Source organism: Myotis nattereri, assembly GCF_964212035.1.
Source record: "Myotis nattereri genome assembly, chromosome: 2".
Taxonomy (NCBI): Eukaryota; Metazoa; Chordata; class Mammalia; order Chiroptera; family Vespertilionidae; genus Myotis; species Myotis nattereri.
Genome location: NC_138076.1, coordinates 202,598,290 through 202,742,468, shown reverse-complemented (window position 1 = coordinate 202,742,468; position 144,179 = coordinate 202,598,290). Strand labels below are relative to the sequence as shown.

Below are 144,179 nucleotides of genomic sequence, written 5' to 3'. Positions count from 1 at the left end.
GATGGTCCAGCCTGCATTCATCCTCCCGGCCCCAGGCAGGTGAATCGGCCTCATGCAGAGTGAGAGAGGGCACGTATGCATTAAGTCGTTTGGTCGGACCTGTGCATGCATCCAGTGTCACCTCCTCAATAATGAAGGTCAGAAGGGAGTTCTGACGAACCCGGCCTTCTGCAGGCAACGAACACCTGGTGCTTCAGTGGGAAGATGTGGCCAAGAGCAGGGGTTTGCTTGGCGACCCCTTTGAGACCCTGAGTCCTCCAGGTTCCTCCCCAGCCCCGCCCCCACCCCCCTCTCGAGAGCAGTCATCCTTCTCCAGCTTCCTTGGGGGGCTCTTTTCCGTTTAATTATGCGGCTACCAAGCCCGGGCTGTGAGCAGAATGCCTAAGCGAAACCCGCACCCTGCAATTGAGAGGCGTATCCAAGGAGACTGACAGGTGAAAGTGAACGTGATGAATCCAGATCTTGGCGTTGCATTCTTAAAGCCTTTCTCCTCTGAAAGGGCCTCTGCTCTCCCCTCAGCGGACTTGCAGGGCTGTAATCCAACCTTGGCTGTCCCTGAATGAGAACGTCACTCTGTGTGATTCCAGAGCTAGGTGGGACGCAACCTCCAACCCCCGGAAACCCAACTCCAGCTCCCACCCCCCTCAGGATTTGGCCTGGAAGTGGGGGTGGGGATGGATTCTGTGGCAGAGTGAGCTCCGGAATCTTCCTTTCCAAGTAGCTTCATCTCACAGGGCTGGGTCAAGGCCTCTGGCCAGTTCAGCCAAGTGAAGTGGCCATCCTTGAATTTTTCACATTTCCATTGGTTGCTACAAGGTGCAGGTACAGTGGGGGCGTACTCATCCCTCATGGCTGTGTGAAGAAGCTTCATAAGCATGTGTGGTAGCTTGTTACAGCAGCTGCAGGAAACTAATACACACAGAGCTGTAATCATCCCCATTTTACAGATGAGAAAGCCATGGACTGCAGAGGTTGAACAGCTTGCCCAGAAACAGCAGAGTCAGGATTCCAGCATCCCTGCTCTTGGCTACTACAGTCCTTGCCACGAGAAGCTTTGCAATCTGTATACATCTATATATATAAAAGCCTAAGCGACCATTGCGACCAAACGACTGAACGACCGGTTGACCAGTCACTATGACATGCACTGACCACCAGGGGGCAGACGCTCAATGCAGGAGCTGCCCCCTGGTGGTCAGTGCACTCCCACAGCCAAACTCCCGTGGTCCCCACCCCCCACCCCTGGCCAGCTAACCTCTCGTGGTCCCTCCACCCCCACCCCCAGGCCTGCCGGCCCTGGTCGCCCTGATAGGGACTGGATGAGATGGCCCCGATCAGCCCCAATCGCCAGCCAGGCCGATGGGCCCCACCTATGCACAAATTCGTGCACCAGGCCTCTAGTAAAGAATAAAGCAATGCAAAGCAGTAAGAGCCTAAGGCAGCCGTGGGCAAACTATGGCCCGCGGGCTGGATGCGGCCCGTTTGAAATGAATAAAACTAAAAAAAAAAAAGACCGTACCCTTTTATGTAATGATGTTTACTTTGAATTTATATTAGTTCACACAAACACTCCATCCATGCTTTTGTTCCGGCCCTCCAGTCCAGTTTAAGAACCCATTGTGGCCCTTGAGTCAAAAAGTTTGCCCACCCCTGGTCTAAGGTCTAAGGTCAGTGCAGTCAAAAATAAAAGAGGTGTTGTCAGGAGGTCAGGAAAGTTTCACATAGAAGGTAACTTAGGGCTATTTCTATGACAACAGACAAGAACCCCACAGACTGGTAAAAGCAAGAGAAGAACTATAATGGCTTGTGTGTGTGAATTTGAGAAGACGAGCCGCAGTTGGAATCAGGCACTCAGACAATGTTGGCACCAACCTGTCTTTCTTCACTTCTTGGCCTGCTTTCCTCTCAGGCAAGCAACTCTCCCACCCGAGAGGGCAACACCCACATCCTCCCAGCAACCCCTGAAGAAATCGAATCTTCTCTGACAGTTACCAAAAATCTCCTAGGACTGAGGCTCATCGAACCAGATTGAGTCCTATGCCCATCCCTGAAATAATCACTGTGGGCAGGAGGCGGAGGGAGCTGATCGATTGATCAGCCAGGGTCACCTCAACCCTGGGTGTCTCCACCCATTGCATGTGTTCCCGGGGTCAGGGAGAGGCGATTCTCCAAAGGAGAATGAAGGTTCGGCCAACAGAAGAAAGAGGAATGGACATCAGGCAAGCAGGATCAGGTGTCCACTCGTCTGCCTGACCCGCCTCATAGAGTCAAATTTAACATGTGAGGGTCATACATGTGACATTTATTCATTACATGTGACAGATATTGCCCCACCCCTTCATACCCCCATTCCTTACTAATAGAACCCTGAACTTGAGTTTTGCTCTGATATGAGATGCAGAGCCCTTGAGTTCAGGGAGTAAGGACTCCTCCCCAAGCTCCAGGGGATATATCTAAACCACCATGGTGACCTACTGTGATTTTCCAGATACTGCTGCTGGAGGTGGCCATGAGCCCACGTTCTGGCCAATGAGATACAAAAAGAGGTCTCTTCAGGGGCTTCCAGGAAATGTTTTGCTTCCTGATAAAAGTGGAAAGAGTTTTCTACCACTCTCCCTTCCTCATTTCTTGTCTTGGACATGGTTGTATAAGGAGGAGATGCTTGGAGCTGCAGCAGCCAGGTTGCAACCATGAGGCAACCAGCCGAAGATCAAAGGAAACATGATGAGGATGACAGAGGGAAGGTGGGAAGTCATCAGTGAGCCCCTGCACCAACCTGGAACTGCTTATTGCAGAAATCTTGTTGTGAGAGATAATTAAATGTCTTGATCGCCCCAGCCATTGTTAGGTATTCTCTACCATGCGGCCAGACATATCTTGACACTTCATTATGAAAATGAAAGATTATAACTCCTCCCCTAGACTTTTTAGAAGCTCTCACCGAAACCATTAACTCAGATGCTGCCTCTGCCAGAATTTCAGGAGCTGGCCATTAATATACCTTCCAAAGGCAGCAGGTAGGGCATTCACAGGTAGTGTTGCCAATCGATAAAGCTGTTTGACAGCAAAGTGTGCTATATTATTAGCTGCATTAAGCAGGCAAGTCCATTTCTGTTCCCTCTGAAGTACACAAAGGAGCCGGGGTAATTTAGTCCTTTCTGGATATGAAAGTGAAAATCAGAAGGGACATTTTTCAAGCTTTCAAGAAGGTGTGCTTTTTTTGAATCATGAAAAGCAAAAGATTTTTTTTTTTTTTAGATGACAAAGCCCTGAAACTCCAACAATATACTAGCAGGACACTCTTGATGCAATTATAGAAATATCTTTTGCTAAATGAAAGGGAACCAGATCCTACTCAGAAAAGACTCATATGCAGCAAAATGACTTATACATGACCCACCTATCTGGGAATCTGTGGAAATCCACAAACTTGATAGGAGATGGAGGGCAGTATTTTGTTTGTTTGGGGCTTAATTCATCAGATATAATCAGGTGTTTGTAAACTGTAACAATGATTGCAACCATTACTTATTGAGTGCATACAATCACACTGGCTAGCATGTTCACCCATCAGCTTGTTTAATATTCACACCCTCCCCAGGAAGTAGGCACTAATAATATCCACATTTTGCAGACAAGGAAATAAGCCCAAGGATATTAAATAAATTGATAAAGGTCACACAGCTCCAATGGGGTGCTCTTTGGTAAGTCTTTAGGACTTTTGTGAGACAGTTGTTAAACATCGGTAGCTTGACATTATATGGTGGGAATATTAACACCACAGAAACTGGCAAATGCTACAAGTCAGGGCTTCCCTCCCAATTAGCCAGCACACCACTGAGCAGCTAATAACTGTGTAATACAAATATTCACCTTTGACCCAAACTAATGCAGGGATCTATTGATGAGAAATGGTAGACCAGGTATGTTGTTGATGGATAGAAAAATGGGTGGGATTAGTGAATATTGCAGAAATAATAAGCTCCCAGAGAGATCCAGGCAATGCAGTCTACGTACGTAACAAGGATTTTTAAGGATACGAGAATCATCGCTGTAAGTCTCAAAGTCTAAATTCCTCAACGCTTAATCAGTGGCACACCCCCCAGCTCAGACATCTGAGTTATGTAAATATCACAGATTTGAGGGCTGGGTAGTGTAGAATACATTTGCAAGAATATAACTATTTTAAAGACATCTGCAGAAGCCTTCGCATTGGAGTCGTTGAAAAGATTCCACCTGACCCGGAACAAGAATTAAATCCAGAGTCCACTCGCCAGCCCGCTGCCCTCCACTGCTGCACCACATAAACCCGCCTCTCTCCTGGGCCAGGAACTGACTGGCCCCAGGCCCTACCAATACCCAGGGCTGACCCCAGAGCAAAAGGAGGAGGCATCTGACTTTGCTCACCTCATCGTGGCTCTGAGCAAGGGCACCTGGCTGCAGATGAGTCCACTGGGAGCATTGCCACACGGCTGCAGTCCATTGGCACTGAGAACCCCAAGGAGACCAGCACTTCTCCTGCCAGCTACTGGTGACAGCCGATGACTACAAGAACCCCTGTATTGGGGTGTCACCCTCTTCCATGACATGCTTTATCAGAAGACAGATGATGGGCGTCCCTTCCCCCAAGTTATCAGATCCAAGAGTGGTGCTGTGGACATCAAGGTGGACAAGGGTATGGTACCCCTGGCAGAGACCACTACCTAAGGGCTGGATGGGCTGTCTGAACGCTGTGCCCAGTACAAGAAGGATGGAGCTGACTTTGCCAAGTGGCGCTGTGTGCTGAAGATTGGTGAACACATCCCCTCAACCCTCGCCGCCATGGAAAACACCGACATTCTGGCCAGTAGTGCCAGAATCTGCCAGCAGAATGGCATTGTGCCCACCACGGAGCCTGGGATCCTCCCCTCAGCCTGCCTTCTGTGAAGTACTGGTGGTGGCTTCAATGATTATAGGCTGACAGTTTAACTGTCCAGGTTGCAAACTGACCAAGGCCAATGCGGTCAGGCACAACCTCTTGGGCTCTTTTTGATAGATGTAAGACTTTTCCAGAATGTTTGAGGTGGGCTACTTCTCTGCTACCTCACCACTGGTTATATAGAAAGTGACCCTCACACCAAACTCACCTCACCTCACCTATTTTTATTGATTAACAAGCATAATTATAAACTTGGTGATGTTCCAGCTTTCTGACTTTTTAGCTGATTTGCTCGCCTGTTGGTTGTTTCTTAAGGACGAGACAACCACATTTCAGAGGCAGGAGTCTGTCATCCCTGTGTTTGCTGTTAGGCAATCAGCTGGCCTCCCACCCCAGGGCTGCACACAGGCCCCTCCCTGAGAATACAGGACAAGCCTCGATGGGTCCTTACGCTCCATCCATGCAGCATGAGGCGGGTCTCAGAGCTTCAGCCAATCTGCTAATCTTGAACGGCACTACGGAGAGCCCATTTCTACACACATTTCACCGATGAACATGCACGTGTGCTATTCTCTGTGCTAATCAGTAAGACGCCTGGTGAGCAGCGATGAACCCTTCTGATCTACTGTTATCTTATTGCCCTGGAGTGCGGCATCCAACTGGCTAAGAGGGTCACTAACACACATTTATATCAAACTATCTAGAACTATCTTAAAGTATCAACAGGCATTGTAACACTAATGTGTGTGTGTTTTACGGACACTCCCCCTTCAGGGAATCCATGCATAGATTTCAGGGTGCCATGATTTTCGTGGGGGGAAAATTACATCTTTTATTTTCATTGACCTCAGTATTTGCAAACCCTGCAACTTTGCCATCAACAAAGTCAGATAGTCTCCTTATCACATTACGTCTGCCATCTACATCGGGAAACGTCATAATGCTCGTTGCTTCTTCTGAATTATTAGCCCCTCTGGTCTTTCATTAACTGTAGCACTGCATCCCAATCATTTCTATATCGCTGACGTGTGGGAGGAGCCTTTTGAGCCAGAGCCCGGGCCTTCAGAATATTATTTTCCTTCTTAGCTCTGTACTCGAGATTTGCAGTATCATGTCTAAGATCCTGGCCAAAAAGCAACACCTGATATTCTAGTCCTTAAAAGCCTTCTGCCAAGATCTTACCATCTGTTGCAAGTTGGGTTCCCTGGGAAGCAGACTCAGAGATGGAGGCTGGCGTGCAGGGAGTTTATCGGGGAGCGTACCAAAACCTGCCTTGGAGGGCCAGTGAAGGAAGCAGGTCTGGCTGGGGGGAGGGTGCAGGGGCAAGGGACAGTCACAAGCAAGTCTCCGCCCATCCCATGGGCTCTGCAGCTAGGCTGGGGCTGCAGACTTGCCCCAACTTGGCGGGGAAGCTGAGCCTTAGCGCCCACACACCTATTCAGTCACTGGATGTAGCTGATCCCAGGGAAGGAGGCACATCCTTGGGCGAGGCAGGGCGAGGCAGGGACTCAGTGGTCAGCCATCAGCTACCAACACACCCATCAACTGGGGGAATAAACACATCCATCCTGGAGCGGTTCCAGCGACACCCACACCTACACTGCGTCCTGTGAGTCACTCACCTACCTGTGCTACCTCGCAACCTCACGGCACTTCCAGGTATGCCTGCACCCCAGTTGCAGGCCTGAGAAAGGAGGTGATGCATCCCCTGCCACTGTCCTCAGTATCACAGGCTGAGCCCTTCCTTAAGCTCTAGACTTCGGATTATGTAACCCTAACAGTTTCCCAAACTAGAATCAGGAACCAATTCCTCTATTTTCACTCACCTTTCCCCAGAGAACCTGGCCCTCCCTTTAACCCGTTCTGATCAGAGCACCACCCTCGAGGGTCTAGGCCCCTGGTCCCTCACCCTCACTCCATCACCAGTCTCTCTTTTTTAAAATATATTTTTATTGATTTCAGAGAGGAAGGGAGAGGGAGAGGGAGAGGGAGAGGGGGAGGGGGAGGGGGAGGGAGAGGGAGAGGGAGAGGGAGAGGGAGAGGGAGAGGGAGAGGGAGAGGGAGAGGGGGAGGGGGAGGGGGAGGGAGAGGGAGAGGGAGAGGGGAGGGAGAGGAAGAGGGGGAGGGAGAGGAAGAGGGGGAGGGAGAGGGAGAGGGGGAGGGAGAGGGAGAGGGGGAGGGAGAGGGAGAGGGGGAGGGAGAGGGAGAGGGGGAGGGAGAGGGGGAGGGAGAGGGAGAGGGAGAGGGAGAGAACATCAATGATAAGAGAGAATCATTGATCAGCTGCTTCCTGTACACCCCATACTGGGGATTGAGCCCACAACAGGGTCATGTGCCATGACAGGGAATCAAACCATGACCTCTTGGCCTCTTGGTTCAGAGGCTGATGCTCAATCACTGGGTCACGCTGGCTGGGCTCAATCACCAGTCTTGTTTCTCACCAGCCTTCCACACCTAGCCCTCCGCAGCTTCCCGCCGGTCCCCTTGCTCCCCTGGTACCACCACACTCCTTTTCACACAAATTGCCTCAAGAGCCTCTGGCAGCTCCTGGTCCCCATTCTCAACCCACCTTCTCCCTCTCCCTCTCCCCATCAGCCAGATGGCTACTCCTCAAGCTGGCCAGTGATCATATCTGACCAATGCACCCATCACCAGGAGGCCTACACAGAATGCTCCAACCTTCCTCACCAACCACCTCCTCTACACACTCTACTCGGGCTCCAGCTAAAGTGGGTGACTCATTTTATCCCCCACTTTTGCTCACCATCTCCCCTTTGCCAGCACTGTTTGTCCTGCTTCCTGTCTCACTCTATCTCCCACCCACTCATTCATTCAATCCACGGGGGGAACATTTGCTAAGCACATGCTTGACACCATTGAGGAGAGTGACGAGCGAGATGAACGGGTCTGCCTTCCAGGGCTTTCCCTTCTCCTGGGAAAGGCAGACAGTAAGCCAATCAATCAACGTGATAATTGCAGATTCTGGTCAAACAGGTTGATGCAACGCGGCTGAGCTTCCTGGCCACGTGCCCAGAACAGATTACAAATGTGCAAGAAACAGAGCCCCCGAGGTTTTGCTCATCCATTTAGTCCAGTATTGTCTTCTGCCTCCGCTATGATGTGAAGAAAGCTTGGAAGTACTGTGTGAAACAGGCGGGGGTGCCGGTGGCCTGTCTGACGTGTGGTATCTGAGCAGAGACTGGAGAGAAGCCCTCCACGTGGGAAGGAGCAATCCCAGCGGAGGGCCAGTGGGTTGCAGGCCTTGAGGCAGTCAGAGAGTGGGTCCTGGACACAAAGGGCAGAGGGTCAGGTAGAGGCCTGGTGTGAGGCGAGGCTGGAGGGAGTGGTCAAGGTCTAGGCCCTCCCCACTCAAAGTTCCTGAAAGTTCGGCCAGCGCCCAGATCACCTGGGAACACATTAGAAATGCAGAATCTTGGCCCCACCCCAGACCTACTGAATCATAAGTTGCATTTTAATAAGATCCCTAGGCGATTCATATGTACATTCTTTAACGCTGTGGTTCTGGACCAGATCACACAGGTCCTCTTAGACCCTGGAAAGGGATTTGCAATCCCTTCCCCCCTCCTTCCAGGTCAAGGGTACATGCTTCTTCTGGGAAGCTTGTCCGGATCGCCATAAGCTGACAGGAATCCCCACAGGGAGTTAGAATTCACATCCTTATGGATGACTAAAGTGTGTGCGGTCCCAGTCACTGAGTCACAGGCTCCTTGAGGTCAGAGAACATGTCTTAGTTATCTTTGTCTTCTCCAAATCCTCTTGCAACATCTCGCCTATGGGTAAATTAGCAAAAAAAAACCCTCAAACAAAACGCCCAAACAGTACAGTCATGTCAGGTGGAATGACGTATCAGAAAGGACTCTGAACTCCTTTAGGGGAAAGTGACAACATCTAACTCTACTGGCTGAGGCAACAAATGATGCATTTATTATCTTCCACAGCTGGAAACTATAGCAGAGTAGCTTCAGGCATGGCTGCATTCGGGTGTGCAAACAATGTAATCAGGAGTCTGTTTCTGTCCACTTCTCTACTTTGCTTTCCTTTATACTGGCTTCATTTTTTGGATCAAGTCCAAATATTGACAAAAATGACCTTTAGCTGTCCTAGACCTAGAGTCTACCAGCCTAGCAATCTAGAGAAAAGAAACCCCTCTTTCTTGATATTTATAGCTTTGGCCCCAGGCCCATCCTGAGCCAAAAAGACTGGGAGGAGGAGAGGGGAAGGTCCCTAAAAGAAAGTCAAGGTGCTATTATGAGAGGGGAAAAAAAAAAGGTGGGGGAGAGAAGGATGTTGAGCAGAAGGGGAAGCCATTCACTATAACCATCATGAGACAGGCCTGCTGTGCTATCATTACAAATCAGGATGTTCAAGAATATTTATTAACCTAGGGAAAAATTCATGGAGTCTTGCAAAATGAAAAAAAAAAATGTAGGCTGAAAACATTAATGTGAAGTTATACCTTTCAGGGGTATGAATATATTCTTTATAGAAAGATTCCACATGCTTAGAATTAAAGTAGTAAGAAATATCCATCCCAGTGGAACCTGGTAGAACTGAACGTTGTTTTTTTTAATATTTTGCAGTTTTCACATTTCTATACTGAATATATACTACATTTGCCATCATTAAGAAACGTATTTTTAAGTAAATATATCTGTGATGGTTAATTTAATGTCTCAATTTGGCTGGGCCACAGTGCCCCGATATGTGGTCAAACAGTATTCTGGATCTTTCTGTGAAGTTGTTTGTTGGATGCAGTTAACATTTAAATCAGTGGACTCTGAGTAAAGCAGATTCCCTTCATGCAAGGGTGGGCCTCATCCAATCAGTTAAAGGTCTTACTAGAACAAAGACTGATCTCCCCAAAGCAAAAGGGGCTTCTGCCAGCAGATAGCCTTTGCACTCAAACTGCAACTCTTCCCTGCGTCTCCAGCCTGCTGGTCTACCCTGTAGACAAGAGCCAATTCCTTTGAATAAAATCTCTCTAGATATATATGTGCACACATCCTCTTGGTTCTGTTTCTGTGGAGAAATCTGACTTGCGCAGTATGGTTCCTGACTTCTATTATTAACTCCCCATCAAAGACACCAGCAGTCCTGGGTCAGGAAGCCTGGTTTTGAATCCCAGGCTGCCTCTGACCAGCAGGCTGATCTCAGGTGAATCCATGCAGCTCTCTGATCCTGCTGTCCTCGTCTCTAACACAGAGGTGACCATTCCAGCCTCAATCTCAGACCAATGGTACGACTGCCATGACTGTCCTTTGCATCGTTTTCTCAACGCTGAGCCGCCAGGTCCCTATTTCTGAAAATTGAGTCCTGCCATAAACGTCTTCACCTTAGAAGTCAGTGTGAAAATAAAATACAACAACAACGTCTATCGAGTGGGGAGACTTGTCCAGTCACTAAGGAACAGATAGAAAGAAGCATCTACGTTCACACTTAAACACCTGCAATGTCAATATGTTTTCCATTCTCATCACTAGCTCAGAGCAGACTGGTCTGTGTTTAAACCCAACAAGACTTTGATCCCACAAGAAAGGAACCCTCACTCCTTGGCTGGACTTGGTACCTCTCTGTGCACTGAGCATCAAGTATGGCATGAAGGGGACACTCCCCTCAAACCCCCGCTCTCTGGTCTCTGACCGGGGTCTCAGAGCACTGGAGACCAATGGCCCTCTCTCCGATCCTGGTGCCCACTGGAGATGCCCAGAAAGGAAGGCCCACCTTTGTCCCAGACGCGTGTCTCATTGAAGACACCAGCGGAGTTTCCCAAGGTCCCCAGAGCTGCCCTCGGCCTGCCCAAGTTCTTACAGCTTCGGAGACGCTCAGGGTGAACCCCAGGGCCTGTTAGAACAGAAAAGTAACTGAGAATCATTCTGCCTAACCCAGAAGTTCTCACACCTGTCAGACCCAGCAGCCCCTTCATAAAGATTTGAATGCTTCCTTCACTGTACTCCAATGAAATTCATAGATCATTTTATTTCCCTGCACACACAATTTTGAAAATATCAATAGAACATCCTATCCATAATACGAAGGAGGAATAAAAGAAAAGCAATCTAGAATAAAAATTAAAGTCACGTAGGATAAAATAATAGTCATGCATTCAATCATTCAATAAGTATTTTGTGAGCACCTCTTCCCAGGCAATTCTGTAGGTGCCAAGCATTGGACAAAAGTGGCAGGAAGAGGGATAGGAAATGTTGAGGGTGTGGGGTAGGAGCTCAGGCAGCACCTCAACGGAAGTCCTAATGACCTAATTAGACGCTGGCATCTTCCTGTATTAATTCAATATTTACTGAATGTTGACGATGGGGCAGGCACTGTTCTGGGAGACAGAGAATGAGCTGTGCACTAGCCTGCCCCTGTGGAGTGCCATTCTAGGTACAGGCGCACATTTGAATGTAAGAGGAATAAGAATGTCAGGAGCCAATCCGTATGAGGAACATGAAGGAGCTGGAGGTATAGAAGGCATGAGAGTAAAAGCGAGGCTCACACTTCCCACAGAAAGTCATGGTGCTTGGACAGGGGGCAGAGCCATGGGTCTCCCCAGTCTCAGCCCTTGCCTAAAGTTAGGGCGTGAATGCTTTCCTGGAGACAGCCAGACATTGATCCGTGTCCTACAGGGCAGCCCCAGCTTCCCAGATCTCTGGACCTTCGGAAACAGACTCAGTGCCACCCCCAGGCATCCTCCCAACTCCCACCTCATTGACGCTGTGCTTGTTTTCCCTTCTCTCTAGAATGTTCTTTTCCCAGGCATCCTCATGGACTCACTCCTTCCCTTTATTAAAATGTGTGCTCATGACATCCCTCTGAAAGGCTGTCCTGTCCACTGTACCCCAAAGCGCTCCCCCTCACCTGTCACAACCCTTCCTCTTACTCTGCTTTTTCCCTCATCACTCCTTGACGTGATGTTACATATTTACTAGTTTGCTTGTTTGTTTATTGTCTGTTTCGTCTACTCCATTAGGGCAGGGGCGTTGTCTATTGGTTCACTGCTATGACTTCAGCAGCTAGGACAGTGCCTGGCACAGAGTACGCCCTCAACCAATGTGTTTAATATATAATGTATAACCAGTGATGTGCTGAGCCAGCTCACACCAGCTTTGGAAGTTAATTGCCCACATCCCATCCCAACCATGTATTCCATGATATCACATTGCTATCTCTCATGATGGCAGTATTTACACCACAGCAATTGGCCAATGCTATATATCAAGAATTTTTCTGCCTGGAAAGCTGGTTGTTAAACATTAACGAGCACTTCACTAAACATAAATGGACATGTACTATTAGATATGTCTTCTTTGTTAAGAGAGGTGGTTCCCATATACCTCCGAGGAAAACTAACTCATTTCATTTCAGGAATCCAGAAACAAATTGTCCAACCCCAGGCTATTTTTCTATCACAGGTCTAATAGCTGGATGGTAAGCCCAAATACTTTCTACTTATTCCCTGCATGCTAAGTTACTGATATTAACGTGCAAATGCATTCTTAATGACACTAGAGCCATCTCACCGAAGGGTAACATTCTCTTTTGCCCTAGTAATTAAAAAATGGCAATTGCTAGTCATCAAAACAGGAAAGTAGATAAATGGTTGTGATAATTACGCATTCTTCTCTTCAGAGAAACAGCAATACTGTATGCACTCATTTTCGATAAATATAGACAATAAGTAATTATTGCTGGAGCTCTTCATTAGGAATCTCTATTCCCAACCTCACTTCTGTCAACACCATTCATTGTTTAAAATACTCCTCTTGAAAGGGCAAGCCAGACCCCTCCTTGCCGGCTGACGGGCACCCTTCGGATGGGTCAGCCCGATAGTTGGTTGGTTGTCTCAGTGCTGACTGTGAAAAACAAGTTTGAAAGATTATCTTTTCCAACATGGAAAAAGCCCAAAGGAGCAAGAAACAGCCAGCGTGTCCCTGTGCCAGCGGCGGCGGCGGGGTCGGAGATCTAATTAAGAAGTGTGCAGTGGGAGAGTTCTCGGGGGCTTGACGTGGGGCCACTGAGCCCACAAGCGCTTCTTTCATGTCTAACCTTGACTGAACCAGGCTTCTCAGAAAGCCCGGCCCTGATGGAAAATAAATTCCGCGAACTCGAATGGAGCCATTAACGTCTCCCTTCTCAGGCCCTGAAACATTTATTTGCTTTAAAATACACACTCTCGTCTGAGTTTTATTAGGAGGCAGAGCCAGCTTTTACCTCGGAGGGAGATTTATCTCTGCCACACTCTCCCCTCTGCTACACGCTGTCCTCCTCCCCCAGGCAGGGCTGAGCTGCTGGGAGAAGGGATAGGGGACAGGGGACAAGGGATGGGGAGTCCCATGGGCTCCATTCCTCATCAGCTTCTGGGAAGAACCTTGGCACCACCTTGGGGTGCTAACTTGAGACCAACCCCAAATTTGGAGCATGTAGGAGTCTATGAGAATGATTAAAATCGGTGCATTCATAATAACTATTTCTGAGGACCCACTATGTGCCAGGTACTATGTTGGGTTCTGGGACCGAGCATTGAGTCAGACATAGATCTTGTCTGCAAGGGGCTCATCGTCCAGTGGATTCAAATCTGTAATCCTAGAAAGGACGTCTCACTGCCCAGGTTGTCTACACCCAAACCATCTACTGGCTTCCCACTGGGTGCCGGGCACCGAGCCACACTGACGATGCCACGAGGAATAAGGCAGCTCCCCATCCTTAAGCTCAGAGTTAGCAGGGTATGTGATAAGCATGTCAACAGTGAACCAGTCCTATGGTGTGGTGGGCTCAATCCTGTGATACAGGTCTGCCCATCACAAGGTGAGAGCTACCATTTATCACACTATGTGCCAGGCCTCGGAGAGGTCCTTCCCGTACATTATGTCATGTTAGCCCCACAACCACCTCATGAAGTGAGCCGGTGTATGTGTGTGTGCCACTGTTAGCATTTCTGCCATCCCTGCCTAACACTTGCTCTAATTTATCTGATATTTTTCTTAAACCAACTCACATGATTAAACCAACCCTTATTTTAAGTAAGAATACATCTAAAATCATAAGACTGATGAGCTAGTTTTATGTAGATATGTGTTTTTCCTAATAGCTATCAATCAAACGTATAACATTGAAATTTAAAATCATCTTGTGTATCAGCCACTGGGATACACTGGGTAAGGAATGTTAGCTGCTATAGAAACAGCACAGTCAGGGTTGGTTTTCTGCTCACGTCAGTTCGGTGTAGGTGGTTGGAGGGCCTGGGGTTCTCCATGAGTCTCTCAAGGCTCCTTCCATCTCAAGGTTCCCGATTCCCCTAGGTTCTCAGGGCCTCCCCTGGATTCTCTGCACCCAGTTGACAGGTGAGGAAAGAGAGAGTATCACATCCCATTGGTCAGAACTCATCCATGGGACCCTTACCTAACAGCAGGGGATTCTGGGACATGTGGTTGGCCCATGGGCCCTAGAGAAGTGGAAACCAGGTTTAAAGGAGATGTAACATCGCCTCTGCCACACTGAGGTAAGGATTCCTACTTTGGAAATATTAATGCAAGTAGTTCCATTTTCCAAGGGAGGAAATGGAGGCTTAAAAACGTTAAGTGCCCTGCCCCAGGTCACACAGGTATTAGAAGATAAAGCTAGGGTTCAAACCCAAATCAAAGGCTGTGTTGCAACCACCACCTCTCGGTTGCACAAGGACTCCCACTCCTCACCTCCACTCAGCTTTCTCCTCACCTCCAGGTCTGACAGGAGACCTTCCACAGATGTCCTCACCTGGGTGTCCCGCAGGCACCTCCAACTAAACATGTCTGAACCCACGTCATCATTTCTCTCACATCCCAGCCCAGTCACCTTCTCCTTCTGAATTCTCTGTTTCGGTAAATGAGTTCTCTGACTAAGCCAGAAAACCAGATCTTATCTAGAATTTTCCTGTCTCCAAATGCTTCAGGCTGCAAGGAACAGAAAACCCACCTCAAAATGGTTTAAAACCATCAGAAAATGTTCTATCTCATAGAAAAACAGGTCCCCAGTGTGACTGTCCAGGAGCGGATAATGTTTCCGCTCAAGTTCAGCATCCAGGGACCAAATTCCCCTGTCTTTCCACGGGGCCACCCTCAGCCTGTTGGCTGGATCACTTCACCTGGTTCCAAGCAACAGGAGAAGGCAGCAATGTCCAGGAGCAGGAAAGGAAGGTTTCCCCTCAACATTCCCCTTAAAGAGCAAAGAGCCCTTCACAGAGGTGCCCCAGAGGAGAGTTCCTTCACGTCTCACTGGCCTTGACTGTGCCGCGTGCCCAAACTACACCAGCAGGGCGAAGGGAGTGGAGCCATCAGAATGGCTGAAATGAACAACTCTTTGCCTTCCGGGGTCGTGTGAAGACCGGCATCTCTTGTCACACTGGCCACCTGATACCAGCACCAAAATGGTACTCTTTCCCAAGAAGATGAGAAAGCAGAGAAGCAACACAGAATGTCAACCCACTCCCTCTTCCTTACGCCAATGTCCAACCAGTCACCTCCTTCGTTTGCCTCCTTCGTTCTCTGGGTTCCATGCTTTGCTCCTGGTCTCCACCATCATAATTCAGCACCTCAGTAAGCTGGGCAAACTTCTACTAATAGAAGTGAAATTGTTAACATAACTACATCCTTCTCAAATGCTAAAAATTAAACATTCTTTCCCTTCATAGGCCTGTACTGTCAATTTGCTCCAGCAAATCTCTTCCGTAGAGTCAACATAATGAATTTTATCCCAGTTTTGTGCAAACTGTAAAAGAATAAGTAAATTCTACAAGTGAGACGTCAGAATTAATGGGTTGGTACGTATTTGAGATTCTCGGTTTCTAGAAATAACTGTGACTTAAATGATTATAGAATCTTATCTCTGAACATGCACTCATTAACATTTCAAGAAATGGTCCATGGGAGAGCATTTAGATCATATTTATTGGTAGGTCACTACCATCTGAAAAATCCATGAGAAACATTGTCACAGAGACAGAAATATGAATGTATTGTACATATGCAAAACCAAATTTTCTATTTTCCCATAAAAAAAAAACCTTCAATTTACACTCACCTTATGATATGAGAAATGGTCATTTTATTCGTCCAGTTGCCCTGACCAAAAACCTTGTGTATTAGTTATGTATGGCTGTATAACCAATTATCCTCAAGCTTATCTTAAAACACTCATGTTACTAGCTCCCGGTTTCTAAGGGTAAGAAAGCTGGACATGATTCGCTGGGCCTTCAGCTCTAAGGTCCCTGACAGGTGGCAATCACAGTGTCAGCAGAGGCTGTGATCTCATCTCAAAGTTCAACTGGGGAAAGACGCCTCTGAGCTCATGTGGCTGTTGGCAGGATTCAGTTCTTCGAGGGTTGTTGGACCAAGGGCTGCCCTCAGATCCCTGCCATTGGGGACCTCTCCGACACAGCGGCTTGCTCCAATGAAGTGTGCAAGCCAGCAGGGAAGCAGAGAGAACCCACCAACAAGAGGAAGCCACAATCTTCTGTACCCTAATCGTAGACATGACATCCCATCAACTTTGCCATCTTCTACTCATTAGAAACAAGTGACTGGGTCTAGCCCAGACTCAAGAGGAAGGGAATCACACAAAGACATGAGTACCAGGAGGCGGGGTCATTAGGAGCCACGTCATCAGCTGCCTGTCACCCCTCAGAGTCATTCCCAATTTCCCTCCTTTTACACCCAGTCCATCAGGCAACTCAACAGGCTGTACCCTCAAAACCACAGACCCAGCATCCCACCGTTGTTTGTTCAAATGTCACCTGTTCAGCGATATTTGGTCATCCTACTTAACATCATGACCAACCCATTAACACACACATATTCCCATCCCGCCTTCCTTATTTGTCTTTATAGATCGCCACCAGATATTCTAGATACTTTTTATCATATCTTAAATTCTCTTTCTCCTTAGCAGGTAAACTTCATTAGGGTAGGGATTTTACCTGTTTTGTTGGCTGCTGCTGCATTCTCCATGCCCAGAGCAGCTCAGCAATACTGTTGAATGAATGAATATTAGAATACATGGAAATGTGTTCTCTTTTTTCAAAATCCTAATACAATGGGAAAAACTTTATTCTAAAATGTGCAAACATTCCAACCGCTATGTACACAGAGGTGTGGACTCTATTGGTTTTGCAACATGTTCTTGTCTCACTGGATTTCCAGACTGAGCCCCTCAGAGCTCCACCTCCCCATCACCAAACCAGAGGGGACCGAACAGAGGAAAAGACTATTTCAGACCCAAGACTCCAGGGTGGTCTCTAATTTTGCCTTGCAAACCACACTACTTGGGCCTCCTGGGCTGAAACTACCGAGGACATTCTGCCAAGGGAGCCCTCAGCTGCGAAGACCCTGCCTGCCAATGGGCAGGCCATGGTCATGGGTGGACACCAATGGAAGGCAGCCCAGGACAGAAGGAACCAGGCGTGTTTTCCTACTTCCATGACCAATGGCCATGAGGCTCAAGGGACTCTTTGTAAAGCGGAGCTTCTCAAACTTTTCCACACCAGTTTCCCTTGGGGCAGACAAAAATGAACCCAGGGTGCTTGGGGGTCTAGGTCAGCTTCGTTTTCCTAAACGTCCTGTTGCTGAGAGAGCAAGAAGCTCGGGGCAGACAGCGGCTTTAAGGGTCTCTGATACCAGTCTTCTCTTTTGTTGTTGTCTTTGCCCTAGAAAAACGGTTTTCAAAGGAAATGTTCCATGAGCAGAGATGACGGATTCTTTGGTTTCCATTTTATCACCAAAGCTGTACGTTTTGTCACCTGCTGATGATCTGAGCCCCCAAAGATGGTCTCCATGATCAACTCCAATCACTCATATCCCAAATGTCACTGTTACCATATCAATCTCATCGTGTGCAATAAAAGCAATAAAATTCGTGCTAATTCAGACATTTAAAAGCTGCTACATGAAGTAAACTTGGGATATAGGCTTTACCATTAGGTCAAACATTGAATCTACATTTGTACCCTTGGCCTTAGTGGCTACGTAATCCTTTGCAAAGAATATAAATTCAGTCCCTGAAAGCTGGGACTGCCTCTCCCCCTGACAAAGGCAGCAAAAATCTGCAGATCAGTCATCATGGGAGTCACTCCCTATTTCAATGTAGAAACAAATTTTGTGTCTACTCTTTTGAAGTCTCCATCCAATGCAATGAGAAGCCACAAGAAACTTTCTGATGTGCGGTGTTCCTGGTGGATGAGGGCGTGCCTGCTGGGGGCTTCGGGACAAGAATTAACCATGATGTAGGCTCCCACCACGGCCCTTTGCCTGCACAGAATTGGCCTTATCTTTGCAAAAGGTTTGCACATTTTCTTCCTGATCCATACCATGCTCGTTAAAATACAAATCTGGTGGGAAATTCTTCACGGGTTACTATCCAACACATTGCAAGCTTATACACTTCTCAGTCAGACCCTCAGTACAGCGATGAGCCTGGGCCCCAGAGCATACTGCTTGCATGGGAACCCCACCCAACTCTACCAATCTCCTCATCTCCCAAGTGCCTCAGTTTCCTTCTTGGTTGTTCTGAGGCTTACAGTAATGAGGATCTGTGTGAGTTTGTGCGCATGAAATGTTGACAGCCGGTGCAGGAAACGCCCTGTGTGTGAGCTGCTGCTGCATTTCATTGTATCTAAGATGCCATCAACTGTCAGAGGCACCACTGTTTTATGTACCACTAGGAAAGGAAAAAATACTCCCAATTAAACTATTCAATGCTTCTTATCTCTTAAGATTTTTACTGTAGACTTATCAAAAGTACTCATTTAGTGACTTATTGGATATATCACCTATCTCCCTTGGGCACACCTAGAAAGAAAAATAGAAGTGAAAAAAAATTGGTTAAGTTATTCTTAAAACTTCTTCAGAGTTCACATTTTCTTAATGATTTTCAACTGAATCCTGAATGTTGTCAGTGTTCATCTTTTTTAACACGAAGTCACCCTCCAGGCAACTGATGGCATTGACAAAGCATTTCTTTCCAGGGTCTGCACTTTAGGGCTGAGGGGAGGTGTCAAACAATGGCAGCCACATCATGACCTCATGTCAATGACACTGAGACCTTTAATCATGGACTCATCCCAATTACACAGCTGCTAAGGTGTGTGCTTGTGGGGGTAGGTGATCTTAGAATCAATGAAATATGTTAATATCAATGCATTCTCAATATCAGTAGAACAGATGAAGATTCCTGAGCTGGTTGAATCATCTGAGTCCATCTTGGATGGACCTGATCATAAAGAATCACTGCCCTCACTGGTTTGGCTCAGTGGATAGAGCGTCGGCCTGCGGACTGAAGGGTCCCAGGTTCAATTCCGGTTAAGGACACATGCCTGGGTTGCGGGCTCAATCCCCAGTAGGGGGTGTGCAAGAGGCAGCTGAATTGATGTTTCTCTCTCATCAATGTTTCTAACTCTCTATCCCTCTCCCTTCCTCTCTGTAAAAAATCAATAAAATATATATTTTTTTAAAAAAGTAAAAGAAATAGTTGAAATTAATAAAAAAAAAAAGAAAGAAAAGAAAAGAACTATTAACCTCAGTTGGGATCTCCACCCACTCATTCGAACAAACCTTTTGAGCACATCCAGTTATCATTCCACAGGGACATGGCTTTCAGTACAGCTGTTCAATTTTAATCCAGATCAGGTGTATCTAAGTCTTAACTAACGTTTCTCCTGGGACGTGAAGGTCACCATCAAGGATTCTGAAAGGAAGGTCAGGTCATGTTTCATTCCTGTGTTTGATTAGGCATTTGAAGGAGAAAGCAGCAAGCACCATGTTGATTGTCTTCAGACAGTCTCTTCCCTTCATTCCCTCTGGGCTTTACCCATGATTCCAGGGCATGTGCCTCAGTGCAGGGGAACAGTGGTCCTCACTCACTCCAGCTGCAGGACAAGCACCTGGAGAGGTGGGTAAAATGCAGAGACGAAGATCTGCCTAGAGCAGACCCTGGAAGGGAGGCCCAACAATCTATGTCTTAAAGAACTGGCCTCCCCATGCTTCCAACCCAACCAAAGCTTGAGGGTCACAGCTCCAGAAAAAAAGATGGTACAAAAAATGGGCAAAAGATGGGAACGAGGGACATGGGGAGAGGGTAGTGTAAAAAAAGGTTATTTCTACAGAACACATTCTCCAAAGTGGCTCCTTTTTAAAGATAGTCTGCTGCCCTTACAGTGCTGTTATAATGGGGTAAAAGATGTGGAGAAGGCCGTGGAGAGGGTTAGGTTTATGATGCTTTCTCCTTCCACCCAGGAGGAAGTCAGAAGTGCCTGCCAGCAGCTCGCTGAGACCATGAGGGCCCTTGTCCCCTTCTGTCCCTCCACTCTCCACACATAGCATCCATCCGAAGGCTGGAACCCTCAAGTTCGAGGGCAGGAAATCAGGAAATCGGTGTCACATGCTCACCAGGCAGACCCTGGAAAATGGCAACCAACTGGTCCACCTGTTCAGAAATGACTGCAGCAGAGCACCATCGCAATGCTAAGGAAACAGCAGCTATAAAGGCTCCACTCTTTATATTGTCGTAGTTCTAGAATTTTATTTGAAAACTAGAGGCCCACTGCATGAATTCATGCACAGGTGGGGTCCCTGGGCCTGACTGGTGATCAGGCCGATTGGGGCCGGCTGGCCGGGGGGGGGGGGGGGGAGGAACCACAGGAGGTTGGCTGGCTGTGGGAGGTTGGCTGTGGGAGCACACTGACCACCAGGAGGCAGACGTTCAATGCAGGAGCTGCCCCCAGCCCACAGGCCCCAGGCTAGCCAAGGTGGGTGCCGGCTGTGGGTGGGGGGCGATTGCCCCGCTGGTTGCCCCATAGATCAGCTCTGATAGCCGGCCAGGCCTAGGGACCCTACCCATGCACGGATTTTTTGCATCGGGCCTCTAGTATATACTGGTATGTAGATAAATAATCCACATATCTAGAAATCTTTCCTGAAGTGGAACAACAATGAATATACGAAGATGTTAATGCTGGGTTGGCTGCGAAAAATGTAAACCATCTTACTAGTAAAAGTAGCAACATAGATAAATAACAGAGTTATAAATTTATCTACGAAATATTATGAAGCTCTTTAAAAAGGCATTTTCTAAAAAGGATCATTATTACTGTAAAGTGGGGAAAATAGGGCACAAAATTGGATATGCGACACCAAGTTTGTAAATCAAATTTAGGTAGACCCTCAGAAAATAAAATCAGATTATACACACACAATAATAACAACAAACAAACAAGAAGAAATCCCGGCAGGAATTCTTTAGAAGAAATAAAATATAGTGTCCGCTGCAGAATAGTTTAAAGGGTATTTTTAGCTACTCATAACCCCAAGCAGTCTTACAAAGTAATTATTTCCATTCGTTAATAAGGGCCTTCTAATTTTAATCCTTGTAAACCCACATAATGTTTTCACGGCTATAATCATAGAATATGTCTATTCAGTTTTGTGCATACTTTTTTCTCAGTACTATTCAACAGAGTTTTCCTCCAGTCTTACAGTCACCACAGCACTGCATTGCTTCCTGCTACACCACTGCCCACTTAACCAAACTCACAATGTCTTCCCGCCGTTCACGGTTACTGGCCATGCTGGGATGAAAATCTTTTGCATGTGGCATATGTACACACCCACTTGCCTACACTGATTTTCATTCCTGTCCCGTGGAAGAGAGAACTATCCCCGGAGTCTCCACACACTGGGCCTCAGCTCACTGGGTCCCATGATTAAGGTAAGAAGCTTCAGGTGGGGAAATTACCCTGGATGATCCAAGGTAAAAAGGATCCCTAAAAGAGGGAGGCAGGAGAATCGGAGTTAGCCCGGCTGGCGTGGCTCAGTGGTTGAGCATCAACCTATAAACCAGGAGGTTCGATTCCCGGTCAGGGCACATGCCCGAGTTGCAGGCTTGATCCCCAGTGTGGGGCATGCAGGAGGCAGCCAATTGATGATTCTCTCTTATCATTGATGTTTCTATCTCTCTCTCTCTCCCTCTCCCTTCCTCTCTGAAATCAATAATGTATATATATTAAAAAACAGGGTTGGAGTTAGTAGGAAAAGATGTGATGGTGGAAGCAAGAGGCTGGCGTGATGCGAGAAAGGGGCCACAAGTCAAGGAATGTGGTGGCCTCTGGAAGCCCGGTAAGTCAAGGACATGGGTCCTCCCTGAAGTGCCCAGACAGAATGCCACTGGATTACAGACTCTGGCCTCTAGAACTGTGAGAGAATAATTTACACTGTCCTATGCCACTACGTTTGTAGCATCTGGTCCAGCAGCAGTGGGAAGCAAATACATCTGGTCCTAGGGTAGGGATGGGAAAGGCACAAGGATTAATCATCAGAGTGATGATAAAGGTACCTGCTCACGCCCACCGAGTGTTTATGTGTGCTGCACATCTACCTGGATTCAAGCTTCACGGCACGAGGAGGTGAGTGTCATGGTTATCCCCACGCGACAATGAACCTGAGGCTCTCAAAGCTGAGGTAACTTCCCCCAAGGTGGCACAGCCCCGGCATGGTTGAGTCAGGATTTGGACTTAGTCCAGAGCCAGAAAAAAGGCTGCACGAGACCTGCCCAAGGCACACGGTGAGTGGCAGAGGCAGGCTGACCCCAGGCCTCCCCACGGACTCCCAGAGCCAGGCCTGGAAGGGGACCAGGGCAGATGGGTTCCGGAGTCTGCTCCAGGCCTAGCTGGGTGTCACTGCTTCCTAACCAGACAGAGGCCCCAGGGGGCATGTTTGTCTCAGAGTGGGCCTTCTGCTCTTAGGTCCTCGGACACCTCTCAGGAGCCTCCAGCCAGCCTCTCAAGCCTTAGCACTTTTGTCTGAGAAAGCGCTGCAAACTCCACCAGCCCAGAGCTCCTGTGGTCCTTGCAGGCTCTAGAGCAGCGGTTCTCAACCTGTGGGTTGCCATCCCTTTGGCGGTGGAACAACCCTTTCACAGGGGTCGCCTAAGACCATCCTGCATATCAGATATTTACATTATGATTCATAACAGTAGCAACATGACAGTTATGAAGTAGCAATGAAAATAATTTTATGGTTGGGTCACAACATGAGGAACTGTATTTAAAGGGCCAGAAGGTTGAGGACCAACCTGCTCTAGACTTGTGTGCATCTCATGGAAAGAACAAAATGCCCCTACAGACCTGTCCTGCTGAGCTGAGCTTCTTGGAGCCACATTGGCCAACGCAAGCAACTGTGCGTTCTGAGCGCCACCTAGTGGTACCTGGGGCCCCTGGAGATTCTTCTCAAGTGAGGGAAGGGGCTCCACCCCTCTTCCTCTGAGGTCTCTCTGGGAGGCTTAGGTCTCCAGCCCTTCCGGTTCCAGGACACTTTAGAGAAGCCCACGGACAGCTGATTCCCTGAAACTCTGTGAGTTTTCGCTGGGACTGTCCCATCCTGGGCTCTGCCTGAGTGTCCAAGACACAGACTACAGCTCTATGTCGTTTCTCATCTCTGAACTGAGCGAGGGTGGGTACGGCATGTAGGGAAATCAGCATCTCATTTCAATGTGAGAAGAACGAACACAGGAAAGTGAGCTTTAAAAATGCTATTGAGAACACACATTATTTGACAACTTAGATAAAAGGGACCGATTCCTCGAAAAATGCGAACAGCCACCACTCACTCAATATGCACTAGATCATTTGAATATGCTCACGACTGTTAAGGAAATTGAATTTGTAATTTAAAAACTGAAAGAAAAAAAAAAAGATGTCTTCAGACCCAGATGGTTTCACTACAGAATTCTACCAAACATTTAAAGAGAAAGTAACACTGTCTCTCTCTATATTCTCTATCAGAAAATACAGAGGAAGGAACATTTGCCAATTCACTCTATAAAGCTAGTATTACCCTGATATTAAACCAGACAAAGACAGTACAAAAAAAACTACAGATTAATATCTTCATGTATATAGACACAAAAATCCTTAATAAAACATTAGCACATAGGATTCAGAATATATAGAAAGAATTGTACACCATGAACAAGTGGGGTTTATCCTTAGCATGCAAGGCTGATTCAATATTTAAAAATCAGTGGGAAGAGATCAACCAAAGAACCTGTATGCATATATGCATAACCCATGGACGCAGATAATAGGATGGTGAAGGTCAGGGACGGCGGGGGGGGGGGGGGGGGGGGCAGGCAAGCTAGAAGGGATCAATGGGGAGAAAAAAGAGACTTTCAACAATAAAGATTTTTTAAAAATAAAAGTGTTAGAAAAAAAATATATATATATTTGAAAATCAATCAGTGGAATCCATCGTATTAACAGACTAAAGTAGAAAACATCACATGTACATATAAACTGATGTTGAAAAGGTATTTGACAAAATTCAACGCCCATTCATGATAAAAACTTACAGAAAAATGGGAATACTTAATAAATAAATCTACCCGAGAAAACCCTACAGCTAACATCCGTGATGGTGAAGGACTGAGAGCTTTCCCCTTAATACTGGGAACAGGGCGAAGATATCTACTCTCGCCACTTAGTCAGCATGGTGCTGCAAGTTCTAGCCAGTGAAATAAGGCAAGAAAAGGAAATAAAAGGCATACAGACCAGAAAAGGAAGATGTGTTTGCAGATGACATGATAGTCCATGTAAAAAATTGCCAAGGAATCTACAAAAAAAAATATCCTCAAGCTATATAAATAAGTGGGTTTAGCAAAGACAATAGATATGAGAGAGATATACAAAAATCAGTTGTATTTCTATATAATAGTTATGAACATCTGGCCATCAAAATTTGAAAACAATACCACTTACAGTTGTTCATAAAAATATGAAATACTTAGTTGTAAATATAATAAAACGTGTATAGGACTTGTATGCTGAAAACCACACATATTTATGAAGGAAATCCAAGGAGATCGAAATACGTGAAGAAACCTAGCATGTTCATGGATTGGCTGACTCAATACAGTAAAAGATGTCAATTCTCCCCAAACTGATATATGGGTTTTACCCAATCCCTTTCAAACTCTCAGCAAGATTTTTGTAGAAATAGACAAGATTGTTTTAAATTTTATACGGGAAGGCAAAGGAACTGGAATAGCTAAAACAATTTTGAAAGAAGAGAATAAAGCAGGAAGGCAAGGGGTCAGACAATGAAATCTTATTCAGCACAAAAAGGAGTGAGTTGTCAAGTCACAAAAAGACAGCGAGGGACCTTAAATGCATATCACGACGGGAATGGGGCTCGTGTGAAATGGCTACACTGTGTGATCCCAATTATATGACATCTACAGAAGGCAAAACTATGGGGGGAGTGAAAAAGATCAGTGGTTGTCAGGGGGTGAGCAGAGCACAGGGCATTTTTAGAGCAGTGAAACCGAAATTCTGAAAAATAAAATTACTCTACCTGTGGACCCCCCTTCCCAGCCCCCCGACCCCAGGACTCTCCTCTCCCCACCGCCCCCTTGACTTTGAGAGACAGCAAAGGAAAGGAGAACACACGGGATTAAAGAGGCAGGAGCCTAAGTCGTCTTTGTCAGCCTATCCTTTCTTAGGAACCTAAGGCACGAGAGCACCTTTGCCCCGGCTCCCTCCTCCGCGGCATTGGCATTGCCACTGACATGCAGACTGGGTCAGAGGCGCTGAGTGAGCTTGTTGTCTTCGCGATGGAGCTGAACACAGGCTTGGGAATAAGGAGATCATCCATCCAGACCAGTTGCCAGTCTTCCCCTCACCCTGCCCCCAGAGTGAATCATCCCTCCTGTGTGTCCCCACCAGGACATGCTGCCCATAACCTTACCCAGCTTATTTCTTTATCTGTTACCCTTCCTAGGACTGTGACAGGGACCCTGTTCACTTGTCCTTCATCTGCTGAGCCCCCATCGATGCGACAGCAGGTACAATGAGAAACGTGGAAGACGGAGATGAGTAAGGTATCACCACAGCCACTGGGGAGAAGACAGCTTAGGAGCCTCCGTTACTGATTTCTACATCCCTGACATTTAGCGCAGGGCCTGATAAACAGAAGACATGTTTGTCAAAGGAACAGATGAAAATCCCTAAATGACCCACCTCAGGTTGCAGAAAGTGCAGCCACTGCAATCCATCTAGCGCTCTGGCTGGGGGGTGGAGGGGGGTGGGGGGGTGGGGAGGTGGGGGGGAGCATGCCCGCCTCACTTTGCTTGCTCTGGATGGGCAGTGCTGAGGACAGGAAGCATCCTAATCACATCAGTGGGAAAGCATCCTTTTCATCGCAGATCCACGGCCAGCCAGCCAGCTCCAGGCAAAGAGCCCAGTGCTGTCCTTTGGATGAGAAAGCTGGAGAACTATTCTTCCCGGGGTGGAAATGATTGACAGTGAGATAGATATATAGAGAGAGATATATATACTAGAGGCCTGGTGCACAAAATTCGTGCGTGGGTATGGTCCCTAGGCCTGGCCTGCGATCAGGGCCATCTTCCCTGGCTGCCCCTAGCTGACCCCTCCCCCTTCCCACCACTCACTCCAGTTCCCCTTTTGCCATCAGGTGATTGGTGCCTGACAGCTGGGGGAAGGAACCAAGAGGTCAGCTGTTCCTGCCTGCAGGTTGCCCGCAGGTTGCCCTCTGTGTGTGGGGTGACTGGTAGGGCAGGGGCCTTGGACTGGTGCTGCCCGCTTCCCCTGCCACCCACCCCTGGCTCCCCATTCACTGTCAGGCGATCAGAGCCTGCCAGCTGATGGTCAGTGCACCTCATAATGACTGGTGCAGTGGTCATTCTGGTCATTTTGCCATTAAGGTCAATTTGCATATTACCCTTTTATTTATATAGGATAATTGATTTCAGAGAGGGAGAGAAACATCAATGATTCATTGACTGACTGCCTCCTACTGGGGATCGAAGAGTCCGCAACCTAGGCATATGCCCTTGACCAGAATTGAACCCAGGACCCTTCAGTCTACAGGCCAAGGCTCTATCCATTAAGCCAAACCGGCTAGGATTGATTAACTGTTCTTTCTTGCGATAGCTGGTTTGGTGCAGTGGATAGAGCATTGGCCTGTGAACTGAAGGGTCCTGGGTTTAATTCTGGTCAAGGGCACATGCCCAAGTTGAGGGCTCAAACCCTAGTAGGGGGCATGCAGGAGGCAGCCAATCAATGATTTCCTCTCATCATTGATGTTTCTATCTCCCTCTCCCTCTCCCTTCCTCTCTGAAATCAATAAAAAATAATAAATACATAAATACATCTAATCTAATAAAAGACAAACATGCAAATTGACCGTACCTTCACTATGCCTTAAGCCACACCCACCAGCCAATCAGAGTGACTATATGCAAATTAACCCAACCAAGATGGCAGCCAGCAGCCACAGAGCTGGAGCGAGCAGGAGGCTTGGTTGCTCCAGTGATGGAGGAAGCCAAGCTACCCACCCATCCTGGCTGGCTCTGAGCTCCACTGAAGGCAACAAAGTTTCAATTATAGAAGGTAAATAAATCTCAGAATAAAAAAAAAAGAAAAAAAGGAGAGGCTGGGAGCTTCCGTCGCCGGGGGGCTTGGCCAGCCTGAAAACGGCCATCAGCCCCTCACCCAGGCTGGCCAGGCACCCCAGCAGGACCCCCACCCTGATCCGGGACACGCTTCAGGGCAAACCAGCCGGCCCCCACCCATAGACCAGGCCTCTATCCTATATAATAAAAGGGTAATATGCAAACTGACCCTAACAGCAGAATGACTGGGAATGACTGGTCACTATGACACACACTGACCACCAGGGGCAGACGCTCAATGCAGGAGCTGTCCCCTGGTGGTCAGTGCGCTCCCACAGGGGGAGCTCTGCTTAGCCACAAGCCAGGCTGAAGGCTGCCAGTACAGCAGTGGTGGTGGGAGCCTCTCCTGCCTCCTCAGCAGCACTAAGGATGTTAGACTGCAGCTTAGGCCTGCTCCCTGCTGGCAAGTGGACATCCCCCGAGGACTGCCGGGCTGCCAGAGGGATGTCTGATTGCCAGCTTAGGCCCAGTCCCCCAGGGAGCAGGCCTAAGCCAGCAGGTGGTCATCCAGACTGCGAGAGGGCATAGGCCAGAATGAGGGACCCCTCCCCGAGTGCACAAATTTTTGTGCACCGGGCCTCTAGTAAATAAATAAATAAAAACAGTGTTCTTTCTTGTTCGTTTTTCTCCTTTTAACAAATATAGGACCATATAGTATGTACTGTTTGTAACTTTGGGGTCTCTCCTCCACTTACAGCATTTAATGAATATTTTTCCAGATTAGAAGACTTACAAGTCAAACACCAATGGCTCTTAGGGTTCCATTGTTTGAATGTATCAGCCTTTTTCAAAGCTATTTCCTGCCGAAACCAGTTTGGCTCAGTGGATAGAGCGTCGGCCTGCGGACTGAAAAGTCCCAGGTTCGATTCCGGTCAAGGGCATGTACCTGGGTTGCGGGCATATCCCCAGTAGGAGATGTGCAGGAGGCAGCTGATCGATGTTTCTCTCTCATCGATGTTTCTAACTCTCTATCTCTCTCCTTTCCTCTCTGTGAAAAATCAATAAAATATACTAAAAAAAAAAAAAAAAATCAAAGCTATTTCCTGAGTTTAGGGTATTTACTCTATTTCCAGATTTTCACATGCTGAATCCTTAGAAGAAACTCTTAGAAGAGGAACTGCTGAGTCAAAGGGTGTGTACCTGTCAACCTTTGACCTTTGTTACCCAACTGCTTCCAGAGTTCCTACAGGGCCTGGCCAAGCAGGGGGCCAGGGAGCGAGAGTGGGCAAGGTTCCACAGACCTCAGCACTCAGCTCAGTCCTTTGGGACCATACGCCATTCAGAAATCAGGATTTCCCGGGTTCGAGAGGAGCTCTGCAGTGTACATTCCGTGCACCGTGCCTCGCCTCCAGCAGATATGGGGCGGGCCCACAGTCCAACTCATCATTAATGTTTCCTCAGTAAACGTATGAACATTCCCAGTGAGTTGGATAAATCGAGACCACAAGGAGCTTCATGGCAGCTCTGCACAGGTTTTGCTGCTGTATGAGTTTTGGAGCTAGAAGTGTGTGTGTTTGGTTTTTTTAAAACACAACTTTTGGGTGTTCAGGATTTGTGCAGTTTGGGTTTATGGAGAAGTGAGCACGGTACACCGTTCTGCTGCTTCGGAAGGGAAACTGGCTTAGCAGGACAGAAGGAGGTAATAAGGATACGGATTAAGTCATCAGCGTGGGAGCAAAACCCATCTGTGTTTGGATCCTGGCTTCACCATCTACAAGACGGGCACCCCAAGGCCAGCAGCTTGCCCTTTCTGGGCCTCAATGCTGAAGCGTAGACACAGCCCACAGCTGCAGAGATGAGAAAGGATGAAGCAAAAAAAAGAAAAAGGATGAAGCATATAAAACGTGCAGCATCTACCAAACTAGATGAATGGATGAGAGCTGTTATTACACTCGCCCTGTAAGTGGCTGAGCTGGGACGTGGAAGTGAAGGGACGCTCTTGCTTGTTCCATGTAATGCCAGGTGGGGCCAGAAAAACACCAAGACCCTTCTAGCCTGTCAGCCCCCAAAGCCGACTCTCAGAGTTCTGCTCTAACTCACGTAAGGGGAAGCCCAGACATGGGCGCAGAAAGAAGGGCCCCACGGGAGATGCAGTGGACTTTCTCTCAGGGCCCACCTGGCTTCGCCTGCTGTGTGGCGCTGGGCTCTGTCTCGCTGGTGCCCAGTTGTGTGGGGCTGAGCCCACCCAGCTCCGCCTGGGCCTCCACAGAGACCTATTTCCCCGTCCTAGAGTGTGGTTGTTGCAAACAAAGGCCTGGATAGTTCGAAGCTGTAGTTCCAGAAGCAAGTCAACCCAACAGCTGGGCAGGATACCAGCGGGTCCCACAAAGAATCAAACGTCCATTAGGACATGGGCAGAAGCAAAGGTTTGCTTTGGGCGAGTGCTGGGTCCCCGTCAGACCACAGGAGGGTGTGGGTGGGAGCGGGGCAGAGGCCTGGGCTCTGCAAGCAGCAGGGACGAGCAGCGGAGGGGAAGAACCAGGCTACCTTCCACACGTTCCAACCACAGACCAGGCTGTTTACTAAAACTGGGAAAGAAAAAAAGAAAAAAGAAGGGAAGGAACAGACTTTGGAAATAAAAGCCCGGAAAGCCCTCTGTTGGCCACGTCTGACCAGCACAGATGATGGCACCTTGGTCCCCGGGAGGCCCTCTGCACTGGGAACCTGAGGCCATTGTGTTTGCCTGGAATAACCTGTCACCCTGAGCCAGGAAGTGGGGAGACGGAAATTTCCAGAAGGCCCCTTCCTGTCCAATGAGGCCTTCACAGCTCACCAAGCAGACCCTGGAAAACAGTGAACTGGCTCATCGGTTTAGAAAGCGTCTTTAAAAGAGTTTAAAGATATTCTCGAAGCCAGTGTAAAACATTATCAGAAGTGTTTAATTGCTCATAAGCCCACTAATGTTACACAATAATAACTTCCTTTCTAAATGTGCCTTAGCATCTTCATCTAGATTTACACATTTATATTGTGTTAATCACAACATTATTAAATTTCATCTATAATCTTTTCCTGTATTTTCCATAAACACTTTTTCATGTTTTATACTCCTCCTGTTAACTCTAATACTAACATCCACTACATTGTATTCAATACCACAGACTTCTTAACCAGACTAGAAAAAACTAGTTCTCTATTATAAACCAGAGCCCGGGGCACAGATTTGTGCACTGGTGGGGTCCCTCGGCCTGGCCTAAAACCAGTAGTCCGACTCCCCTGGGGGGTCCTGGATTGTGAGAGGGTGCAGGCCAGGCCAAGGGACCCCACCGGTGCACGAATCCAGGCACTGGGCCTCTAGTATGCATATAAGATCTTTGGTTAATCTTTTTCTGTCCTCCCCCCTCCTCCCTTCTCTCTGAGATTCATCAGTCTGTTCCATGTTTCCATGCTATGGTTTTGGCTCCTGTGTTGAACACCTGCCCCCTGGTGGTCAGTGTACATCACAGCTACTGGTCGAATGGTCAAATGGTCAGACAGTCACTTAGGCTTTTATATATATAGATAATGCTGTAACAAACGTCTTTGTATATATGGGAGCTTCAAATACCAGCTACTTAAATTCATTTTCAGTTATTTAATCAACCTATATTTATTGGGTACCTATTCTTTGAGGCCCTGGGGATAAGTGAACAAAGCAGACATAGTCTCTGCCCCAAAGGCTAAACATTCTATATTTTAATAATCTTGATCATTCCTGATCTTCCTGAGTGGGTCTCAAATACAAAAACAATCCTCTGAACTAGAAATGGTAGCATTTGCAGCCAAGAAAGCCTAGATTGGGGCCTGCTATTTCACCTGGAGGCCCCCATCCCGGCCCATGCTGCATGGAGGTTATCCAGTCTCTTCCGCTTACAGCCCCTGCCCCACCCAACACCAGCTCCTGACACCCCCACCTCTCAAAGCCCAGCCCCGGTCACTGCTCACACGCACCCACCGGCTGAGAGAAGATCCCAAGTGGCTGGCACCCCCCTACACACAGCTGGGACCGCTTCCACCCTGCACCCCATCAGGGTCTGCTGTTTAGTGAAATGATGGATTATGGGGCAGTCAAGAGGAAAATCCCTCTCCCACAGCCGCAGGCTGCTTCTGACTGAGTTATTGTTGCCGCATTAACTTGTTGAACGCCATATGTGCCAGGCATGTGCCAGCCTTTTCCTATCAGTGTCCTATTGCACCTTCTGAGCGGCCCTCGGGCCAGGAGCATTTACCATCTCTCCTTCACACACGAGGGCAGAGAACTACTCCAGGATCACACTAGTGCGGACCAGCAACGGGGTTCAAACTGAAACTGAAACGCGTCTGATGGCAAAGTCTGAATTCCTATGCTGTTTATACAACACTTGGTCAACCCCCTTCCCACTGCCCCCCTTCACCCCGTCTCTGGGCCTTCCTTCTAGAAAATACATGCGTTGCTTTCAAAATCTCTGCTCGGCACAAGACATTCGCAGGCACAGCTGGGAAAAGCCAGCATCCTGTGGCCAGATCCGCTGCTTGCCTGCCGGCGCTCACGTCCAATAATCGCTGACTCCCACGGAGCCCTGCCCACATGCCAGCTCTGTTGCCAGCTCCTTACTGACCTAAGTTGACTTGTTTAGTCATCATCACAACCATGGGAGGAAAGTACTGATGCTATGGGATGATTTCATACCCGAGGAAACTGTGGCACAGAGAGGTTCAACAACAAGCCCAGGGTCACACAGCACGTGGCTGAGCTGGGATTTGAACTGCCCTTCTCTAATTCCTTTATGACTGGAGAACAAAGCAGCCAATCCACTCAGAATACAGACCGCTGTGGTGGCTGGTAGCAGTGGTTCCCCCTCCATCTTTTGGCATGAGCACCTTTAGATTTTTGCACAGAACAGTCCCTGGGAAATGTCCATTATTTCTTGAAATGGGGATGTGGGGCGGTGAGGGGTGGGGTAGGTTATGGAAGTCTTGCTTTATGTCTTAGCCAGTAGGCTCGTCTGTGCCTAATTCTTATACACACGTACTTCACTCTTCTTTATTGATCATCCTGGGTTCTAAAAACGTCTCTGCATACAACATTCCATCTCCATAATGTGGCCTTTTTTACGTGTGGCAACTTCGCCTCCCCACAAATATTGACACTTTTCTCCCTGTTGGTGAATTAACACACGCCCAGCCCGGTCGGCATTCACCGCGCCTGTGTACGCCCTGCAGTGTACCTGGAGGTTTCTGATTTTATTTAAGGAGAGAACGGACTGGCCCCTGCTGCACTGAGGATAAAGAATGGCCAGATGAGGAGGGGTCACGAGAGGTGAGGTGTAAAAGCGAGCGCTTCGACTGCTTAATGATGATTTAACTCAAACCCAAACCTTCTAATAAGTAAACAGGGGTCAAGGCAGCCCACTTTGATGGTTCGCTTTGCTTTCCCCGTTGGCAGCTCTGACATTCCAGATGATGACTATAACTCATGCAGCACATTATGGAGCTCTTTGAGCACTACAACTGTAGGGGGAGTGGGGGAGCCTGCAGGAGGAGGGCAGACAGGAAACAAAGATTCGTTTTCCTCCGTTTCCCTCCACTGTCTAGTTTGCCTCTATTTTAGATACTGAGATATACACTGTACATTGGCTGATCCACTCAATAGACTGGAAAAGCTAAAAGGAACTCACTTTCCCAGCCTCCCTTGCAGCTAGGGAGGAAGGGAGCCTGGGGGAGGGTACAGCCCTCACCAGGAAGGCTCCAAGCCATTGAGGGAAGCCATCCAAAGAATCTATCATTGGGACCTGGGCCCCAAGTCACACAGAACTTCAGAAGTTTTGAGGGCCTGTTTCTGTTGTTGCATCCACATAACGGAGGCTCTGTTTTAGGGATGGGGAACATCTGGCCCACAGACTGCATAAGGCCCACGAAATCATTTGATCTGGCCCTGCCAAGGCAACTGCAGGTGGGACTTGAAATTCAATAAATCTAGGAGCTTTATTCATAGCAACACAACTGTATATTAAGTGAATACTATATAATAAAAGGCTAACATGCAAATTGACCAAATAGCCAAACAACCAGTCACTATGATGCACACTGACCACCAGAGGGCAGATGCTCAATGCAGGAGCTGCCCCCTGGTGGTCAGTGTACTCCTACAGGGGTAGAGACACTCAGCCAGAAGCTGGGCTCGGGGGATGTCCTCCTGCCAGCTTAGGCCCGCTCCCTGCAGGGTCCCGGACTGTGAGAGGGCACAGGCTGAGCTGAGGGACTCCCCCCGCCCCCCACCCCAGTGCACGAATGTCACGTACCGGGCCTCTAGTGATGTTATAAATACCCAATGGCCCTCGGCAGAAGAAAAGTTCCCCACTCCTGTTAGATCAGACCTGACATGTTTTTGCTTCCAGAAAGAACATGTCACCTGAACACTGTTCTCCTTCTGCTGCGCGAGGGGCCTGGGCAGAGGTGTGTACACATGTGCCTGTGTGGCTGCCTGAGGGAAGGAGCAGAGAAGCTACAGAAACAGAGCAATGACTCCAAACTCAGACCCAGCACAGCGCTGGCCTAGTCTACCAGCACTTAATAGTCATGAATAAAATATTCATGCCTCTTATTTATGCACTAATGAATTTCATTATAAATACAATTAATGCCCTCATTCTCCTCAGATACAACACCTCATGAATCTAATGAGAGTCACATACTGTCATTATCTAAAACTAAATTCAGATTTCTGAAACATACGCGGACTCAAAATCAGCCCTTCTAACTCAAAGCTGCATAATTCTGATAGTTTTAGTAGCTGTGTTGAATCCAAAAGAGGTGGGACAAGTATACCATCGCACGGAGCAATTCTAAGATCAATGTCCCAAAGGATAAAAGGAAAACATGCTGGGAACTGCCTGCACTTGTCCCAGCCACTCTGTGAGGCCCATGGTCGTCACTTCCATAGCAACAGGCTGGGTTGTCCTGTGATGAGATTCTTGCTCATTCATTGGTTGGAGGGATCCTCAGACCATCAGGCCCAGGCGAACCTCGGGGAACCTACCTGGGCATCTTTCATAGAGAATTATTCACAAAACACTCCAAGCCCCAGGTGCTCTGTCAAATAAACGTGGGCCTCTCCACTAGCCGTGAGAAGACGGACGGAGGCCACACCATCTGGGTCTTCCATATTTGGTGCACGTCTATAAAACTGGGTGTTGTGTTTTTTTTAATAGGCTATTGTTTCAAGGGCAGTTTTAGGTTCACAGCAAAGTTAATCAGAAGATACAGAGCTTTCCTCTAATTCCTGACCCTACACACACACACACACACACACACACACACACACACGCACTCCCCTATTAGCAACATCCCCCACCAGAGCGGCACATTTGTAAAATCCATGAACCTACACTGACACATCCTTATCACCCTAAGTCCAGAGTTTACAATGGGGATCACCCTTGGACAAATGTATAGTGTCACGTAACCAACACTGTAGTATCATATAGAGTAGTTTCACTGCCCTAAAAATCTCGTGTCTATATACTGATTTCCTTTCATTGAAATAGAAACTATAAGCTTTTTCTCATATCGTTATTTTCTGAAAAAATTTCCTCTAATTGCTGTATTAGTTGGAATGCTGCTATATTTGGTAAAGCTGCTATATCAGAGTCCCCAAGTGCAGTACCTTCCAAGAGGGGGCCAATAAGACACACGCGTCTTTCTCTCTCACCCAGCAGATGGAGGTGGGCAGGTGCTCGGGGCCGGTCACCTGGGGGCCCTGGCTCCCTCCACCTCGTTGCTCTCCCTTGACTTTATTTGCTGAAGACACCAGATTGTCCACATTGAGCCTGAGCCACCACCCTGAGGTTTTTCTGGGAAATGGGGCAGTATACCGTTTTCTGGCCCACCTGGGAGCCGAATGAGGTCCTGGCGTGCAGCAGGGTGGGCGCTTTTATCAGAGGAGCCTTATTTCAGAAGCTCGGGGGAGAGCAGGATTTATGATGCTGGCGACAAGCTTTTAAAATTGTGCCTGTGGCGGCCGGAGCCCCCACCGCAGTCTCTCAGAGCTACCTGACCCCCACCCCCCACCCCAGGGATGAGTCCTGTTATGATCAGCTGCTGACGTTCTTCCCTTCCTTTGCTGAATGGTCCTGGACGTGGACCCCGGCAGAATGCCACCAGAACCATAAAAATATATTTATAACAAAGCACTCTTCAACCTGCGTGAGCCACACAGGAGGCAGGGCAATTGCATTCCTAATCATTTCCCGGCTCCTCACTTCACCATGAGAAATTCATTTCACCAACTACCGGGCTCAAATTTACTACAGTAGGAAGGAAGTCAGGGAAGGGAGGTGCCTGCGATGGACCAGTCACCACCCACCCCCAGGATGGGGAACTCATCCCACAAAATCCCCAGGGCTGTTTCCACACTAGGGCTGGGGGTGCAGGGAGGAAGGCGTCAGCCCCGCTAACACCCATCAGTGTCGCCTTCTAGGGTTCCCAAATGGAAAGATACTTTATGGGGCCATTTTTAATTTTGTAATTATTCTCTTAGGGGAGGCCTACGTGGGGTTCCAGGTGGGCGATGGGGGCAGAGCGTGGAATGCTTCCCACGCTGGCTCTGTGCTTGTCCCCTACTGGAGACAAGCCTGTGCTTCTGGGTCGCCCCCTGCTGGCCCAGCGCTCTCCCTAAGGTCACCCTCACTTCCTTGAGCATCAAATGGGGCTCTGAGCCACACTCCAAGTCAGAGGGGCTCAGAGTCACTTGGTCCTTCCTAGACCAACAGACTCCATGGCTGCTGCCTGGGCAGGAGGGGGCCTGGCTGAAGTCTAAAGAGGCAGGTCACTGTCCTGGGCTTGAATCCCAAAGCTTCCCCTTAATTTGTTTTGTTTTTAAATCCTCACCAGAGGATATTCTTCCATTGTTTTCAGAGAGAGTGGAAGGGAGGAAGGGAGGGAGGCAGATAGACACATTGATTGGCTGCCTCCTGCACAACCCCACTGGGGATCGAGCCAGCAACCCAGACATGTACCCAGCCGCAATGGAACTCGGGACTCTTCAGTCCACAGCTGATGCTCTATCCACTGAGCCAAACCAGCTAGGGCCCAGCACTGCACCTTTACTTCTTTGGACCTCCTATGCCGAGATTTGAGCTCCTCCTCCTCCTGCTACGAATAGTAGCGCCCACTCACCCAGCACCCGCTTGGTGTCAGCCACTATTCTGAGTACTTCTACATACGTATTAGCTAATGTGATCCTCCCAGCAACTCTGGAGGTGAGCACCATTATTATCCCCACTTTATGGGGAAGGAAAGCAAGGCTTGGAGAGTCCTTGCTCGCCACCTGGGCTGCAGGACAGCTGGCATTAGTGTGTGCCCTCTTTTTCTTTAACTTCCTTTTATTTCCACTTGCTTCCTCCTCTGCCCTCCACAGTCGACCGCTCTGCTGTGCTGGCTGGGTGCTGCTTGTAGAGGTTCTTGTAAGAGGTGTGTCACTTTAATACACAACAGCAGTTGTAGGGCTCATTCTCTTCCTTGGTCTTCATTCGCATCTATCCATGTCATGGTACCTCCCAGAATGCCGTGTGTCCTGCATCCACCCTGGCCTGCTCGTCCACCCTGCAGGGAGAGATAGCAGGATTGGGTCCAACTTCCAAAAAGATGCTCAGCGGACATCTTTAAGCACTTTCCCTTGGGGACATGTGTGAGAATTTCTCCGGGGCTGATGTCAGGAGCAGGACTGCTGGGTTCTGGGGTCTGAGGTGCCTGATCTGTCTCCACACGGAGCAACAAGCAGTCTATCCTCCCATCAGCAGAGCCTCAGGTCCCCTCATTACGCATTAATCAGCTTCCTGATGTCTGCAGATCTGGTGAGTATAAAGTGCCCTCATTATCCTATTAACCTCTTAATTAGCCAGAAGCTTGTGTATATCTCTCCTGTTAGATTATGGGGTTTCCTCTTTCAGGAATAACCGATTCAATGTCCTTTGTCCATGTTCTTTTGGGCCTCCTGTCTTCTTGTCGATTGGGCAAAATTCTTTGTTGTCCCCTGGGTCTAAGTCCCTCGTCAGTTCTAGACACTGAAATTAGCTTCTCCTGATTTTCTTGTTAATCCTGTTAACTCTTTCCTGGTGATCTTTGGGGTCAGAACTTGTGATGCAGTTGGCCCACGCGATGTCTTTGCCTTATGGTTCATGCTTTTAGGCCGTGGCTTAAGAAGTCTTTCTCCACCTTTAGGTCACAGAGATATTTTTCTACCTTTACCATAAAGACTTTATGGCTGCACCATATACATGTAGGTCCTTCATCTGTTCCGTGTCTACCTTTGTTATTTGGCACTCATTTTATAGTTGAACATACAGTGATTGAGCTGTTTCTCCTCCTGCCCCCTTTTTAAAAAATATTTTTATTAATTTCAGAGAGGGAGAGGGAGAGAAACTTCAATGATGAGAAAGAATGATTGGTTGCCTACTGCATGACCCCTGCTAGGGATCGAGCCCGCAATCCAGACATGTGCCCTGACCGGGAATCTAACAGTGACCTCCTGGTTCATAGGTTGACGCTCAACCACTGAGCCATGCTGGCCAGGCTGTCCTTCCCTTTTGATTCGCAAGCCCTGTAACTTTTAAGTCTGTGGACTTATTCATAGCAAGGAGAGAGGCCTCAGGAAAAAAGAAAGTGAACTGGTCAGCACCTTGGTCTCAGAGCTCCAGCCTCCAGGGTAATATCCATCTCGCTCTTCCAGGACAACTGCCCCTTTTTCTTGCTCTGACTCAGCCATCGCCAACCTTTCGGACCTCATGGACCACCAGTTGGCGACCGCTGCTCTGACTTGCAATTGCCTGTGACTTCATCTCTCTTTACTCTGACCAAATTGTATAAGAAGTCAATTTGACCACATGCTTACTCTCTGCATAGTAAGGTCATGTTCTAAGTGCTTCATGTGTTTCAACTTGTGTAACCCTCACAGCCACCCTAGGAAGGCTCAATGAATATCCCCATTTTACAGATGAGGAAACTGAGGCAGAGAGAGGTTAAGCATGGAAAATTTGGCGAAGAGGTGGCAAAGCTGATTCAAACTAGTGTTATCTCAGTCTGGAATGCAATAGGATGCTAATCTGCTCCCAACTGAACTGCCCATCAGTTATGCAGGACCAGGAGTAGGGGAAATGATAGTGCAAGTCTAATCCAGTATGTGCACGCCTCTCCTCACTCCAGTCCCAGCCTGCAGTCCGGTACCTTCCCAGATCCCCACGGCCCCAGAATGCCATTCAAAGCATTGGCCTGCTGTTTGGGGCCTTTCACAGGCTGCTTACAATTCCCCTGTCCATCTTCCCCTTATTTTCTGTTTCCATGTTGTCTGGTTGCCTGCCTGCCATGTCCTTTCCCTGCCCACATTTACGGGTCTAAAACCTGCTATTCTTCATGAAAGGAAGAATCTGTGAGAGGTTCTCTGGCTCTGCTCTATTCTCCTTTGGGGCAGCTGCTGGTTTCTAGCAGGGATTTCCTCATTTCTCCCTGCACTCGTGCCCTGGGGACTTGACACACCCTCTCTGGGCTGACCCACATTTAACTCTCCATCCTGACCTTCTTTCTGCAGCTCCAGACTCATGTCCAACTGCCACCTCACCACCTCTACTCCGAGGTCTGACAGTCATCTCAAACTCAGGACCCAAACCTTGAGCTTCTGATGCTCCCCTCAAACCTGCCCCTCCTCCCATCACTTCCCATCTCAGTGAAATGACACCTCCTGCCTCCATCCTCCCAGTTGTCAAAGCCCCAAAAGTTGAAGTCGTTCCTGACTTCTCTCCCACCCACATCCAATCCAACGCTAAATCCCACCAGGACTTGCCTATCGCATCTACCACCACCTTGAACCGAGAGCTTTTCCCCTGGATGACTGCGGTCACCTCCATCCTGCCCAAAGCCTCAGGCTGCCTCAACCCTGACCCACACCCCTCTGCCCAGAGACCTCCAACGGCTCCCAACGGTGCCGGTTCTTACATGCTCTAGGCCAGTGGTTCTCAACCTTCCTAATGCTGCGACCCTTTAATACAGTTCCTCATATTGTGATGACCCCCAATTTCATTGTAACAAATTGAACATAATTAAAGCATAGTGATTAATCACAAAAACAATATGTAATTATATATGTTTTCCGATGGTCTTATGTGACCCCTGTGAAAGGGTCATTCGACCCCCAAAGGGGTCACGACCCACAGGTTGAGAACCGCTGGTCTAGGCACCCACCACCACTTCACGTTGTGTAACTGACTTGGTATTTCTGCACATTTCCCTCAACTGTAATGTAAATACCTTGAGGACAAGGATTATTGTTTTGTTCACTGCTGGCCTCAACTGCCCCCCTAACCGTGCACAGCTTCAGGGCAAGGTCTGTCTGTTTTAATCATATGTAATATACATACACACATACAGAAAAGATTTACTATAAAGAATTGGCTCGTGCAATTGTGAAGGCTGAGAAGTCCCAGACCTGCTGCCGTCTGCAAACTGGAGACGCAGGAAGCCGGTGGGAAAGCCAGTGGGTAGTTCAGTCCGAGTCCAGCGGTCTGAGAGCAAGGAGTCCAGAGGGCAGGAGAAGGTGGATGTCCCAGCTCAAGCAATCGGGTAGGAAGAGCTGAATTCCTTCTTCCTCTGGTCGGAGCCTCAGGGGACAGATGATGCGACCCACACCGGGGAGGGCAAACTGCTTTCCAGTCCACGGGTTCGAGTGCTCACTTCATTCAGGAACATCTGACCCTCCCAGACAAACCAGAAATGAGGTTTAGCCAAATAGCTGAGCACCCCATGTTCCAGTCAAGCACCCCATGTTCCAGTGTTTATTCACTTTGTGTCCACCGTGCCTTGGATGTAAGCATTCCATACGTTCCTCTCGTCTCTTCACTCAGTAACAGAGAGAGACAGCCATGGACGTACCAAGTCCCGGGACCCAGAGTGACTTGGAGTAGGAGGGGTGGTTTCGTCACCCTGAAGGCCAAGACTGACAGGTGAAATCAGGACGAGCTGAAAACTGGAATGTGAAAAGTCGATGCCATAAATTTGTAAACGTCAGCATACCGCCCAGTCCTGAGAGGCCATCACTGCCGCTTCCTCAGCAGCTGGTTCTCGCGATCGCTGATAAGAAGGCTCATGCAAAGAACCCCAAGACCACCATTCAGTAAGAAGGCACACAGGGTTGGTTATCAATACCTTTTAATGGTTCACATTGGTGTTTGGGTTTTTTGTTTGTTTGTTTGTTTTTTCAGAAGAATTATAACAAAAATACATAGAACTTAATGTGTTTCAATACAATGGGCAAGTACAGAATCTAAACAAGACAAGTCCATAAAGTACAATCCTTCTTGTGGGGGCAGAACCTTCCATTCCACTGAGCAGGGAGAACCACATGATTCGGCACAATCCTCTCTCACTGCCTCCTGTTCAAATTTCAGAGACTGGCAGACTTGGAGACAAAACATATTAAAAAAATAAATAAAACTAGATGTCAACTGCCTCAATTTCCCTTTGTTTTTCCTTTTCTCATTTTCGTCATAACCAGGTGGGATAAGGGCGCGAGGCAGGGCCCTGTGGGAGGGTTATGCTCTGTGATGGAATGCCAGGCACAAGCAGGGGTTCCCTGAGGTGACAAGAAATGTACTTGGAATCAACTACTCGGTGTTGTAGCTGACAGATACCAGCAGAGGGGAGGGAGTGAAACAGGAGCTACAGGACTGCTGGTGGGAGGCCTAATGGCCACAGCACACATTTAAATCCAACTTACACAGTGAGAAGATGCCCGAGTATGATCCTCAGTCAGCACATTCACACAGGAGTCTGTAACTGTGGATACCTCCTCTTGGTAACACAAGTTGGAATGTTAATGAAGCACAGACACTTCCGCTAAAACCCCACCAGGTACAGTCATTCACTCAACAGAAGTATCAAAACCATTTGGTTTTTAAACAAAAATCCTTCACATCCACCTGTGTTCAAAAATAATAACTTATGATATATGATGAGCTTCCTTAAAAAAGTAATTACCACGAAAGAGTTGAATGGTAGTGTGGAAAGACCCATTTTCCTATAAATGTAGTTCTTAGCAAGGGACAGATACGTAACATACATGAAAAATAAAGCCGTGACATTCTGTGCTTTTAGCTTAAAGCTAAAGCTACCCCCCCCTCAAAAAAAAAATGTTTTAAACAAGTATTAAGCATTTCAGCTCACTTAGACCAGCATGCAACAGACTCAATAAAGACATGTATTGTTCTTCCCCATTTAAGGAGCACACCTGCCTCCATGATGAATAATGATGGCGATCGTACTGGACCAGTAGGGTCCGTGCAGTGGAATATCGCCCAGATGGGCTGGCTAAGTAGCCATTTCCTCTCCTAAGCAGAACGAAAAACAGTAACTAGTGATGGGACACATTTGGCCAGAGTTGACCACACATTTACTTGCTTTAACATGTAACTTGTTAGGGGAGACACTGAATGGGTCAGTCGAGTAGAACAGAACATTTGAATCTCAGGGCAGTTCTGGATCATGGGATGAGCCTATCAGCCTCCAAGTGAGCCAAACCATGCCTCCCAAGCAACAAGGCAGCCATGAGCATACTCGAGCCAAGACTTGCTTTGGACAAAAATCGAGCCCTAACATTTTTTTTCATCTCTAGTATCATTACACCTTGGAGAAAATAGAAAACAGTAATCAACAACAGAAGCTTGGCAAAGGGGATAAGAAACCCACAGAAAGAGTCTTGCGAAAACTGCTTCGCCAGTAGTTCCATCACGGCCCACCGCGGGGGCTTTAGGCCAGTGACTTCATGGACGCACCCTACGATGCACTGCCGAAGGTCAGTTTCGAGTCCGTCATGGTGACCCCAGTGTGATGCTGCCCGCCTTCCACTCACCACCTCCTACCCATAAGATCCAAGGGTGCCTCGGGTGATACAGGCCCAGGACACATAGGTGTCGAAGCCAAAGAAGCTTCCTGAAAACTTCACCTTGGACTTGGGCAAGGGAACACCTCAGTGGTTTGGAGTCTTGGCAGCAGCATCCACACTGGGGCTTAACCTCAGCAGCCAGCCTGCAGGATGCTCCCCCCGGAGCGCTTGGTCACCGACAGAGTCGTGAATACCTGTGGGAGGAGAAAGCACGAGATTCTCAGACACACGAGCAGATGAGTTAACAGGAGTTCATATCACACCACACGTACGGAGTTAAAATGACGACTTAAAATGAAAGAAACAGAGAAGTGATATGACCACGGATATCCTCAACTTCTCCAGAGAATAAAAGGGGAAAACATTTTAAAACAAAGGCGAAAGAGATAAATACTTATGTTTTAATGACAAACTTCATTAGGAAAAGAGTAATTAAAACAAGTTACCCAAGTTGCCTGTCTATTCTCTAAGAAAACGCACATGAACTATTTGGGACCCGCAGAAATGTGCAAGGTGTATCATTACAAACACCCGTGTACCCGACCAGCTCAGGGTGCTATAGGAATGTGGCTCGAGTCCCACGTGTGCCCCTCCTGGTCGCCTCCTCCCTACTTCTCCCCCAATCACTGCCAACCCTTCCTACGAATTTCTTCCTGTTTTCTTTTGTAAGTTTTTAAAACTTTACATGAAAATGGCAAGATAGTGTCTTCTGCTACCTGCTTTCTGGGCTAAACATGTTTCTGTAACTCACCCATATGGATTGACACACAGCTCTAATTCTTCCATTTTTCACTGAAGAGTATTCAATTACTACAGTATGCTACACATGCTGTACACTACATATCCAAATCATTCAAGTGGTGCATCTATTACGATTACATATCCAGGCTCCTTTGGTTGGCCATCCAAGCTATTGCCAACATGCCATGTGCAACATGCTCTGTGGCATCCAGGAGTCTCTTCACACCTACAGCTGGAGGTACAATTGCTGGGTTGGATGAGGAAATGCAGCTCTGACTTGACTGGATTTCCAAGGTGTTCGACCAACTGACACTCTTATTTGCAGTGACTGACAAGTTCTCATTCCACATCCTTGCAAACATGTGGCGCTGGTGGATTTACAGCTAATTAACATCTTTAGGCAGCTTTAACCTGCTGCTTTACAAGATGGCGTCTATGTAAAACAATGCTTCTCCAACTTTAGTGAACACAGCCTGTTTAGACTGATTGAAACACACAGAAATTATATGGATTTTCATTTGGCAGAGCGAGGGTAGGGCCCAGGAATCTCATTTTTAGCAGGAGTCCTAAGTGATTGGTTGTAACACAGGTTGCCACATATAAGGATTTCCATGGAACACCAGTGTCGCAATCCTGGCCTACAAGTCTACCGAAGGTAGCCTAACCAACAGCTGCTTATTGCTGTAGTTTCACCAAACAGGAAACAGAGTCGAGATTTCAAAAAACATCATATTTCTACATCTAGAAACAGATCTTCATTCCTGTCCTACTGGAGTAATTGGTACCAAACCATCTCTCTCAGCTTGAAAAACAAAAAACTAGACAAAATATATGAAACCGTTATTTTAGATATGGGACGACAGGCACTGGGCTGTGATTCCTGTACTCAGAGAAACAAGTAAGATGAGCCTTCCACAGGCCTGGCTGTCTACCTGGAGGCACCTAGGAGACGCTGGTGCAGGAGCCAGAGAGCACAGACATCCTGGTGACTTGCAGGAACAAGAAGGGAGACTGGGGAGGTTGAGGCAGCTGGATTTGTGGGGCAGAATTTCCCAGAGGCAGGAGCTATACAGATAAAGAGCTCCAGAGATCTGCATGCAGGTCCCTCATCTCTGGCTGAATACCAAGCTGTGCAGGTCTAGGGGGCAGGCCCTCACGAGGCCAGGGAAGAAGCCACAGCCAGACAGCTGTAAGCTGAACCACCACCAGAGCCCACTCGGGGTTGGGAGAAGTCCCAGTTCTCACGACCTAGAGTCCAGTGGCTTCCCTGAACCCCTGAGGCAACCAGTGGAGACCCCCACAAAGCCATACCTAGGAATAAGGCTAAGCATTACCAGAGTAACACCTACCCTAGACCACCCTAACAAAGCTTAAAACAAACCCCCAAAGGATCCAATGAGCCACAAGGACATTAATGGTCCACAAGAAAACTCGGTACTCTTGAAAGGAAGACAACAAAACACGGGTATCTGGCACAGATTCAAAGTGCTGAAAGAAGAAAACGCTGTCAACCTAGAGTTCTACAGTCAACAAAAAAATACATAAAGAAAGCAAAATAAAGACATTTTCAGACAAACAAAAGCTGAGTGATTTTGTCACTAGCAGACCAACACCACCAAAAAATGTTCAAAAGTTTTTCCAGCGAGGGAAACGGTAACAAGAGATGACACCTTTCCCTACAAGGGGAAACAGAGTCACCATCACCTGCCTGGTGCGCCACACCCACTGCTCTTACGATCAAACCCCTCCCCACCTTACAATTCAGGGCAAGAATGCCCCCTCCAGGCTGGGATTTGGGTCTCATCTCCTCACGTTATTTCACACATCACCTGACCTCACCCCTTTTATTCTTAACCTTGCTCTTTCCATTGGTCTTTCTTAGATCGCATTTATCATAACACAATCCTCCCTCAACACTATGATCAGCTCTATCACTGATGTCTCTTGTCCTCCTTCAGCCAAAACCGTAAGCTGTTGGAATCTGTGGTCTATTTTTATTCCCCATTTCGCTGACATCTGGCTTTGCCCCCACCACTCCACGTGAACACCTCTCCTGAGCTCGTCAGTAACTCCAGCTGCCAGATCCAGAGGGCACCTTGCAGTCTCATTCCACACAGCCTCTCCGCAGCATTTCCCACTGCTGATCTCACCTACCTTTTACAATTCTCTCCTCCCTTTGTTTCCTTGACAGTGATCTTCCCTGTTTCCTTCTTCTGTGGCTATTCCTCAGCCCTGGCATAGGAGTACTGAAGCACCGACTGCCCCAGCCCTCGCAATGGCCAAGCCCCTGGGCGGGCTGGCTGTAGACCAGAGCTACCTAAATGTACTTACTCCAATGTGTTGCATAAATACTGCCACTGCCCATGCATGCAGGACATGACAAGGCCAGAAAGCACCACCCCAGGGCCCTATCCTCAGCTCTCTCCCATCTAGATACCCTCCTATTACAGTGGTCTCGTTCAGTCAACTACACCCTCCTAGGCAGATGAATTTGCCATCTCTCCAGCCATTGTGTCTCTCCTGAGCTACACACCAGTAAGACCTAACTGTGCCTCTTCTTGGATGGCACTTCATACTTAAAATGCCCAGCACTGAACCCGTTCTCTTCCCCTAACCCCGTTCCTCCCAATGCTGGCAGCACCACCACTTTGGGTGCCCAGTCCACATACCTGGAATTAGTTCTTAATTCTTCCACCTTCATACTATGATAGCTCGCCAATTACTGAGTCACATATTTTGCTTTTTATCTGTTAAATCTGATCTCTCGTTGTGTTGACACTTTATAATAACTCATATAGTGTTTTCACCTCCCTGTGATGACCTTTGTGTGGACCACACATTTCCACCCTATTGGGACACAGACCTGGGGACCGGGGCTTGCTCTGGCCAAAGACACGTGTGTGGAATTGGGATGCATGACTTCTTGAACGCCAAGTGTGCTTGCCTACCTCCCTTCCCCTCTGCCACGTGCCAGCACTGCCTCAGGCAGCGGCTCCATCAGCCTGGTCCTGGTGAAGATGCACAGAAGCTGAGCTCATCCATGAAGACCAGAGAGCATCAGCAAGGAATAAAGCTTTGCTTTTATAGGCAAAACACACCAAACCAAAACACCACCCAACTGTCCACCTATACTGCCTAGACATGAAAACACAGAAGGGCTTGTGTCCAATAAATTAAAGTTAGAAACATATTTGATCTCTGAGTACAACTGATATTTTAATCCAAATTGTTCTGGCTGCACTAAGTAGACTGGGAGGTAACATTGCTAAGATTCTGTCGAGTCCATCAGTCCTACCCTACAGGGATGGACCAACCTCTGAAGCCAGTAACTGTCTTACTGAGACTGGGCGCCATGGCTTATCTGGGGGCCTCTTGCATGGACTCACTGAGTGCCTGCATCCTTGTTGGCACCTGGATTTCTTTTTTTAGTCTGCTGTCTCTTTGGCTCCTGAGAAACAAGTGATTTGCTGGTTTTTAATACAAAAATGAAAGAGCACAAAAATATCAAGGCCACTTTGACTTATACAAATCAAAACAACAGCTATCAGCATCAAAAGTACTTTTGAATAAAAGGGGGAAATACTGTTATGTAAAGGAGAAACAATACTGAGAAAAACCCTTCGTCTGTTTTAGCTTAAAACAGTGACAAAGCCTCTCCCCTTCCTGATATACCAATATGTCATCAGCACCTCAAAAAATTCAGATCCAAGAAATAATGCCTGTACCTGAAAACATTTAAAATAGGAAGCTGGAAGAAACTATAAACAATTCTTACCCAGAAAAGTAATGATGAGAAAAGAGTTCATACTTGTTAGCAAAGATATGTGAAAATTCCTGAAATAAGTTATCCCCATAACTTATTTTTACTGAATTTGCAGCATTTTCATTAGTACTCTTGAATTCAATGCTGATGACACTGTAAGTTAGTATGACTCTTTGGAAAAGCAATAACGTTCCTTTGCTTAAAAAATGTGTGACTGTGGAAGAGGGCAGAAAGACAATATTCAATAATGAAAACTGCTGCTAGGATGATATCATGGGCAACTGAAAATACCAACAAACACACTCTCTTTTCAATTTTTACAATGAAAGAACAATAAAGAGCCAGGGAATGCATTCAAAGAAATTTCAGGCTTATGAATTTGCCAGCTTAAGTTTTCTTTCTTGGGAATTAATTTAGAAATAGAACATACGATTTGGAAAGAAAATAAAACCTATCAAACATGCAAGCAGATAAGAAATAGCTCTTATCTATTTTTCTTATACCGATAACACACTCACATTAAAAAGATGGGGGAAGCCAATATACTGCCACTGTTTGTTCGTAGACATGAAAAAACTGATGGGGTCAATTTTCACAAAGATTTCATTTGCATATAACTGCTTTAGAAGCTTCATAAAATTTTAAAAAATGAGCATCGAGGCTGCCCCTTCATATTTTTCTGTGCAACACAAAGAACACTAACAAAGGGTCAAACACTGCTTCGGGCTTCACCTCACACTCACATCTGCTCCCAACACCTCCCAGCCTCACAAGAACCCCTCACTCTAGACCTGTGGTTCTCAACTTTCCTAATGCTGTGACCCTTTAATACAGTTCCTCATGTTGTGGTGACCCCCAACCATAAAATTATTTTTGTTGCTACTTCATAACTGTAATTTTGCTACTGATATGGATCATAATGTAAATATCTGATATGCAGGATGTATTTTGGCGACCCCTGTGAAAGGGTCGTTCAACCACCAAAGGGGTCGCGACCCACAGGTTGAGAACCGCTGCTCTAGACTATGATTATGTTGACTATTAAAACGTTTGATGTTTGGCACTGAAGTTCATTTAAAGACATTTCACAGGGGCCTTTCTAATGTTCTTTCCTCTTGAGCTATTATATTTCCCCTACATTTATACTTGACAAGTTGAAATTATGACTCCAAATGATGTACAACCAGTTTCCCATTCAAATATTGCTGCTCAGATGTCCAGAATAAATTATCACCATACTATCTTCACACTGAATAATGCTAATGCATCACTGATGCTCCCGAGCTAATTCCCTCGCATATTGATACCAACGGGCTTCTGGTTAAAACAGCAATTCCTGCCCTAACTGGTTTGGCTCAGTGGATAGCATCAGCCTGCGGGACTGAAGGGTCCCAGGTTCGATTTCAGTCAAGGGCACATGCCTGGGTTGTGGGCTCAATCCCCAGTAGGGGTGGGGTGCAGGAGGCAGCCAATCAATTATTCTCTCTCATCACTGATGTTTCTCTTTCTCTTCCTCTCTGAAATCAACAAAAATATATTTAAAACACACACACACAAAAACAAGAGCAATTCCAGAAGAAAACCCTTTAGAAGTGATATTGCTCCACCAAAGAGCAAAGTCTCAACAGAGGAATTTGTCCACTTTTCTAAGTAATTACTCTTCAAAAGCAAAGGTTGCTCAATTGCCTGGGTTATTTTGTCAAAACAGTGTTAACAGACATCATTTGATGATTCATTCTGCCAACCGCCTACAGCTGGCCTGGGAGCTGGGACTAGTTCTCAGCACTTCAAAGCAGTGCTCAGGACCAGTGTTTAAATTATTATTTCTAAGCCATCCAATGGACTGACACTTGTGAAATGCAATAAAATGTATTACGAAAATGAATTTTTAAAAGGCATATTACTTTTAATTATTAAATCCAATGCTGTTAAAAATTACTCTCCAAGTTTCTAAACCTTTCTTCATTTCCATCCTTAACTCACTAAGGACAGTAACAAACATTCTGTGGCCAGCATTGGAGCAGCACCCCTCTACAGTATATAGCTTGACATGAAGAGGCAGTGAATGGTCCAGTAGCAAGTCCATGTCAGACCCCAGCATTTAGCAGAGAAGGGTCCCTAAAATGCCCTACCAATCAAATTTCACTTTCCCTCAATCAAGTAGCTTCAAAAAAGATTTCCATAGCCAGGGGTTAGAAGCCTTTGGTTTTTCAAAATCGAATTTCTAAGCAAATAGTTCATAACCAGGGATTTAAAAAGTCCAGAGGAGCTTTTTCAAAATACATATTCCTTCCCCACCCACCCTCCCCCTTCCCCTTAAAAATACTGTAGTGATGACCATTTAGTCAAGGCACTTCTATAATGAAATACCCTGGGGAAACCCATGTATCAGATGTAGTCAGTCACTGAGTAGCTATCATATGCCAGGAACTGTCTGAGACGCTTCCACTTTCCACATAGCATTGCTCACCAACCCTATGAGTTAGGTATTATCTCTAATTTATTTAATGTGGAAACTAAGCTCCTGAAAAGCCAGGTGACATGCCAGGTTCACTGAGAAGAATTCGCTGAGATCACAACCCAGGTCTGTGTGTCTTCATTATGCTCATGTTGTCACCAATATCATTTCCATTTTTTAAATTCTGTTAAATATTGTAAGACGGTCTGTGGAAATGGCCTATCATCTGTACTACATGGTGCCTCAGGAGTCAGATGGCTTGGATTTGAATCCCGGCTCTGCCACCTCCAAGCTGGTAACTGTGGGCAAGTTGCTCAACCTCTCTGTTCTCATCTGTCAAATGGAGATACTACTGCACCGACCTCCTGGGCTTCCTCCAAGGGCTGAGTCGATACATATAGAGCAGAGTGCTGGACACACACAGGAACCCACACAAACATCAGTGCTGTCATCGGAGTTCTCCCCTAGAACCTGCTCTTTCTATCGCTCCCTACGTCAGACACAAATGTGAATCATTCTCAGTTCTTCCCTGTTCACATTTCCAACCAGCTGGCCAGTACTATCAACTCGCCCTTCTATTTCAATGGATCAGTGTCTCAATTTCCACTGCCACCACCCTAGTTCAGGCTGCCACTCTTGCCTCTAGACATGTCTCCTCCAGTCTATTTTCCAGTGTAGCAAGAGTGATTTCTCTCAACAACGTGTCTGATCATGTTATTCCCACTTTAAGCTTCTCTCAGCTGAAGCCCAGTGCCTCAGGATAAAGTAAAAGTGACCTGCACCTTGATTTACAAGGCCATGACCTTCCACTTATTTCTCCAGTATGTGTATGTGTATGTATGTATAAGTGTGTACATACATATATATGATTTTTAAACCTATAAGCTCTTCAAGCTACAGCAGTACTGAGGGTTTCTCAGTTCCCTGAGTGAGCCATGCTGCTCCCACAAAGGCCTTGCATTTGGTGCTCTTTCTGACTGGCTAACACAACACATTCTTCTAGTTTTAGGCAAGACTCACTCCTCAGCCACCCTGCCCCGTATCCCTACTCCAAACACCACATGATACTATTACCATGTCCTAGGGCTTGACACACTGAACTGCACTTCACTCACCTGCCTCCCTGCTCTTAAGTGCATCTTACATCCCTGCTGTATCCTCAAGGCCCAGCACAGTGCTGTGCACATAGCTGCACAACAAGTGTGCTCACAGAGTGACACTGCACCCAACTTTTATCTCATAAATCAGCCAATAGCCGGGGAAAAAGGGGGGCGCGGGGCTATCAAAGCAGTGAAATTAGCTTCAGAGCTTCAACGTCAAAAGAGAATCAACAGATGGAGATGCACAGCGGTAAATGCTTAGAAAAGGCTCTCAATGTGCCAGGTGTACCAAGGAAACAGGCTTCTGGCTGGCCTCCCTGTAGGGGGGCGTCAGGAAGATGTCCTGCCTCTTCACTGCACCCCTCTGCCCAGCTGGCCGCTACCCTGCCAGATGCTGCCGGGCTCACCACTGCTGAGTCACAGCACAACTCTACCAAGGGGGGGCCGCAGGAGCCAAGCCCTCAGCGGTCTTCCTTCTAACCAGCCCAGTGAGAGCTGAATTCAGATGAAAACATTAGACACACAGATGTAAACTGGGAAGTTATCTTTTCATCCACATTGGAGATGATTGTGGTAGCTTTTAAGCCTCTTGGACTGGCATCAAGAATTTAAATACACTCATTGTTGTGAGTTGAATTAAGCCCCCCAGAAGGATATGTTCAAGTCTGAGGCCCCAGCAACTGTAAATGTGACCTTATTTGGAAATGGGGTCTTTGTAATCCAGTTAAGATGAGGTCACGGTGGATTAGAGTGGGCTCTAACCCAATGACTGATGCCCTTACGATAAAAGGAAATCTGGGCACAGACACATAGGAGATAAGGCCACGTGAAGGCAGAGGCGGAAACCGGAGTGATGCACCTGTAAGTAAAGGGACACCAAGGACTGCCAGCCACCATGGGAAGAGCAAGAGGACTCTTCCCTAGGGCGTCTAGGGAGCGTGGCCCTGCTGACACCGTGAGGCAGACTTCTAGCCTCCAGAGCTCTGAGAGAATACCTTTGCTTTAAGCCACCCAGTTTGTGCTATTTTGTTAAGGCAGCCCTAGGACATTAACATACTCGCTAAAAGTTATGTGTTAGGGGGGAAAAAGTTAATTGGCTCCTCCCCTAGGCAGACAGTGAACGTCTTATTCATTACACTGAATAAAATATATTATCACAGCGCATTGTTTAAGAGCATTAATCTAGACAATTTTCAATTTTTACATTATATTTTTGAAGCTTAGATTGAGTTCATAAGATAGCAGTTCTCTATGAATAATGCCCTAATTACTGAACATGTTAAACTTTCATGCTACTATCCCAGCCAGGTGCATAATAAGGTAGAGGACACTATCCCTAACATGGCAAAGCAAAAGAATGAAAATATTTTCCCAGGCCTTGAAGCTGACATTTCATACTCAGTAATGAGTTCAGTTGTACGAGGGCAATGAAGAACAGAGACCACCAGTTAGCAGGCTGCTGAACGAAATCTGGCAGGAGTGAGTGTGTGTGCATGTGTGCGTGTGTGCATGTGTGCACAAGCACAACGTACACTATGGAAACCACTGACTGGTGGCCAGATAACAGTTGTAATTCCAATTCCATACCTAAGCTAGTATGAGATACCTCTTCCCAATCTTCATCAACTTCTTCAACATAGACACATTTTGGGTTTACAATTTGTAGTTAACAGTAAGCATCACAATATTCAACTCCACAATAATCACTGACAAACATGAAGAAAACTAACACCCAGGCCCAGAATGGTCAATTTCCAATTCTATTATCATGTGCCTGATCTTTTAAAATCATCATTTTCAAATCTCATTCTCTAATATCCAAAGCTAAAGAGGCACCCATTATCATTTATCCTCGAGGTGCATCTGAGATACCAAGTATTTAAGCTGTTTCTGGGTATGAATGGCATTATTAACTGACTGCCATAAAAATAATTTAGAAGACATGACAAATAAAAGATTTAAGGCACATCTCTATAAATCACTCTATGGCTTTTACCAATTAATAGCATGGCAGTACTATCCAGTCCACACCAGGAACAAGAACCGTTTGAGAGAGGAAAATGTGGGTTCTAGAGACAAGGTCTTTTTTTGAGGTATTCTCACTCATTCACAAGCTGCAAGGAGGTATAGAAGCAGCTCGATACAGCAGGAAGAACACTAGCTCCAGAATGCTAGATGTGCCACTTGTAAGCCAGATTGTGTGTGCATTTTAGGCAAAGCCATGAAAGTGCAGATGACCCACCTCTGCGCAGACGGGGTGGATCCCAATGGTGCTGTCCAGCTGCTGCTTGGTCAGTCCACACTTGAGCGCGGCTGCAAAGCCTTGTGTAACTTCTCCAGCGTTTGGACCCAGTATGTGGAAGCCCACAACACGTTCCTAAAATATAAAATAAAGTAATACAATTATGCTGATTTCCCACCCACCCCTTAGCAGCCTGAAGTATTTTCCCAGTCCATTCTAAAAACCCCATTCAGAAGTGGCCATAGGATTATATTAATGCTTGCTGCTAAAAGCTGTTTAGGCTGAAGGTAACTCCAACATGGGCCCATATAGAGTGTGGGGTCCCCTCAAGCAAGAAGGAAGAGAAGAGCACTAGCGACAAATGACGAGGGAAAACACTGAAAGCAGAACTGCCTGCAACTCCAAAAGCTCAAAATGTTCTGGAAAATGTTTTCAAAGGGCAGTTATGTCGTCATCTCCTCTATGGGCTGTCTCAAAGCCCCAGATAACCTATCTGTGACAGCTGAAACATTTCAGAGCACTCATCCAAGTTAAAATCATTTTAAGTCAGGTTTTGGGGATAGATAGCATTTTTGAAAAACAATAGAAAAATGTTTTGCAACTCTGAAATAACTGTGTAGGAATTATTTTGGGTAGATTCTTTATCCCAAACTCAGGAGAAACTCTGCCGAGAGAAATTTGATTCACTCCATTGTTCAGACTTTGAGAGCCAACTCTGACTGAGATAGACTGTCTAATCCAATCTCCTCATAACCGACGAGGCAACTCAGGCTGTGGGGTGCTCAGCCTAAGGCTCAATCACTCTATGGAAAGCAATCAAGAAGTCAATTCTGCTGCCAAAGTACTGTAATATATTCCATGTTGGACTTACATCATTCATCCTGACAATCAGGGGTTCAGCATATGGATAAACAAAGCACAAAATACACTAGGTCTTAAAATACACTAGGTCTTAAAATACACTCGAAATAATGTAGTAACATCGATAGATCCCAAAAACTGAGATTAAAAACAAGTTGCAGGTTCTAATTAGCTAAGGATACCACCAAATCAAACCACAATCTATAATGTTTACAGATACATCAGAGGTGGCAAACATAAAAATATGAACAGGTGAGACACTCCAACTTGAAGACTGCTGCCTGTGGGGTAGGGAAGAAATGAGGGGTACAGGATCAAGGACTACAAAAGACTACAAAAGGCATGGGATAATGGTTAATAACATGGAATCGACCTTGCCTGGGACTGAATTCCAGCCCTTCCATTAGCTACTACATGCCCTGGCACAATTACTTAACTTCTATCTAATGTATGCTCACACAAATAACCTTTTCATTAAACTTGTCTGAAAAGAAAAAAACTGTACCTAAAATTGTTTTTGATGCCAACTGTGTAGAGTTTGTTATGGTTATCCTAGTATATTCACTTATTAAATGTATCTATGATGATGTCTTTTTGCACAGGATCCAGGTTTTCCTAGAACCCTGGGTTCTGCAAAAAGCAATCTGCTACTGTGTTACTGTCGAGAGCAGTAACTTCTCAACAGGATATATAGCTTAATTATATTCAATCCCACATAAGAAAATTATGAGTTTATTAGGCTTTTAATATATGGTTTCTTTAGCATCATTTGTATTTTTTCTTAAAGTAAGAGCCTAGCTAAGTTAAAAATACCAGTTCTCATAAGATTTAATTCACAATACTTACAGAGTATGTGCACAACAAATACGTGTCCTGGGTTATAATATAAAATGGAGGGAGCAGTCAGAAAAGTTTGAAAACCAATGACTATTCACTCGCTTTGTACGTATGGAGACAAACTGTGAGGTCAAAGAATTTGCCCCTAGGCCTTCATTATCAACTGACACATGCAGCCTTAAATCAGATGATAATGAAACCTTAAATCAGAACCCAATTAAGAGGTCTTCCCATTACCGCTTTCTCATTCGGGACAGCTGCTTAGGATATAAACTTGCAGTGCTCCTGTTCTTTTCTTTTTGCCATTTTTAGGTCATTGATGACTTAATTGGTTTCCTCTCATACACACAAACACAAAGAGTTCTCAAGTTGTCCCTATGGCTCCTTCACTCAGCAAGTTTAGCTGCCTGCCTCCTATGTGTAGGGCTCTGTGCCGGTGAAGCTGGGGGGAGGGCACTGTGTCACCATGGTCCTTGCTCTCAGAGGTCTATGCAGCTGGGGAGACCGACAGGTAAAACAGGAAAGGAGTGTAGTGTGTAACATGTGATCAAAATATAGTTACATATTAAAAACAGAATGAAGTTAGCTGAGAGGATTAAATGAGAATTGTACTTACACTGTCTTTCATATTACAGACTATTTTTGCGTAGCATTTGTTGCTATCTCTTGATGGAACCGTCCATTCCAATGGCCAAAAGTAACTGTGGTAAACCTAAGAAGATACAAGCACAATTAGACTCGGCATCTTAGGAAGCATGTTTGTCAAACACTAGCTCTGGTACAAAGACAATGGAAGCTCTTTAGTATTTAGACTTTCACTAAGCAATAGAATTCATACAGACACAGACTGACAGACTCAGAGAACTAACTGATGGTTTCCACAGGGGAGGAGCGTTAGGGGACTGCGTAAAAAAAGTGAAGGGATTGAGAAATACAGATTGGTAGTTACAAAATAGTCAGAGATGTCAAAGTTCAGCATAGAAAATATAGTCAATAATATTCTAATAACTATGCATGGTGCTAGGTGGGTACTAGACTGATTCGGGGGGTGGGGGGGGATCACTTTATAAATTACACTAGAGGCCTGCCTGGTGCACGAATTCATGCACCAGTGGGGTCTCTCAGCCAGGCCTGCAGGATTGGGCCCAAACCTGCTCTCCGACATCCCCCAAGGGGTCCTGGATTGCGAGAGGGTGCAGGCCAGGCCGAGGGACCCCACTGGTGCACGATCGGGGCCAGGGAGAGACATGGGAGGTTGACCAGCCATGGGAGGGACTGCGGGAGGGCTCCAGGGCACGTCCAGCCCATCTCACTCAGTCCTGATCAGCTGGACTTCAGCAGCAAGCTCACCTACCAGTTGGAGCATCTCCCCACTGGTGGTCAGTGCACATCATAGCAACTGGTCGACTGGTCAACTTTCTGCCCCCTGGTGGTCAGTGCACATCATAGCAAGCAGCTGAGCAGCCTTAGCATATCATTAGCATATTATGCTTTGATTGGTTGAATAGCTGACCAGAAGACTGGACACTTAGCATATTAGGCTTTTACTATATAGGATAACTAACCACTATGCTGTACATCTGAAACTAATATAAAATAAGATTGAATGTCAACTGCAATTGAAAAATCAAAGTTAAGAAAACACATACAAAACACCTCCCAAAAAATTCATGAAATAGGAACTGGTCAGAAAGTAAATGACTTTAAAAGTCCTGTTGTCAGATCCTTTTGCTATAAGTTCATCCCTTAATTACAACTCAGGTTAAAGAGTAAATGTTAAGTCATAATAACAATAAAGAGCCAGCAAATGAAAGAGCCATGTCACTACATGCTGTCTTGCATTAACATACGAATTTAAAAACAAACAAACACAAAAAACCTCTATTTTGTTACCTGAGAGGAAGGACAACTTTGGGCATGAAACAAGTCAAGTGCCAGCAACAATTATAGCAATTATCAAGTTTTCTTGCTTAATGCTTCCAAAGATATTCCCTCCATTGACATTATTCACCAGGAGTATCGAAGGGAAGCAGAGGAGGGAGGGAGGGTAGGCAAATGGAAGGACACAGACATCCTTATTGATGTTTTATAAACTTAAGTCCTGGATGACTAAAGGGATTTATTTTCTCCTCTAACTGCTAGCCTCAATTCGAAACATATATGGCTAGCTACCTTTTAAAAACATACTGATCTTGTAGACATTATAAGTGTTCTTTTGTATTATAAAAATGATGTAATTTTTCTTAAAATATGGGTTACCAAATTGAATGTATATCATAGTAAGATAACAATTATATAGGAAAAAGATGATTAAAGAAATTTTACCCAATTGCTAATAATTACTGTTACCAAAAAAAGAGTAACTGTTTCCTATTTCCTTTACATGTTCCAAAATTTCAACACAAATGCATTATTCATATAGTAAAAAACGCAAATTCCAATAAAAAAAAAATCCAAAGATGGTCTGCCAAGAAATATGCAATGTATATTAAGAACCTTAAAATTTAAATACCTCTTGATAGGAATCTATTCTCAGAAAATAATCAGAGAGACAGACAGTGAACAATGAAGAGGTTCATTATTCTATTAATAGTAAAAAACTGTAAACAGGTTTTTACTATAAAGAATGCCACAACAAATTATTGTATAGCATCCCTAAAAAGAATTACACAAGTCATTTTAAAAATCATGTTTTTAGGGGGAAGTGCTCATGATCTAATATTATTGTAAAGTAGGCCAGAATACTGCACATAACTTAATCACACTTTTAAAAAAATTAAGATATAGCCCTAGCCGGTTTGGCTCAGTGGATAGAGCATCAGCCTGTGGACTCAAGGGTCCCAGGTTTGATTCCGGTCAAGGGCATGTATCTTGGTTGTGGGCACATCCCCAGTAGGGAGTGTGCAGGAGGCAGCTGATCAATGTTTCTCTCTCATCAATGTTTCTAACTCTCTATCCCTCTCCCTTCCTCTCTGTAAAAAAATAAATAAAATACATTTTAAAAAATAAAATAAAAAATTAAGACAAATGTACCTACACAAAATTATACATGCATTCAATATATAAAAACATACATAAATACTCAGAGACTAGAATATGCCAAAATATTAACAGCAGTTACTACTTCATGAATTAAAATTTCCTTTTTTATGTTTTTGAGCTTCCTATAACAAGGATACATTATGTTTAGAATCAGAAAAAAGTTAATATTACTCCTAGACCAAGATATTGCATGCGATTACTAATGCACATAATAAAGAAAAAGCTTGGTAAGAGATTTAAAATAAATTCACATCCTGAAACTTACTCTGGTCTTTTAGAAGGTTTTACTAAAAACTTTTCCTCAAATGATTTAAAAAGTAGCAGTCACTTTGTGTAGCATTATTTGTGTATATGAAAATAGTGCACTTCATGTGCATTTTCCTTGACTATATGATAAAAGTTAGTGTAAATTAGAGGATAACAGCAGAGGGACAAAACCTAATAGAACAGCAGAAATTAAGTTAATTTTTAATTTTTTTCTTTCTATTTTCCTATATTTTTCCTATTTCCAACAATATTGTTTTAATAATAAAAAGAAACCAGTAAAATTGGTTTTAAAAAGTAGAAGCAAGTATTATTGGATCAACTGATGAAACTGAAAAACAGAAGGTAGATCACATAAAAGTATCCATCTATATATATATATAAAAGCCTAGCAAACAACCGGTCGCTATGATGCGTACTGACCACCAGGGGACAGATGTTCAACACAGGAGATGCCCCCAGCCTGAAGGCCCCAATCGCCTGATCGGAGCCAGGCCCCTGGGCTGGGACGGGGAACTGGGGGTGGGTGGCAGCGGATGTGGGTGGCGAGGGAGGGAGAGAGGAAGGTGGGAAGGCAGGGAACCTGATCAGCCCTGATCGTGGGCCAGGACTAGGGACCACAGCATGCACGAATTTGTGCACCAGGCCTCTAGTTGTATCAATATTAAGTTTCCTAAATGTGATAACTACCCTGTGATTTTATAAGAAAATGCTCTTATTCATAGGAAATATATACTGAAATGTTTAGGAGAAAAGAGGCATTCTACTTACTCACAAATGGTTCAGGAAGGAAAATACACACAGATACACAGAAATAGAGAAAGAGAGACTATGCGACATAAAAAACAAATATTAATAGTATGTGGATCTGGATAATTGTACAGAAATTCTTTGTACAATTTTCCTACTTTTCTGTATGCTTGAAATTATTTTTAATTTTGAAAGCAGTAGAGTAGAACTTACCTCAATATTTTCTTCCCCAAATTTTTCCACAGCTTTTTCTTCAGAAAGACCACAAGCACCATATTCCAAAGGGGTAAATACAGTTGTTGGAACATTTTCATAGTCACACTATTTCAAAATGGAGAAGAGTTACAAGAGAAGTTATAACTCAAAAAAAGGGTATGCTTCAAAAAGGTTCAAAATTAGGGGAGAAAAGCAGACTAATAAATTTCTACCAAAAATATGGGAAGTCACAACAATCCCAGGTATAAACCTACCACATGAGAACCATGAACCGATGTCAGGAAGTTTTGGCAGAGGTTTAATGTCTGGCAAGACTAGTCATGAATAAATGATTCATGGATGTTAACAACAAGGACATACTTTCTCTACCTTTAATAAAGCAGCCAAAAACAATACAAGTGTAGTACTCAAAGCTGATGGTCTCATTATCGGTGACAGAAACTAATAGACTTCTATGGGAAATTAATTAGGCAATACATATTAAGAGTCATAAAAATATTTTATGCCTTTTGGCCCAATAAACCTATTCTTACACATCTATAATAACATACAGAAACAGCTGCGCGCATTAACTGAGCAATGCTGTAGCTCTCTTCAATAGTGGCAATATGGAGCAGCTTTAAAGAGCAAATAAGGAAGTAGTTCTATAGTACATACACTCTATGTAACAATATGCAGTAATTAAAGTGAAATGAAAACTAGAGAAACAAAAAAAGTTAAGGATTCTATTTCCAAAGCACATTTTATGATAATAGACATAGATGACAAACGAATTCTGAAATCAAAGAAGTTGTAAAATGCTGTATTAAGCAAATAAATGTTTCTCAATTACCAAATATCTCAGTCTCTAATATGCTGATGTAAATTCTGTTATTATATAAATGCAAAATGTTTGTAAATGCTATTTGATAAAAACCTACCCAGTCACATTTACCCACAGAGGTGAGCCATTCTGCGTTTAAAATATGAGAAGTTGAATTCTCACTCTCTAAAACAGTAGGGTGAAATCTTTCAAATGAGTCTTCCTGTGCAAACAATAAATAGAATCCTTTTTCTCTAAGAAGAACATAAACCTTTGGAATTCTGATTCAACAGTAAAGGCAGATCTCCACTGACAGCCACAACAGTGTACCCGGGACCAGACCTACCTCACTGCTTTACACAACTAGAAAACCAGACAGATATGAAGCAACACTGTTTAAACATCTGGCGGCAGCTGCAGGGCAGAGCCCTGAAGCCAGCAGAGCTGGACAAGAACTCCTGGGATCTGGGCTGAGTACTGATCTGTCAACGCCTCAGAGGAAAGAACCACTGGAAAGCAGTAGGCTCCAAAATGACCAGAGCTCCAATGGGACTGGAAACAGTTCCTGTTCCCAGAGTCAAAGCAGAAAGAATTCATCATGTGAGAGAAATGGGGTTAACTGATGCCCAAAGGCATCAATTTAATGGTTGAAACTAAGCCCTAGGTGAAAGGTTGCTGTAGCCGAACCCTAAAAAAGCTTAAAAGCAAGTTACAAAAGGGATAAAACACCTTATGTAACTTAACGAACTGTCAGAACAAATCCTAACGCTGTATAAAAGAACTCAACAAAACCCAGCACTGAACAATGTAAAATATACAGTATCTGCGTCCACCCAACAGTATCTGGACATGCAAAAGAGCAGGAACATGTGAACCAATACCACGAGAAAAATCAACCAACAGAAACAAACACTGAACAAAAGATGATGGAATTAGCAGAGGACATTAAAAGAACTATTATAAATATGTTCTGTCTATTCAACCAGGTAAAGGAAACCATCAACCTGCTGAGGAGAAAAAAATGAAAAATTTATTTTAATAAATAAAACTTATAGAGATGAAAAAGACTATTTGAAGTACAAAACACACAGATTGGGATTAATAGCCCAAGAGAGTGCAGAAGAAAAAAAATCAGTGAACTTGAAGACACGGCAATAGGTTTTCTAAGAAAATGGAGCACTGAGATGGGGTCGGGGTGGGGAGGAAATGGACACAGGAGCAGAGCATCAGAGATCATGGGATAGTATCGAGTGAACCAATATTCATTAATTGGAGTCTAAGGGAAAACAAAAAAGGGAGGAGACAGAAAAAAATAATTGAAGCCCTGGCCAGTTGCTCAGTGGTTAAGAGCATCAGCCTGTGGACTGAAGGGTCTGGGGTTAGATTCCAAGTCAAGAGCATGTACCTCGGTTGCAGGTTCCCCATCCCCAGTCACCATGTGTAGGAGGCAACCAATGGATCAATGTGTCTCTCTCACTTCAATGTTTCTCTCCTCCCTTCAACCCTCTGTAGGAATCAATAGAAAAAATATCCTCTGGTGAGGATTAAAAAAAAATAATAAAAAGATAATTGAGCCGAAACCGGTTTGGCTCAGTGGATAGAGCGTCGGCCTGTGGACTGAAAGGTCCCGGGTTCGATTCTGGTCAAGGGCATGTACCTGAGTTGCGGGCACATCCCCAGTAGGAGGTGTGCAGGAGGCGGCTGATCAATGTTTCTCTCTCATCGATGTTTCTAACTCTCTATCTCTCTCCCTTCCTCTCTGTAAAAAATCGATAAAATATATTAAAAAAAAAAGATAATTGAATGGCTGAAAATTTTCCAAATTTGGTGAAAACTATAAACAGATAAATCCAAGAATCTTGGACACATCACAAGCAGAACAGTTATAAAGAAAAGCATGGCAAGTCATGCAATATTCAAACTGCTAAAAAAAAATGACAAAAAGAAAATCTTAAGAGGAACAAACATAGAAATGATAGTGCATTTCTCTTTAGAATCTCTGCAGCCACAAGACAATAGAAAAATTATTAAAATATTTAAAGAAACACTGTAAATCTAGAACTCTATATTCAGTAAAAATACCTTCCAGAAAATGAATGCAAAATAAAACATTTTTTTCAGCCTTGGGGAACCCTCTTCTCCCCGCCCCATTCCAAGTTTGTGTCTTACTTGGGTGTTCTCTCTCAGTGCTAGTGTTTCCTTCCTCACTTCTTCCTTCCTTCCCTCCCTCCCTCTCTTACTTTATTTAACATTTGAAATAGAATTCTTGTACCATAAAATTCACTTTTCAAAGTTAACAATTCAGTGGTTTTCAGTATAGTCACAAAGTATGCAACTAGTACCACAATCTAATCCAGAAGATTTTATCACCAGAAAAAGAAATTTTATACCCATTAGCTGTCACTCCCCATTACCCCCTCTCTCTCGCCGCCCCCAAGCAAAATCACCATGAGCAGACATACACTCAGTAACTGGTTCCATGAAAGATCCCTAAGAGTTTCAATTTCCTACTTTGATTTTTAAAAACCACATTGTTATTAATAGAACACATTCAACATTCTAAGCACAGAAGATCAATTTTTAGAAAGGACAGGGAAATAAAGCCTAACACTGATTTAAGCAGCTCTGTACACTGGCATTATTCCCTAGATCCCCAAATCCTTTTACACACCCTACATAGGTATCACAACAAGATTTCTTACCTTAATAATAATAAAACTGATATAAAATGCAACTATTATATGTAAATGGAACATAACAGTGCTGAAACTTGATTAATCAAGCTCATTTTATTCTTATTGTAATTCCAAGAGTGACAGTTTTCTTAATAAAATCACAAAGGTACAGCATTCCTAACAATGTCATTTGGAATTCAGTAATAAAGCACATCTAGGATGCCATCATCAAAGTAACTAAATTATTTAAGATCTGGGAAACTTCCCAACTATCCCTAAATAGAGAACTGGGCATATTATTAAAAACAGTCTTTCAGTGGGTGAAGTGTCACTCACCTTGACAGTGGAGCCAGCGTAGAGCCTCTGAGCCAGCAACCTTCCCGCCTGGATGGCTACAGGGGTGAGCTCCGGCTTCCCCTCCAGAATATCGCCAATAGCATAAATGTAAGGCACATTGGTCTGCTCTTCATCTGTGACAGGTATTTTTCCGTTCCTGCAAATTGATCCCATTAAAAATCATGACTAATTACCATTAATAATTAAGTAGAACAAAATTCCCTTTATCCCAAAGAAGCCCAAAATTATGACTCCAGCTGGGGACAATGTTCTAATGTATTACACCAAACAAAACAACTTTATTTATTTCAGAAGAAATAAAAGCTTAGAGACCATTCTCGCTGCTATTCTGAAAAATAAAGCAATTAAGAAAACTTGACAGAAACCCTGGAATGGAAAAACTGGAACATAGCGGTTAAGAATAAGAATTATAAACTATAATAACCAGGTCTGTTAGTTATTACCTCTTTGATCTTGGGAGAGCTATTTACTATCTCTAAGCTTCATCCCCCCCCCCCCCCCCACATATACTAGTAAATGGGAATAATGATGATGGGAATAATAGTAGGAAGAAAAAGAACACCATCTCTATCTACCGTAAGGGATTGTGAGGAGTGAATGTGAATGTGAATAAAACATTCAGCACAATAGTCCATGGCTCACAGTAAATACAGAATAACTATTAACATCTTATGAAATCTAAACCTTAGATCTAATTGGAAACAGGCTAGCAAGTTATGAAAAAAAGTAGAAAAAATAATCTTCACAGTAAGATTAGAAATCTCTTCTCCTGAATAGATGTGATTCCTGCAAGGATTAAGAGCTTGCCATTACTCCAAGGGAGCTTGCCGTTCACAGCAGGTGCTTTTATACTTGGATGTAAGAAAGGCGGTATTGGGAAATACCCCATGCTGCTCCCGTAAGCAGATACCACAGTCTCAATTATCTGGTGCAGAAGTACAGTCCAAAGGACTTTACCTTTTTTTAAAAAGTCTTGTCAAAACAAGGCCACCAAAAATTCTGATTGCCTCCCCCTCAAAAAAATTGGGAAAGAGATGGAAGGACTTTAACTTTTAAAAGCCTTGAAGAAATGCGTTTTCATACCTGCAGCTGTCACTAGAAATATAGTGACCACCCTAGTCCTAGTGACCTTAAAACCTGGTAGCTTTAAACATGGTTCAAATCTACATGCTGAGTGAAGCTAAAGCATATCCCTACAATTAACTGTGGATGGATCTTTTTCTGTACACATACACACTAAAGAAACATAAAGCAAGCCAATATAGCTCTCAATTCAATTCTGAAAAGAAAAAAGGAAAACAGAAAATACTATGTATGAGTGGCGCTGGAAGACTTTTTCTGAACTTAAAAAGAGAACTCTTCAACTATGATAAAAATTAACTTCAAAAATCAAAACTCCAGCCGAAACCGGTTTGGCTCGGTGGATGGAGCGTCGGCCTGCGGACTGAGGGGTCCCAGGTTCGATTCCGGTCGAGGGCATATCCCCAGTGGGAGATGTGCAGGAGGCGGCTGATCGATGTTTCTCTCTCATCGATGTTTCTAACTCTCTATCTCTCTCCCTTCCTCTCTGTAAAAAATCAATAAAATATAAAATAAAATAAAAAATCAAAACTCCAGCAATAATCAATATTATAAGTACCTGAAATATTATTCTATAAGATATAATAAAGGTTTTTTTCTTACTTTTCATTTATCTTTACACCCACGGCTTCTAAGCCAATTTTTCTTGTGCAAGCATCTCTTCCTATTGCCAGCAATACCTGAAAAAAAAATTAACATATAGGTAGTGACTTATAACAAAAAGGCTCTGCATGAGTTATTTAATCATTATTTTTTCTGCTTATTAAGCCAACCTGATTTATCCAGACCTGGGAAGAAATTTCATTAAGAAAATAATGCAAGAGTTAAAATAAATTACAACCTTAAAAAAAAAAATCCTTCAAACATGATATAGCAGAAATCCTTATCCATTTCTTATTAAGAAAAAGGAAGTTAACAATTCCTTAATTAATCTAGACAAGATTAAAGACAAAGACAGCATAGCCTATGACTGAATTCAGTTATTTTAAACATTAAAAGTATTGGGCTGGATCAACCAAAGGACTTGTATGCATGCATATAAGCCTAACCAATGGACACAGACACCTGGGGGGTAAGGGCATGAGTGAGGGGTGCGGGGGGGAGGGGGGGGGGCGGGAGGGAGGCAATGGGGAGATAAGGACACATATGTAATACCTTAATCAATAAAGAAAAAAAAAGTGGTGGGTGGGGAGTTAAAAGGGAAGAACATGGGACAGAGAAATTCTAGCTCATTTAAAAATGCTGATGCCCTTTTACAGCCATTTAACAAACAATATTTTAAGTTACAGTGGAGAAATCTGAAATCTAAAATGAAGTATGAACCTGGATCTATATCCATTCCTTACCGTATTGTACTCTCCTTCGATGGTTTTGTCACTATTGGTGGACTTAGCTACCACCTTGAGTCGGCCTGGTGTCCCTGCTTCAATTTGTTCAACCTATAAAAGTGATAAGGTTTTACTCAACGATAAAGACATGTATCAAGTGGATACTTTCTCCCTTTCTGTCTGGTTAACCCAACGTTAACACAAAATCTGGTTTGAAAGGTTTTTCATGTCCTATCTCCCTCACCCCAGCATCATTAGGATAATGTGATTCTCTTATTAATCCCTTTTCTCACTGCTTAATGTTTGCTAGAGGGGTTTTCTTTCACACAGTTCTTATGCAGAATTCAGAGAGAAAAGTGAAAGGCAAAGCCAGAGAAAGCAGACTACAATCCCTAAAATCAAACCAATGACTAACTGTCTTTTAAGTCACCCAGAATCACTAATCCCCTGGAGAGCCACTGCTGCTCATATTCAGACGTTCTCTTTTGACTATAGATGCTCAGCTCTATACAAAGAACAGACATGAGGGTAGATCAATCATGATACAGATAACACCTAGAAAGCCTAAAAACCATAGTGGGCAAGGAGGTATGTCTGTTTGTCATCACCATGGGCTGTCTTCAGTTAAGGATGCAGGGAGGAAATGAGCAGTCCTGGTTCTTGTGCTATGATGAGACTGAACATACTAGCCTACTACACATAGATGTCCATGGTAACGTGGTGACAATGACTAAGAAACCCTACTACCTGGAGGCTTCTGCAAGTATGTAGTGAACCTTTGTTGTCTCTGAATGACAGCCAAATCATGGGTCTCTGTAAAGTATTTACTGGAGAAATCCATAAACATAACCTGCAATGTCTACCCTCCCTTTAAAATACAACCGCTCTGTGTGGGAAACTGTCACGATTGATTTTATTTTCAACATCTAAATAGACAGTCAAGATTTCCTTCTTGAACTTCCTTGCTTTCTTATACAGTTAAGAAATGTCTTTCCCATTTAATTTAAGGTATAATGTTCTAATCTTTGGAGAAAAGTTGAACTGGTCCATGGCTTAGATTTGCTTAAAAATTATAAGGGCCTCACCCCACCTCTAATTCCTTCCTGCCTTACTCACTTTTCTGTTCCAGTCAGGCTTTTTCTGTATCTAGAACAATTTCTGCATTTAGAACAATTTTATTCCCAACAGCATTTTTGCTCATACTTTGTTCTTTGCCCAAAATGCCCTCTATCCCTCCTCTCTGCAGAGGCTTCTTCCATTCAGTCACTTTATAATGTAGCAAGCATTCACACTAGCCTCTGGGGAATCAGACACCAGGTAGCCTCAGCAAGATGTTATGTACACAGAAACAGGTTTATTTCACCAGGAATAGTCCACCAGGTCCTCAAAGGGGCCCACAAGTCCCCAGATGTTATTAAAAAAAAAAGATGCTGCTTTCCTATCAGTATGGCATTACTGATAGCCGTTGTTTTCTAATCATATACCTCCACTCCCTAAAAAACAGCTACAGCAATAAGTACTGATAACCTTCAGGACATTTGTTACTTAATCCTCACTACAATATTATGAGATAGATTCATCTTAGACCTACTCTGAGCCAGAACCGTCTTTCTAACTGTAAGCTACTGCGATCTTCACAGGAACTGAGATAGGTGCTATTATCATCCCAATTTTATAAAAAAAACCTGAAGCTCTGAGAGGTTAAGTAATTCCCCCAAAGTCATATGGCAAGAAACGGGCAGAACGGTATTAAATCCACGCCATTCTGACCTCAGGCTCCATGTGCTATCAACACTATGAGATTCATGGTCACACAATGAAACTATGTTAACCCACGAAGCAATTTTTAAAATAACAGCTAAAATTCCTTAACTTTAACAAAACAGTTACATCCTCACCTGCACTAAAGGAAACTATTAATCTGAGATTCACAAAGTGTTTGATTCTGTCACTCTTACATATCAAACATGGTAATATTAACAAGTCCCAATATAACTTGTCATACTGTTCGGCCCTTTCAAGAGAAAATGAAATGAACAAAAAAGGCCACCCCACATAATAAAAATAGATAATTGTATTCAAGGAAGCCAGAATAGTATAGCACATCTACTGACTACACTGTACACCAAGGAGAAATGTCTTACGGGAAATTTTTTAAAATCAGCCTAGTCTTGAACTTATTTAAATCACTGGTATGTATGAAGGAACAAAGTATAACAGACCAAAGATAATAAAGGAATGCATAAAGGGAAGTATTAAACAGAAGAGAACCAAAGGTAATGAAGAAATTATTATTCTGCAAATAAGAACAAAGCTATTTAGGCGGTAGGTAGGTACAAGTTTACATACCACTACCACACAATTGAGGAATTACAGTGTCCCTTATGGTTTATAATTCTGAGAGGATGCTTCTATCACCTATAGAAATCTATTTCCTAACTTTTAATATGTGTATAGAACCAACAAACTTATAGGCAACTCCACTTACCTTTATTGGTACAAATTGTTTTATAAACTTGACACCATGTTCTTGCATGTGTTCACCAATTTTGTTGGCCATGTCCTGGTCAAATCCTCTAAGGAGAATGGATCGTACCATAACAGTGACATCCAAACCAATGCCAGCAAGAAACCCAGCACATTCTAAAGCGACATAGGATGCTCCGACCACCAGGGTCTTGCCCGGGCAGTAAGGTAAGGAGAAAAGATCATCACTGAAAAGAGATTTTAAAAAGAAGGCAGAAATAAAAAAATGTTCATGGGAATAATGACCAAATCAAAGCAAATATTTTTACTTTCTTCTGAGCGAGACACCTTTAAGATGTAAAAATTTAATTACTACTACATACATAATATGAGAAGTTTTTATAAGGACTTAGACTCTCCCTTTGTTGCCACCCAGTGGCTTGGGGAGTAGCTCAAGCCACTCTGGGGCCAAACACAGCAAACTATGTAACTTCTGACCACAGTCCAACTCACAGTCAAACAAACCGATTCTGAATTGTCTGGAACAATTCTTCACTACTGTGTTTAATATCCTACATTTGAAAATCTAAACCCTCATCCCACCACTCAGCTCTCCCTGAGGTGGAAAGTCAGGTACTTCTTATCTGGAATACCAATTATCAAGAGTGGGGGAAAACCCAACATACAGTCTTTGTATGTAAACGTCAATTATAAAAAGTAAAATCTGACAAAATCTTCTTGCTCAATGAAGAATACTGAATATATGAGTGAAATCACATAAGCATTAGAAAATAAATTTTTTAAATTTTGAGAAGGGAGCCTATTCAAAACAACAAAGACAACAGTTGCCATCTGAGCTGCCCCTATATGAAGCACAGAGGAAATAAATCATCCCCCCCCCCCAAAATGGCCTGAAAAAGAGTAATCTATAACACAATCAGATACACTGGGGAAAAAGCATCCAAGAGGACATGTTTATCAACAATCTATCTTAATGTCTTGATAATTTAAAACATCTGAAAAACAATGTCACCAGTATTATCACTTGGACAAAAATAAATCACTTAGCAAAACCTTCTTACTTGACTCACTTATTTTGGAAGATTCATCTACACTGACACTGCAAACATTTGAACAGGGAATTGAACAGTGAATAGGGACCAAGCTTTGATAAATCTAAATGGTCTGCCATCCTCTCATTCTTTCAGTGTCACACTGCAAGTGTTAAAGGGTAAGGTAACAGACGATCCTATATATATACACACATATGTATCATTTCACAAAATGTTTGTGACTGTCCATCTGGTTTTATAAAATACATTCATAAAACATATTCACACATATATAAATTTCAATATAAGCATACATCTATATGTTAGTGATGTAAACTCTGGGTGATAAGATGACCAATGTTTATAGTTTTTAATTTTTAAAATATTCTCATATCTAAAATAATTTTTCCTTTCTCTTTTTTCCCAACCCCTTGGCCCTTTGGGCAAAAATATGGTAAAAAAAATCCACTAAGTTACAGGAAATGGACAAAATAGGTTTTAAGACAAAAGCAAAAGCATAAATCCACAATGGGTTTTTCTTTTCTCCCTGTGATTTTTTCCTTACCTGCTGATGCAGTATTCTTTGTCACCAGGGATGCCCAAGTAACGTGGCCTTTCACCGGTAGCAATGAGAAATCTCTCTGCTGAATAAATTTTTTCTTTGCCTTTGTTATTCGTTGTCTACAAAGGAACCAAAATGTCAGTTTTTAATAGTTCTCATGACGTAGAATTGTAACTTCACAGTTAATAAAGGCCATTCACCACACTGTCCAATTTGATCCGCATATAAATTTGGTAATACATAAGAGATATTAAGGCTCTGAGCAATTACGGGACTTGCTCAAGGTCACTATGCCAGTAAATGGCAGAGCCACGACTCAAATCCAGATGGTGTGGCCCTGAATCTAGTTCTCTTACTCTCTCCAACACCACAGAAGAAAGCCCCACAAGGAGATGTGATGGCAAAATCACCACACTGGGCACTCTGGGTCACAGTGCTATTACTTTCATTAGGATAATCCCCTTCTCCTTTCCTCCCTTGCCTCCAACACAAACCAAAAGGAGCTACTTAGGCTGTCACACAATTACCTTAATCCTATGAGGACCCACAAACTGCCCATATGCATTCTCATAGGTGACTTTCTTCTCCCGCAGAGCCACGCGGTAGCCCCAGTTCAGAGAGCCAATGTGATTCTGCACGGCTTCGGTCATTTTCCCCCAGTCATGTCCAACTGCACAAGGAAATAAGACAAGACATTTAACCTTTCAACTGCCTGGAGAAGATCGTTTCTCAGTAACTATTTACATGGAATACAAAGAGCAGAGCTTTCAGTTGAAAAGGGCAAGTCCTTCATTTCAAGCCATAAACAACCTTTTAATCTTCAAATATTCTTTCCTTTTTAGAAAACTACCATAATACTAAATAATGCAAAGCTTCCTGGACATTCTTAAAACTAAAATAACCATTCTCAACTTTTTTCTTCTTTATCTAGAAATGAAAGGAAGGGAGGGAGGGAGGGAAGGAGGGAGGGTGGGGGGAGGGAACGAGAGAGAGGGGGGGAGAGAAACATCAATGATGAGAGAGAATCATTGATAGGCTGCCTCTTGCAGGCCCCCTACTAGGATCAAGCCCACAAAACCAGGTATGTGCCCTGACTGAACCAAGACCTTCTGGTTCATAGGCCCATGCTCAACCACTGAGCAACACTGGCCAGGCTCCACTCTTTTTAAAAAAAAAAAACTAGGATATTTAAGCAAACCCCAGCATTTTATTTAGTGGTGATTTTGGCTTAGTTACAGTGATTTAGGGATGCCCAAGGGCCAGTAATGCTAAACATCCTTCACTACAGTTCCTTACAACTAGGAGCTATCTGGCCCAACGAAGTGCCAGTGCCATTAACCCAATGCCATTAACACCCCCATTAAGAAACAGTGGACTAGATTAAAGGGAAGATTCACTTCTGAAACTTTACAGTTGTAGAATTACTAAGTGAACTATACTCTGCTAATCCTATAGCAGATACCATATTCTAAAAGAAGACACAGTTGAGAGTAAATAACAGCACCAACAAATTGTTATTTCAATGACAGAAATCCAAATTCAACGATTAGACCTGTTCCAATCTCAGTCAGCCTTCCTTTGTTGCCGTCAGATCCACCGATTTCCAAACTTCTCAAACCCCCTTTTCTACCAGAGATCCTTGATCCTCTGATAAGGGGAGAGCCAACCACCATCCATCCCCAGTCTCTATAGAGTGATTCTGATCAGGCAGAAGGATTTTAAAAGTTCCACCCACCAGTTTGGGATTTAGCATAAGGGCACTCTAGCTGCTCCTATGTCCTGACCTTGCATTCCAGTCTGGAAACTGAATTTCTGGTCTTGTAAAACCCAAATTCCTACTTTACATACTATTATGGTCACTGGATCCTTGTTGGACTATTCGTCACAGCATTCCTGAACCCCAGTTCTCCAGGGCTGCCCTGTCTTCTGATAATGCCTAAATCCACCACCTTCAATGGATAAAAACTTCTAAATTGTATAATAAGGAATAAATGCACTGCATTCTCAAATATTACTTGAATACTCCACATCCCCACACTCACCCATCTGCTGGCATGGCCCCAGCATTTCTCCTAGGCCTCCCAATTCCACTGGCCTGGTCTACCAGTTGTAACCCAAGAAGGACGAATGGCCTGCCCAAGGTCACACACTAACCCAGTGGCAAACGCAGACAGTGTATGTGAAAAGACAGGTGTGTGGTAGGAGAATCTATCCCAAACTACAAGCCCCTAATTGCAAACCAATGAGCTTGCTTTCTTTCTATTGACAAAGGGATTCTAAAGCTTTCCAAATATTTAATATTTTAAAGATACACATAATTCTTAAGTATAAGAGAATTCAAATAGGGAAATCTTAGAAAATATAAAGCCTATACATCTTCCAGAAAGGACCAATTCATCCAATTTACATAACGGAGCTCAAGTAATTTTTTTAAGGCCTTAGATGCTTTCCGTACTTTCTCCATTTGGAGCTTCAGGGAAATGTCAGATCACAGGCTGCGTCCCGTAGGTGTCACTCCCCTGTCACTGGGCAGACTCAGCTGTCCCTGTCCTCCCTCACCACACTGGGAACTATTTTCAGTGTCAGAGAAGACTCTTCCCAGAAAACTGAGCACTGTTCTTTGTTCAAGGACACACAATTAGATCTGTTTCTATAAGAAAAATGCAAAATAAGCCTTCTCACTTTATCTGTTAGGAACATGAATCAGCAGTCTCTAGGGGATTCTCATCTGAAAATTACATCTCTAAGTTTCCTTCTTCCTCTAAGATCTAATGACATAAACATTTGTCCAAATCCACTGATTCTTTACCACAATCATTTTAAACACAAAAAGGAGGGGAGTAATTACTGCTCCCTCAGTGGATCCTGATAGGCCACTCCTACAAAGCCCGCCTCTGGTTCTCACAGCAAGGCCACTGCCTGCTTCAGCTTAATGAGAAAAGCTGAAGATTACAATAAGCAAACCACCAGGCTTCAACTTGGGAAGAGTGAAGGGATTTAACTACAAAGACGGAGATTGCTTTTGTGGCTGACAAATACAAGAGGTGTAAGGTATAAAAATAGAAAACTATGTATTTCTACTTTAAAATATGGAAAGGGGGAGGTAACACAAAAGTGGCAAAACTTAAATTGGTTGGATAAATAATTTTTGTAAGGATAGACAAATAAAAAAACCTTGAATTAAGTTTTAAAACTCCCATGAAATTCCGGGAGCTTTTGCTGCACAGATGTGGGCTATGCTTCTAGTGGCTTTTATTACCCCCGTTGCAATGCATTTATTAGTTCTTATTATATAACTTAGAAATAAATTCAACATAAAAAAATAGCCAATGCTTATTATCCTATCTAATAAAAAAGAAACATGGTAATTAGCCATACCTCCGCTACCCTTCCCATTGGCTAATCAGGGTGATATGCAAATTAACTGCCAGCCAAAATGGCGGCTGGCAGCCAGGCAGCTTGAAACTAACATGAGAATTGCTTGCTTCAGTGTTGAAGGAAACCAACATTCCCCGCCTGCCTTGCCAGCCTCTGAGCCTGCAGTTTGAAACATTGTAATAAATATAGAAAGCTAAACAAAACCCCAGAAACCTGCTTTCAGCAAGCTGGGATCTCAGAGCTGGAGTTATACATTGTTTCGATTATAGAACCCAGCAGAGGCCTCAGAGCTGGAGCCAGAGCTAAAGCTGGCCCAGAATAAAAAAAAAAAAAAGGAGCAGTTGGGAGCTTCAGTCATCCGCAAGCCTGAAAACAGCCCTCAGCCCCTCACCCAGACTGGCCAGGCACCCCAGTGGGGACCCCCACCCTGAAGGGTGTGTGACCAGCTGCAAATAGCCATCATCCCCTCACCCAGGCTGGCCAGGCACCCCAGTGGGGACCCCCACCCTGGTCCAGGACACCCTTCAGGGCAAACCAGCCAGACCCACCCATGCACCAGGCCTCTATCCTATATAGTAAAAGGGTAATATGCCTCCCAGCACCGGGATCAGCAGAGCCGCGAGGCCTCCCAGCACCGGGATCAGCGGAACCGAGGGGCCTCTCGGCACCGGGATCAGCATGACAGGGGGCAGCACCCAAACCCCCTGATTGCCCTGCGGCTGTGTGTGTGACAGGGGGCGGGGCCACAACCTCCCTATCCGCCCTGCTCTGTTCGTGACAGGGGAAGGCGCCCCAACCCCCTGATCAGCCCTGCTCTGTGCCTGATATGGGGGAGCTCCCCAACCCCCTGATCGCCCTGCGGCTGTGTGTGACAGGGTGCGGCGCCCCAACCCCCTGATCGGCCCTGCTCTGTGTGTGACAGGGTGCGACGCCCCAACCACCCACCCCTCACAGGCCCTGCTCTGTGTGTGACGGGGTAGAGCCATAACCTCCCCATCGGCCCTGCCCTGAGTGTGAGAGTGGCGGCGCCCCAACCCCCTGATCGGCCCTGCTCTGTGGGTGTAGAGGGCGGCACCCCAACCCCCACTCCCTCCACAGGCCCTGCTCTGTGTGTGATGGGGTAGAGCCATAACCTCCCCATTGGCCCTGCCCTGAGAGTGACAGTGGCAGCGCCCCAAGCCCCTGATTGGCCCTGCTCTTCCAGACTTGGGAAAAAAGTTAATTTTATTTTTTTTATTTATTTATTTACTTATTTATTTATTGGTGGAGATGCCAGGGATAAAAAAAGTTAATTTTAAATGAGAAAGAAAAGCATCAATAAAGGAGTGGGAGCAAAGTTTTTCAAAGCATGTATGCAGGCCTTTTTAAAAAAATAATCAACTATTAAAACTCCAAAAAAAGCCATGAAATAATTTACCCCAGCTTCTGGATGAAAGATGTCCCTCAAATGTCCCATAACCCATAGATCTCAAAGCTAAAATCAGATAGGGGCTAGAGTTTCATTCTCCACGGACTTAGTGACCTACATCATTAATTAGCCATGAAGCTGTGCCAGACCTCATGTCATTCTCCTATCAGATAAAGTCAACAAATTCCTCTTCAACTTTTCTAGGGTACTCTAAATGCTTTTTTTTAAAAATATGCTTTTATTGACTTTTAGAGACAAAGTGAGAGGCACAAAGAAATAGAAACATCGATGAGAGAGAAACATCATCAACTGGCTGCCTTCTGCATTGCCACCTACTGGGGATCAAGCCTGCAACCTGGGCATGTGCCCTGACCAGGAATCAACCAGCGACCTGTTAGCTCAGCGGTTCTCAACCTGTGGGTCGAGACCCCTTTGGGGGTCGAACGACCCTTTCACAGGGGTCACCTAAGACCATTGGCAAACACATATATAATTACATATTGTTTTTGTGATTAATCACTATGCTGTAATTATGTTCAATTTGTAACAATGAAAATACATCCTGCATATCAGATATTTACATTATGATTCATAACAGTAGCAAAATTACAGTTATGAAGTAGCAACAAAAATAATTTTATGGTTGGGGGTCACCACAACATGAGGATCTGTATTAAAGGGTCGTGGCATTAGGAAGGTTGAGAACCACTGTGTTAGTTCATGGGTCAATGCTCAACCACTAAGCAACACTGACCGGGCTCCAAATACTTTTAATCTGACAAAGACTAACCATCCTCCACCCCCAAAATATCAGCTCATGAAACAGACTTCTTTGAACTGAGAAAAATGTAACAGCTTCAAAGGAAAGTAAATGTAATTTGTACTCCTCTATGAAATTCTCTATGATTTCTTTGAAAGAATTCTGGTTTTCTAGTAAAGAAAGAAACTCTAAGTGTAATATCTGTTCTTACCATAATAGCTATGTCACCACCTGACACAAGATAACTGTAGTGATTTTATCCATTAAAAATGTAAATAAAAACAACTTCCAGGTTATTGCTAGTCCCATAAAAATGGATGATGTACTGCAAGATCACAGCTCAAACCCCCCAAAGCACAAAGGGAACACAGCTTTCCCCCCCATACCTTTCTCCTCAACATTCCATCCATAGTTCCGAGAGTCTCGCACGGCTTGTCCTAACAAAGCTGCTTGGTGCATCAGCTTCTTCGGTATGCATCCCACATTCACACATGTTCCTCCGAGACCTGCAGCAACATTGAGAAATCAGTTCACAACCTGCTTTATAATCCTTCAAAGAAAAAGATCCACAATTATTACTAGTCTATGAACCACAGTTTATTTGCTTAATGTAGCCAATACTGTTTAGACAAGTTTATCCCTAAGTCTTGTGACATTTCTAAGTTCAGATAGCCTTATATGCCAAACACAGACATCAGAAAACACAAAAATGAGCAAATGTCCACATACTGCAAAGATTCAAAATTAATTGCCTGCTGATAAAGATGCTAGAAATTGAAATTTTACTTTGTGCACAACCCATACTTGCCATTGAATCTATGAGCAGAACTACCTGATAAAGGGGTTGTGAAACTGAGCATAATTGAACTGTAATGGGCTTGGAACTACATATAAAATATGGTATATATGAACATTTTATAAACTGTATTTTTATTACTATTTTATTATTAAGGAATCCATCTCTATGACTATCATGAAGCCCAGACTGGGTTAACAGTGACAGATTCTGGAAGTTACTACACCCCACTCTCGACTTTCTAGTTCTAACCATTATCTTCTCTTTCTACCTCAAATGAAAACCCAGACTCCTGAGGCCTCAATACTTGCCCTCCTATTCCTAAAAGATGATAAAACAAACTATGTGAGAGGCTTTTTCAAAGGAGAAGACGACTTAGTCCTCCCAGAAGACAAATCCTCTACTTTACTTTATGAGGCAGATAGCAACTCCAAACCACAGTCAGGTTGGGATCTGCGCAGGCCTCAATATGTGAGCATGTTTTAAAGAAGATGGTGTGGTCTTTAGCTTTTGCTGATTCTCACAAAAGAATTCTTTAAAAAAATAAAAAATAAAAAAAAATAAAAGATTAGCATGTTTGAGCTTAAAACATGGTGATAGCTGTCACCATGAGAGTAAAATGTAGGCAGGTGAGAAGGTGAACAAAATGGTGTGATTTAGCTTTAAATCATCATAAAAGTTGTGGATAAAGTTTTGGATGATCTTAACTTCCAGGAACCTAAATTTTTGTAAGTAAAAGGTACATGTTTTGGGGTTTGTTTTGTTTAATTGATTTGAGAGGAAGGGAGGGAGAAAAACATCAATGTGAGAGAAAAATATGGATTGGTTGCCTCCCACACACTCTGACCAGGGACTGAACCCACAATCTGAGTATGTGCCCTGACCAGGAATTGAACACTCCACCTTATGGTGTACAGGATGGATGACGCTCCAACAAACTGAGCCACACCAGCCAGGGCTGGTTGTTTAATTTTATAATTGGATTTTAGGAGCCATTTAAACCAATACCAAGGAAAAACCTGCTCCTACAAATATTCACTTCTAAAATATTTTAAAAACTTACCCCATCTAGTTCCAAGAGGAGTTGGAGTGACAAAATCCAGGACCATCACCTTCTTGTTATATTTGGCTGCCTCCTAGAAAATAAAATTAAAATGAGTTAGAAAAGTTAACATGACAGACTGGAAATGGGATGTTAAAAAATCCATGCTATTTTTATTAGGCTACAATGCCTAAAGCAACACCAGTTATTAATACCTGGGAATTTCATATACCAAAATTAGTGCTATTTCAAGAAAAAAATTAAGCAATATTTAGATAATCCTATGAGTGGCTTTAAGAACACACAAATTAGTTATAAAATTGTCCATCAGCTGGAAATCTTAGCATCCTCTTACATAATTCCACTCAAACAGTAACAAATTAAGAGATCATCTGAAAAACATGACCATTTCAAAGCAAATGCTAAGTAGCCAGTAAAACAGACTTACCGATAATCTATAACCCTTGATCCAGCCTGTATCTTAAAATCTTTTTTAAAGTACTTTTAAGTTTTGTTTCTAGGCAGAATATTGAAGAAGTTTTTCCTTTAAAATTGTCAGATTTACTAATGTGAGGAGCCAATGAAAAAGTTGATATCTATAAGATTTCCCAATCTATTTTAGGGGAGTGATGACAGTCAAAAGTTCATTTTGAAGAGCATCCTTTACCTTTCTCAGAGAATAAGCTTTGTGTATTGGCAAGTAGACCTCCAAGGGTTATTTGAAAATACTGAGTCTATGTGTCCTCCAAAACCACCATCGCGTCAGTAAAATACATATACACAGTACTAGGCCTTAGTCATGTATAGCAAAGCACTGCTTAGTACCAGGTATTGGCCTATTCCGACATTGGGCAGCTTCCTTTGAATCTACCTTTACTGATTCACCACAAGATACAAGGAGTATAAGCACCTCATCTTTTAAAAGAACCTCTTCAGCAAGAATGACAGTTCCAAGGGCCCCTTCACACATGGCAAATCAATCTCAACTCAGGGCTAGGAGCCTCACTCCGACCTCTCTTATTTGTAATCCTCTACCGGCCACCCCCAGGCCAGTGTTAGTGGTTATTCTCTTAGCTCACAGTATATACACAAGAGGCAAATCATTTTTACTGAGTTTAAGAAATCTAACCACTCTCCATCTTTCTATTGTGGAGGAGGAGTTGTGAATAGGAACATCAAAGTGGAAAAAAAATATTAAGAATAAGAAATATACTTAATTTCAAACCATTTCCACACAACACGCTTATTATCTTTGAAAAATCCACCAAACTTAAAATGAATAAAAATGCATCCCAACAATACTAAGTCCAGTACTTTTATGTAAAGAACGTATCGTTCAGCCCGGTCAGTGTGGCACAGTGGTTGAGCATCGACCTATGAACCAGGAGGTCACAATTCAATTCCTGGTCAGCGCACATGCCAGTGTTGCGGGCTTGGTCATCAGTGGTGTGTGTGTGTGTGTGTGTGTGTGTGTGTGTGTGTGTGTGTGCGCATGCGCGTGTGCAAGAGTCAGCCGATCAATGATTCTCTGTCATCATTGCTGTCTATCTCTCTCTCTCTCCCCACCTCTCCCTTCCTCACTCTGAAATCAATACAAGTATCTTTTTAAAAAAATAAAGAACATTTAGTTCAAGCTGGAAAAATGACTTATAAAGTGGTCCCCTTAACATGTCCTACCCAAGTTAATGTGCAAAATGTCACAAAAGTGGCTCAAATTCCACAGAGAATCTGGAGAACTGCTGTAACCCACATAACACATAAAATGACTTGCCTTAGCAGCGGCCAGTCCTCCTGAGCCCCCTCCAATGATGATGAGATCATAGTCGTAGGTCCCGGGAAGATCCTCAGAGCCATTCATTTTTAGTAGCTTTTGAAGTCTGCCCTCTTGATAAGCCTAAAGAACAAAAACAATGAAAGGGAAAATAATTTAACTTATAAGCAGCAATGTCTGAAGTTTTGTGAAAAACCTTTCTTTAAAGAAAAGCAAAAGGAGTTTTTCAAAGAAAAAATGTTGTTTCATTTATATTACAGCACACAAATGAAACAGTCAATCTTCTCACATCACAGATAGCTGTTCGAAGTGTCACATAAGTAAGGTGCTGATGGCCCAACAAAATCAATTTAGGCCTAAATTAAATTTGATCCGTCCTTTTATTCTAGAACTTTTTTTTTTAATATTGAAGAAGCAACTCAGGATTGTTCTTTTTTAAAAAATATTTTTTTATTGATTTCAGAGAGGGAAAGAAAGAGACAGAAACATCAAGGATGAGAATCATTAATTGGCTGCCTCCTGCACGGCCCCCACTGGGGACCGAACCCACAACTTGGGCAATGTGTCCTTGACCAGAATCGAACCTGGGACCCTCCAGTCCACAGGCCAGTGCTCTATCCACTGAGCCCGTGGTCGGCAAATTGCGGCTCGCGAGCCACATGCGGCTCTTTGGCCCCTTGAGTGTGACTCTTCCTAAGCCTTAGGAGTACCCTAATTAAGTTAATAACAATGCACCTACCTATACAGTTTAAGTTTAAAAAATTTGGCTCTCAAAAGAAATTTCAATCGTTGTACTGTTGATATTTGGCTCTGTTGACGAATGAGTTTGCCGACCACTGCACTAAGCCAAACCAGCTAGGGCATATCCCAGAATTTTTAAACTAGGTTTTAAATTAGGTTTTTAAACATTTGTACTGTATGTTTTTAATAGAATCATCAATACAATTTGTCAATCATCTTTATTTTCAAGTCAAAGGTACAATAATGTGTGGGCTAGGGTCTCAGATGAAGATAGTGAGTGGCCTGGTGACTAGCCATTGAAACAGATTAGCCAAATACTTAAGACTTTTCTATATTGTTTAGGTAAGGCATAAAATCTAGAAATTCAGAAATAAATCATCAATTGACATAAATGGAAAAGTCTCTAATTCTGCAGGGCATTTTGAATAAAAAAGGAGGGGTGGGGGTAAAGAAATAAAAATACACAACTCTATAAAGCTCATTTATTTAATCTACCTATACATGAAGCCTCCTGTATTGTATTCGGTATTTAGATTCCATATACTTGGCACGTAAGTCTTTTTTTTTTTTAAATATATTTTATTGATTTTTTACAGAGAGGAAGGGAGAAACATCGATGAGGGAGAAACATCGATCCGCTGCCTCCTACACACCCCCACTGGGGATGTCCCCGAAACCAAGGCACATGCCCTTGACCGGAATCGAACCTGGGACCCCTCAGTCCGCAGGCCGACGCTCTATCCACTGAGCCAAACCGGTTACGACCATAACAGTCTTTATAATATAACTGTTGGACTTTTAATTTTTATATATATATATATTTTATTGATTTTTTACAGAGAGGGAGAGAGAGAGAGAGTTAGAAACATCCACGAGAGAGAAACATCCATCAGCTGCCTCCTGCACACCCCCTACTGGGGACGTGCCCGCAACCAAGGTACATGCCCTTGACCAGAATCGAACCTGGGTCTCTTTAGTCCACAGGCCGACGCTCTAGCCACTGAGCCAAACTGGTCAGGGCTGGACTTTTAATTTTAAAGAAGTTCATTCCCCTGGTTTTTATACACATTATTTACCATTTCACATTAGCTTTAAATACAGTTTTGGTGATATACTTAATATTACCGTTCATTAAAATAAAAAATCTGTGCTAATATGTGATAATAACTGGAAAAGTTAATAAGCATAATAAAAAATGTTTTTTAAAAATCAAGTTTTAACCTTAATACAAAAAAAGCCCCCAACTTACCAGCCTAGACTTTACATTTTTCTCCTGCCTACCTCGGATGTTGAGGGTGAAAGGCTGAGCTTGGGGTCAGTAGAACAGGATGCTTGGGATGTGGAAGGGGGTGCAACAGAGGGAGGTGGTGGTGATGGCGGAGGAAGAGGAGGAGGGGGAGGTGCAGCACTGTGGCTGCCCCTTGGCAGCATAGCAGGTACACATGATGGTCCAGGGATGCAAGGCAGAACACCTGGAAACCAGCAACAGTGGGGACAAGTCTGCATCACCCTGACGGTCTGTACAAAAGGTCTAACATGAGAGGCTGGTAAACACAGCCAGTATTCATCAACTGGCATTATGGCAGAGGCTCCGCCTTCAACACAAGGCACTGTGGGGGGAAAAACAATTTGGTAACAATAGCCATTCAGATCAAAGGACCAATATAATCTTCAGATAACAAGCATTACTCTCTAGTTCAGTGGTTCTCAACCTTCCTAATGCTACGACCCTTTAATACAGTTCCTCTTGTTGTGGTGACCCCCAATTTCATTGTTACAAATAGAACATAATTAAAGCATAGTGATGAATCACAAAAACAATATGTAATTATATATGTGTTTTCCGATGGTCTTAGGCGACCCCTGTGAAAGGGTCGTTCGACCCCCAAAAGGGTTGCGACCCACAGGTTGAGAACCGCTGCTCTAGTTGGTATCACAGAGCATAAAGCTAGAAAAAAAATTTTTTTTAAAGAACATAAAGGTGACTTGCTGGCCTGAAAGAATTAATAAATGCACTTAGATGTTCTTCTGGAAAATAACCATTTTGAATCTCAGCCTCATTTTATCTGCATCTACTTGACACAAATGATGCCAGAACACAGTCACTGGCTGCCTAAAAGAAAACCACCCATTCTTGCAACCACCTCCCCCAACATAGCTACTAGAGCAAGAGAAAAAAAAAGCAGCATTGTCATGCCACATACTCCCTCCAACAATGTTTATAATCTGTTCTGTGCTGAAATTCTGTATCAGTCCTGGGTTCTTATGGTCCAAGGTTAAAGTCAGATTATATCAACCAGTGCACAGACTTTACAAAGCAAGCTCTGAGAGAGCCTGAACATTTTTAACTGTGTAAAATCAGACAGGCAACTGAAGCATTCAGCTGACTCCAGAACTAAACATGATGTCTTCAAATTTTAATCTAAATTAAAAGTGACACTACTGTAATTCAGCTGCAGGAAAGTGGTTTCCCGTCTGAAATATAAATAAGAGACAGTAGAAGACAGCTCCGCCAGGCATTGTAAGAAAGGAGCATACAGATGGGGTAAGCAGACTAGAGAAAAATGTTCCTTCCTTTCACCTTCAATTACAACTACTAGAAATAGTGGCTGCTAATTATAGTAGCTGATACAGAAGAGTTCTCAAAGTTTTTTAGTCTCAGAATCCCTTTACAATTTAAAATTTTTAGAACCCCAAAGAGCTTTGATTAATGGGGTTTATTTATAATATTTATCATATTAAAAATTAAAACTAAGAAAAGATTTAAAATATTGTAAGTCATTAAATATCTTAATATTTTATTAAACAATTTATTTAAAACATTTTTAATTGGCAAGAACAGTGGCATTGGTTTATATCTTGGTAATTCTCTTTAATGTCTGTCTTAATAAAAGGCAGCCCATATCTTTTCTGCGGTTCACTCTATTGTAACATCACTTGTCATGCATGTACCCTCTGGAAAACTCTATGGTAGAATTGCAAAAAAAATTAGAGTGAAAGGGACAAACAGCATCTTAGTATTACTAAGATATTTTTGACCTCAAGAACTTCCTGAACGAGCCTCAGGGGCCCCTATAAGAATCCAGACCTCACTGAGAACCATGCTATTCTATATAATAAAAGCCTAATATGCAAACTGTCCCCTTGAGAACTCAACTGGGAGTTCAACGGCTCACTATTACGTGCGCTGACCACCAGGGGGCGGCACAAACATGGCAGGCATCAGTGATGCAGCGCTGGCAGTGGGCAGCAGTGGAGGCGCTGCCAGCCCCAATGGGCCCTGATGAGAGTGGGACCGTGGCAGGATGGTGGAGCAGGTGAGCGGGCAGTGCCAGGCCAAGGTGCATGCGAGCAGAGGCCTGATCGCCTTGCTGATTGCCCCACAGACTGCGACCAGCAGCAGCAGTGAGGGGTGGTGGCTGCTGCCTGGCTCCCAGGTGCTGAGGGAGCCGGTGGGGGACCCGGCCCCAATCAATCGCCCCGCAGGTGGGATGGTGGAGCAGGTGAGGGGGTGGCGCCAGCCAGGCCAAGGCAGTGTGCCAGGAGTAGCTACGGAGCTGAGGGGCTGGGGGCTGAGCTGGGGCTGCGAGCCTAGGGGCACGAGCTGGGGCCAGATCCCCGCAGGCTACCCCCAAGGGACCCCACCCATGCAGGAATTCATGCACCAGGCCTCTAGTAGGACATAAGTGTAAATACACAACACCCCACTGCAGGTGTTTGCTGGGCTTACATATTAGCTATTCTTTCCTCTCTTCCATCTGCCTCTCAGTAATGTCTTTCCCCCACCCCAGTAAAACACTGCTCCAGATTCCCCTTAAAAAGGCCAAAAGCAATTCAAATGTGCAAAAACAATGCCAAAAACAATTCAAGTGTGCAAAAATAATACCGAAAGCAACTCAAGTGTGCAAAAATAATACTGAAAGCAACTCAAGTGTGCAGAAACAATATTTTAGCCCAGAGAAACCAATTTTGGACTTCCAAACTCCAGAACTATAAAACATAATTGGTTTTAAAGCACTAAATGGTAATTTGTTATAGAAGCAATTGGAAACTAATACACCCAGTAAAATATAAATTCCATGAGAGTTGGGTCATATTCTGTCCACCACTTTTTTCCTAGTGCCTAGAGCAGTATCTGGCCACAGCGGGCACTCAAGTAGTTGGTACATAAATCAACAAAGCACCAATTCCAACCTCTTGGTAACTGATTTCCTAAAACAAATGAAGTCATATCTAAACTTAAAATAAAGTGAATAAACCATGACAGAGATGGTCACCATGGAAGGAGGTGGCAGCATGGATTTTCTAACCCTGATCTAGAGAATGAGGCACCAATATGAGTGCTCACGATGAGTGCTACAGGAGGTGGGGTGGGGTAGGTGTATGTGTGTGCACGCGTGCACACTGTACGTACGTGTATTACCATTTAATTCTCACAATAGTCTTCCAAGCAGATGTCTTTCCCATTTCAGAAATGACAATATAAAAACACTTAGAGATTAAGAGCCTTGCCATGAACTAAGAATGGAACTCAAGTCTGTATGATAACAAATCTCTTCTTTTTCTCACTATATCATACCCAATCGTTCATATTTTAAAGTACCTGTCGCATACATTTTCTAATTTTATCTTTACTGTAAACTTGAGATAGGTATTATTTTCACTTAGTAAAAGAAACAAAATACAAAAAAAAAACACTAAGGTTTACAGGTTCAATAATTTGCCCAAAGTCTCTACTAGAATATTAGAGGGTCAGGATCTAATCCCAGGTCCTCTGAACAGAAAGTGGTTGCTATATAAGAAAGTTCTAGTAAAAAAAAAAAATTTTTGCCATAATATTCTCCTAAGTTCAGTTGATTTTACTGAAATCTGAAATTCGAGCCACTCTAACTGTATTAGTGGGAAACCCACAAGATTTGCAATTTGGTGGATACCTAAGTCTCTATAATTAAATTACCTATTGGTCAATTCACCTTTTTCTTCAAGGTAAGCAAGCAGTCATTTTAATTTCAAAGTGATAAGGCAACCCAGGTATCATGACAACCAGTAAAAACAAAACAAGTGGTTAATTTTATTTATATTTTAACAGCTATAACTGTAGAGAAGACCCCAAACCTTCACATTCTCTATTATTGCTTTTAGTCATCACTAAGTCTCAAATACTCCTGGTAAATACACTAGGCATTTAACAGAGCAATCTGGTGGCAAGTAAAGAACTGAAGCAAGATTTTTTTTCTTTTTTTGCTATCATTTTAAGAGTATCTTTTCCTGCCGAAACCGGTTTGGCTCAGTGGATAGAGCATCGGACTGGGGACTGAAAGGTCCCAGGTTCGATTCCGGTCAAGGGCATGTACCTGAGTTGCGGGCACATCCCCAGTGGGAGATGTGCAGGAGGCGGCTGATCGATGTTTCTCTCTCATCGATGTTTCTAACTTCTATCTCTCTCCCTTCCTCTCTGTAAAAAATCAATAAAATATATTAAAAAAAAAAAGAGTATCTTTTCCTCAAACAGCAAGTCTCTGGAAATCAAGGAACTCAATTGGTAGAAAGAAACAGGCTAAAGTGAAGATCAGTGAGACCAAAAGATGCTTTCTGACTGCTAAATAAAAGGGTGATAGACAACCAGGAAGGGTCAGCATTCCTTCAAAATTTTGTGTGAGAACTAATCTGTCTACATTATGAACTGTGGGGGAGGTCAAGGGTCATGACATGCAGAACCGCCACTCAAACTGACTGGGAAATCTAAGGGTTAATTTGTTAGGAAAATAATTGGCCAAGTTTCATAAGAAATTTCTATTTTTGCTTAAAAAAAAAACCCCTTCAATATTACACATACAAAAACCTCTCCTCTCAATCTTGATGTCATTCATTTAGTCTTTGGATTTCCCCTCTCCATACCACACTAGACTTAATAGGAAAATTTATCATTATTGCTATGCAAAATATGTATCCACCCGCCAAATAATGTTTAATGGCAAAATCCACCAGTACCAAAGATTAAATTCCTATAGGGAGCAAGAAAAGAAGCTTATAGGCATGCTCACTGCACCTTCAAAACTGCTTTCTTACAAACCCAAATTTTCGGGAATAACCTCCAAATAAGGCATTAGTTTATGTTTTAAAAAGAAGAAAAAGGAGCATTTATGGCTTTATGAATAAATCAATTATTTCAGTTGAAACAGGGGCAGTTCCAGGCATTGAAAGCCCTATTAAGAAATGCACAATTGAATTGAGAACAGATATTCAAGGCTGTTGTTACATAATGAAACATCACTGATTTCTGAAGGACACACGGTGTACTAGCAGAAATTACAAAGAAAAACTAGGAGTCAAAGAAGAAATTAAACAAGCAGATAAAGACTAGAACTAGATGTTAAAAGATTTTGTTTGAAATAATCTAACAAAAGTATCTTCTACCTCTGAGAATACTAACAGAAAAGGTAATTCATTTTTGCCCAGTTTAACATTCAACTGGAAGATCTTATGGTTTTCTAATGCCACAAACCTCTCACAATTCCCTATATTTGCCTCCATGTCCAGTATACCATTCCTATCTGTGACCAATTCCTACTCACATTTCAGCACTTAGTTGACACCTCATCTACTACAGTAGATACTATATTTCTTTTGAACTAATCACAGGAGAATTATTTAGAATGTGGATACCCACGAGTTAATCTTACTAAGTCTTCCTAGCAATGAAGCAAAGCACCTGTTTTTGTGTGTGTGTGTGTGTGTGTGTGTGTTAACATTGCACATTCACTGCCCTACAGATAGTCTTTCTTTAATTTAGCATTTTTTTACCCACTCCTTCCCCAACCTGATTAGGAATCCCATATGGGATTCATTTTATTCCCTGTAACAGGAATACAGTATCACAGAGCATAACTGATACTTTTTTTTTTTTTGCAAATTATAACATACCTTTTAATTTATGAAATTTGGAACTGAATTTTATTAATAAAGTCTTAAAGGACATTCAAAAAAATTTCCATGAACATGCTAGTGATTGTTTTTAAATAACAGATCATGACAACTTTATAAACTACCAAGAAAAATACACTGCACAGTAAGACAATTTCTGATGTTCTTGAAAATATTTTCTCACTTTACAAGACATACAATATGAGCTTCTATTTAGGTTTTACACTCTATTTTGAGATGATACTTTAGAAAGGCCACGAAATGCACCCTATACTAAGAACAAAAATATTTAGTAAGAGCTTTTAATCATAGCCTCTGAAATTTCAAAAGTCGCCACAATATTTTTCCAGTCCTGTAAACTCAAAGATATAACTCCTTGTTTCCTGCCATGGGAACTGGGATCATTTTCCTCACCCACTTGGTTAACATTAATGGGCTCTAATATTGGCAGCCTGTCTTGATCAAGCCTTATTCTTGCAAAACCATCCCTTATAATGAAAGAAACATAGAATATATTCTCCACAGTACGAGAAAAAGAATTTGGATCAATCACAAACTCAAAATAGGATACGGGGGTGTCAGGATACTTTCGAAAATACGTTTGCAACAACCCCAAGATTCTTTCTACTTCTTTTTCTGTCCCTTCTTGATTGCTACTACTCAGGTCCAGCCTCCTCAGCTTTGTAGGCATATCCACATTTTCCTCCACCCTGGGAGCTTTTTTATGGTGTCCAGGTCGCCGCTTCGGGGCAGAAGACTCTGACTTGAATGAACCAAAGAGAAAGTGAAATGTTTCAGCTTGCGATATCCAGGATGTTGCTTCCTTATGTACTGTCTCCCAAAAGGAAAGAACTATGTTATCATCACAACCATTCAACGCATCACGTTCATCATCTTCCATCCAGTTCAGACCCACAAAAATAAACAGAAAATCACAAAAAGCTACTTGATTAAAAAAGCTCATATCAGAGTTCAGCTGCTTTGCTTTTTCTTTACCCAAATCAGAAGCCAAAACAAGAAACTGGGCATCGAGAGCTGCTTCCCTGGTTCGGCTCACTCCATCAAACAGGACATTGGCTTCCTCCAGAGCCTCGGTTAATGAGTCGCTCGCCGTGTTCACGATGTCTTCCCGGTTCTGCTGGACGTTATAGATGAGCTGCCGGTACTGCCTGCGGATATTCCGGCATTTCTCCTCGTCAGCCACAAGCAATAGGAGATTTGGATCTATGTGGGCTGCCGCACAGCTGAGGTCGTCGGAGCAGTCCTCGGAGCAGCTGTCAGAGAAGCCGTCAGCCCCCATCGCCACTTCCAGCTTCAGGGGGTCCACCTCCTCGGCCTGCTTCAGAGAGAGCGCACTGCCGGGGATGGCACGGCCGGGGGTGGCCCGCACCACCGGCTCCTCTCCTTTCTCTTCGTCTCCCCGCAGGGAATCTTTTTCATCAGACATGTCGGTGACAGCGGAGCTCAGGTAGCGCTCTGCTCGGGGCCTTCGCAGATGTTTCTCACCAACAACGGCGGCAATTGAAGGCCGGCGTCAGGCCGAGCTGAGAAGACGTCCGCCCATGCGCAGGGGGGCGTCGCAGGAGGCCCCGCCCCAAGCTCACCCGCCTCCCGACAGCCCGCCCCGCGGAGCCCAGCCGCAGGGCCCTGCAAAAAGCCCACCTCGCGGAAGGCGGCGCATGCACGGAACCGCGCCGGCGCACAGAACACACGACGCAACAATGGCTCCCAACCCCACACTGAACACCCGTGTAGGCGATAGGTATTAGCGTTTACTGACAGTGTCTTCTAGCTTTCAAAGAAACACCTGGATGTTTGACAAAACTGTGGGGAAACTCAAGGTCCTGCGCTTTAGATTGCTGTCACATACTGCAGTTAGGTCGACCCTGGTTTTTTATTGTTACTATGATTATTATTTCATTTTTTGAGAACTAAATCTGTCTAGATTATAAACTGCCCATGCCCGTAAGGCCAAGGAGCAAGACTGCAAAACCCTATTACAAGTAGGCCTAACTCCAAGGGCTCATTTGCAAGATGGCTGTTTGTAACTCAATTCTTTATTATACAAATGTAAATTGCGTCAATTATCGTGGTGGGCCCTCTTAAGCCCTCTAAAGCCCAACCCCCCTCCAACCTACTAGGTGATGGGGGGGGGCGGGGGGCGGAGAAGGGGGTGGAAGTAATCACTTGTGATCGAATTTCAGCGCCAGAGCAAGCTGGAAGATGGGGAGAGGGGTATTACTCAAGTGATCTTCAGTTCTCCACAACCCTTGCAAGGGTGGGAGAATAAAGTGGGTACAGTCTCTGCAAGAGCTGTTTATTTGAAAGCTTGCCAAAGGCTAAAGGCCACAGACTGAATGGATAGTAAATCTGAACCCTAAAAGGTGAACAAAGCCATGAAGATTTTAAACACAATCTGTTACAAGGATATGCAAGTGAATGCTGTAAATCGGGTGACTAACCTAAATTGGAAAATTCACACACTAGTTCACTGGAAATTCTAGTACAGTTGGAGAAAGGGCTCAGCTCAGCAGTCACATGAGCAGCAAATTATACATAACACTGGAAAGGAATAATTTTGTTTTTGAAGATAACATGCACTCAGACCACAAGCTTTTAATCACTGCAACAGGTGCTCCTTTTAAAAGAGAGAGGATACAGCACACTTCATCTATCAGCTCTGGTTTTAAGGCACCAGGAAGGAAATTAGCCCTACCTTCCGTCCTTTGCACCTAGGCTGGTTCATTTGTCTTTTTTTTATCTTTTTCATTGAAAAGTTAACTTTATTGTTTGGGAAGTGGGAGCTTTTAACACGATGGGGAGTGGAAGCTTGTATGACTATTTGTTCAAAATCGAAATTGGGATACATGTTGTAATGGTCCATTTTTCTTGGACATTAGCAGAAAGTTTCTTGCAAATCCATAAACGCAAAACTTACTAAGTTATTCCAAAATATTTATATTACTACCATTCACCATTATTTCTTTAAGTAAGGGTAACTGAGGAAGAAGCATGCATTTTTCAAAGACACCATGTTATTACGATTAGTTGTGCATATATATATAGTTCTGCCCTATTAGACTGTTAGCTTCTCTAAAGCAAGAATGTGTTAAGTCTTCCAAGCAAAGCTGTTTTCACATGGATGCATTTGAGTATGTAGATTTTAATGTATAAATGAATATAGATGAAACACTTTCTTCCAAGACCTATTACAAGTTACTTAGCAGCAAGAGATTTAATTTCAAATAGGAAATGAAAGTTGATGCTTTTCAGAAAGTCAGGCTTATCCCGTCTCTGAAAGAAAGAAAGAGCAAGAGAAAAAGTTGGGACCCATGATCAACAAAGGGCCATATTTTGCCTCCAAGTCAGCCAATTACAAACTAATATTTAAACCTGTTTTAAATCTTAGATGAAAACACATAGCTAATTCCAAGTCCCAAACCCAAAAATGTTTGCTCTTACAGCTAACCATACTCTTGGGAGCTTCTGATATTCACTTGCAAGTCAATAAAAGTAACTTATAAAGAAGTGCTAAAGATAAGCCAACCTTCCCACTCTAAGGTGCCTATTTTCTCTGAACTCAGAGAAAATAGCTGACACCAATTTCTTCATACAGAGCCTTTCATCTAAGAATTTCAAAATACTTTAGAAAAGTAAATTATTTCTCCTAACCTACTTATAAAGTATTACTAATACATTTTACAGGGATTTCTCAGGAGATAACAGCCCACACAATTTGCTTGAAGCAACAGAACACAAAAAGACAAGCATCATATTATTAAGGTGTGATTTCCAGTACTTAATTCACTCTATGCTAGGTCCCTGTCCCTAAGAAACCTTAGTAATACATAACTTAAATCAGCCTCAGAAAGAAGACATACTTGCATTATATTCTGCCTTCTTAAATCTGCCTTTGGAGCACAAGATTCAGATGTAGCCTCAAAATAAAAATTTCATGTCTAATGATTTTTCCTAATAATTTATAGAATGGGAATTTCTACTCTTCTGAATCCTTAAATCACTAAACAGTGACTTTCTAACCTAAGGTCAAATTACTGGTAATCCTATATAATAAAAGCCTAATATGCAAATTGTCCTCTCAGGCAGTAGTTCAACCAGGAGTTTGACCACTCCCTATGATACACGCCATGGCAGCGGGCGGCAGTGGAGGTGCTGCCAGCCCCAATGGGCCCCATGAGAGCAGGACTGAGGCAGGATGGTGGAGCACGTGAGCAGGTGGCACCAGTCCAAGGCAGGTGTGAGCAGAGGCCCGATTGCCTTGCCAGTCACCCCACAGATGGCGACCAGCAGTGGCGGTGAAGGGCAGGGCCACCGCCTGACTCCCAGGCCCTGAAGGAGCCAGGTGGGGGCCTGGCCCTGATTGATCACTGGGCAGGCAGGATGGTGGAGCGAGGGGGCGGCGCCATGAGGCTAGAGGCATGAGCTGGGGCCCGAAGTCTGCAGGCCACCCCAAGGGACCCCACCTGTCCAAGAATTTGTACACCGGGCCTATAGTAATTATATAAATGACAGCAATACACAATTGCAGTTATACTGGTAAACTTTTTTATGATTTGTAAAATAAAGCAAAAATGCATCAGTATTAGTTCAGGCAACCAATGACACAACTTGGCCTCCATGATAACTTAGCTCCTCTTCTCCCCTTTTTCTCCTTTCAGGAGTGGCTCTTAGGGATCAACATGGCCCTCCATTTTCTTTCTTCCTTTCTTTAGTTTTCCTTCCTGCGTTCTTTTTTAGTCCCTTTGCTAATAATTCAGGTTCATTCTTTCCAAGCATTCTTGAGCTCTGTCCCACAACCCCCAGCACTCAACACAAACATGATGGGATGTATGTCAGAGATCACAGGTCTCTTTCTGCCCAAATAAAAAAAAAAGAAAAGAACTCACCCAGTGCCCACCACCTTTTCCAGTGGGATTTTACTTCAGGATTAATCTATAACAAACAGATGTTTAAGAGTTTGAGTCCTGCACTCCAACAGATAAGACTTATTCTGCCTTTAGCTACCTTCCTAATAATTTTGTTTCTTCTCTCACAGCAGCTTTTCTCTCCTCATCCTGCCAGGGTATCTATTTAATAGTGAAGAGACGTAGTAAAAGTCCTATTTGATTTGTCAAGGTAGCAGGATGCTAGGATACTAGGCATAGTTTCTTTTTCTTTTTAATTTCCTTTACGGTTATATTTCTGAGTGTATATTTTTGCTTTGGTTCTTTAGACTAAAGGTAAACTGTGCTATGATCAAGGCAGATATGTGTTTTTCAAACGGGTTTCTGAAAAGACCATGAACAGTGGAAGAAGGCAAACCTGGGTTCCAATCTTGACCTATTAGCTATTACTGTTATCTTGGGCAGGTTGCTTAACCTCAGGCTCCAGTTTCCTCATTTGTAAGATGGGAATACTACTTCTTACATCATGAAGTTACTCTATGTATTAAGTGAGAATTATGTGATAGATTTGACAGTATTTTCAACTGTTGAGTACTTAATCAATCTTAAATTATCCCAAAGGTAACAAATGTTTAATAAATATCAGACGTCAAATAGAAAGAAAAAAAAAAATCAAACCAGTAGCTTCACTCCTTGATGTTGATTTAGGAAACGAAAAATGTTTTAAAGATTAAATCTGTAAGGAGGAATACAAAAATATATCCCATTATAACAAATACCAGTGAAAAGAAATTTGATATATAATAAAATTTTAAAACGTAAGGCTTCAACTAATGTAGTGTGTATAGTACTTTGAAAGGTAATCCAATCTACTAAATATTCTGAAGCAAGTCCACAGAGTCTGAGACGACATGCAAAATTATTTATGTGTATTTTTCCCATGAATGGCTCCTTGGATTTCAGCAAATTCCTTTAAAAATACAGTATCCGAAAGAGGTGTTGAATAACTATTCTATATTCAGATAATACTGCTTTATTATTAATGAAATAAAAGATAAAATGACAGTTGAGTCCCACAAAATAATCTGGAGCCATTCCCTGAAATATTTCGCAGTATATAAAACCTCCACCTTAGTCTGTGGTAAAAGTCATACACTTAACTGACACTTAGGAAAACCCAGTGGCAACTGACTTGCCAAGCCTCAAGAACTAATGTAAACAAGGGTGTGACAGAGGAGAATAGAGCCTTTCAGGTTAGAAGAGCAATTAGCAGCTCTCTTGGGACACCTCAGGAGTCAGCAATGACCAGGAGCATAGTTTTCATGGACCAGGGTAGCAAAGCACTGGGTATGTGGCTTTCATCAGAGGAAGCGACCTAGAAGGAACTCTGCCCTGGAGGCCTGGGTTCAAATCAAAACTAGTGCTTTGTTAGTTTCCACTTATTTTCTTCAGAGTTTGAGTTTCCTCCTCTGCCGTAGAGAGGGGTTGTGACTCTACGTAAAAAGTCATATACAAACATTCGTTGACAAACGTATTTTAAAGTACACACTCTGCCCTACAAACCTGTGCTAGAGATAACAGAGTACCTAGCTAAATGACGAAAACACAGGTGCTCAATAAGTAGCAAAATAGACACAATGTGAATTTCTTCTCAACTGACCTGGACACACCTGCATAGACTGCTGAACAGTGTTGACTGGTGGACAACACTGCTGTCATACAGCTCTTTAAAATTCTGAACTGCTCTATATGCTTCCTAGACTCTCTCCTGAACATCTTAGGGCTTGGTCTCTGACAAAGATAGCCCACCTTCACAAAACCAGACACCTTGTACCTAAACACCTCCCTTAAGTGAGCCCTAACATCATGCATTCAACAAATATTAACTGAATGCACATTAGGTATTAAAACACAGAGAAAATATAAAAATAAATCATTTTCATCTTAAAGGAAGCTACCATTTAGTAGGCACAGAGGAATGCAGTTCCACTCAGCAAGCATCTAATGAATGAATTCCAATTTGCCAGAGCTATGCTAGGAATACTAAGATTTGCATGGGCTCAGCCTTGAATCATGAGCACACCATCACACCAGGGAGATCAGCATGTATCCAATAGCAATAACACACAGCCAAGTGCCAGAAGTGTGAGTGCACCAAAGTGAACTGTATAGATAGGCTTGGGTTCCATTCCTGGCTCTGCCACTTAACTAGCTGTGTAATCTGGACATGCTCCTTAAATTCTCAGGGCCTCCATTTTCTCATCTGTAAAACTGGATGATAAACCATCTCCTTCATAGGACTAATGTGAGGATTTACTCAACCAGCTATTACAGCATTTAGAGTCTAGCACACAGTAGACATTCAATAAATGGTAGCTACTGTCATTAATAGGAATGTCTTTAAGTATTTGCTGAGCTCTATACAATACAGATCTGGGATCACAGGCGCAAAGAATTAAGACTAACTCTCTACTTCTGATATGGAAGCCAAAAAAAAGTCATTGGTGGGCTTCCTCCTTTTCCAGAGAAGGATTTGTGGGAGTGCTGTGGGAGCACATAGGAGAGAAAGAATGGGCAAAGCTGGCCTTGTACTCTAACACAGGCAGTTGGAAGTGGGTTTGAGCAGGAAGTCAGGAATTGAAACAAAGAGCAGAGCAAAAAAGGGGACATTTGGGGACTATGGCTGTAACAGTATTCCCAGGAGCTTTCTGTAGGTGAGGGAGCAGAGCAGAAAATAACCAGAAAAATAGGTGGGACCCAGAGCTTTGAGGACACAGAATACCAAAGTAAGGAGTGTGCACGTTATCACCGGTACAGATCTGGGGGCAGCACAGAAGCAATCAGCAAGATGACTCTGAACACAGATGGACTGGAAAGAGAGGGACATCAGCAGTGGAAGGCAAGGTAGAGACTGATGAAATGCGTGGGGCAAGAGGAATTAAGTACCTGAAATAGCCTGGGCAAAGTTCAGATAGACTGCAGGCACACACATAGGAAGCAGTCAGGCCCTGGTAAGCGAACAGACAGGAAAGGCCAGAGGAAATCTGAACCCTGGACCACCAGAATAGTGAAATAGTAAAAGAACAGCTACACAGCAAAAAAGACTTGTGTTGTCACTGGGTTAAAGTGAGAGGAGGAGTCAATGGGTCACAACATGGATTCAGCACCAGATAAATTCATTTTCGGTCCTAATAATCTATCCTCCTTTAAACTCGTTAGTCCTTACCCTTTTCCCTTTTCTTAAGTAAATCAGAGCCTGTTCACTTCCCTCATCTTCAAAGTTCTCCTCAGGACTCAACCCTTAACTAGACCAAAAGCAGGTACCCTCCTCATCTCCCTCGATGGAACTGTCTCAGAGGAAAGAATAACAAGAAATGTTTTCTGTCAGTTTTGGTAGAATATTAGTAGAGAAGGTAATGGTTGGAGAGTTACTAAATTACCACTCATCTCCTGGTGTCTATTCAGTTGAGTCTGATTTCTGGTAACTGGAGATTAGGCTTGAAAGGAGGAGACCTGCCTTTGTTTCAGTGCGTACCCACCTTCAAGGCTGGAACACGAGGCTACCGCGCCTGACCACTACCCGATCACATCTGAGCTCCTCTCACAACCGTCTCATAATTCACCTGGATTGTTAATCATGCACTGATTTGTGTCTGTCACCTGCTTTGAAGAAATTAAGTCCCATGTTGCCACAGTTTAAGTCTTATCTCCCAAACTACTATTTCAAACTACTGGGGACTACTAAAGTCTTAAGTATGTCCAGCACTTAGTATTCCAATGAGCACTTTTTCATTCACTTTGCTGTTCCTCTCAATACCAACAAAAGGCATTTATACAAGTGGTTTCAATGCTCTGGAAACCTAGAGACACTGATTTACATATAAGGTCCCCTATAAAGGATACTTGCATTATGCCCTTAAGAACTCAAATGTTCATGAAAGCCAGTTCCTTTGAGCAATAGGAGCTCTATTTATAGTTCTCAGAATTTAGTAGCTCCCTAGTTCTAATTTTACACATGGACATACAAGTCCTAGCCACAGATAGCATATTTCCCTATTTTTCTATTCACATATAAATTGTTACTCACCTGTTGAGTTACCATTAGCTATCTTCTAACTATTATATTTTGGGTATTAAAGAATAGTTCTTTGTTTCCTCACTTCTAATTATTTAGCAACCAATCCTGACTAACCTACCTTAAACATTAAAGTTCCAAACTTGGTATTTATAAGAATTACCTGAGGGGGCTTGCTTAAAAAAATAAATAAATAAAGGCAGATCCTAGCCCCTTCCAGAGGGCTTATTTAGCAAGACCTCAGGTAAAGCCCAGGCATGCATGTTTAATAAGCACTCCAGAGAATTGTGTAGGTGTTCTGTAGACTAGTTTTTGAAACGCTTCTTTAAAACCTTCTTCCTGTAGGTGGTCATCTGAGCTTATCAGTTCCTTGAAACAGGAATCTCACTCCCTTGTCTTCTACAGTACTATGAAAGCAAGGTGAGTTCTGCTGTTGCCACTGATACTTACTGAGGAGGAAAGGAGGCAAAGGAAAAACTATTAAGAGAAGGGAGAAGAAGACATTTGTAAAAACTCCCTCTCCGTTATTTATGTTGCCATCAGAGTATGAAACCCTAACCTTTTTTTAAGGTGTAGACTTTAGGATTTTAACACTCAATTCTCCACTAAATAAGTGCCTTTCTTTACTCAAACCCAATGTTCCTTAAAGGTTTTCAAAACCCACCAGTTAGCCCCAAATGTGGGCAACAATTGGCTGGAAATTCACAAACGTTTCAAACCAGTGGTCCTTATCTTGTGTCTCTTCCTCCATTCCTTAGTACTCATTAAAAACCCAAAATAAACCAAATGATACAGAGCTGAGTGGTAAGTTTACTTAAAAGAGATGTGCTAAATGATTTAATTGTGAGTTGGTAGTGTGCTTTTCATTCATGGTGTTGCACTTCCCTAAATGTCTGAAATTACCTATGATCATATGGAATTGAAAACATCAGATTATATCAGTAAAATGGGTCCAAAGCGTATAAAAACAGTGATTCTTTTTCCTCCCATTGATGTTAAAACCAGGATCATCTGTAGAATTTATATAAAGCTCAAATGCCTATATAACTTTTTAAGTGCAATTTTATGAAATAGGTGGAACAAAGAGAACAATCAGACAGGAATATTAATAGACCTTTGTCTCATTTTCCCTGCAAACTAAAGGTCTGAGTAACACAACATATTTTAAATGAAGCCAAAAGCCTTTTTATCTCTTTATTGTCCATTAATTTGCGATTTGTCTTTGAAGTCTATCTCCATTTCCTATAACCATTTTTCAAAAACGTAAATAAAATTTTTAGAATAATAAAAATGCAAATTAACTGCTAATATCCTTCCTAAAGGCACACATGTCTAAATAGATTTTGCATTTAACTGTGCCACAAGTTTACTTTCTCAGAAGGCAATGTGTTCAAATATGAGTTCCGTTTCTTAAAAATTATATAGATAGACACAGACAAGGACAAAAAGATAATTAGCAGAAATTAAAGCAGATGTGTCCGGTGATGGTCACCAACCCGATGTCGATCATCCCTGTTACACAGACAGCCCCTACACCGGCCTCAAGCTTCTGCCAGCGCCAGGGCATGACCCTGCCTCCCTCAGGGGCCGGCGGCAGGAGTGCAGCACGCTTGCCACCAGCCAAAGGAAAGACTTCCCTCTTCCTTCCACACAATTGCTAACTCTGGGCCAGAAAGGCGACACCTGAAGAGAAACAAAACCACTCCACGAGCTTCCTGGTTGCTCTCCGTGCCACGGGGGTTTCTGGGTTTCCCTCCCAGAGAACAGAACAGGCGGACAGGGGCCCAAAACGACAAGCATTTCCTGATCCCCTTTTCTCAGCAGTTCCCTAAACAAACAGGTCTACACTGCTCCTAAAAGTTCTTAAGTTATTTAGGTTTACGGGGAAAGAGGAAGGGACAATAGGAGGAAAGGGACACTTTACAAAAATGCATTTTTAAAGATGAAGAGAGTTACATATTCCCTTCGCCAGTTCGCTTTACTCCACGGTTCGTCCGCTTCCAGTAACACGTGGGCCAGCCGCGCGTTTCCGTGTCATTTCCAAGGCCGGGCTCCTGTGGAGTCGCTGCACATCCGCCCGGCTCTGAAAGGCGGCGGGCGACCACGCGGGGCCCCCTCCCAGCGCAGCGGGCGAAAGAAACGTTGGCGTCTCCTACCTACCTTCAGGGTCGGACCATGGCCGCCCAGCTTTCTCCGTTTCACAAACACGGGCACGTCGGTCTCGGAGGTCACTCGGCCAGCGCTCGCTCGAGGCGCGGCCCGTCCTCTGCGGCACAGAAGCCGAGCGGGGCGCGGGTGAGGCGGGCGCTCCGGCCGCGGCGGGAAGTGCGCGCCGGGGGCGGGGCTTCCGCGAGCGCAGTGCGCGCCCCCCCACCTCCCCCCGGCGCCCCGCACCGCGCCTCCCGCGGAACAGCGCCCCCTGCCGCAGCCTGACCGCGACCTCGCCCGCGCCCGGCTCGGGCCCCACAGGCCAGCGTCCGGTCAGACCCGAGTCAGTCTCCTAGACATGCTCGCGCTGCCTTCCCAGGACATCCGGAACCCAGGAAAGCCTCCAAAAGGAAGCTTAGGGCACAATTACCTCAGCTTTTAAACGGAGCGGTTTGTAAAACACCTCCCAACTTAATCTTCCTTTAAACTGCATCCGTACAGGACGTCAAAATCCAACTTCCAGCGTTTCTTGGAAATTTGAATCCGTAGGGCAGAATTACGAACACTCTTTCCACTTAGGGTGATTATTTACCCGGCCTAAGCAATACAGCAACACCCTCCATGACATATGGGACCTAATGGTCCACTTTTACAGGTGAACTCTGAGAATGCGTCAGTGATAGAACTAAAAAGACGCCAGTTACACGGATACCAGGCCCATTCAGGAGACAAAAACCACACCATCACTTAAAAGTAGAGTTGTTTATAACAGCAATAATAGCTAACACACTTGTGTGGTGGCTGTGCATATATAAACACAATCTTCACAACCTTCTTGAAGCAAGGCCTATCAGGTCCATTTCACAGACAGGGACACTGAGGCACAGAAAAGCTAACTTGCCCAAGGTCACAAGCTGGTCAACAGCAGGTGGCGGACCCACACTCGGGCAGCGTGGCGTGTGCTTTTACACCCTGTCCTGTATCGCCTGAAGAAGCCGGGTAACAGCCCTGGCTCCTCTCCGCTGTCCCCGCTTAACTGCCTAGGGCGAGTCCGACGATTCTGAGCCTTGAACATGTAAATACATGTAATTTGCCAACCTCTCAGGATTTCCGGGGACTCAGTGGTGTGAAAATCCTGGAAAAGCGTCGTGAAATTATTACACTCTTTTAATGCTGTCGAGGATCTGTCAAGGTCGTGCACTAAGAAACGATACAAAAAACCATTTCCTCGGATATTCTGCAAGCAAACTGTCTCCACAAAGAAGAGCGAGGGGAAGGAAACCGCCAGGGGGGTGTCCCCTACCACAGGTGAAGCTTTCACTGACCCGGGCTAAGAGCCTCACCCTCCCTCAGACACCCCTGCAACGTCTCCCCTCCCTGCGTTCCGGGCACCCAGCAGGCGGTGTTCGGGTCCGGCCGCTCGCTCGGGGCTGGGTCGGCCGTCAGGTCACCCAAGGCTTACATGCACACGCGCTCCCGGGCCTCGGGCCCTCTTCAGGTGTCCCGCACCGTCCGCTCCGCTCCGCTCCGATGCAGTGCGGGACTGAAGCGGACAGTGGAGCCGCTGCAGGTCCCCGGTGGCGACGGGAAGCCACGCCTTGTGTGAGCCGGGCGGTGGCAGAAAGCCAGAGTCAGAATGACAAAGCAGAAATCCGCGGCTCGTGCAGCCCTGGCGACCTACGCCCGCGGCTCGGCTAGCTAGGCTCCCCCAAGGGTGACGCCACATCCTCTTCCTGCCGATAGCGCCCCCAACCCAAGAAAAGAACAAAAACAATTTAAGGAATGTCTGGAACCAGAACCCAAAATAAGAGTGGGTTTTCAATGAACAACACTGGACTATGCCCTAAGGCGGTGACTTCAGAACTTTGCTGCCCAGTGTTATCACGGGAGGATCTTATAAAAATCGCTGGCACCTGGTTCCCACCCCCCCACCCCCATATTCGGATGGAATGGGTATGGGGTGCCACCTGGGCATGAGTTTTGTTTTGTTTTTTTAACTCCTGGGTATTCTATAGAGTGAACAGCAAAGTGAGGGGGGACCCAGTGCCCTCAGGTAATGGATTAGTCAGCCTGGCAATTCCCTAAAGGAAGTTACTATACCCTGACTAACCCTGAAACGAAGTGACAAATTGCACCAACACACAACTTCCCCTTAGAGTTCTTCCTCCTTGTCCCACTCGGGTTTAGGTTTGTCATGGATGTTTTAAGGAAAACTGAAGAGTATACAACTCCAGCCATGCCAGGCCTCATGTAGCTGCCCAAGTACCCGTGCTCTCTCATATATCCATGCTCTGTCATATTCTGACACTTGCACTAGTGGCCAGCTATGTATATTTGCTGAATAAATAAATAAATGAATGTCTTCCCCACCTCTTGTCTGGATACTGCCAGACTGAAGCAGACTTAGGTGAAAGGGTTGCTGGTTTCTTAAGGCTGTGAGAAACCACACTTATGACCTGGCAGACAAACACAATCCACTTTTTTGAGCCCCTTCCAATCCTCTCAGCTTCTGAACGTGCGAAAACGCACGCACGCACGCATGTGTGCACTGACCTGACACTTTCCCTACCTGATAACCACTATTAGGTAGGGAAAGTGAGAGCGTGCCTCACCTGATTCTGGGGCCCTTAGAACAGACGATGGTCAGGATACAATGTTTTAAGGAGCAAAGAATGAAAATTGTGTCAGAAAGAAAGCTGGGACTAAGGGAGAAAACAAACTCTGTACTAACCATTTTATGGGCCGTAGCTCATTTAATCTATACAATAATAGCCATGAACCAGGGTCATAAACTCCTCCTTCTTAAAAATATACAGAAACTATACTTTATTCAAAAGTCTTAGGAGAGGGACTTTAAAATCATTTACCTTGAAATAAGTATTAAAAGCAAGTGATAAGGACTGATTTCTAAGAACCCTGTATGACAGACAGATCAGCATTACCATAGTTAATATTTTCTAACAGCATACCAGAAAAGGCTAATAAGGCATCTTAAGTTCACACTATTCTTAAATGAGCAAATTATAGTACAAATAGCTAGAATACTGCAGCAGTTATTTTTTTTAAGTAAAAAAAAAAAATCACCATTTTGAAAAACCTTCACTTTTTTTTTAAGCCCTTTTTGCTACTGTTAGGGACCAGATGCCTTACCCTTGTCACAAAATAGAGAATTCTTTAGTTCTATTTAGTTGCTGGTTAATGGAAGAAGTGCCTCATCTCACATTTTCCATGATGCAGCATTTGTTTTAGTTATACATTTTATGTTATTCCCCTTGCCTGACTTCTCTTCCCTCCGTAAAGGCCTACTCTTTCAAAGCTCATCTGAAATGTCACTACCTCTGGGAGGGCTTCCCTGATTCCAACTCAGTGTTTATCGATCCTCCCTTTTTCCATGTCCCCAAATAACTAAAAATAATTACAAGTCATCTAAATCCAAGAGAGCTTTGGGAAGGCAAACCCTTGTTTGATTTATCTTGTCATCCCAGAACCTGCTATATATAGTAAGTACTCAAAAAATCCTTGAAAAGGCCCTCTGTTCCTGAGCTAACATCTAAGCACTCTATAAACAGATCTATGCAGGTGTTTGATTAAGGGTCCTATTGCATTGAACTACTGTTCCTCCTACAAATAAGTCTCTCTCACCTCACTGAGCTAGAACACCTTTCTGACACCCAAATCTCTGCTTAAACCTTCAGTAGCTCTCCAGGACCCTCAAGATAAAGTCCAAACTCCTCAATTGTACTGACTTGGCCAGGCTCACTCTTGTTAAACCTAGATGTCCACATATTCTGCACCCAAAACATTGCTGGAAAAGACACAGAAATTAAAAGTGATTTCACTTTGCCGAAACCGGTTTGGCTCAGTGGATAGAGCGTTGGCCTGCAGACTGAAAGGTCCCAGGTTCGATTCCGGTCAAGGGCATGTACCTGGGTTGCAGGCATATCCCCAGTGGGAGATGTGCAGGAGGCAGCTGATCGATGTTTCTCTCTCATCGATGTTTCTAATTCTCTATCTCTCTCCCTTCCTCTCTGTAAAAAATCAATAAAATATATTTTTAAAAAAAAAAGTGATTTCACTTTAAAGTCAAGTGACATATTGAGGTATGCTTCAAAGCTTCCCAAAAAGGCTTTGCATCTCCGATATATTTTCCCTGTTTCCAAAGTTACTATTGCATTCTTATTCCTCTTTTGTCAAACCTCTAATACACCTACAGCTTACCATGGGCTCATAACTTGCTTTTTCTACTTTAAGAACATTGAATCAAATAGGCAGAACTCCCTCCTACTTCCCTCTCGACCTCCACTTGTGTGTGGATTCTCATCTTTCCTTGTCTTCTCAATCTTCAGTAACTTCACTCATGGTATCATCAATTTCTTGTTCTCTACCTGATCATTCCCATCACCATACAAACACACTGTAGTTTTCACATTAAAAAAAAAAAAAGAAAAAAAAAAAAGCCTTCCATCATCCCATGTGCTCCAACCCTCACCATCCCATTTCTTTGCTGCCCTTCACAGAAAAAAAAAAAATGAGGGAAAATTCTTTATAACCTGAAAAAAAAAAAATAAAGTAGGATAGGGAGGTGTAGGAAAGCATGTCTCTTTGGCATGAGGTTTATTTTAGGTTGATTATTTTTAAGAAACAAACGGCTCAGAAAGAGCTTTTTAACTCCCCCTTCACTGCCTAAAAGAATTTAGATCAGTGGTACCTAACATGGGGCACATGCCCCACAAGGAAGCAATTTGATTTTTAAGGGGGGGCAACTGGAGAATGAGTTATTAACAGTGTATTTTTTGCATTTCTTATGGTTCTAGGGGACTCATACACAGTATATAAGTATATATTGTGACATTTATGCATTTCAGTTCTCTATTATGTTTTGAAACTTTGCTATTTTTTCGTATCATTTTATATTATCTTTTTAACAATTTCTTAGTGATTTCTTCCTCAGTACTTCACCTGTCCTTTTGTACTTTTATTTTTCTCTTTCATGGATGCCATGTTCTTTGGAAGCTTATTTAGACCAAATTAATGGCCTTTTGGGCTTCCTCCACGTGAATGGGAGCTCACTTTTTGAATAATAAGAATTATATGTCACGGGGGGCATCAGGATTTTAGAGATGCTTAGGTGGGGCATGGCCAAAAAAAGGGTGGGAACCACTGATTTAGATAGAGAGCCTGTTCCAGGAAGAGGATCTATCACCAGGGATAACTGCAAATAATATGAGGTGTAGTGAGCCGGGGACCTTAGCAAAGCCTGCTTATTCAAAGTACTCCCTCTAATAGACTTTGCATGGCATAGCAAACATTTGTTTGCCAAACGTTATTTTGCCATCTCCATGTGAAGTCCCAAATGCCTATTCCTTCTCTTCAGCTCTGGATGGCATATAAGCCATTGTCAATTACCTGACTGTTTTTGGGCCTCAGATGAAATTAAACTTGATTTTCTGCAATTAACTTGTCTCATCTCAATTTAATTCTTAAACCATCTAGAAGAGTAGAGGAGAAAATTTTCCTCCCTGAGAGAAGCCAAGAAAGATCTAAGAATATGATCAGTGTCAGTCTCCAGTTTTAGAATAGCACAGCTCAATAGAAGTTTCTGTGATGATAGAAATGTTCTATATCAATACTATCCAACCCAAAAGCCCTCACCACGTGTGACTGTTGAGCACTTATAATATGGCTAGTGCAAGTACAGACCTGAAGTTTTTGTTACTTGTTTAATTAATTTAAATGTAAATAGCCACATGTGGGCAGGGACCAGGATTATTTATGCTCATCATGATGTTCCCAGAACTTAACACAGGGCCTACATATATAGTAGTTGCTTAATAAATATTTGTCAAAAGATTCAATCTGTAAAATGGTATATTATTAGTTAATTTGTGGGTCCCATCTTTTTCCAATGAGGAAAGGGGGAAAAAGACTTTATGTGGTGCCCTAGCTGGTTTGGCTCAGTGGATGGAGCATCAACCTGTGGACTGAAGGGTTCCGGGATCGATTCTAGTCAGAGGCACGTGCCCACGTTGCGGGCTCGATCCCCAGTAGGGGCTTACAGGAGGCAGCCAATCAATGATTCTCTCTCATCATTGATGTTTCTATCTCTCTCTCCCTCTCTGAAATCAAAAAAATATATCTAAAAAAAAAAAAAAAGACTTTATATGGTGTGGGAGCACAGCTGCTCCTCGAACCTGCACACACCCCTGACCCTGCTGTTACACAAATTGTTGGGGAGTAAGTTTCTCCTTGACCCTGCTCCGCTACACTAACTGTTGGGTCTGAGACCCTCTGCCAGGGACTGACCTCCTTGGACGCGAGGTCTTTAAGAATTTGCTCTATCCCAGAGGGCAGATGGGATAATAAATGAGAACATACTGGGTGGTCTGAGTAAAATAACAATTGTAATATGCCTATGAGCATACCTGGAACATAGTAGGTACTCAGATGTGATGGCCCATCAACTTCACAGAGGGAAAGCAAATAATAGTATGGGAGAAGGCCTTAAAAAGCAAGTGATAGCTATAAGGGAACCATATCTTGAGGAATAATGGGAGTAGAAGTAACCCCTAAGGATTTTTCACTGCTTATGTGCCCGGCGTAAATCTGGGTCTCTACATGACTCATTTAATCCTCACCACAATCCAGTGAGTGAGATACTATTATTTTCCCCATTTTACGGCTGAAAAAGACCCCACTTATGGACAGTGAGGATAATTATCTTGCCCATGATCACTGAGCTAATAATTGACAGGGCTGAAACTGCCACCCAGCCCTTGGCTCTTACCACAGTGCTGTTCCGGCTCTTGAACAGATTTTCTTCTAGGGAACAGCAAGAGGAAAGATACTGTTTGTTGTTGCATGTTATACAGAAGCATAAGGGAAGATGAAACTATAAATACGTTAGATTTAGCTTGGGATTCACAAGGCAGCTAGGGATTTAGCTCTTTTCCCCTACATTCTCAAAATCATCCATGTATTACACCCATATTACAAAATTACAAACTGAAATTCCAGGAAATGAAGAGTCTTGCCAAAGGTCACAAAGCAGGTGTGTTAGATTTGCCATATAAATCCAGGTGTGTCTATCCCTAAATCCACTGTTTGTCTTACAATTCAAAAGTGTATGTAGTGAGGTACAGACTAAAAAGAAGTAAAAGCAACATGATTTAAGGACAAAAAGAAGCATTAACTTTCTGACAATGACCAGGGCAGACTTCATGCATGAAATACCTGCCCTGAAAACTGCTCGGGGGACCATGATTTCTGAGAAGCCTCTGAGCAAACATAGGACTAGTCACTCTTTTACATACAACAAGCTGCAGTGATGCCGTCTGTGTACACGCCTGCCAACCTTAGTACTGCCACTTACTGAGCACCTGTGTGCCAGGAGCTTCACATGTCCTCATGAATCATCTCAATAAGCCTTTGGGATATGAATTACCATCTCCATTTGCAGATGAGTAAACTCAAGATCTGACAGCTAGCCCGGGATTGACGCCCTCATTCTCTTCTTTCTCCACCACACTATTTTTCACTTGAGAGGCTGGTCTTTGAATCCCTAGTACCTGGCTCAGTGTCTTTCCCATAGGAGGCACTCACTCAAGATTTCGATTATAGTGGAAATAAAACATTTTTAATGTAGAAAATCTCTGGCCAGCAGAGCTTCAGGAGGTACAGGCTCTACTGCAGTAAACTTTCAGATGTCTCATCTTGTAAAATGAGATCAACCAACCTCACCCCCAACCAAGAAGATGTGTATTCATTAATAGTGGTAAACAGATGGGAGAAGTAACACAGCTTATTATTATTAACCTCTAAATTTTTAAACCCTATTTGAGTTGATATTGAGAGGAACATCCCCTCTAATTTCTCTTATTCATTCCCACAACTTCAAACCTCACCTATAGAGTAAACCTCCCCACTCATCCAGACCTATGTACCCACTAGCCTATAGATCCACACTGGACAATCACAACGTGTCCAAAACCAAGTTCATGATCTTCCTAGTCTAAATCCTGCGTCCTCTCTAAATGATGATTCCACCATCATCTTTCTTCGTGGCAGAAATCAATGCAGTATGCTTGACTTCCTCCTCTACTTCATCCTGCATGGGACTATGACCATGTATCTCTGCATTAAAACATCCCTTAGCCCTGGTCGGTTTTCTCAGTGGTTAGAGCATTGGCCCTTGGACCAAAGGGTTGTGGATTCGATTCCCAGTCAAGGACATGCACCTCGGTTGCAGGTTTGATCCTCCTGCCCCAGTCGGGGCGCGTGCAGAAGGCAACCAATCTCTCTCTCTCTCTCTCTCTCTCTCTCTCTCTCTCTCTCACTCACTCTTCCTCTCTCTCCCCCTCCCTTCCACTTTCTCTAATGGAAAAAATATCTTTAGGTGAGGATTTAAAAAAAACTTCCCCCTAAAGAAGAACCAGATCTTATGCACCTGTGTTTCCTCAGAACCTATTGCACTGGCAAGACAGATGCACAAATATTTGAGTGATTATTCATTTTTATGTATTTCTTTCCAGTCCTTTCCTATGCTTTTTAAAGCAAGATGTGACTATTTCACACTCTTTGTTTTTTTTTTGTTTGTTTGTTTTCTCTTTTCTTTTTTTAATTAAATCTTTATTGTTCAGATTATTACAGTTGTTCCTCTCCCCCCCCCCCATAGCTTCCCTCCACCCGGCTCCCCCCGACCCTCTGCCCTCACCCTCCCCCCCCACTGTCCTCATCCATAGGTGCACGATTTTTGCCCAGTCTCTTCCCGCATCCCCCACACCCCTTTCCCCCCCAAAAATAGTCAGTCCACTCCCTTTCTATGCCCCTGATTCTATTATAATCACCAGTTTATTCTGTTCAGCAGACTATTTATTCACTTGATTTTTAGATTCACTTGTTGATAGATGTGTATTTGTTGATCATAATTTGTATCTTTACCTTTTTCTTCTTCTTCCTCTTCTTAAAGGATACCTTTCAGCATTTCATATAATACTGATTTGGTGGTGATGAACTCCTTTAGCTTTTCCTTATCTGTGAAGCTCTTTCTCTGACCTTCCATTCTGAATGATAGCTTTGCTGGATAAAGTAATTTTGGTTGTAGGTTCTTGGTATTCATCACTTTGAATATTTCTTGCCACTCCCTTCTGGCCTGCAAAGTTTCTGTTGAGAAATCAGCTAACAGTCGTATGGGTACTCCCTTGTAGGTAACTGACTGTCTTTCTCTGGCTGCTTTTAAGAGTTTCTCTTTGTCTTTTGCTCTTGGCATTTTAATTATGATGTGTCTTGGTGTGGTCCTCTTTGGATTCCTTTTGTTTGGGGTTCTCTGCGCTTCCTGGACTTGTAAGTCTATTTCTTTCACCAGGTAGGGGAAGTTTTCTGTCATTATTTCTTCAAATAGGTTTTCAATATCTTGCTCTCTCTCTTCTTCTGGCATCCCTATAATTCGGATGTTGGTGCACTTGAAGCTGTCCCAGAGGCTCCTTACACTATCTTCGTATTTTTGGATTCTTTTTTCATTTTGCTTTTCCAGTTGGGTGTTTTTTGCTTCTTCGTATTTCAAATCGTTGACTTAATTCTTGCGATCCTCTAGTCTGCTGATGGAATTCTGCATAATATCCTTTATTTCAGTCAGTGTATGCTTAATTTCTAGTTGGTCCTTTTTCATAACTTTGAGGGTCTCACTAGATTTCTTGAGGGTCTCACTACATTTATCGGCAGTCTCACCAGACTTTTTGAGGGTCTTACTAAATTTATCAGCGGTTTCTAGAAAGTTCTTGAAAAACCTTAAAAGTGTGGTTTTGAACTCTATATCCAGTAGTTTGCTTTCCTCCATTTCTGTCATTTGTGACCTGTTTCTTTGTCTCCGCATTTTTTATGCTTCCCTGTGTTGATAGGGTGGCTTTCTGTGCTAGGTGTCCTATAGGGCCCAGTGGTTCAGCCTCCCCAAATTACCTGAGGTGGACACTCTTTTACCTGAGGTGGTGCACCCCTTTGTGGGCTTTGTGCACAGTCTTGTTGTAGTTAAGCCTTGATTGTTGTAGGTATCACTGTGAGGAATTGACCTCCAGGCCAATTGGCTGTGAGAATAAGCTGTGTCTATGGTGGGAGAACTTCTGTGCTGAAGACACTCTTATGGGGCAAGACTTGCTTCAGTGGGGCTTTGGTGCTCACTGAGTCTGCTCCCTGAGTGTGTCCCTTATGGATCGGAGGGGTTGTAATCTTGATGGTCCCACTCTGACCACTGGGTACACTGGCTCTTGGATCTAAGGAGGTGCTAATTTAGCCTCTTCCTGAGGCTACCCAGCAGGAGCTATGAAGAAATCTGCAGATTCCCCTTCCTTGTTTGGGGTTTGGAGGTGCCCAGATGAGGCCCAGCTGTGAAGCAATGCAAGCTGCTGTGGGGTCTTGGGCCTTCTCTTGGAAGTTCTGGGTCTGTCTGGCCCAGCTGCAGTTTGTTAGGTAATTTTCAGATTGCAAAGGCCCAGGGCATTCATATGCAAAAGCCTCTGCTGCAGCTTGGGTGGGGCGGGGTCTCAGGGAATCAACAGGGCAGAGCAAACAACTATGGCTGATCCTCAGTCCTGCCCTAAGAAGCCCCTTGTCTCAGTGTCCCGGTAATCGCTGCAAGCACCTCAGAGAGAAAGCTGCCCTCGAGTTCTGAGTTCTGCCCACTGCCAGACAGTCCAGTTTCTCCCCGTATGAGTCTGGGTCCCCAGAGACTTCCCAGAACTGGAGTTCAGAGCAGTCAGGAGCTTGTGACTCCCTCCCAATTCAAAAAGACAGCCACGTCCTCAGTTGCCAGCTCTTGCCGTGTGCGCCTCCGTACCTCTGCACTTTACTTCCGCATCTCCTCTGAGTCTCAGTGTGCTTTTCTCTTTCCTTCTAGTTGTAGAATTTCCACTCAGCCAGCCTTCCTGTGGTTCTGAATGATGTCCGTTTTGTCTTTTAGTTGTATTTTTGAAGTTGTTATGGGAGGCAGCAATTTCCAGTGTTTACCTATGCCGCCATCTTGGTTTTCCTCGCTCTTTGTTTTTTTAACATGATTTGCTTTTTTATTTTTTGAAATATTGTTTTTATTTTTATTCAATAAGCTCTTTGTTTTTTAATTAAACATTATTATAGAAAATTTTCCCATGCTATTAAAAATTCTATGTGAACCATTTTTAATGGCAGCTAATAGTACATGAGTTAGTAGCTACTACTGAACACTGACTATGTACCAGGAACAGTACCAGGCACTTTACATCCATCCTCATTACATCCCCACTTGATAGATGAGGAAACAAAAGCTCAGAGGAGCAAAGAGCCCTCTACTTACGACTATGATTAATGAAGGCAAGACTCCTATCATTTATGTATAAGAGCAGGTCCTCCAATATTTGTTGAAAGAATGAAAAGAATGTACACCTAGCAATTAAAAAGAGATTTATCTTGCCTTATAAAAAGCTTAATCTAAATCTATCCTTTTTATATCTAAGTACATTGGGAAGACGACATTAATTAAACACTATTTTAGATGCATTGCAAACATTATCTTATTTAATCCTAACAACTCAGAGAAGTTGTTACCTGGTAAGAATTTGAACCCAGGTCTGCATGGTACAAAACCATATTTTCTACCTTCTATAAAATGTGTGAGCTATTTTCTTTTTGTTGTTGTTAATCATCACTGAAGGAAATTTTTTCCGTTAATTTTTAGAGAGAATGAGAGGGAGGGAGATGGAGAGAGATGGAGAGAGAGAAAGAGAGAGAGAGAGAGAGATAGAAACATTGATGTGAGAGACACCCATCAGCTGCCTCCTGCAGGTGCCCCAATGGGACCGAGGATCAAACTTGCAACCCAGGTACATGCCCTTGACCAGGAATTGAACCCAGATCCTTAGGTCCTGGGGCCAACAATCTAACCGCTTAGCAACCCAGGCCAAGGCTGTAAGTTGTTTTCTTAAATGGATAATCAACTCCTTACCCTCCTTGCATTCATTCCAAACAGACATTTACTTAAACAGTGGTATATATGTATGGATCCTTAAATGAACGCTACATAGCCACTAGTCTCCATCCTCTTGACCCATTTACATAAGAGCAAAGCACACACTAGGGGTCCAATCAGTGCAGTGCTTATTTCCATAAGTAGCACTAATACAGGTATAAAGAGCAGCCTGGTGGGGTGTGTCTGTTTCTGTGTATAGACCTGGGAGGGGAGCACCATAACCAACAAGATCATAAGCACAGGTTAGCTCAGAGAACAAGTCAGCATTAAGAGCCTGGCCTTTGGAGCCAGATGCCCTAGTTTCAGTTCCAGCTCTGTCAGCTACTGGTTGTACAACGTTGAGCAAGTTATCTAACCTCGTTATGCCTCATTTCCTCATCTGTGAACATAATCTCACAGAACATGATTAAGTTAGTTAGCACTTGAACTGCTTAGAGCAGTGGTTCACAGCAATTGCCATATCAGGCCTTCCTGCCATTATTATTATTCCATGAGGAACATGAAACAGACAATTCAGATAATGAATTACAATAAATAAGATACAATTCAGATAATGTAATATAACATATAGAAAAAGTTTGCCTCATTAATAATCAAAGAAATACAAATTAAAATACAGACCCTTTTACCTCTCAAATTGGCAAACAATAATTTTTGAAAACCGATTATTATTTAACATTTCATTGAGCTTGTGGGGTTATCAATTAGTACACATCACTTAAAAGGCTCTAGAACTTGAGAAATGTTCATACTGCAACCCAGAAATTCATTCCAGTAATCTATCCTAAGGAAAAATTCTAAATACAGCAAAAACTTTATGTACAAAGAAAAATAATTCTAACCTACTATTCTATAATAACAAAAAGACTATTTGTCCAATAATAGTGAAGTGGCCAAGTAAATATATGGAATATTTTATAGTAACTGAGTAAATTATTAAGAACTTTAGCCCTAGCCGGTTGCTCAGTGGTCAGAGCATCGACCTGCAGACTGAAGGGTCCTTGGTTCAATTCTGGTTAAGAGCACACCTCCGGGTTGTAGGCTTGATCCCCAGTGTGGGACGTGCAGGAGGCAGCCAATCAATTCTCTCTCATCATTGATGTTTCTTTTTCTCTCCACCCCCTCCCTTCTTCTCTGAAGTCAATAAAAATATTTTTTAAAAGAACTTTAATAACATGCAAAGTATTTAATAAATAAATGAGAATATTATTTATAGAATATTCTGATATATAGACTATTAATAGTGGTTACCTTTGAATGTAAGTATATGTGATTTTAAAATTTTATTGTATTGCAGTCTTCAAATTTTCTAAAATGAACATTTTTACAGACAAAACTAAAATGCTTAAAGAATATTTTAAGCCTAATTCCTAAAATAAATAGAATGACCTCCCATGGATCCCTACTTCCTATAGGAAAAGACTCCTTGCCCACTTTTATCTCTCATCATCTCACTGCCGCACACTCCTTACTATATTTACTCTAAGTGAACAAGCCATGATGTTTTCTAATTTGCTTTTGTTTACAGCCATGAATTCCTTGCTTTTTTCCACCAGGAAAACAACTACCCAATATCCTATCACAGCTACTCTGTGATCTGACAGCCTTTCCAGACACCTGATTACTCAGATGCAAACAAGTGGCCTTAAAGAATGAGACTGTGCCTTATTCGTCTTTTCTCTCCTGCCAGAGCTTGGTAAATCAATAGGTGTCCAAAACACATCTGTTGAATGAAGAAGCATCAATATCAAAGCGGTGAAATCTGAGCCAGCCTGGGATACCTCTGCATGCAAGGGGCTTTTATTTGTTTAAGGAAAGGGCACTGAGAACCAGACAGGCCTGGGCTTGCCACAGCCACACTGAGCAAGTTACTAAAATGTGGAGCATCTGATTCTTTGCTTGTAAACAGAATTAAATCCAGCAACTCACAAGGTTATTGTGAGGATAAAGAGAGAGAGATGTGAAACACTGGCATAAAAACAGAAATTCAAATGTTAGATTCTCTCCCTCTTGCTGAAGTCATTAAAGCCATGTGATCTATTAGCAGCCAGGGAACAAAGGTGATACAGATCAGAATCCCCAAATTAGTGACATATGGCACCCAGATACACTTTTGGCAAACTGACACACAAGTCCTCTCAAACCTTACACTGTTTTCCATATTGATAGCTGAAGAATGACAGCAGCTGCCAGCCAAAATTAAGATGATTACACTGATGATGTCTGTTACTCAGATCAAAGCCACTGGGCAGATAGATACCTGAGGCCAAGATACAAGGCTCCATCTATCAACAAGCCCTGTGAGTGGCAGCTCATTCATCCACAGGGGTAGGCACAGTGCAGCTGGCATGGTGGCAGGTTACACAACCTTTGGTGACAATAGCTGCCGTCACATCTAGGAACACCTACCATAGTATCAATACCATGCACATCATACGTAAGGCAGGTGGGGTGAGGCATGAAAAGTTCTAAGGAGGTAGTGGGAGGAAGCACAGGGAGGGACCAGGAATTACCAATGGGTTTACTAACAAGCCAACTATCCTCTGTATTAATACTTTTCTATAGTTTGTTTCCTCATCATAAGAAGGTGATATCACTACCCATCTCACTGATGTACTTTGAAGACTGAGTAGGAGAACATGCCCTTCGGGCACAGGGAAGGCAGCATTTGTGACTATTACCACTGCCCACACACATGCTAATGCCTTGTCTTCCGGTGCTAAACTCCTCCCTCCAGTACCAATAGATCTGAGTTGATCTTTATGGTTGTTCTCAAGTAATAACCTTAATTTATATAGACTGGTCCAAAATACAGCCCAAAAGAAGGAAGAGGAAAATGTCAGGGTGGTGGGGGACGGGTCCCTGGTAGCACAGCTTTCCATCTTGATTTTAAGAGGAGATACTATTGCAAATGCAGGAATCACTGCAGAGTCACTCCATTACCAATCCAGTTAGGTGCTACACTGCCCTGGTTGCCACAGGCCACCAACTCCAAATGAAAATACAGGGGATTTCCTGGAGGGATGGGCGGGGGGCAGGGGAGAAGCAAGCCTCACTCCATAAGAGTAGGAAGCACACCTGCCTAGTTCCTGACTCTATTTCCAGTGCTTTAACACAGCAAGCACTCAGTAAACATGCTGGATGAATAAATGCACCCACCATATTTTATACCAGATACCTCTACCAACTGACCATCTGGCTCTTTGAGAACCTACTATGATCTAGGCACTAGGGAGATTAGGTAGCCAAGGCCAGTGTGAAAATCATGCCTGTGGAGGGTTGTTCGTGGAACCAAGCAGAAACAGATGAGAAGCTATTTATTCATGAGATCAGAACTCAGAGACCACATCAGCAATTCCAGTTCCAAAATTAAAACCTTCTAGAAAACATGGGCCAGATCATACATCACTCCTGTGTGAGGCCCTGCACATGTTCGACGGTGTTCCTCCTATACCGGGGCAAGAAAATTTCACAGGATCCAAAGTGCTTGGATTAATAACACTCACACTTCTTACTTGCCCTAGATCACGAGATATCAAACTTTTGGTAACAGTATCCCTTTACGCTCTTGAATAATTATTGAGGGCCCCAAAAGAACTTTTGTTTATATGGGTTATAGTTATTAATATTTATCATATTAGAAATTAAAACTGAAAAATGTAAGCATATTTATTAATTCTCTTTAACAATAATAAACCCATTATATGTCAACACAACATAATTTAAAAATAACTATATTTTCAAAAATATATAGTGAGAAGGTTGGCATTATTGTACATTTTTACAAGTTTTTTAGTGTCTTGTTTAATAAAAGACAGCTAGATTCTCATATTTGCTTCTTCATTCAATTTATTATGATGTATGTTGTTTTGGTAGAAGTATATGCCGAAAACCTGAGTCACAAAGACAATGGTCGGGAAAAGGAGAAATATTTAATAGATTTTTCAGATGATTGTGGATATTCTCCATTGATACGACACCAAAACTCAACCAGTAGTAGCTGATTAAAGGTTAGCTGCAACGTGGACTCTGAAACCATGTGGATGAGCTTTTCACACTCTATCACATTAAAATCCACTGGTCTGCCTTACACTTTGAATGGCTCTCTTACTCATGAAAGACTTTATAAGATCATACATTGATCATTCAGAAAATATCCATTCACTAAGTTACACAGATCTTCCAAATACTGACATATTTCAGTATACAATATCAAAAAAATATATTCAGAAATATCACCACCAACCTTATCAGAAAAATCTTTTAAGTAAGCTATCAATCTCACATGGCAGATACAACTTCTGAAATTCTAATTTTCACCTGAAAGCTCAAACTTTATAATTGACAACAAATACTATCAGTTGTTTTCCTTGAAGTGATAGACTTACTTTATACATTTTGGGGGAGGCTGCCAAATACCCAAGTTTGAATAACCAGAGTTTGCCTCTCATCCCTTCAAGTATATATGGTGTTCCATGAAAAAAGCAGTTTGCTCCGTTTGCAACTCAGACTATTAATTGCACAAGTGCTTTTCCTTGAAACACCATCATACTTCATACAGCAAAGACATTTTATGTAGACTTCTCACCACACAGATACTAAAAATATGTATACTCAGAGGGTTGAGATTTAGTAAAGGTAATAATTTGTACTACATTAATGAGGATAGTCGTAAGGGAAGTTGACATTTTCTTTTACTGTGACTGTGTGGTAGTGAAGACTATAATATAAACTAGTATAGTTTGATGCCCCCACTTAGATTCATGCTAAGACACAGCAGTTTTACCCACCATTGCTTTTGCACTACCAATGAAAGGGTCAAAAGAGTAAAGTGGTAACTAGCATCTGAATATTATCATGAAACAGTTTTGACCTTGAAAGCCCCTGAAAGGTCTTAGGCACTGTAGGGGTCTGCGGACCACCTTTTGAGAATGGCTGCCTTACTCTATAAATCCTGATCTGTCCCTGCAAGCTGCCCACGTCCCAGACTGTAAGTGAGCACGAGAAGGATGATAGCTTCTTATGTGCAGTGAAGCAACAAGTAAGGACACAGAGGACCATCAGCTCCTCACCTAGCCAGAGACTCCCATCCTTCAACTACAGAGCTGGTCTAATCAATCTGATCCCAACTCACATACTTCAGGTTTTCCGAGGCAGGACTTCAGCAAGGGCTGAGTGGGAGCTTCCAGCCGTGACCTATAGAACTATAGCCACTTCCACGGTAAAGAAAAGGAGCTTCCTGTTGATTAGTGTTGCCAGAATTAAACTTTCAAAAGTAGTTGACACTTGCCTTTACTGACCCCCATCCACCTTTCGGCACCTTTGCCAACCACCTTGCCTAAGGACTCTTGCTCTGGAAGCAGTTGGTACCTTCGTCTTTCCCTTCCTCTTCTAATGTTACCTCCCTTAAGCTTCTCATCCTTTATGGACATGTTCATTTGCTTTATCTTATTAGTTCAATCATCTTGTTGTGGCTTTTTTCTAATTCATACCAAGTTGCAAGTGACTTAACTCTCCCAGGAAAACTTACGTTTTCAAAAGGCTACTTCTTGGCCCAGGTGAAATTTTAATTACTGGGATTTTTCTTCCATATACTATGGAGTGTTTATGGGTAGGAGCCTTCCATGATGGAAGAATAGGAAGATCATGCTAGCGCAGCCGGTGTGGCTCAGTGACTGAGTATCCACTCATGCACCAGGAGGTTACAGTTCGATTTCCAGTCAGGGCACATGCCCGGTTGCGGGCTTAATCTCCCACAGCAGGGTTTACAGGAGGCAGCTGTTTAATGATTCTCTCGTCATTGATGTTTCTATTGCTCTCCCCCTTTCCCTTCCTCTCTCTGAAATCAATACAAACATAATAAATAAAAAATAAAAGTATGCTAGAGAAGACAGACAACATGGCATTATGGAAAAAACACAGACTTTGGAATTAGACAGGCTTGTGTCCAAATTACAGACCCACAACTTATATGACGTCAGGGAAGTTATTTGACTTCTCTGGGACTCAGTTTCTCATCTATAAAATATGGATAATATTTTCCTTGCAGAGTTCTTGTGAGGATTAATGACACTGTGTATAAACCCAGCACAGTCCCTATGAAATAGTAGGCATTCAATTATTATTGGTTTCTCTCTGTGTTAGGGAGTCTGCCTTTAGAAGCATCAAATACATAATAGTTTCCTGCCCCACAAGTACCACCTTCCTCCTGACCCTAGAAATGAGCTATCAATCCCAATTACTATGACTCTCTCTAGCTGAGTCTCTTCCCTATTGTTTTATTCCTATAGATTCTGAGCTGAGACTATAAATGCCCAGGACTCTGCTTCCCCAAGCTACCAGACATGAAGATCACCTATGCTTACTAATGTGGAGACTACTTTTCCTATAGAAACAATGATGCTGAGCACTTGATCAGATTGCTAATAATGTTTAACTGATGAGTCTTTGGAATTTTCTGACTCATGATCAAAACGCATGAGCACCATGTTCTAGGAAGACACTCTGTTTTATTCCATCAACCTTTCTTTCCTTGGGATTTCCAGCCACATGCAACTATTTCCCAATGACTCCTTTTGTGGATCTTTATCCCTACAGGTCTTTGTATGTCCTTGCCACATTTCTGACTGCATCTCAATTTATATTTAACTCAAATACTACTTGGTATTTGCCAGGAAGGAGACAAATTTACAAAAATAACAAAGTAATCATAAAACCAGCAAATACTGTACCTGTAAACTAGACTCAAAAAGGAAGAACGATTTCAACAACAGGAAACTCAGAGTTGAATCAAGGCTATAAACTAGGTAAAGACTAAAGCTAAATATGATTTGTCCCAGGGTAAAGCCCCATCTAAATGGTAACAAGAAAGAAATCAAGTGTATGAGTTCACTAAATAATAAAATCCTCAAGGAAGAAAATAAAAGCCAGAAAGAATAAATTACATAAAGTACACAGTCAGCAGATATAATTAACATATTAAACAGAATCTTACCTGCCTGATCAAGTTCAAGCAAAAAATAAGGAACACACATTGATTTAAAGAACTTCTTTGCCTGCAAGAAGTTGAAAAACAAGGGAATAATGTCATATTTTTAAAAAGTAATAACCAACAGAAGAGTCTCTTATCCAGCTTTATTACTTTCCTCCTCAAATCAGTCTTTTCCTTTGGACACTTTCCAGTTCGTTTTTACATAACTCAGAGAAATCTTCCTGCTGTTTAAAGAGGTATTTGAAGTCTCTGGATTATATTCTATTTTCTTTTTTAAAGATTTTTATTCATTTCAGAGAGGAAGGGAGAGAGAAATAGAGATAGAAACATCAATTATGAGAGAGAATCATTGATCAGCTGCCTCCTGCACGTCCCCTGCTGGGGATCGAGCCTGCAATATGAGCATGTGCCCTTGACTGGAATCCAACCCAGGACCCTCCAGTCTGCAGGCCGATGCTCTACCCACTGAGCAAACCAGTTAGGGCTATCTTCTATTTTCAGAGACCTGTATGGCTCCATAAAATATGTTTTACATGTTAATTTGACTCAGTCAGTCAATCCCACTATAAAATGGGTTTAATATTAACCATGTTTAACAAGCCACTGGAATACTTAATGTTTCCAAAGCATTATGTTGCAATCCTGAGGGGAAAAAAACATACCCTACAACAGTCAAATTAGCTTCCCCTGGCAGCATACACTTAAAAATGTAGGAATCCTTTTGAAGAAAGATGGGTAAGTAAAGAGGTACTTTAAGGATAGGGCAGGAAAGCTATAGCTGGGAGACCACCTGGATAAAAGTCAATTCATATTACAATGATCATTTTCTAAGACTAAAAATAATTTCATACACATATAAAATCATGGACTTATTAGATTTCTTAGCCACTTACGTTTAGAAATAAACCATTTGCAATTTGTTACAAAAACAACAACACCAAGTTTTCCAGATTTAGAGAGTGAGCCCTAAAAGCAGCTCCTAAAAGTAATTCTCAAAGTTTGATAATATGTGAATATAGAAAATATACTCGTTAGATTCCAGAGAAACATGACCCCACTTCAAGAAGCTATTTTGTAGGTTATTTTAACACTGATTGAACTTTAGCACAGTTCCACCATCCAAGATTCACTATGACTTGAATATCAAAAGTGCCAGCTTCTAGAGCAGGGGTGGGCAAACTTTTTGACTCGAGGGCCACAATGGGTTCTTAAACTGGACCGGAGGGCCGGAACAAAAGCATGGGATGGAGTGTTTGTGTGAACTAATATAAATTCAAAGTAAACATCATTACATAAAAGGGTACGGTCTTTTTTTTTCAATAGTTTTATTCATTTCAAACGGGCCGGATCCGGCCCGCGGGCCGTAGTTTGCCCACGGCTGTTCTAGAGTGTTTTTATTGAGAAAACTAGAGGAAGGATACTATGCCTACAAAATATATTTGAGAAGTAGAAGTGGATCTGCATATCAAACAATGGATAAGCTGTAACAAGACATCATCTGCTAATTCCAATTGCATACCCTACTTCACAAGGAAATATCTGTAAGAAACAAATACCATATTTTCCTACAAGGGCAGAAAGGGTTTATCTTTGCAGTAAGATGCATTCAAAGCATACATGGTAATGTGTTAGGCAACAAGGGAGAAACTAACCTGATACAGAAGTTAATTTCTTTATGGGCATTTCCCAACTTGAATTAATGCAAATTATATTACTAATCCCAGAGAGAAATACAAATTAATCAGAGCAATTATAAATTTGGTTGCTATATTCTCATTCACTCACATCATGATTGTTAAATGAGATGATAAAATCAAAACTGAAGGAAATAACCTGGGAAAATTCTACTTAATGGTAATTTTTTAAAAAATGAATGTGAATAACCAAGTATATACGTTGTACCCCCACAAAAGAAAACCACCATTTTGACCAGGAGAGACACCTAACCATCCTTCATGGCCAAAAATATTGAAAATTAATTTATCTCAATTGGCACAAATCTGAAAATAGCTTTTATATTATGCATTTGGAAAAGCTAAGCAACTGGTATTTATTAAAGGTAAAACCAGATGTCTGTTCAGAAGACTTGGCATAGCCAGAAATTTTTCAGGTAACGATAGTAAATAAAATTACTAAAATAAGAATGCAAATATCTGGCACAGATTTTTAAGGACAAGCTGATCATTCCCAGAGTATAATTAAGTAAAACAGAAAAAGAAAAAGGACAGGCTTTGCCTTTTTAGAGACAAGGAGGAGAGCTAGGAAATGAAGTTAGTAAAATTCAGGGATAAGATAGTAGGGAGAAGAGTCATTACGGGTCGAAGAGATCTGCAGGGAACAGGAACTCTAACTGCCTATCTTAGTAGCAATGCTGATCACCCGCCTAGCCCAACCCTTTATCGCAGAACTAGAGCAGCATCAAAATTGGAATTGTCCAATTCTTTAAAAGTGTTTCTAAAATATAAGTGAAGCGACCAAAACATGCATGGCACATAGTAGGCACTCAAACAGTAGCTATTATTAATGTAAGTGGACACTCCCAAGTCCTTTCACATAGATTTGAAATCATTTGGGCCTCATAATAAAGCTGTGTGCTTAACAGGTAATAGATAAGATGGTATCATCATCCTTAGTTTGTTGTTGAGGAAACAGATTTACAAAATGAGAACTGAGCTCTTGTGACTGCACGTGTTCCTTCTGCTGTCCACCATGAGCACGAAGCTCTGAAGGGAGAGGCTAGCCTAGAAAAAGTAACGCCTCCGTAATAGGACTAATTGTACTTGGAATAGGGTCAGATAATTGTTGATTGCTGTCTAGCCAAGCTTCTCTATTGCTGGGAGAAGGATCACCATCCAAGGTTTTAGGTCCTGATAGGAAAACAGGAAAAGCAAGTTCTTTTATTTAACAGACATTTATATAGCATTTACTAGTACTATGTGCCAGGCATGTTGTATGGCTTTTAGAAGTTTTAAAGAAATTAATTCTCACAAAAAACTTGACATGGGTATATTATTATACACATTTTACAGGTGAGGAAACTGAGGCACAGCAGGTAAATAACTTTAATCAAGGTCACATGGCTAATACATCACAGAGCCAAGATTCAAACTCTGAGTTCAGAGTCCCAGCTCTTAACTATATTCGGTAACAGAAAAGATTGAACAACTACATAGTTTCAGAGCTAAAGGAAATTTCAGAAATCAACTAGTCCGAGCCTCTCACTTAAAGATTAAACAAACAAGGGAGAGGAGCCCCAAAAGTGGATAAGATCACCAGAGCTAGACGATTAGCCCCCAGAGGCCGGGAATTATACCTCCGATTTCTAACATCCAGCCCTCTTCCAAATTCTCTATCACGTATATTCATCATTTAGAATTTAGCATGGGTTACCTCAAGTCCTTTTTCTTTTTAAGCCTCTGTTCTGCCTTCTCAGTTTGACTAAACCCCTAGTATGGCAGTTGTGTCTCCTATCTCTGTGTAATACGACGCTACGGAAGGAGGGATGAAGCCTCGGGGGCCAATGCCACAAGCATGTTCAATGAGAAACTACATGAAAGGTTCTGCCTACCTTAACTATTACACTGCTTGCCCACCTTCCCTGTTTTTTTCTTTTTGAAAAAATAGAACACACACACACACACACACACACACACACACACAGTCAAAAAAGTCTATCTCTTCATAAGGCTTTCTGAATAAAAAGGCTTCTGAATTAAACTTCCCTGAGAGCTGGGGAATAAGTAGAGAGACAAACAAGCTGAGAGAAAACTGAACTTACTAATTACCCTACAGCTGAAGCTGGACAGATGGCCAGTTCTGCTTATTTGAGAGTCCATTGTGTCTAGTCCTAGAGCTACCCTGAGTACAATTTAAAGCTAAACTCTAGCAACCTTTAAACTCCCTCAACCCTCCTATAAAGCACCAAAACAGGTTTGTCTTTAAACTCTCACCTTCATGCTAAGGTGAAATCAGAGTCATCACTGAGCTTCTCTCTCTGATCATCTAAGGTTAAGATCCAAGTAGGAAGCACGGTTTATTCTTTGTGAAATCGTTTTCCCCATAATAAACCAGAGCATGAGGAGATACTTATCAAAATTTCAGAGTGCCCTAAGTGACAGCTCCTTAAGAATTATTCCCTATAGACATGCCTAAAAGAGTAGCAAATCACTTGGTTTGGTAACTCCCCCACCCAAACTTTCCCTGACCCTGACCCTGACTGTCTGAAAACATTGAGTACTTTGCAAAGGCTCAGAAAATGATGACTCAAGCAATATTTTCTTCTCAAATCAACATTCCTCAAGTATTCTAAAGCAAGTTACACCTACACAGACTCTGTACTAAGGAGAAATCCAGTTGTTTACACCTTAGCTTAAAAGTCTATCAGATTTCTATAATTCAACAGCTTGTTACCACCGCTTGAGGTTAAAGCCTTACCTCGGTACAGCGTTTGCACGTGGACTTGCTGAAGATGACCACAGAGTGGCTGTCTACATAGGCCTGCAGCCGGGCTCTGGGCTCTGTGAGGGCTGTGCTGGTGGGTCCAGTGGCTGAGTTTTCTGGCAGAGTTAGACTAGAGAGAAGATCCTTTGCTAGAAGTGATGGAAGCAAAGATGGTAATTACCAGAAAGGAAAACAGGATGATGCATTTTCTAATATTAGGCTCACTCTAAAAGCCTTGCAATTTTAGCCCCAAGGGCCAAAATAAGCAATGTGAGGAAGGACTCTAACATGGATTGTACATTAGTTCTGTCATCTGACTAGAGACTTTGGGCAACTCATGCAATATTTCCAACTCATTTGGTTACACTCAAAATTTGTTCTCAGGGGATATGGACAAATGAAAGCAAGAGTCTGAACTATCCAGAAACACCAATCAGAAAAGATATATGCACCCCTATGTTCATAGCAGCACAACTCACCATAGCTAAGATCTGGAAACAGCCTAAGTGCCCATCAGTAGATGAATGGATTAGAAAACTGTGGTACATCTACACGATGGAATACTATGCTGCTCTAAAAAGGAAGGAACTCTTACCATTTGCAACGGCATGGATGGAACTGGAGAGCATTACGCTAAGTGAAATAAGCCAGTCAATGAAGGAAACATACCACATGATCTCACTCATTCATGGATAATAGAGACCATTATAAACTTTTGAACAATAATAGATACAGAGGCAAAAAAAAAAAAGAGTCTGAACTATCCTTGGAAGCAGGAGAATAAGTAACAGGTTCTAGTCATGGAGGACTTTTACTGCGCCCCCGCCCCCACACACACACACTCCCCACTATGGTTTAAATGCAGAGGCCAAGGATCAGATGTTATGTCCCTTTCTCACACAACCCTGCTTGCAGACACAGGCATACACAACCCAAGCCAAGGCTTATTATTTTTCTTCCAACTTCTGGATAAGCAGACAAATCTGTGGGACCTTCAGGCCACAGACACAAAAAGCTTCCAAAAAAATACTTTCTTCAGATTCTCGGTTTCCTTCCCAGGATTTTGCCGTGGCCCAATTTGGCACCAGAACAAACGTGATCCAGCCTAGCTGCATGTCATCCGCACATGACAGCACCATCATCCTGGGCATCACCACCAGCCAAAGCAACTGAGAGATTGCTACCTCTGGCTTGTAAATGCTTTTAACTAGCTATTGGCTTCAGGACCTGCAAACCAAGCTTAATCCTACCCTTATGACTTGCTTCATAAGTGATTTCCTCTAATTTCTGCTCATCTAAGAGCTGCCCATTCTTCTTCAGTCTCATCATCATCTTCATAGTTGATATTCATGTTTACCCAGAATATTTTCAAAGTTCACCCATGCTATAGCATGTATCCAGTGCTTCGTTCATTTTCATTGCCAAACTAGAGGCCCGGTGCACAAAATTTGTGCATAGGTAGGGTCCCTAGGTCTGGCCGATGATCAGGGCCGATCGGGGCCTTCCAGCTGCCAGCTGGGGCCTTCCTTAGTTCCTCGCCACCCCCTGGTGGTCAGTGCACGTCATAGTGAGCGATCGAACTCCCGGTCTCCTGGTCAAACTCCCGAGGGGACAATTTGCATATTAGGCTTTTATATAGAGAGATAGATAATATTCTATTGTATAGTTTTACCACATTTTATTCATCTGTTCATCAGTTGATGGACATTTGGGTTATTTCTACTTTTTGGCTGTTGTGAACAGAGCTGCTATGAACATTCATGAAGAGGTTTTGTTTGAACACCTGTTTTCACTTCTTTTGAGTAAATACTGGGGAGTAGAATTGTGGGGTCAAGTTAATCTTTTGAGGAACCACCACTCCTTTCAAAATCTAAGACACTATTTTACGTTACCACAGAAATGTACAAGGGTCCCAATTTGTCCACATTCTTGCCAATACTTATTATCTGTCTTTTTTATTCTGGCCATCACAGTGTATGTGCACCTACATATAAGCATATATTTTAAATGTTCACTGGTAATTCTAATGCACACTTCTAATTAAGAACTGTTAGACTAAAGCAGCATGACACATGATTACAGCCCCACAATGGCTTTCAAAATTTTTAATTAAACTCTGGTTTTCATTTTCTCTTTTGCTTTTTAAAAATTTTTATTAAACTTATTGGGTGACCTTTCTTAATAAAATTATATAGGTTTGAAGAGTACAATTCTATAATAAATCACCTGTATATTACATTGCATTTACCACCCAAAGTCAAGTTTCCTTCTGCCACCATATTTGACCCCTTTACCCTCTTCTATCCCACCCCACCCCTTTTTCCCTCTGGTAACCATCATACTGTTATATCTATAAGTTTTTGTTTGTTTGGCTTGTTTGTTCATTTGTTGCTTTCAGTTTTATATCCCACATATGAGTGAAATAATATAGTTCTTGACTTTCCGAGTTATTTTGCTTAGCATGATATTCTGAAGATTCATCCATGTTGTCACAAATGGCAGTATTTCATCTTTTCTTATGGCTAAGTAGGATTACGTTGTTTGTGTGTGTGTGTGTGATTCTTTACCCAATTATCTATGGAAGGATACTTTGGTTGTTTCTATGTGTTGGTCTCCGTGAATGATGCTACAATGAACATAAAGGTGCATATATCTTTACAAATAAGTTTTTTTGGCTAAATACCCAGAAGAGGAGTTGCTGGGTAATATGGTAGCTCTATTCTTAATTTTTGGCAAAACCGCCATACTGTTTTGCTTATTGGCTGCACCAATTTACACTTCCACCAGCAGTGTATGAGTTTCTTTTTTGCCACAACCTCTCCAACACATGTTATTACTTGTCTTGTTGATAACAGCCCTTGTAACAGGTATGAGGTGGTACCTTATTGTGGTTTTGATTTGCATTTCTCTAATAGCCATTGAAGTTGAGCATTTTGTTCATAAATCTGTTGACCGTTTATTTGTCTGTTCAGGTCCTCTGCCCGTTTTTTAATTGGATTGTTTTGTTGTTGTTGAATTGTTTATAGGTTTTTTTATATTACCCCCTTATCAGAGGTGTTGTTTGCAAATATCTCCTCCCATTGGGTTGGCTGCCTTTTTGTTTTATTGACAGTTTTGTTGTTGTTGTGCAGGAACTTTTTAATTTGATATAGTCCCATTTGTTAATTTTGCTTTACTTCCCTGGTCTTTGAATTTTAGAAGGAATGTGAAAATAAGGATTCTTAGTGGTAACATCTCATGGAAAGAGACTCACAGAATGTCAGCATGGGAAAGATATTTGGGGTCACTAGGCCAACCTATTCATTCTACTGGTGAGGAAACTGATGTCCAGACAGGTAATTAATTAGTGTTGGAGTCAGGGCTGCCACACAAGCCTCCTGATTTCATAATGCCTTACTGACTCCTTTGACTTCAGGGGATGACTAACTCTAAAAGCAGGTGACAATTTCTTACATAACATCTATGTTGAGGGCCCCACCCACCTATTAAGCTCAGATATTTGCCAATACTCAGAACACAGTATTCAGGGCCACTACAAGGAAAGCATTATCTTCTGTGATTGAAAGAGCTGCAATCTGACTAGTAAGAGTCTGCTCACCAAAATTAATAATAAATAAATAGATGGATAGATAGATAAATAAATAAATAAATAAGAAATTGTCCAGCTAATTAAAATCATCAGATTTTTTCCTTCAAGTCTGCCTCTAACATAAAAGGAAATTAAACTTTTGTTTAGAAGTTTATCATTTATTTTTAAATTTCCCCCCTCAATTTTGAAATAAAATTTAAAGAAGCAAAGTAATATATTAATTAAATGTTGCAAGGACAGTACAGAAATAGGTGATCAGAAAAACCTAGATAAAATTGTAATTATTTGTTCCTTCCCTTTTGCCCCAACTATTCTGCCTAAGGTCAATTCCTAATATTTGGATCCATAAAGTATATACTATCCACTGGGAAAAATTCAAACTACAGGGTAAAAATAAATATGCCCCATAGTTACAGAGACATCAATATGAGATTAGATAGCTCAGAAATAGATAAATATAGAATAACTTATGATAAAAAGGTATCACAAAGCAATAAAGAGAGAATGTATTTTTTAAAATAGTATGGTAATAATGGCTTGATAATTTGGGAGAAAAAAGTTTTTTCACTTATCTGACTATATAACAAAGCATGTAAAATGAAACTTTTTCCATATCTCTAATGGGGTGATAACTTCCAAAGCTTAAAATTAAATATATCCGCCGTAACCGGTTTGGCTCAATGGATAGAGCGCCGGCCTGCGGACTGAAGGGTCCCAGGCTCTATTCCGGTCAAGGGCATGTACCTTGGTTGCAGGCACATCCCCAGTGGGGGTGCACAGGAGACAGCTGATCGATGTTTCTCTCTCATTGATGTTTCTAACTCTCTATCCCTCTCCCTTCCTCTCTGTAAAAAAATCAATAAAATATATTAAAAAAAAAAAAAAAGTAAATATATCCTGGCTGGTGTGGCTCAATGGCTCAATGATTATGTCTCATCATTGATGTTTCTGTCCTTCTCTCCCTCTCCTTTCCTCTTTCTGTAATCAATAAAAACATTAAAAATAAAAATAAAAATAGCCCAGCTGGCATGGCTCAGTGATTGAGCATTGACCTATGAACTCGGAGGTCACAGTTCGAGTCCAGGTCGGGGCATATTCCCCAGGTTTCAGGCTCTATCCCCAGTTGGCACGTCCCTCTTCCTTCCTCTCTTAAATCAATAAAAATATTTTTAAATAGTAGTAATAAAATAAAAATAAGAGTAAACACAAAGAAAAGGAGCAACAAATTGTACTGCAAAATAATAATAGCAATAATATTTTTTTAAAGCAAAAGAGCAGCCTATGGAAAGTATTTACATAAAAAAACAAAACAAAAAAAACAAAAAAAAACAAGAACTCAAGCAAATTGGTTAGAAAACAGCAGGACCACAAATGATAAAATGAATAAAGAACATGAACAACCAAATCAATAGAAAGAAAATGGCAAAGCTAAACTATAAAGGTCAATTTATTTCCCTGTTATTTCATAATCAGAAATGCAGATTAAAGCAATGAAGTGTGATTTCCTACCTATAAAAAATGAAAACTCCCAGTGCTGGTAAATGTACATTGAGGTAAGTCCATAGACACAAGGGGTGGCGAGGGGAGTGTAATATAAACTAATACTTTTGGAAAACAATGTGTCGGTGTGGATCAAGAACCACTGAAATGGCCATACCTTTTAACCCTTTTTACTTTTACTTGTGGGAATTTACCTTTTAAAAAATCTAAGGTAATGGAAACATTATATTAACAAAAAGGACCCCATACCTCCTATTCTTCTCAAAGGAAAAGCTTTTATTACTTTTTACTTATAACTTACATCACCTAGCTAAAGGGGATGTTTTCCAAATTCCTTTTCAATGTGAGTTCTATAGCTTTAGGATTAATCATGTTAAGTTCCTGTAAAACTCAATAGAACAAAATAGGCCACTGGCCTATCAACACTCTCCACTCCCTGCACCGGAGTGTGTCTGTCGCCTTTCTAGAGCCAGAGACACGTTATATCTTATCTCAGTTGTCTTTATCCTTCCAAAGGCTACGTTACAAACAGAGTCTATCCCTGCTCTCCAGCCAACTTCACCCCTTTCTTCCTTTTTTTAAAAAATTGATTTTTAGAGAGAGAGAAAGAAAGGGAGAGGGAGAGAGAGAGAAACATCGATGTAAGAGTGAAATATCGATTGTCTACCTCCTGTGGGCTCCCTACCTGGTCTGAAGCCCACAACCCAGGCTTGTGCCCTGACCAGGAATCAAACCAGCAACCTCTCAGTGCACGGGTCAACGCCCAACCAACTTGTTACAGAAGAACAGAGAAGAACCAAGCAACGCTTAGAGAGATGGAGTTACATTTATTATTATTATTATTACGCACGGGCCCAGAGAAAAATGTCTCTAGAATTCTGGGCGAAGTTACACAGGAAGTTTCCTGTATTTATACCTTTTTACCCTCTCTGTCTCCCAAAGTATGGGGTTCTGTTCCAGTCCCCTTTGCAAGTTCTTAAAGAGCCCCTATGTTCTGGGGCTTTGAGACCTCAACCAAAGGCTTAGCCTGGTACCAGCACTGATAATGTTGTCTGGGGAAGAGATATTTTAATGGCCTCTCTGAAATGGAAGTAGTCTTATTTTCCTTATTAATCAAGCAAGCATTTACAGAAGCCAAAATAGCAGGGTTAAAATTTCAAACAGCAGGGTTTTTTGTTTGTTTGTTTGTTTCCTTTTTTTTTATTGCTTAAAGTATTGCAAAGGTTATTACATATGTGTCCTTTCTTTCCCCCCGCCCTTGACAGTCCCCTACAAACAGCAGTTTTTATATAAGATGGATGCTTCAAACTGAGCCACACTGTCCAGGGCTACTTCACTCCTTTCTATTCCCAATTCCCAGTCTCCTCTTTTATTAATTATTAAACAACAATTTCATTACAACATCATTGGTCATAGTAAAAAATTGGAAGCAACAGATGTCCAACATTAGAAGAAGAGCTAAATTATAATAGCTCTCTTGTTTTTAGTAATTTCAATGACTACATACTATGCAAGATTCAAAACAACATGGAAATGGCTTGACATAATGTTAAATGAAAAGAAACAGAATAACAAATCCTATGTACCACAGTTTCACAATTCTGTGAAACTCTGTATATAGGAGTCCTAAAAAGGGATATGCAAAATGGTCATATAAATTATAATGGCACAGATTGGACAATGCATGGCTTCTCCTTTCTTGTATTTTTCCAACTTTTTTTTCTTTAGAACATTAGAACTGGCCACAGATATATTATCCTCACTTAGATCTTGGATGCAAAAAAATTAGGGAGGCAACTGAGTACAGTTTAATATGGACTTACATTGGACAATGTCATTGTATCAACGTTAAATCCATTGGGTTTCTCTGGAGCAGTGGTTCTCAACCTTCCTAATGTCGCGACCCTTTAATACAGTTCCTCATGTTGTGGTGACCCCCAATTTCATTGTTACAAATCGAACATAATTAAAGCATAGTGATTAATCACAAAAACAATATGTAATTATATATGTGTTTTCTGATGGTCTTAGGTGACCCCTGTGAAAGGGTCGTTCGACCCCCAAAGGGGTCGTGACCCACAGGTTGAGACCGCTGCTCTAGAAGAATACTTTTTCTTAGGGACACATGCTGAAATATTTATGGGTGAAAGTCAAAGGGTCTGCAACTTATTTCAGTAAAAATGTATGTGTGGATAGCGGGAGAGATTGGGACAGAGAGTGGGAGAGAAGGAAAATAAAACAAATGCAGCAAAATGTGAATCTTGCAAAGGGATTATGGGTATTCATCATATTATTCTTTCCACTTTTCTGTTTACTGGGTGAATTGCTAGATTGCTGAGGAAATAACTTTTCAAAACTTTCCTATTGAGCCCATAATAGTATATTGCTGTTCAGATTTGTGGGGAAAGTCTGGCTCATTCATCTTTATTCTATCACCGTCAGTCATGTTCCTGCATGGAGGCTGGTTGAAAAACACAGGAAGTGTAAGTCAGCCAAATCTGGATACCTCCATCTGTAGCTAATAAGGAACCTCTGGGACTGATTTCTTGATTTCCTTTGTTCAGGCAGAATCCCAAAGACTTCTCTGATGCAATATAAATACCTCTAAACTTAGTTTCCTAGGCTAGTGGCCCTCAAAATGTAGTAGGCACACATTCAAAGGTCCCTGAGGTCAAAACTATTTTCAAGATGCTCTTTGCCTTTTTCACAGTTGGGGTCCTTCATAATGTTTAAAAGTAAAGGGATCCTGAGATCAAAAGTTTGAAAACCACCAACCTTGACATTTTGAAAGTTTGAAAGAATATGCAAAAAGTAGGGTTTCCATAGGAGCTAAAATTTTTACCTAGAATTTCCCTCCCACCCCCAAATTCTCTTAAAACTAAATGAAGTGCCCACAAGTTGACTTCTCTTCCAAAGCCCCCAGAACTAACTGGAACAGAGCAGTCTTTCAGTCTAGGCCTCTCTTCAAAAGAAAAACAATCGTTTTGTTGTTGTTGTGAGTTCTAATTCCATGCCACTTAAAACAAAATGTAACAAAAAAGGAAGAAAGAAGATGACGATGTAGCTTGACTCCTACTAAGGAATAGATTCACCAGTGTTTCCTCCTTTCTTGATCCATACACATCATTGAGGCTACAAAGGCCTGTGTTTCTATATTGTGGTCATGAGAACTAACAAAAAAACCAGCAGAAGCCCATTATGAGAGCTGACCGATCAGGCTTTTGAGAGGAACAGGCCAAGGCTCTCAAAGGATGAGAGAAGTAACTTGTGAACTTCAAAGCCAGGAAACAAAGGAAAGTCAAATGGCAAAGCTAAACCCACACTGAAACTGCCACTTGCTGGAACTTGAGTCCTTGCCTTTAACAAGCAGCATGATCACTTCACATGTGATGATAAAAATTTTATAACACTCCACTCTGCCTGCTCTCATCACTTTCCTGTTTGGAGGTTTGTCACGCGCATGTTCTTACTCGGTTGCCTGGGGTTAGAAGCATCTGGACTGGGAGATGTCAGAAGCAATCAAGAATTTCTGCAGGTCCCATAACTATTAATAACACTTTTTATTCAGCTCAAATGCAAAGAGTTTTGCAAACACATTGCCATGTCAGATTTCTTTTAAGAAATTAATATTTTTAATATTGTTTTATTCAATGCATGAAACACACAGAATATTGCTACACTAGAGTCTAATAAGACTCCATCGTATGTGAAGTTATTCCATAAAAAACCTAAGAGTGGGGAAGCTTCAATGACGAAGCATGACATGATCTATAAAGTGCAGAAGACAAGGTAATTACATGTGCTTTTTAAAGTCTGCAGGGCATGAGACATGCTGGAAAATAAAACATAAGTATTTGTGGAAACACAAGGAAGACTAAAGACTCCTTAAAGGACATGATCATGACTCTCTGACGCTGAACATAATAAATACATCTTGGTTTTTAGTACTATTTATTTACCAAATTGAAATAAAACACTAGGATGGGGGGGGGTTGACTTAAAAGGGGTTTTTAGTTCTTACAAAGAACTTGCCATAAGAAGTACTTATTGTATGCTAAGCAAACTGCTACAAAAAGGCCTACAACATCATAGTTATAGCTCTTCTTCCACGTACAGGATTCAATGGCTATGTAAACCTGAGAATACACATTTGAAAGGAAATATCTCTTCCCCAAGGACTGGTGTACAGAATGATTTATGATAGGAGAAACCATGCCAGAGTTCAAGTGTATTGTCCCCAGAAGTTATTTGTGTAGGGATGGGGATGGGTGGGTTAGTCTGTGTTTACTAGACATTCGGCCCTAGAGTATTCTGTCACGGTTAGGATGTACCACAAAGACCTTGGAAGGATTACTGATGGGCCAAATGGAAGAAGAAAATATTCCAATTTCCTTTTGCCTAGCTTTTAAATCTCATATTGATGTCATTATTAAGATACAAAAATCATTTTAAAGGCAATACTACAGAACTTTTTAAAAATAAAAAGTATAAAAACATACAAAATGTTATATGAATGAATAAAATTTTGAAGTTTTCCTTTCTTGAAAAATTAATGTTTATTGCATGTAACATTATTATATTTAAAATCATTTTTCTTGAAATATTAATGTTTATTGCATGTAAAAAAATAAAGTTTTCCTTACTATATCAACTTTTTAAAGTGACTTAAGAAAAGAGATGTTTCTTATCTATTAGAACTATATCCTTGCCTTAATAATGCCCTCTGGACTTCAATTTCTTCATCTGTGATATAAAATTTCTGCAAATATATTTTTATGGTATATACATGAAAAAATGTAGGCGCTACTTTTGATTGTATAATATACCCACCCTAAAACCTCAATTACAGTCATTAAAATATAAAAGAAATATGTGGGAAATGACTAAACTGATCTCTCTCACACCCAGACACACACAGACACACACACACACACACACACACACACACACACACACCTAACTACTAAATAACACTTAAGAGCTAACTAAAAAGCTCTCCCCTACACTACACTTTTAATTCTCACAATGTCACTAAGCTTGCTTTGAACAAATATACAGAAATTATTTTGCATTTTTTGGTATTCTTTGTTGCCTAATGAATGTTAAGAATAGCCAATAAATGGAATAATCAGAGTAAACTAAAATGTTCAGCCAATACAATAAGCATTGGGATTTTAAAGAAACTTTCTCAATCTTTCCAGTTCTCCCATAAAAGGTTTAGAAATCCTATATAATAAAAGGGTAATATGCAAATTGACCCTAATGGCAGCATGACCAGGAATGACAGGTCGCTATGATGCACACTGACCACCAAGGAGCAGATGCTCAACATAGGAGTTGCCCCCTGGTGGCCAGTGCGCTCCCATAGGGGGAGATCCGCTTAGCCACAAACCGGGCTGAAGGCTGTGAGCGCAGTAGCGGTGACAGGAGTCTCTCATGCCTCCTCAGCAGTGCTAAGGATGTCTGACTGCGAATTTCGTGCACAGGGCCTCTAGTCCTATATAATAAAAGCGTAATATGCAAATCAACTGAATGGCCGAACAGTGGAACAACCATTCGGATGACCATCTGGGACCATGCTATGACACCCACTGATGCCAGTCCAGCCAAGGCAAGTGCGATGAGATTGGTTGGGGGCCTGGACATCGCCCCATGATTGCCCCACAGAGGGAGGCCCAGGCCACTGGCCGGCAGGGCGATCAATTGGGGGCTCCATGATTGCCCCAAAGAAGGAGGCCCAGGCCACCCACCGGTGGGCTGCGGTGGGTGGGCAGGGCCTCCCTCTGCAAGGGAAGCCCGGGTTCCAGGTGCTGACAGCGGAGGGAAACCCAGGTCCCGGGTGCCGGAGGGAAGCCCAGGTCCCGGATGCCGGAGGGAAGCCCAGTTCCTGGGTGCCAGAGGGAAGCCGACGCCAGCAGCTGGGGAAAGGAAAGCCTACTCTTTCACGAATTTTGTGCATCGAGCCTCTAGTCCTATCTAATAAAAGAGAAACATGGTAATTAGCCATACCTCTGCTACCCTTCCCATTGGCTAATCAGGGTGATATGCAAATTAACTGCCAGCCAAGATGGTGGCTGGCAGCCAGTCAGCTTGAAGCGAACATGAAGCTTGATTGCTTCAGTGACAGAGGAAGCCAACGTTCCCTGCCTGCCGCTGCCGGCCTCTGAGCTTGCAGTTTGAAACATTGTTACAAATATAGAAGCTAAACAAAACCCCAGAAACCTGCTTTCAGCCAGCCGGGATTTCAGAGCTGGAGTTGAAACAGTGTTTTGATTATAGAACCCAAACAAACCAGATACCTGCTTTCAGCAGCCAAGGCCTCAGAGCTGGAGCCAAGCCTCAGAGCTAAAGCTGGCCCAGAATAAAAAAAAAAGAAAAAAAGGAGCAGTTGGGAGCTTCAGTCACCCGCCAGCCTGAAAACAGCCCTCAGCCCCTCATCCAGGCTGGCCAGGCACCCCAGTGGGGACCCCCACCCTGAACGGTGTGTGACCAGCTGCAAACAGCCATCATCCCCTCACCCAGGCTGGCCAGGCACCCAAGCGGGACCCCCACCCTGATCGAGGACACCCTTCAGGCAAACCAGCCGGCCCCCACCCATTCACCAGGTCTCTATCCTATATAGTAAAAGGGTAATATGCCTCCTGGCACCGGGATCAGCGTGACAGGGGGCAGCGCCCAAACCTCCTGATTGCCCTGCGGCTCTGTGTGTGACAAGGGGCGGGGCCACAACCTCCCTATCCGCCCTGCTCTGTTCGTGACAGGGGAAGGTGCCCCAACCCCCTCATCAGCCCTGCTCTATGCCTGATTGGGGGGAGCTCCCCAACCCCCTAATCACCCTGCAACTCTGTGTGTGACAGGGGAAGGTGCCCCAACCCCCTGATCGGCCCTGCTCTGTGTGTGACAGGGTGCGGCGCCCCAACCCCCGCCCCCCCCCCCACCCACGGGCCCTGCTCTGTGTGTGACGGGGTAGAGACATAACCTCCCCATCGGCCCTGCCCTGAGTGTGACAGTGGCAGCGCCCCAACCCCCTGATCCGCCCTGCTCTGTGCATGACAGGGGGCGGCGCCCCAACTCCCCAATCGGCCCTGCTCTGAGCCCAACCAGGGGCTGCACCTAGGGATTGGGCCTGCCCTCTGCCACCCGGGAACAGGCCTAAGCCAGCAGGTCGTTACCTCCCAAGGGGTCCCAGACTGCGAGAGGGCACAGGCCGGGCTGAGGGACACCCCCCCTCCCCCAAGTGCACAAATTTTTGTGCACCAGGCCTCTAGTATACTTATAAAAGCCTAAGCGACCATCCGACTGTTCAACCATCCAACCAGTAGCTATGATGCACAATGACTACCAGGGGGCAGATGCTCTGACTGGTAGCTATGATGCACACTGACCACCAGCCGGCAGATGCTCAACACAGGAGCTGCTGAGCTGCGGTGACTTGGCAGCTGCAGTCCTTGGGTGATGCACCAGATCAGAGAGAAAGGAGCCCGATTCTGGGGTGTGCCACCCGAGAACTGCCCTCTCGCAATCTGTGACCCTTCGGGGGATGTCGGAGAGCCGATTTTGGCCCAATCCCCACAGGCTAGGCTGAGGAACCCCACCAGGGCACGAATCCATGCATCAGGCCTCTAGTTAATATATAAAAATAATAATATGCCATGACCTAGTGGGGTTTATCCTGGGAATGCAAGATTTAGTTTAATATTCAAAAATCAATCGATGCAACCTACCATATTTAATAGTCTAAAAAGAAAAACCACATGATAAATTGTATGCCAGCAGATTAAATACCCTACAAGAAATGGACAAATTCCTAGAAAGATATGATTGCCCAAACTGGCTCAAGAATAAATGAAAATCTGAATAGACCTAAAACAAATAAAAAGATTGAACAAGAAATCAAAACACTTCCCACAAAGAAAAGCCTGGGCTCAGATGCCTTCATTAGTGAATTCTACCAAACATCTAAAGTAGAATTTATACCAATTTTTCACAAACTCTTTCAAAAAATAGAAAAGGAGGGAGCAATAAAAGGAAATGAAGTTCTGATACATGATACAGCATGGATAAACCTTGACAACATGCTAAGTGAAAGAAACCAGAAACAAAAAGACCATATATTATACTAGTGGCCCAGTGCACAGAATTCATGCAAATTGAAAGGGAATTAGAGGAACGTAATGGACTCACTATCTAATATCAATAATATGTGAGCGTGAGGCAGTCCGTGTTTCTGAAATTCAATGACATGAATTTTACCTATTACTTTGCCAAATAAATGGAATTTACAGATATCATTTAAAAGAGCATTCAGCTTCATATTAAAAACTCTGGCTACCAAGTCAGGTGTTTTCAACTTTTTGCCAGTGTTGCAAATTGTTTGCAATATCTGCCCATTTGGGGTTGCATGTCACGGTTATGAATAAATTGGGCTTGCCATACTTTGTTACAATTGCCATAGCATCCTGATATCGCTGCTGCATATTCCTGGGACTACCCTCAAAAGATGATGGAAGTATTATCATTTTACCAATCGGCACATTGTCATTTTCAGATCTAGATTTGAGATAATCCATCAAACCACTATAGTTTTCAACTCTCAACTTAGATTGGTTTGCTTTGATGAAATTTATCTGATTGGCCTCCATTTTTTAATATGAATCCACGATAAACTGTTGAGTTAATTTTCCTGCATTTAAAATAGGATTGAGCCGAAACCGGTTTGGCTCAGTGGATGGAGCGTCGGCCTGCGGACTGAAGGGTCCCGGGTTTGATTCCGGTCGGGGGCATGTGCCTGGGTTGCGGGCACATCCCCAGTGGGAGATGTGCAGGAGGCAGCTGATCGATGTTTCTCTCTCATCGATGTTTCTGGCTCTCTATCTCTCTCCCTTCCTCTCTGTAAAAAATCAATAAAATATATTAAAAAAATCAATAAAATATATTAAAAAAATCAATAAAATATATTTAAAAAAAAAAAAAAAAAGTAAAATAGGATTGAATGTGTCCCGCACAGAGAGATGAAATCCATAATACTGCATTTGTCTGCCTCATGTCCTTACATTTTGTCTAGTATTATTGTTGATTACACTGTCGTCTCTGAGTCTTAAGGCAATATCTGTTCCCGAGCCTTTTTCACCATGTGGAAAAAGAATAGGATATGTCATTGCATCTAATGTAGGAAACAGGATATTGATTTGTTTCATTTTAGTGGCATTTGGATTATTGGGATCTGGTTTACAATGAATGAGCAAGTCCCTTTCAAAAGGAGGTTCTCCATCTTCGTTTCTGAATATGACAGCAACCTCAGTTACACAGGGAGCATTATATCTACCTGGGTCACTGTTACAATCGTATTTAATTACCACTGTTACTTCTGTGGGAGCAATACCTTTTGCTGCTGCTTCAGACTGGGCTTCCTTTTTTACCTCATGTAGGATCTTGTACAATTTGTTAATTCATTTATTTCATGCATGAGGTTGTTGATATTGATCATGAGTCTGAGCAGCCCTGGTTTTCTGGCATTGCTAATCTTTTACTTGTAGCTTCGGCTGTATCCAAAATATAGAGTTGAGCAAACTTCCAAGAAACACCATCCGAAGGATGTAAAGTTCTAGTACAGTGATAAACTTGTCCGTGTATTCTAAAACAATATGGCCCATATCCTGATGGCAATGCAATATTTGTATCCATGGAAGCAAAAGAAAAAGAACTATTTATGGAACGAATATTTTCCATGAAATTTTTACTGTCAGAATCTTCGTTTGCTATTAATCTTTTTAAATATGCCGGGTAATCTGGAGAATGTATATCATTTGGACAGAATTTTCCTTTGCTACAACATTGAGTAAATTTCCCATCAGATGGTTTTTCATCAGAGAAATTTAGTGATAGGCAAAATTCACATTGAACAATCATTCCACCACACTATGTTCGAGAATTGCATCCTCATGTACTCCATTTTTGCTGAGAAAGCAGCTCCTACCGGTATTGGTAGTACTTGTTGATGACTGTTCTCTAGATATATTCTGTCATCGCCACCTCCTTCTTTCAACTTCAAAGGCACGTTGGTCTTTAGACATTTTCTGTCAATAACGCCGGTGTTTTTCGGCATCAGAGCGACATTTTCCCAGTAGCTGGTGTTCAGATACATACTGTCACAGGCGCCGCCTTCTTTCAAGATCAGACGCATGCTGCTCTGCAGACATTTTCTGTTGATAACGCCGGCATCTTTTGGCTGCAAAGCTATGTTGTATCAACAGTTGTTCTTTAAACATAGTCCCACCTCTCTACTGTCATGGTCTGAGATGCAGGTGAATGAGAGTCCTGGCTGTCAGGCCGCTGAGAGCTGTCTGACCAAAGGCTGATTCTGGCTGATTCTGTGGGGGTGGGACTTCCTCCTCCCTGCTGTCAGTTTCCACAGCTGTGATGAGGAAACTGGGGTGACAGAGGAAGCCGCGCCCTCCAAGCTGCCCTCTCTCTTGCTCTGCTCTATGTCCAGCGGTCTCCTGCTCTAACAAGTCCTCCAAACCTCCCGCTCTCCACCTGCTCTCCCGCTCTGCTCTCCGCCAGCAAGGTCCTGGGAGCCCGCGGGTGTGGCTAGGCACAGGCAGCCTCGCCTCCCAGACGGGCAATGGTCCCAGGAGCCCATGGCCACCATCGCCTCCTGGGGCGCTTGACACTTGTGTATGCAAATTAACCGCCATCTTTGTCGAGTTAATTTGCATACTCACTCTGATTGGCTGGTGAGCATAGTGGAGGGACAGTTAATTTGCATGTTTCTCTCTTATCATATAGGACTAGAGGCCCGGTACACAAAAATTTGTGCACTCGGGGTTAGGGGGGTCCCTCAACCCCTAACAAGAGAGCCTGTGCCCTCTCCCAGTCTGGGACCCCTCAGGGGATGACCACTTGCTGGCTTAGGCCTGCTCCCCGGGGGATTGGGCCTAAGATGGCAATCAGACATCCTTCTGGCAGCCTGGCAGCCCTCGGGGGATGTCCATCTGCCAGTGGGAAGCAGACCTAAGCTGCAGTCAGACATCCTTAGCGCTGCTGAGGAGGTGGGAGAGGCTCCCACTACCACCGCTGTACTGGCAGCCATCAGCCTGGCTTGTGGCTGAACAGAGCTGCCCCCTGTGAGAGCGCACTGACCACCAGAGGGCAGCTCCTGCATTGAGTGTCTGCCCCCTGGTGGTCAGTGTGTGTCATAGTGACCAGTCATTCCCAGTCCTTTTGCTGTTAGGGTCATTTTTCATATTACCCTTTTACTATATAGGATAGAGGCCTGGTGAACGGGTGGGGGCCGGCTGGTTTGCCCTAAGGGTGATCCGGATCAGGGTGGGGGTCCTGCTTGGGTGCCTGGCCAACCTGGATGACGGGCTGATGGCTGTTTGCAGCTGGTCACACCCCCTTCAGGGTGGGGGTCCCCACTGAGGTGCCTGGCCAGCCTGGATGAGGGGCTGAGGGCTGTTTTCAGGCTGGTGGGTGACTGAAGCTCCCAGCCTCTTTTGTTTTTCTTTTTGTTTTATTCTGGGATTTATTTACCTTCTATGGCTGTCACTGGAGCTGAGAGCCCGTTCCAGCTCTGAGGCCATTGCCGACTGAAAGCAGGTATCTGGGTTTGTTTAGCTTCTATAATTGAAACTCTGTTGTCATCACTGGCCACTCTAAGCTCTGAGGCCCCACTGGCTGAAAGCAGGTACCTGGGGTTTGTTTAGCTTCTATAATTGCAACATTGTTGCATCCGGAGCTCGGAGCTCAGAGCTGAGCGCCGCAGGCGGGGAACCTTGGCTTCCTCCATCACTGGAGCAAGCAAGCCTCCTGCTCGCTTCAGCTGCGTGGCTGCCAGCCGCCATCTTTGTTGGCAGTCAATTTGCATATCCTGCTGATTAGCCAATGGGAAGTGTAGCGGAGGTATGGTTAATTACCATGTTTGTCTATTATTAGATAGGATGATTCCATTTCTATGAACTGTCCAGAAAGGCAAATCTACAGAGACAGAAAGTAGATTAGTAGTTGTCAGGGTCTGGGGGAGAGAGGAGTGGTATAGGTACAGGGTTTCTGTTAGGGGGAGTGAAAGTTTATAAAATTACATAGTGGTGATGGTTGTACACTGAACTATGTACTTTTATATTTTTATTATATTTTCATTGATTTCAAAGAGGAAGTGAGAGAGAGAGAGATAGAAACATCAACGATGAGGGAGAATCATTGATCGGCTGCCTCCTACATACCCCACGCCGGGGATCAAGCCCCAAACCCGGGTATGTGCCCTGACCAGGAATTGAACCATGACTTCTTGGTCCATAGGTCAATGCACAACCATTGAGCCATGCCAACTGAGCTACTTTTACTTTTCAGATGGTGAATTTGATAATATGTTAGTTATAGCTCAATTTTTTTAAATATATTTTATTGATTTTTTATAGAGAGGAAGGGAGAGGGATAGAGAGTTAGAAACATCAATGAGAGAGAAACATCGATCAGCTACCTCCTGCACACTCCCTACTGGGGATGTGCCCGCAACCAAGGTACATGCCCTTGACCGGAATTGAACCTGGGACCCTTGAGTCTGCAGGCCAATGCTCTATCCGCTGAGCCAAACCGGTTAGGGCAGTTTTAGCTCAATTTTTAAAAAATCTGTATACAAATGTTTATAGTGCTTCTAGTTATAATCAGCAAAAATGAAAGCAATCCTAATATCCTTCAATGAGTAAAAGGTAAATAAATTATGGTACATTCATACAATGTAATAAATACAATAAAATGAAATAAACTATAACACTCAAAAAATTGGATGAATCTCTAAAGCAGTGTGCTGTATGAAAGAAACAAATTTCAATAGGTTACAGATTGCGTAATTCCATTTATATGAAAAGACAAAACTATATTGATGGAGAATAGATAATTGGTTACCAAAAGTTAGGAGTGGTGACTACAAAGAGATAGAATGAGGGAGTTTTTTGGAGTAATGGAACTGTATGTATCTTGATTATGTATAACTGTGTTAAAATTCATGAAACACCAAAAAAGTCAATTTTACCTGTAGTTAATTTAAAAATAAAATTTTAAAAGATATACTCATCTCCTCTGTAGTTGTTATAAAATATAAACAACACTACACTAGAGAACTTATACATAGAAGAGGGACATGAATTTAGGGATCAATCCCATCAGTGAACTGGTTCCAGAAATGCCTGGTATTTACGCAAATTCCTCTACTCAAATCTTTCTCAAATGCAATGAAGACATTATTTTGGATCTTAATATATTTATTACTTTAAAGCAAGTTCTTTCTTGTTATCTAGAAGTTGCTGACTTGCCCATATAAAATGAAGTGAATGAGTTAAAAATCTTAGTAGTTATTCAGGTATGCATCCCAAAAGCCAAGACAGGAAAAAAGACATGTCTTAGATAATACATGTGAAATTACCTTGCATATTGTGGAATCCTACAGAGTGATAAGGTATTTTTATTTGAAATTATATTTCCTATGCATTTAGGAACCTGATGTTGAATTTTTCTGGGAGACAGATCCACAGAATTTTAGAGCTAGAAAGGACTTCATGTTAGTCCATTCACTTTATTTTGCAAATGAGGAAACTGATGCCCAGAAGTGCTATGGAACTTGTTTAAGATCACACAGCTAGTTGATGACACTACAAAAACTAGAATTCTCTCCTCTTAACTCTAATCTCTTCCCACTCCCGTCAAGTTACTTGTGGAGCCAGAATCTGAATAACCAGCACTCAAATATAGTAGGAACTCTTTGTAATGATGGTCCTCGATTGGGGATCAGCCTTAGAAGCTAAGTTGTTTTCTATCAGGCTCTTTCAGTTCAAGGTTCCTTCCAGGGACACGATTGAGCTAATGAACATGAAATGCTAAAGGATTCTACTCTGTTTTGTAGGCAGGGTCAGTGAGCCCAATGCTAAGCTGGGCATTTTTAGCTACATTCATGATTTCTATGATTCATTTTTAGTCTACTTGTCCCTAAATATAAGGTTAAACCATACTGAATATGCTCCTTTTTCCATTGTTTCCAGGTAGTGGCAATCTTCCAAAATCTTTTCATTCAATTGCTGTTATCATGGGAACACAATGCTTTACTTTCAAGTCTCATGAGGGGATGGAGGGATACAGATTCTCATACAGTTTGGAAATGGCTAATCAATCTATTAAGTGAAACAGTATGCATAATGGGTGAGAATCCTGGAGCCACTACTTACTAGTTATTTACCCTTCCCTTCTCTGTGCCTCATTTTTCTCATTTGATTTTTGCAATGATTAAATGAGTTAATACATGTAAAGTACTCAGCACAGTGCCTGGATCATAATGAGCATTTGATAAATATTACTATTTTTCATAAAAGGTCTCAGAAGTTATACATCACTCTAGAAAACAACTCCAGAAGGGCATGTTCACTCATATCCCCAACACTTACAATGCCTAACACCTAGAAGATCCTATGTAATAAAATGTTAATATGCAAATTGTCCCCTCGATCAGGAGTGCGACCTGGAGTTCAACTGGGAGTTAGACCAGGGAGCAGGGCAGGCTGCTGCCCATGACCCCTCCCCCAAGCCGGCCCTGCCTGATTGTCCTCCCCCACCCCTATCGAGGGCAGGGCCAGGCTGGCTAGACCCCACCCATGCATGAATTCGTGCACCAGGCCTCTAGTGGTTAATAAATGTTGAATGACTAAATGCAGCTTAATTCACAATACTTTAGGAGTTATCTCCTCCTTCAAAAAACTGTATTATTGGGAACTACAACACTGCCTCTCCCACATGACAAGGGCAATTTTACCCACCTAAAATGTTCCATTGGTAGGAATCCAGAGAGCCAGAGGCAAGATAATTAGATAAGAGAAGTTTCCAAGGGGAAAATGAGGTTCCTGGATTGATCTACAGTAAGAGAGAAAAATCAGACAGGAGGAAAGAACTTGACTCACTTCCATTTACTGAGAACCAACAGTGTGCCATACAGTATCCCAAACAAAAATTCAACTCTGAGCAAGATATCCATGCTCCGGGAACTCAGTCTAATAGAATACAATACCCTATATGTCATAACAGAAATGGGGAGGGCCACAGGTGTCCACAAAGGGCAACATATGTTCTACTTGGAGAACCACAAAACTCATTTGGACTGGGTTTTGATGGGTAAGGAGACCTTATCCAGCCAAAAAGGAGAGGGAAGAGGATTCCAGGCCAAAGAGATGAATGAGGGCACCTGACAAGGTCAGGGAACATGAAAAAAAAAAATTGCACCAAATACAAGAAAGGAGGGCTTAGAAAGAGGCCTACACCTGTCAAAGGTCCTTTATTCTTAAAGCAAAGTTCACCATGAATTACAGCATTTATCTAATCTAGTATGATGATTACTAATCCAAGTCTATGCAAAAAAATAAATCTCACATACAATTCCTTTTAAATCTTCCCTCTCCCCCAACACATACACATTACTGTGCCCATATCCAGAGCCAGAGAAGTTGATTTAACTTTGTTTTGTTGTTGTTGTTTTAATAAATACAATTAACACTCCTTAGCAAGCCTGCTCCTCCAGTAAAATCAGCTACCAGACACACACTGGCTCATGCTTCCCTCTTCCCTCCTTGCCAGTCCCTACTTTCAGCTGTCTCTTAGTGACAGCAGACATCTTTCACTGCTTGCATCCTGTGCTTGGCTGAAGGCCAAATCCCAGTTCAGCTTTCCTTCCATTCTGCCTACTCCTAGAAACCTCTCTTGCCCAGCCAGATCAGCCTGACCAATCCTGAGGGTGGCATTACCAGCTAGCTGATCAAATCACATCCAGAAAGATACCATGGAACCTTTTGCAAATGGGTACACAGAAACCATGCTTCCTGCTCTCCCAACACAAAGATTATTTAGCCCAATATTATATTTCTGTTAAACTTGACCTGGGAGTGAGGAGGTGCTTACTGAGTAGTAGTTCCTTCTACACCCACTTCTTCCTTTATCACACTGCATACATTAAAAAAAATCTAGCTCTTGCTCCAATAGGTAAAATTACTTCCACAAACCTAAACCAATGGGATGCCAAGAGCACTGTGCCCTTTTCAAAATAAATCTTTGTGATGAAACACTCAACTATATCATTAACTAGATATAGAGGGCAGCAAGCCTTCAATATGTTCACAGTGGCTTTAAGCCTTTTGCAGGCTGCTGCACATACTTGAAAAAGTAGTCGACTTTGGGCAGTGCATTTTAGGAGACTAATCAGCTTAAAATACCACTAAAGAATTGAGCAATGATTCCAAGGTAACCATAACTATGGTGTAATATCCACCATTTTAATAAAAGGTATCCAAAACTTAGAAATAAAGAAAGAGGACCCTTTCAATGCCATCCTGGGGCATTGATTAACAAGCCCACTCAAGGGTCACTTAATTCTCTAAGAGAATGTACCTGTGCTTCACTTTGCTATCTGCTATTTTATTAGAGGTCAGACACTAAAGTTTCATGTTAACTTGTACTTTATGTCCAATAATATCAAAGGTTACCATTTTATTGCCCTGTAGGACATTGACTAGCTTTGTAACTATTAGCAAACTCGATTCTTTGGCTGATTATGTAAGTCTTTATTCCTTGAATTCTCCTTTAAGTCAGCTTTACCTCCTTATTGATTCCTTCATTTATTGATGAGTTTAATACATTTTTATACAAGTTCATTTTATTTTTGTACAAAAGTCATTTTTCAATTTTTTTAAAACCATACTTTGACAACAGGCTTACATTATTCACTCAGTCATTTGATATCTCTGCATTGTGTTACTAGCTAAGAAAAATTGTTTTCTACCTTAGCTGGCCACTTCTTTTATACATTCAAAGGGCACCATCTTTATTTTATTTTTTTCTTAATGTGTGCCAGTCTGACATCATGCTACACATTCACAGGCCTTCATTACCTGCAATTATACCTTGTTTGGCCCCCACTGTTTATTTTATTTAAATGAATTATTGCTGATATTCACAAACTGAAAGAAATGGCAAAAATAATAAATATGGGTGTCTAGTTTCTCTTGAAAAATTAGAAGGTTTGGCCACACTAGACTCATCTTCCCACCAAACGGGAGGAGAACTAAGCAGAGGTTGCCCCTTTCAGAGCATTCTCTCCTCATTTCATCCGTCTCCACCTCTCCCTATTGTTTACCAGTTTCCTGCTTCCCTCATTTGTATTACCTGCCTGTCCCTATAGATACTTGAGTTTTCTACCCCTCAGGTAGGGCCTCTTTATTTAAAAAAATACATTTTTATTGATTTCAGAGAGGGAGAGAGAGATAAAAACATCAATGATGAGAGAGAATCATTGATTGGCTGCCTCCTGCACGCCCCACACTGGAGATCGAGCCTACAACCTTGGCATGTACCCTGACCAGGAATCAAACCATGGCCTCCTGGTTCATAGGTTGAGGCTCAACCACTGAGCCACGTCGGCTGGGCAGCTATGACCTCTTAATTCTTCTCATAGCAAAGTGTTTCTCAGTCCATACCACTTCTCACCACTGGCTCAGCTCAATTTTTCATCTAACAGATACGATACTTGAAGTATGAATGTGAGCATGTGTAATCACACCTTAACACACACAGGCACACACACTCAATTGTGGCAAAAAAAGTAACTTTTACATATTGATCAAAAGTTGGTAACTCATTTATATTGCATTCTCAACGCACCTGAGAGTTGAAAGCTGAAACCATGACACTATCACTTAACCCTGCAATTTTCAACTGGTGTGCGGCAGCAAGCACCCTGGTGTGCTGCAAGAATTTTTAAAACACGCAATACCTAACTATTTAGTCAGGGGCACTGACCTCTTTTCCCTTAGATTGTTAAATGAAAAAATGACAACAGTCAACACAATAATAGCCATCTGGTGTGAATGAATTAAAATTATACCTATTTTTTGTCAGATATGCCAAAAATATTTGTTTGGGTGTGCCACAGAATTTTAGTAATTAGTTTCTGTGTGCCATGAGATGAAAAAGGCTGAAAATCACTGGCTTAATATAATAGATAACAAATAGTTTGTTTTTAACATCAAATAGTGAAGACTAGTTTCTATCAGCAAAATAAAGCTCAGAGCTAGAAACCAGCATTTAAGGTACATTCATGAAATACTCAATGATGTTGTATGAAGGCAAAAAAAAAAAAAAAAAAAAAAGGCATACAGATGAATCTTCTTTCACAGGCTTAACCCAACTGTACATCCAAAATACACTTTTCAAGAAAGACTAATTAGGCCCTGGTCAGTGTGGCTCAGTTGGTTGGAGCATCGTCTGGTACACCCAAAAGTTGCAGGTTCAATCCCCAGTTCAGGCTCATATAATATCTCTCTCTCTCTCTCTCTCTCTCTCTCTCTCTCCCTTCCTAAGATCAATAAAAATATATAGCTGGATTAAAAATTATTTTTAAAAGACTAGTGTAAAAAGTTTATACTCAGTACACATTAATACTAAAGGCAAGTTTTCTTGTGAATCATCTAGTAAATCTTGTAATATTAACTTCTGATTGCAAATTCCTAGCATGTCAGTCAGAGTAATCTTTGGTTAAATACCACAGCTTTCAATTTCTTTTTATTACACCTGACTCACCTTAACAGCTTCAATGATCTGCAGTGGCCACCTCCACCCAAGCCTCACCCCCACTGCTGAGGACAGGAGCCTCTGCCCAGGAAATTTGGTTTGACTCTGACCCCAACAACTTCACTGCCGAGTTCTCAGACCTTGTTGCCTCAGAATCACCTGAGGCACCAGAAGTGGCGATTCCTGGCCCAGTACCCTAAAACTGATTTAGTAGGT

General features: G+C 43.0%; 2 protein-coding genes across 3 annotated transcripts; both read right to left on the bottom strand.

The window, feature by feature from the left end:
* Positions 1-40,562: 40,562 nt before the first annotated feature.
* Positions 40,563-96,997, bottom strand: TXNRD1 (thioredoxin reductase 1). 2 transcript variants are annotated; one of them, XM_081082360.1, is made up of 14 exons: positions 96,867-96,997; positions 78,063-78,185; positions 76,313-76,385; positions 74,840-74,959; positions 69,435-69,577; positions 68,911-69,026; positions 67,316-67,541; positions 64,846-64,938; positions 64,103-64,179; positions 62,399-62,555; positions 58,583-58,690; positions 54,930-55,025; positions 52,616-52,750; positions 40,563-42,505 (listed from the first exon to the last, which is right to left on the bottom strand). In XM_081082360.1, the coding sequence occupies exons 2-14, from the start codon at positions 78,147-78,149 to the stop codon at positions 42,443-42,445; spliced, it is 1,494 nt and encodes a 497-aa protein (XP_080938486.1). In that variant the 5' UTR covers positions 78,150-78,185; positions 96,867-96,997; the 3' UTR covers positions 40,563-42,442. The 2 variants fall into 2 exon arrangements, with proteins under 2 accessions (XP_080938486.1, XP_080938485.1); XM_081082359.1 differs by lacking the exon at positions 96,867-96,997 and adding an exon at positions 80,085-80,631.
* On the bottom strand, positions 84,053-88,700 carry EID3 (EP300 interacting inhibitor of differentiation 3). Its single transcript, XM_081082361.1, has one exon. The coding sequence runs from the start codon at positions 87,172-87,174 to the stop codon at positions 86,017-86,019; it is 1,158 nt and encodes a 385-aa protein (XP_080938487.1). The 5' UTR covers positions 87,175-88,700; the 3' UTR covers positions 84,053-86,016.
* Positions 96,998-144,179: the final 47,182 nt, after the last annotated feature.

Excerpts from the sequence above, each read along its gene's own strand:
- TXNRD1 (XM_081082359.1), bottom strand. The coding sequence starts at position 80,381 with ATGCCAGTTGATGAATACTGGCTGTGTTTACCAGCCTCTCATGTTAGA. Across the intron at positions 74,960-76,312 it reads TCCTCTTGGAACTAGATGGG|GTCTCGGAGGAACATGTGTG; the intron begins GTAAGTTTTTAA and ends ATGTTGCTGCAG. Across the intron at positions 62,556-64,102 it reads GGTGTAAAGATAAATGAAAA|GAACGGAAAAATACCTGTCA; the intron begins GTAAGAAAAAAA and ends ATCAATTTGCAG.
- EID3 (XM_081082361.1), bottom strand. The coding sequence starts at position 87,174 with ATGTCTGATGAAAAAGATTCCCTGCGGGGAGACGAAGAGAAAGGAGAG.